The following is a 121,896-nucleotide window of genomic DNA, read 5'->3' as shown; positions in this document are numbered from 1 at the left end:
TCCCGGGGCCGCGCGCAGGGCGGGGGGCGAGGGCACCCCCGGCACCCCCGGGCCGCAGCGGCGCGCGGGGCGCCCGTGCCCCGGGGCGAGCAGCTGCCGCGCGGCCCCGCCCCGCCCCGCTCCGCTCGCGCCGCTCTAACGGCCGCCCGGCAACGGCCCCGCGCGGCGGGGTGGGGAGAGAGCCGCTCCCGGCGCGCGGGCAGGCCCGGCCCCGCCCCGGGGGCGGTGGGGGGCGGCCGGTGCCCGCCCCTTTAAGGGCCGCGGCGGGGCGGCCCGCCCGCTCATTTCCTAGCGCACAGGAAGTGGGGCCGCGGCTCCGCGGCGGGTGAGTACGGCCGCCCCGCACCCCCGCGGGTCCTCTCGCTCCCCGGCTCCCTCGCCCCGCTCCCCTCCCCGGCTCGCTGCGCTCCTCACCCGCCTCCACGGTCCTTCACCCGGCCGCGGCCCGCTAAGGGGGCTGGCTCGCGGCCGCCTCCCTGCCGCCGGGTGCCGGTGCCCAGCAGCGCCCCGGGAGCCCGTCCGGGTGGCGGCATCGCGGCGGGTCCGTCCCCGTGTCCCGGCCGGGAGCCCGGGGCGCAGGCCGGGCCCGGCTGGCGGAGCGAGCCGGGGGGGCCAGCAGCTGGGAGCCCCCGGGGCTGCGCTGCTCCGCGTCCTCCTCGCGGCGGGCCCTGCACACCGCACTCGGGTTTTATCTTACGGGGCCCTGCACACCGCACTCGGGTTTTATCTTACCCCCGTTTCAAGAATAAAATTCATTTCTCTGCCTCCTCGCGGTTGCGTTTCCACTGTATTAACCAGCGCTAAATGCGCTGGCGAGTGCGTTTTTGGAGATGCGCATATCTGGAGACAGATTGGAGATGCGGTGAGGTTTAACATCTCCGGGAAAGCGTCGTTGCTGAACTCCCCCATCGCCTTGCCACTGGTGTCTTTGGAGATGGTGCGAAGCTGCCTGGTCAGAATGTTATCTCCTTGTTTCAGTGCTTGGGTTGCATAGGGATGGAGTTTTTAACTTGCCCAAACAGCTCGAAAGCTCAAGCCCTTCCACCAACACTCCTCCAGTTTCCCCAAACTAGAGGAAATGATGCTAAGATGGCACTTAATTGTTTTCAGTGGGATATTTAGGCTCGTTTAACTATGGTTTACATCTTGTCCTTTGTGTCAGCCAGATTCTTGCTTAGTAAATTCTGTGCTCTTGTAAACTGTGGAAGTTGGAACATTTTGATATTGAACATCAAAAATAAAATTGTATCATTGTTATCAGTCTGTTAATCCTGAAATTAACTAATTTATTGGAGGAATACTAAAGCAGAAACAGCAGGGTTGCAATTCGCAGGACAGTTTTTAAAGCTGAGTATACAAAAAGTTAAACTTGATACTGCATATTTTCAGTAAAGTATAATCCAGATCTACTTAATTAATATTCACTTTATTCTGCGGTTTTGTAGTTTCTTTGTGGTTTCTTTTTTCTTCTTCAAGTCCCTGTATCAGGTGGAAATTGAGACACTGATCTCTTCTACTAAGCTTGTAGATGGTGGATAAGGACCAAGTGTATTTTGTTGCTCTGATGGGTGACTCAGAAGGGCTGCAAAACAGAGTGAGGTTGTATTAAGGCGGTGTGAATATCCCTCAGGCTAAGGTCTTAGAGTAAAAATTCTTGTTTCTCTCTTTTTGTGTGTGTGTGTGTTGGAGACTGTCAGTGCCAGGGCCTGTAAGACTATTTCTTCTTTTCCAGCTTGCACTAGGTGAAAATCCCTATCCTGCTTCAGTGTGTTTGAAGGAAACTTCTGGCTTCCTTTTATTTATTAGCTAGATAGTGAGTCCCCAAACACTGTCAAAGGTGGTGGCTTGGAAGTGTTCCCAGCAACTGTCAGTGGAGGTAGATACTTTTTGTGGATGAAGTGTTAGCTGTGGGCCCCAATTATACCCTGAGGCTTTTATGGGAGACTCTTTGCCAGTAAGTTCTTATCATAAGTATCAGGAGACCCACACTGAAGTGTTGCTACAGTACTGCTGTCCTAAACCATCGGTAAGCTGAGAATGGAAGGAAGGACAATGATTTTTGAAGTACAAGACTGTATGGCACAAATAGAAATTGTTTAGCTTTTCTGTTCCTGGAGGAAACCCATGAAAACTTCGGTGTAATTAAGATCAGTTGATCATGAATAGTTCTTTCCCTTCTTGATCCCATGACTTTGTTTCAGTATCTTGCTCAGGCTTAGAGGGAGAAGAAAATAAAAATAAAATAAAAAAACCCCAGCAAAACAAAAGAAACAGAAAACCCCGAACTTTATTGTTAAGGCTGCTGCATCATGGTAGAAGTTGCACCAAGTTATTCTTGAATTTAAATTCTTTGCTTTTAAGTTCCAGCCCTGGGATATGCGTCTCCCAAGTTAGTGAGAAACAGCATCTGAGGGCATAGTTAAATAAGTAGCTGTGGTCTGTTGCCAAGAAAACCCACAAGCATATCTGGCACAACAATTTCTACCCATGCACCATAGTCTGCTACTTTTGTACTTGCCAGAAGTGTTCTGTGGACCTCTTTGTAAAGGGATTAGCAAAATGACCTGAATTTTTAAAAGAGAAAAAAAAAAACTTTGAGGAGGGAGGCTATGAGAAATATGATGCTTTTTTTTTAACTGCAGAAAACAAATTGCACAATATTTTTCTTAACTCTGAAATGGTCTGTCATTATGAAGCAAGCTTCATGACTTGCAGTATTTTCTCTTTAAATAATGCTGAAGCAGGATCATGGAGGTGGAATGAAACTCAGGCTTTGGATTAAGATTTCGGTGACACTGGAACTGATAATGTGCTTTGCTTTCAGTTAGCTCATCTGTCTTCTATGATCTTAAAGAATCGGCCCTGCAGAATAAAAGTATGGGAAGAGATCATAATAATCTTGCTTCTGGAAAAAAAAAATAACAAATAGAGATTTCGAGCACAAGGCTTCCTTTTTTTTTTAAAAAAAAAAGTATTTTTAAAAAAGAGTTCTCAAAGGGCACAATGGAAAGAAAATGTTTCAGGAGCATAATACCTTCTGTAAAAAATAAAAAAAAATACTGTGCTTCATCTATGCAATAAATTATGTTCTTGCAAGCTTAGTGCTGGAAATGGGAAAATGAGATCGTAACTCACAATATGTTCATAAAGAAAGATAAAGCTTTTGTAAGGAAATGAGAATATAGTTTTATTTCTGAGTTATAGCTGCAGCTTATAAGAAGAATTTGCAGAAGAGTACTTCTCACTGTCTGCCAGAACAGTTTCATTGAGCGATAATTAGAAAAGCCTAGCACTCCCATTAATAGTATTATTTAGTAGAAAAATCTGAAAGTGTACAATGACTTCAATACTCTTAATTTCTTTTTTTATGAAGCTCTTTTGGAAAAAAAAAAAAACAACAACCCACATTTCTGAGGGCAGGAACAGTACTACAAATTGCAGTTGTTCTTGTCATGAGTGTCTTCTGGTGCAAAAGGAATGGGACAGGATACTGTCTGAGCCCTTTTCTAGGTGCCTCTAGCTGCTCTTTCCCCTAAGCCAGTTTAGAAACTTTTATAGTAAGGCTGCGGGTATCTTGCGTATACCTAAAAATGTAGACAGGCAAGTTAGACAGCTTAATAGTTCTTGGGTATCTTATACCTTGTTGTGAGTCTGATCTAAACTGGTGTTGCTGATGGCCACTGCTAGCTGAGAAACATTTTAAGTAAGAAAAAACAGATAATCATTGCAAACTAGATGTAGTTGCTAAAGATCAGAGGTTCAAGGGGAAAGAAAAATGAGCATTTTTCCTAATATTGGAAGATTTTGCTGCATGTGAAATTATGGCACACTAAAATACATGTGAGAAACTTGTCCTCATGCTGGGCTGGCACCAGGCTGTCCGTTCTTCTCTGTTTTGTCTGTGGTAAGGCTGGTAGGAGATGCTTGCTCCACAACAATTTCAGAATGCAGTATGGTGGGAAGAGTATCTTGGAATGGTCTCTGCTCTACCTTAGCTGTTCCTAAAGGCGTTTCCCATTAACAAACCAACTGCTCCAAAACTCATATTAACGAGTTGATAAAGCTGCCAAGCCATTGCAGGTGCTGTGAGTGCCAATGTGAGCATTGGAAAGAGCATCAATGGAATGTCAGCGTTTCAAAGCTAAGTTCGGAGCATCCAAATATGACTTGAGGAGCGGAAGCTATTGTGTGAGGAAATCTTGCATGTACTCTTCTTTTATCTAACCATTTCCTGCCACTCTTAATCATCTCCAACTGTAATCAAAAATAACCATAGTGATTGGCCTGTTTACTTATTAGTGTCTGCCTGCAGTACAAGCACCCTCCAGCATTTGGTGGTCCTGGGGAGTTCTTGGTCTGGACCCCATCTGCCTTCCCAGCCTGGAGCGGAGGTTGAACATGTCTCCTTGGTAGGTGCATTTGAGGATCTTGTTGTTGGCAGCTGTGTTGGTGGGTGACAGAAAGGGCACGTCTGCTTTTTCTTTCACCTTCTTCCTGTGTTGTATTAAACAAATCTTTCTCTGGTGGAGTGGGTGGGTGATAAAAGGCAGGTCTCTCTTGCTGTTTTTCTTGTCCATTCTTCCTTCCCTGTACTAAATGGTGCTGTTTCACTGGTGAAGCAGCTCCTGGAAGAGGATCCTTCTCCTTTATGGTACTGGGCTTTATGGTAGGGATGTCACTTAAGGCAGCTGTTTGGAAAGCCCAGATCAGCACCCAATGGCCAGCATACATGTCCTTCTGATGTGGAAGGTGAGTCTTCCCATCAGCCTCTATATTATGGCCAGAAATGACCTAGGTTGTCAATTAACACGTTACTTTGATAGATGGAGGGGTAAGAACATTTAGCACAGGGAGTCTGAGAAGCAAGTACACAGTAGGTGACTAAAGAAAAAACACACGGAACTGAAATAGTGCAGCTCTCTCGGCAATGTAGGGACGGCTGGACTGGCGTTGGGATAGGATTGGGAGCGCAGACATGCTTGGTACTTATTCTCCCAAAAGCTAATGGAACTAATTTTACTGTTCTGTGGGGTATTTTTGTTAAAGGAAACAGATATTCCAGTTGTAGAATGGAAGTGAAGTTCTTTCATGGCTAATGAATCCTCTGGAGATGGGTCCTGCCACATATTTAGTGGCTGTCACAGGCAACAGATTCCTTCTACTGAGCTGAACATAACTCAAGAATGGTTCTTATGTGTTCAAAGGTAAAACAATACAATGCAGAACTGGTAAAGGTAGGCTTAGAAATACAATACTTGCACATATTAAATATTTCCAAAGCAAAATTGCTCAACAGCTTAGGGTTTCTTTATCCCTACATAGATACCTGCTTCTTGTATTTGACAAATGAACATCAACCACAAAAGGACGTTAATGTGTCTGCAGTGTTAATCATGTTTTTTGTCGAGACAGTAGATCAGCACTTTCATAAAAGATCAAACTTGTAGGACACGTGAGTTCTTCAAAAAGTTGTATATAAAGCTAGGCTAGTTTTGTATTACTATATTAGGATTTGGAAATCAGGGTGACTGGTCCCAGATAATCTTGTAAGGAAAAAGGGCCCTGATAATTTTTCAGATGCTAGTTGCAAGAGAAGGACATGGAAGGACAGTTTCTGGCTTGCAGGTGTGTAGCTGCAGAAAGCCATGAGAGGTGCTGCTGTACAGAGGTGCGTGCTGCAAATGATGGTGTTTTGTAGATGATGTGAGTATATCCTATGACATTTAACATGTGATAGTTAATTGTAGCAAGGCAGCTAACCAGACAGATTTTCTGCTACTGCAGTGTCCCTCTCTGATGTTTGTGTATGTGTATCTTTTCTGTAGAAACAATATAACTAACACTTCAATGGCTCTTCTGGGTTGAATTTGTCCTGCTGTTGCAAGGGCAGGTGTTGAGCAGTGATGCACAGGAAGCAAATGAAGCTGGTATGGAGCACTGCTGCATTAAAGCGGTAGAAATGCATTAAAGCAGAGGAAGTGAGGTAAACGGCATCCTGGGGTGTATTAGAAGAGGAGTGGTTAGTAGGTCCAGAGAGGTTCTCCTTCCCCTCTACTCTGCCCTGGTGAGACCTCATCTGGAATATTGTGTCCAGTTCTGGGCCCCTCAGTTCAAGAAGGACAGGGATCTGCCAGAGAAAGTCCAGCGCAGGACAAAGAAGATCATTAAGGGAGTGGAGCATCTCCCTTATGAGGAAAGGCTGAGGGAGCTGGGTCTCTTTAGCTTGGAGAAGAGGAGACTGAGGGGTGACCTCATTAATATTTATAAATATATAAAGGGTGAGTGTCACGAGGATGGAGCCAGGCTCTTCTCGGTGACAACCAATGGTAAGACAAGGGGTAGTGGGTGCAAACAGGAACACAAGAGGTTCCACTTAAATTCGAGAAGAAACTTCTTCTCAGTGGGGGTGACAGAACACTGGAACAGGCTGCCCAGGGGGGTTGTGGAGTCTCCTTCTCTGGAGACATTCAAAACCCGCCTGGACGCCTTCCTGTGTAACCTCATCTGGGTGTTCCTGCTTCAGCAGGGGGATTGGACTAGATGATCTTTTGAGGTCCCTTCCAATCCCTAACATTCTGTGATTCTGTGAAATGAGCTTGTGTTTTGGAGCACGCTCTGAAAATACAAAATGCTTGTCTTGAGCACAGTCTACAATCTCTGCAATTATATGGAGGGCAAAGTCATTAGTTTCTATTAAATCTGTCCTGGAAGAGTGTTTTGGATGATAGCTTTCAGATGACTCGTGGTAGCACTTATGCTGTCTCTTAAAGGTTTCCCCAAGCAGTGATGTCAGAAAGATGCTTGTCAGCACTGTTGATGCTACTAATGGCCCTGGGGGCAGCAGATGGCTTGCACGTCTTCCTCGTGCTCTGGTAGAGTGGAAATTAAGACTACTGAGTGACAGTAGTTTATTCCATCTTCTGTGTGATCTGGGAGCTGCTGATATGCATAGAAGTCTTCTGAAGAAGAGAGGAACAATTTGCAAAGTAGGAGGAAGAGAGTATCAATTGCAGTTGGTGCCAGCTGGACAGAGACTGGTGTGACTGGTGTGCCTGCCTGCTCCCAGCACAGTCTGGAAGCCATGCTCCGGGAAGGCGGCTGTACAAGGCAAACTCTGCCTCAGCATTCTGTGTTTGGAACATGCCTGAATTTTATCATCCAAAATGCTGTGTTAGATTCTGCGATTAAGTGATACTAAGACTTGTTTCTTTAATTTGTGGGGTTTGGGGTTTTTTGTTTGTTTTGGGTTTTTTGGTTTTGTTTTTCAGATTTCAGATGTAATCCAATGACCAATATTTTTGCAATACCCTTTCAGAGTTGCATTTTAGTTGTGTAAGGTCTTTGAGCCTCTGTTAGTGTTTTACCTAGCTAGTTGGAGAGGTAGAAATGTGATGGTCAACTGTCTAAAGGGACAAGAGGAGAAAGTAACAAAACTTTAAATCAATGATGAAGTAGCGTAACAGAAGTTGCTACCAGTAAGACCATGTGTTAAATGTGGCACTTCAAATAAATAGTTTGCAACAAGGGACTGTGGTGGCAACCTATATTTCCCTGCTGTGAAGCAAAACTAACAAAAAAAAAAAGAGAGGAATATGAGCGCAATGGAAGAATGGCACAAGGAACCTGCAAAAACTCGGAGGTTTACAGAAGCTCCTGGCTTTTCTCTCCTCCAAATCATCTTCAGGGCTTGAAAAACAGAACAAAGGGAGATGGAGCAGGGTAATGTGAAGAGCTGAGTATCTGGTGTTTCTGTTTTTCATAGTAGCATCTTTTTCTATGCAAGGCAACTTTTAAAAAAGCAAAACAAAAAAACACACAAAACCCCCTCAAAACAAATAAAAAACCCAAACAAAACCCCCCACGAATATCAAGACAGATAGTTCTGTCAAGCATGTAGATTCTCTGCTTCCAGTGGAGCCTGCTGTTGCTAATCCTTTGAATGTAAGTTAATACTTAGTTACAATGTTAATTTGAAAAATTACAGATGACATAAGTGCATCTAGCTGTTCTTCTGGAATGCACCAAATGTTTCGCAGTCGTTTGGCATCCAGCTTTCACTTCTGGTGACATATTCATGGCTATTTGTTGTGCTGAAAGCAGAACCTAAACTACTATGCTGATTTTTAGCCATTCTAAAAGTATTTGTATGTTGTGTTACTCCTGCCATCTTAGATTCATGGACTGAAGAATAGGAAACTAAGCCCGGTTTTGAATACCACATGTGAACTTAAGCTTCCCAATTATGTTTATGTAAGAAAAACTTTGGGGCGATTGATTTTCAAAGCAGCATTTTTTCTCAGGATTTCTGTATCAAGTTGTATTGTAAACTGGTTTTAGATATTGTAAAACTCTCAAGCCAAACTATCAGTTGGACAAAATGCACAGAAATGTCTTCCAGTGGTTGCTTCAGGAGTTTTATTGTTCTTCAAACTTGCAATGAAGAGCTTTCTATGCAAATATTACTTGGTCCAGGGTATCCCCCACAAAATTAAGCAGTATTTGAAAACATTGCTGTGGTAGTACTTGGTGCACAGTTGTCCTATTAAGTGTTTTTATGAAATTTAAATCAATTGCCTTTTATGTTTCTGCTTTTGAGGCTGATATTAGTAGAAGTCTGAAAGTCTTTTTAAGAAAGTCAAGTGCATTTGAGAATTTAACTTTTCACTACTTTCACTTCTACTGCTACATCTTCATCATAACCTGGATTTTTACGTCCTTTAAAACAATATAGCTCTTACCATTTAAAAATTATAGCAAATGCCACCAATTGGGTAAGGCTGCTTGGGTGGTGTGCATTGGACTGAGAACCCACCTTGCTGCCATGGTACAGTTGCCCATATAATTTATGCAGTCCCTGACAGAGAATGTTATTAATATGGGTATTGCAAAGCATGTGTTAAAAGTAGGTCAGATTCCTGCCTAATGTTCATGTGAAAAATAACATTGCTTATGAGATGTTAGGAATATCAGTAGGAAATACTTCCCTGATAATTCTACTAAGGCACTTGTGTGCCTGTTTCTAGGTTGAACTTTGCGCTTATTTTGCTACTATATTGGATACTAATCATATAATAGTGCTGTTCCTTTAATTCTCTTACAATTAGGAGAAGAGAACTTGCTTCTCTAAGTCTGGATGTTGTGGGGTTCTTGCCAGATTTAAAAAGGGGAAAAGTGCCTATAGCAGTGCAAAAACAGAGAAGCTAAATAGTATAAACTATAGAAAAGGTGTGTAAAATACAGAAGTTTATTTATCTTACAAAAGCTGAAAGTAGTGAGTCTTTCAGGATAGCTATTCAATAAAAATAATTTTTAAATAAGCAAGCAAACAAACAAAAACATTTTCAGGTAGTCTTACATAGGACATTTTACCTAGCTTCTTTCTTCCCACGCAGATGCCTCTATTCATAAAAACAGTAAAGCGACTATGAGTTGATTTTTATTTCTGGGCCTTATCTGAAATGGGATAATACTGATCAGTGTAGTTGAAGTGTAGGAGGTTGGGTTTCAAGATCCAATTTCAGTTCAGCAGTTTCCAGACAAATGGGCTTTCTCTGAATTCACTGAAGCCAAAGCAGGGCTTGTATTCATAAGCTCATTGCTTACTTTGGATTAGGTATAAAGTAAATAATACGAATAATGTTGTTCTTTCATTTGTTCACTTAACTATGTAATGGATTTGGTTTCGTGTAGGAACAAGTGCCAGGCTAGACGACCGTTTGCTTGCTTCTCTTAACTTCTGGGAGATAAAACCACTTCAGCCAAAAGCCGTTTTTTTCCTTGTCACTTCACAATAGATTATGTAATAATTGCATTTAAACTGTTAAACAGTAGTTAACGTTCATTTGAGCATGACAGCGTGACTGCTTTTTCCAGGGACAGTTATGGCAAAAGCATCACCATTTCTAGGTTGTTGGATATCACCTTCTGCTTGCTTTCACTGCTACATTAGCTGTAGCACTGATAATGGAGAGAATAAACCCCATATTATTTCCTGTTCTGTTGGCTTGGCGTGCTGACCGGTCTTTTAGTCATGTTCGTGGGGTGGGGAAGGAGTATGTGGTGCAGGGGCAGGATGGGTCCTTCACATGGCCCTGATCATCTGTGTTGCTCTTGTAAAAACACGCCAGTGAACTTGTTGAAACTGAGGCAGAAATTTCAAGAGAGGCTTTGGGAAGGATGTAAAGAGCAAGACCTGCTAGATTGTTCTTCATAGGCTAAACCAAAGTAGACTTGATCTTACAATGGTTGAACTCCACTATTAAAATGAAACCCTACTCTTTTTTTCTATGTTTTCTTCTTTAAGAAGGTTAGTATAGAGTGTACTGCTTCAGTTGCATCTCCTGAAAAGATGCAATTAATAAACAGGATCAAAGCCTGGAAAAAGACAGAATTTTCATATCAATAAAGCCTCTCACTGGTGTTGAGAGTGAGTTGATCTATTGCATGAAACAGGGGAGACAGGAAGCCCTGTATATTTTCCCCAGGTACTGGAGTCTGTAATGTGACAGTGGAAACTTGTGGAGGGTTAGCCTTGGTTTTATTTTGGAGCACAGCACTTCTGCTGGCCAAAAAAACCCCACCACCCACTAATGTTGCTTTTGTAAAATAAACTATTTGCATAGGGGTTATTTTTTGAGTAATAAATCTTGTGATTGTTGTCACCCATCACTGAAGTAACTTTTTCCTGCAGATTCCCATGCCCCGGTGTACTACAATTACTGCTATGATCCTTATGCCAAAGGCATGGATTTTTTTTTTTTCATCTCATTTAGGAACTAAACAAATGGCTGAAGTTACCTATTGCAGATATGCTTATGCACTTCATAATTCATAACAAGCTGTGCATAATGTGCACAGTACTTCTTGTGTTGAGTGTGTTGGGGTTTTTTTTGTAGTTGTTTTGGCATTTGTTTGGGTTTGTGGGGTTGTTTTGTTCCCATGTCTTCAATTAAATATGAAGTAAGATCCTCAGTGATCAGTATATAGTCATCGTGGTGCCCCTGCCTCTCCCTGTGGGACTCTGGGTTGGCAGTGTTTACCTATGGGAGTTTATAACAAAGTTAACAGAGGGAGACAAAAATGCCCAAACCTGTGAGTGAGTAGGAGCAATGCTAAATTGATAGTTCAGTGTTATCCTGGGTTGTTGAGTGATGAGCAGCTGTGTGAGACTGGCTGCAGGAACACAGATGATTGCATATCCCATATTGCTTTGAGTTTGCTGCGTGACTGATGGGCATGAGCTTATCTTGTTTTATTTTGTGGGTTGTTTTTTGGGTGTTTTTTGTTTTAACTTTTGGACTTCTGGTTTAGATCTGTAATGTCTGGAAGAATAACTTGCTATACAAATTGCACTGTCCTGTTTGTGGAGAGCTGGTGGGTGCTTTTACAGGTTTTGCCCTATACAATATTGTCCCTCTGAGCATGCCAAGGTAGCATGCCATGTGATGGGAATGCTGGGAATGTAGAGGAGGACACAAGGAAATTTTGATGAAAGTAAGAGGCAGCTGGAAGAAAAACTTGCTTTAGTGTCTGTCAGATAATGTGAGTAGCAAAGCTGAAGATCTGTGCTTACAAACTGAACTTGCATGTTGTGGTGAATTGGAACAGTGTATATAATTGGAAAGCTCTAGCCTTTCAAAAATTTGAAAATAAGCTGCTGCTTGTGCCTGATGTGGTTGATTAACCGGGGGGCAGCAGTTGCTATGTGTATAAGCACAGCTTTCAAATTCTTCAGAATTTGTTATTAAATGGATAAGGTCTAAAATATTTTGTGATTATTTTCACTTTCTTGCTGATTTTCCTGAATGTAATTCCATAAATTGGTAGTAGCTTTCATCTTCTGTCTTGTCCAGTGCGGGGGGTGTGTGTGCACATGTGTTCGGGAGGCAGAACTGTAGCTGAAAACAAATCAGATGGTGGAATTATGATAAATCTATGTTGTTTGTTGTCAGTCCAGTGAGGGTGAGATACTAAAGATTAGTTCTCTGTAGAACGTGAGAGCTATGGCCCTTAACTCTTATCTTGGATACTTTTCCTCTTCTTTGCTCTTCCCTTTCTATTAACCTTCCCAAGTGCAGAAAAATCTGACTGGTACTCATTTGACTAGAATTGTATAATAAAGCCCTTAACAAATTTGTGTCTTTTCTGAAGCTATAACTCAGCAGACTGTCTTAAGCAGAGATGATGTGTTTCTGCATACTCAAGGTACGGTTTGAGGTTTCTCACTCAAGGGTGTATGCAAAGGTTGTCCCTGACAGCAAAGTCAGCCAACTTGCTTTGTGTTGCTTTCAGCAAATGAGAAAATAACTGTGCGCGCGATGTTTCTCTAATGTTCACAAGCAATTCTGTTTTCAGTGACACTCTTCTTCAGAATAAGATGGAGTATTCAAGGCATGATATTGGACATTGTTTTCTTGCCAAGGAGAGAAGTATGTGTGTACGGAGGGGGTTGAGACAGTGAATATCTGTGGCATCTGGATGAAATTATGAACAATAAAATAACTATGAAAATCAGCTGGAATTTCATAAGCAGCGAAACTATGACCATCTAGGGCATGCTGAATGAAAAAGACATGTCTAAAGTAGAATGTACTAAAACGAGGAATGTCCGTATGGTCTGGCATGAAGTGAGTGCATACTGAATTAGGTCACTGCTGAAAGTGTGAATGTTTCCCTTCTTTAGAAACATGTACTCATCCTTTGCAACAAGAAACCAAAACAGAATGCTAATACAATAAAACCAAATTTAAAAGCATTTTCAATTAGCATGCTGGTCTATTCCCTTGTCCTTAGAGAATCAATGAGCTCTTTTGTAAGGAACAGAAACATTTCCATAGTTGAATATACATAAGGCCCTGGAAATGCAGAATGAATAACAACCAGTTGCTTCTGTAAAACTTACAAGTCTTTATAAGCATTGTATAAGCTTCAGATGTCTCATTCTGTGGACATAATAGAGACTATGGCAATAAAGTGAAATATCAGCATGCGCAATTTAAAGCTTTGGAACTCAATCTTTAAAAATACTGAAATGCTGATGCCAGAGACTTCTGTGTGATTACTTATTTCCAGGTAAACTCATTGTTCTTTTTTATAAACTTTAGAATGTACTATGCGACACTAAATTAATTTTCCTTTTGTGATTATTGTGATCCTGTGTGCTTTTGCTAATTCTGGCGTTTCACAGTCTGCTTTCTCCAGTAATCATCTTCTACAGCCTGGGAGTAGTTGCTGGAATTCCTAAAATAGTGCTGTTTCAGACCTAATTCATATCAAATTTGAGTCGTAAATATGCAAAACTAGTGCTTTCCTGAAAAGAGAGGATAGTGAAAATAGAGGACTTGTAAACCCTCCTTTTCTGATGGGATGAGAACTAAGGTTCTTTCTGGCTTCACTCACTCCTTGAAGGATGCAAGATGAAATGCATCTGACTCCTTTATGATGACTCTTCTCAGCAGAAGTAATGCTGGGGGAGGGTAAAAAAAAAAATGATGTCCAGACTGGCTCAGTCCTCATTGCTTTAAGCAAACTGAGTTACCCCTTCAGGTCTCCATGTGCAATTTAAAATTTAAATGTTGTTTAACATGTCTGGTTGTACAAACTTTCCTTACCTTTAAAGGCCACAGGGAAGCTGTCTTAGGGAAAAAATGGCTTTATGGTGTCGCATTAAAACTGTCAAAGATAAATAGACAAAGCCTATCTCTGTGCAAAAAGGCTGTCTTGCTAATAAGATTGTCACTAGCTCACTAAAAAAGGGTTTCAAGTAATGAAGGAATAATTAGAGCCTAGGAGGAAAAGAACCAGTGAGCTCTCTTGCTTCAGAAATGGCTCATTGTTTCTCTTCCTGGAGCACCCTTAAGGCAGTGCCCCACACACCAGCCCTCTGCTGTTAACAGGTAAAGTGACAGCAGAAAGGCTCAGAAATCTATAGTTAGTTATTTATAATCTTTTGTTCTTGTCTTGGTGATGCGGTGCAAATGGTGAGTCCCTGGGGAGGCATGCTGACTTTCTTAATCCATGCTTACCATCATGGTGTACATTTGGCCATGGTTAGGAAGGTTATTAAGAACAGAGTTGTTCTTTCATTGCTGCCTACTGTTGTCTGAGGGAATCTTAATCTACTGGTACATTGTGTCATCTTGACACATCAGGAAGTCTGTTGTCACTTACTTCTAAGATGTCAGTGAGACACAGGGCAATTTATTGGTAGAGCAAGAATTGAGTAAAGGCCTGCTAGGCTAATGTCCCAGCTTCAGGGGTATCTATTTTTTGCCTAAAGCAAATTCAATATCAATTGTTTAAAGCCCATGGTGGTAGGAGGCTGCCTAATTTAGGTGGCTTTAAGTTAGCCAGATTTGGTTCATCACTGAACCTCTGTGTTTTGCAGTTGCCTGCACTGCCCATTTTCAAGCTGTGCCATGGTAGCCCAAATAATCTATTAAGACAGACTTAACTATAAATATTAGCTCCTGCTTTCTAGTACATGCTTTCATTTTCTTTAACTATCCTGTAACAGTGAGGAGAAAGGTGAAGGAAGAATACAAAGCTTTCTTCATGTCCTGCTGACAGCTTTGTTTCCTACCCTGTCCCCAGTACTAAAAGCATTTCTTCATAACCTGAAAAGCTGATTTCTGTAGTGATAGTGTAGCTGCGTTTGTGTATACAGTGATGCAAAAATGTTGCTGTTCTTGACAGCAGTAATAACGCTGCAGTGAAAAATAGTTGGGACTGAATTTGTCAATGTTTTATGCAAGTCAGGTAGTTTGATCGTTTTTTCGATGTGCCTTATCTGAACTAAATGTGCCAGCTTCTGCATGAAGTGGCATTAGTACAGTCTAGCATTTTTCTAGGTTTAAAGAAACATATGGTTCTTTGTTATTAATCATGGCTTCACCTCTTGAGGTCTAACAGAACAAGAATTCAGCAAGAAATGTAAAAAACCATCATATAGGCAAATTTGCACTAAAGAAAGCTTGGGATGATATTACATCATTTCTGTGAACTGGTTTTATCCTGTAGATTTTTTCTTCTGTTTCCCTTGATTTACCACATCTGGACCCTGGTCAGTAGTCTGAGGATACATCTGGTGCTGATCGCTCTTCATAGGCATTTAACTTGCATTTATATAATGTTGTGTTTGTGCAGTGAGGAGTGACTAACTTCTGTCTCATTTGGACTTAAAAAGATGTCATCTAGAGTTCAGCTGATAAAGCTGTTACTTATTTTGTACCAAAGTGTCCAGTAGCTTTATGTGAGTTCAAAAAGCTTCAGTTTCAGATAACAATTGCCTTTAAGCTGCTGTATTAAGAATTTCTACATAATGGGTCTAATTTATTCATGAACAGAGTCATAGGCAGGGACTTCAGCACTCGAAGAACTAATAACTGCTCCAAGCAGTCCTGTGGTCTTCAGCCAGACAACTCCAAGCTGTGCAACTCTTGCAAAACTTAGTGCGTATGACGTGCATGCAAATTTAAGATCAGCTGTCACAGGCATTCGTGTTGGTGGTAAGAATAAATTACTTAATCTTTCAGGCCTTGTTATTGGAGCTTTCTCACAAATGAGGATGCTGAATATCACGATACCTGCATACTGATGCATGATAAAGCTCTTGCTAAAGCATCCTGATGCTGGAAGCCAAATGGGAAGGGAGAAATACTGCAAGGATATAACTGAGGAGAAACATAGCAAGGTGCCTGTTGTAAATGCGTGGAGTGCATCATGATACCGTGACTTATTTGCAAGGATGGAGGAAGATGGGGCAGGTGGCTGCTGGCAGTGTTAGATGACAATCTGTCCAGCCCATGTATAAGGAGTATTGGAGTGGGTAATTTTTTTCTAATCTCATGACTGAAACGAAACTGAAGTTACTCAAGTTCCAGAACTTCTTCCATAACAATAATTACACAGCACAGTAGAAATGGATGTAGAGCTAATAGATCCTTGGGTAAATTTTAATGAGCTTCACTTATTTTCTACAATCAAGTTTTAAATGCAAGTATTTTATTAATGTTAGAAAGTAAACTAACATGCATTGAACTTACTTCTTAGCTCTTTATGCTGTCATTGAAGAGGCCTGTAAACTGTTTAGTTGACTGTCATTGCTGAGTAGGGTTTTTGGTCTCCCCCACTTGCCTAAGTGTTCTTTTTCCCTGGTCTTCTGAGCTGGTTTGGTCAGCGGTGTAAGAGGGTAACTTGTACAAACAGTCGGCACCTCTTCATGCTAGCCTAACCAAATCAAAAGGTGGAAATGGATAGTCTGAGGGTCCCTCTCATTAATCAGGAGTTGGGGTTTGAATTTAAATTGGTTTAATTTGACCTATTCTGAAATGCTGTTTCTGTGAACTTTGATATTTAAATCTGTAACACTTTATTCATAAGTGAATAATTATTCCCTAAAAGATATTCACTTAAAGTAAAAACAAATGGAAACGCAAGCTGCTGCTGCTTCAAATTGGATTTTTTTCTTTTTTTTTAGTTTAGAGGAGTAGGAAGGGCATAGCTTTTGTTGGTGGTGTTTTCCTCCCACAGAGGAAAACCAACCAAACAAACAAAAGAAAAAAACCACCAAAACCAAGAGGGAACAGGGGAGTTAAAACAAATAAAACTTGATGAGACTGGAAAAACCCTTGCTGTTTTGCTAGCTATGTGAAAAATGTATTTCATTAGGCTGTCCATATTGCTATTTTTCAGACACTATGTCAAAGGGAGTTGCTGATGGGTAATGCAATGGAACGAAATAATGTTTTCTCTTCTTTTCCCACCACTTTCCTGAGCAGTCTTTTCCATCCGTGTGTTACAACTTTGTTCATGTATATTTCAAATGACCAGCTGCTTTCTAGATCTAATATGCACCTTTCTTTTAATTTTAGGTTCTGTCTTCATTTCGCTGACTCAAACCACAGATTCCAAGGAAAGGAGGGGAAATGGAACAAAATACTCAAGTGCCAGAGGAAAAGCCACACTAGCCAATGAAAATTGCTGTTACTAAACTGTAGACTGCTCTCACACATAGTGGGGGGAAAAAAAATGTTGTTGATTCAAAGCTTATAAAATTACTTTTGCAGACTTTCCTCACCGAACTTCAAATAGGCTAAAACCCACCAACTAGGGTTGAATTAGGAAATGGAAATATGACTCCTTGCTGGTGTCTTCCATCTTCCTCCCCCTCTGCAGAATTTCTTGTTTGGAGTAGAAAATCCTGAACAAATTGTATGGCGTCAACCAAACTTGCAGTTGATAGTTATGGATGACATAGGAACTTCAGATTTAGGTCTCTGTAATGACACCTGATTAAGGCAGAGGTTGAAAACTGCTCATTAGCTACTTTATCGAAACTTGTAGTAAATATTATGGTCATGCTTTCTCTCTCTTTTTAAGATTTGAACTCTGGGGTGATGTTCCCTGGAAGGCATGAGCAGATAAGTCATCTTTTTGGATTGGAAACGGAAACAATATCAGAATGCCCAGGAGAGGCTTAGTAATTCAAGCCAGGACTCGTTGGCTGTTAGTGGGCCTTGCTTTACTGTTCAGTTTAGTCTTGCTCATGTATTTGCTCGAGTGTGCTCCACAAACCGATGGCAATGGATCTCTACCTGGTGTTGTAGGTGAAAACATGGGTAAAGAATACTACCAAGCTCTCTTGCAGGAACAAGAAGAGCATTACCAAAACCGAGCTACCAGTCTGAAACGTCAGATTGCGCAGTTAAAGCAAGAGCTTCAGGAAATGAGTGATAAATTGAAATCCCTGCAGGAAAAAAAGAGCCCCAAGGTCAATGGCGTGAACTACCAAGGCACCAAAGAGCAAGCATCCAATGATCTCCTAGAGTTTCTTCATTCCCAGATTGACAAAGCTGAGGTGAGCATGGGAGCCAAACTGCCTAGTGAATATGGCGTCATTCCTTTTGAAAGCTTTACGTCCATGAAAGTATTCCAGTTGGAAATGGGGCTCACTCGGCATCCGGAAGAGAAACCGGTTAGAAAGGATAAACGAGATGAATTGGTGGAAGTTATTGAGGCTGGCCTAGAAGTTATCAATAATCCAGATGAAGAAGATGGACAAGATGAAGATGATGGAGTAGGAGAGAGGCAGCTGTATAGTGAAAATGATTTCATAGAAGGTATGTTCCTTATGTGCTTTCTAGCCCATTAACAGAATGTCACTAACAGGCATTTAATGGTGTTTGTGTGTTTAGGGGTTTTTACCTACTTGAACAGTAATTACAAATTAAGAACCTTTATTTCTAATGATGGGAATATTAACTGCTTCATTATGTTGTGTTTGGAGTAGGAAGCCAACCCATTTCAGAAGAAGAGCTCACCACAAGTGGTTGTGGGAAGCTGTATCTGCTTAAAATACTGAGGCATTCCTAACTAATTGTAGCTGAAGTCAGCGTGATCCAACTGCTTATGGTACTAAACTGAAAGACTTCCAGTGAAACTTGGTGGCAGCGGGGGAGAGAAATTGATTCATCTCTTGTTCCAGCATAGTTAAACAATTAAGTATGAAGCTACAGAGTTTTTCTTTGCTCATCTCTATGCTACTTTTAGTTAATATTCAGGGTTTTGACTCTCTTGGAGTTGGCATATTTACATTAGAGGGAGAGCATTGGTAGGCTACTGTGTTTTGGTCATGCCAGCTGAAGAACTTGGTGTCCTGAACAGACCCTTCATGGTATTACTAGTTATGGGATCTGCTAAGATGTGCAACCTTGAACTGTTCCCTTGTTTTTGCTTCAGTTCTCTCTCAGTGCAAGTTGAATTACCAAACACATATTATTATAAAAGCAAATATAGCAGCTATGCTTTCAACACTTAGTGACACCCTTAGGGTGTAATGCTTATGGAGATAAGTATTATCAAAAACTGCCCTAGAACCTCGCTTTTGTATTTATAGTATTAAATACAATTCATACTGCCATAAAAAAGAGTTGGACCATGTTATAAGATTGTTACTGTAGAAGGGATTATGAATCGCAGCAGTACTGATGTCTGCTCTGTTAAGCAAACATGCTGGAGAAAGGTACCATTGGCCTTGAAATAATCAGTTCTTTCAGTCTAAGATGATGTAATTTGTCTGTAGTGCAAAAAGTCTTTGCTTTTAACAGCTACTGTGTTTAAAGTTTAATGTAATTGCTGCTCTTCAATCCAGAAGATGGGGCAGGGTGTAGAATCCACTCAATTGTGTGGTATAGCACAGCCAGTGTAGTGTTAGGCTCTTTGTACAGTTTTCACTGAAAACCATATGATTTTTGTCTGGAGGCAGTCATTCTTGCAGCCTTTTAATTGTTTTCTTTTTAGATTAACTGTGCAGTTGCTTTTCCTTTGCTATTTTGGATACTGCTTATACTCCAGTGGACTGGGTTTTTTTTTTACCATTACTGGAATAGCTGTTTATTTTTCTCAGTGTACTGCCTTTAACGACTGCAGACCTCCAGGAAAGCAAGCAGCTTGTGGACCTTAGAACAATACTGCGTACCTCTTTGCTGTTCACACCAGTATATTGATAATTGCTTTTGGAAATAAAACTGATTTCGTTTTACTGTAAAGGCATACAGGAACTATAGAAAAAGAAAAGTATTTTTATGCTGTAGGTCATATGGATGCGTTGGCAACTAGCTGTGGTGATATTAAGCAGTGTCTTTTTTCACACAAAAGTTGTGGCTTGTGTTGCTATTCTGTGTTTTTGTATGTGCAAATATTTCTGCTAATTGACACTGGGACAGCAAAAGAAAGGCTGCTTCTGAATATTTAACACCTTTTCTTTCCTATTGTTTCAGAACTTAGAGGTGAGAAATTGAACTAGCAGTAGCGGTACCTGCAGGTCCCCATCCTGCAGCCCTGTCACTGGGCTCTACCTCTGTTGTCAGTTTGTACATCCTCTTTTGATGGAGTTTGTACATCCTCTTTTGATGGAAGTCCAGTTTGGAAACCTGATGCCTTTCCATTTACAAAATACTGTGCCCTTAAGCTATCATAAGCTGATGGGTTCAAGTTTCATGGCAGACTTGGTGGATCTGCTGGAGTCACAGCAGGTCCTGTAACTGTCCTAAGAGCACAACTAAATTGTTGCTGGATCATTGCTCATTTAGAGAAACAGTTTGTTAAAGTCAGCTTGAACTAAAACAAATCATTTAGGTTCTGTATCCTCCTCAGTTGCTAATAGATTATTTTGTAATAAGTGATTTTAGAACGAAGACTAGAGTTTTATGTAGTTAGAAACAGGAGGCTGAGGAACTCAGTGTGTAGATTTTTTTTTTTCTTTATTCTTGGGCAAAAGAGAAAACATGATACTGCATTAGTTAATATATGACCATCATATTTTATGCTTGATGTAGATAAAATTTTGCTTTTGTTCTGACTTCCAGGAGTTTTTTTCTCAAAACTAGTTCATATCTATCTACAAAATCTTGCCCACAAAACTGTGCCACAAGTACAAGCTAAACTAGACAGACATTTTTATACTAGAAGTGTTCTAGCTTCCTATCACAGCAGGGTAAATTTTCATGTAGGTAGATGTTTGGTTCCGGGAATTATTTCAGCTGTTCTCCTAGACTTAAGAAATACTAGACTAAATGTCGAGCTATGTAATCTTTTGTGGTATGTACTTCCAGGGGTATTAGTAAATCCTTAGAGAATTTTGTGGCTGTTTAAATACGTTTAGAATCTCCTTTCTTATAGACAATTTCACCTAATGCTATCTCTTAATCTCCACTGAATACATCTGAAGTTCTTCCCCAGCATTTACATTGCCTATGACCAGTCAGTGAAATATCACTATCTTGATTTGTGGAAGCATCAAGGTTTTTTTTCCTATCGTATTTTAGGATTTATCTATATTGGAGTCGCTTGTGACAACAAAGACTAACAAGATGAATTTTAAAGTAATCTGCCTTCTGCCTATTTATATTTGTCTATTTTATAAATAAACATTTCCTAAGTAAACTTTCCTGAAAGAGTACACTTGGTTACTCAATAATACACAGTAATCTGAATCTGCCACTTTTTGTTACTCTAGCACTGCATAGGCAAAAAAAATTGAAAATACATGCTGATGAGTGCTTTCTTGTTGCTGCTCTTTTTTTTTTTTTTTCCTGTATGCTTTCAATTCAACTGTTCATGCAGCTCCTTTGCTGCATGCTCAGCTTATGTGGTCTCTACATGAAGATATTCTGACTTCTACTAGTGGTGCAAGGAAGCTGTAACTATAGTAGGGAGCAACCTGTTCAAGTGTTATCCAAACTGATACTATTTTTCTAGTGTTGCGAGACAAAGTAATGATCCCAATCTGTTTTGGAGTTGTGATTAGGCAGAGCTGCTGCAGCCATATTGTGGCTATTGTCAGGTTTTGAGAAATAACACCAAGTGAAAAAAAGGTTTGCAAGTATGCATTGCAACTACAAAGATACTTTCTGAAAGCTCCATATTATTTTTCATAAGGCTCAATTAACTCGCTCTGCTGATGAAGAGAAAACTAGCAAGTTTCTTAGGACTGTAGGGCTCCATTTGCTGCATTGTTATCTTTTTTGTTTTGCTGCAACCCAGAATGAATCTTCCAGAAATCTAATAGTAACGGAACAAAAATCTGACCTTAATGTTGTGTTCTGCAGTTGCTGTTTGAGAAACACTTTGAAGTTTTTTTTCTTAATTTTTCCGTTAGATTTAAGCATATGAGAAACAGGAGTATGCTATTCCCCTTGGATGAAGAGCATCCCTTGAGAGGATAAAAGTTGCGATATTACATTTCACAAATGAAGGGATCTAGGATTACAAACAATGAATCTAGTTGCCGAATTGGGCATTCTAAGCCCTGGACTAAAAATAAATTTCTTTGAGATCAGTGTTTGATAATATTGGGAAACAGAGCATCAGATGGGAAGAGCATAATAGTACTATCTCTGTCTATCCCCTTTCTTCAGAAGCCTGTGATATTAAGTCTTGAATAGTGATGCAAAACTCATTGAAGAGCCTTCAAGGACATCTGTACTTAACTGTCAGTGTAACTGGTTTATTTGGGTTACATTTATCAGCGTAATGGGTTTCTTTTATCAAGAGATTAAAAGCTCTTCCATTGGATAGACATTTAAAATTAACCTTTGGAAAGCAGAGGCATTAGCATATTTTCAGAAGTTAATTATCAGTTAGTTAATCTCTAATAAAGGTCTTGTTATTGAATTGAAGTGCTGCTGTTTGGGTCCATTTCTCTTGCTTGTGTTTCCAGTTCGAACTGGGCAAAGGCCAGAAACTGTCTTTAGGTCTGCATCCCAAGGGAAGACTCCCCACCCATTCTTGGCATGTAAAAATCATTTATCCCAATGCTGGAGGCTCAAAGTCAAAACTCTTCCAGAGTCCTTGCCATCTACAAAACAGTGTGGACTGTTTGTCATGCACACCCCCTCTTTACTGTGTCCTGCATGAGACCAGAAACTGGCCAGTGTCCTGGGAACTTCAATGGAGAATTTTAATACACAAAAAGAAAAGGACATATGTCTTAAATTCCATAGTCCAAACATTTTTCTTGGTAGTTGTAAAATGAGTAATAGTATTCAAAGCAATACAGGAACAGCTTTTTGGCTTTGACACTAATTGATCCCTGCTATTCCTAGTTTCTTCTCTCTTTTTTTTTTTTTTTTTTTTGTGAGAGATAGAACTTCTGCAAGGGGAGTAAAGCTTCATGAACCAGGAATAACAGCTGATAAATTATTTCTGTTGCTTTTTACCTCTTTGCTTATAGACCTCTGTTTTGGATGGTAGCCAGTCTATGCTAGTTGGAAGGTGCAATACCAGTTTTCATTCCATGAGTCAGTCCAAGTGTTAAAAACCTGAATACACTAAGTAGTAAAACAGATGTGGGTTCTTTTTTGGCTGTTCTCAATTCTGGTTTCTGTGTATAGAAGCTTTAATCCCATAAAAGTATTCAAATTAGATCACCTATGGAGGTTAGCTCATAGCAGGAACAACTCAAGGAGCACAAACTTACTGTTTAAAAGAAGTGTGGCACTGGCAGATTGTTGAGATTCAAAAGTTTGGAATCTTATGTTCCAGCAACTGAATGTTGGTGAGGCATTACTCAAATTCAGGCTTGCATGTTAAGGTCTTTATGAAGTTACAGCAGCGGGGTTTTTTGCAGTTACTTTAATCTAGAAATTTTTATTCTTTACCACAGCCTTCTGTTGTAGACTGACATCTAAGCTTATTCTTTGATTAAAGGTAAGCAACTGACAATTGTGACATGCTTTTAAAAAACTTCACATATATTGTAAGTGGTATTTTCATCTGTAAACAGGTATTGGATACTAGAGAATGGAATATATCATACAATACTGAATGTTAATTTATGCAGGGGTACTGGCACAAGGTATTTTCTATGTATCACGTGAGGGCATGGTGTGCAAACACTGTAGTGCAGCAGCTGCTCCCATAACCAAGAAGCTGTTATCAATCTACAGTGCTGAACTACACAGCACAAAGGGTTGGAGTGAAAAGGATTGAGAGGGATTTAAGATCTTTTTCTGCTTCTAACAGTCAGCACTGTGGACTCTCATTGTTTGACTGAGACACTCTTTTCAGTACTTGTAATTAATACTGATTTGAAACTGTCATGCTTTTTCTGAGTGTTAAAGTGTGGTGTGTATTTTGTGCAGCTCTGTGTTCACAAAGGAATTAATGTTTCTATTTCTTAAAAGAGCGCATTGCAAAACTTTGTTCAAAGGGTAAAGTAGCATTTAAGTTGAAACGTTAGATTCAGTCACTATTAACTTAAGAGTGTGATGGCACCAGCTTGTTCTCCTATCCTCTGTCTCCCCCAGACCCTGTGTGGTGGTCATCCATGTTTGCTGTCAGGTCTGCTAATGCACATGCCCACAAGAAATTGCTGAAGATTGGAGGAGAACTGGGCAGGGAGCTTGCTGTAAAAGAGAGGCTGTTGGGCAGATACAGGACAAGGCAGAAGGAGGGGATGTCAGTGAATGAAACTGGATTTGGTTTGTGGAGGGTAGATGGAGCAGAGGAACATGGAGGGAGTTAGGTAGATTTTGGGAAGAGGATTCTTTGTAAGGGAAGCTTGACATATAGAGGAAAAAAGTTGGGGCAAGGTGGTGTACACACCTGTAAGCTGTAAGATCACTTCTAATTCCCAAGACAGACAAATTCAAGGTGCTCTTGAGGGCTGCTCCCTTCACATATCTTGAGGCTTCCTGATTTCAGTTGCTAAAAAGACAGTAACAAAAAGGACACTATCAATACTGAGCACGAGGCAACCCTCGGCGTAACCAGGACAGTTCATCTATCTCATTCCCTGCCACTTTCTTTCTGAGTGGGAGGCTGGGAGAGGATTTCAGAAGTGGAGCTACAGGAGCTGCCCTGGGGGCTGGCTGGCAGGAGAAGAGGTAGTTCAGCCCATCTGAGTGAAGGGAAGCAGACTAGTCGCATGTGGAGGCAGGTGTGTTCATCACACTTTGGGATATGCAGCTGTTCATATCAATCTCAATGTCCTGGCTGGCCAGCACAACTGAATGTTGTTTGGTTTATAGTGTAGCTTATGCTTCTTCACTGTAATATACCTTTTCCTTGTGGGGGAGAAAGGAGAGCTGAGATGGGATGAACATAGAGCAGTTCTGTTGGGGTATCATTCCTGTCATCAATTCATACTCTCAGGATAACCAACATGCAGCTCAGTTCAGTCAAAGCCACAGGTGAGTCTTGGTCTTTTCCTTTGTGGTGTAAAATTAGGTTATTGCCTTGCTTCCTTATTGGTCCTTAAATGAAAGTGATCAGCTAACTTAAATGTTTGTTCTGAATGGGATAGATTTCCCTACTCATTGGGAGTAAAATGTCTCTAAATAGATAATCCGGTTTATAGAGAACTGGTATTGTTTTCTCAGTGTTATGGCTATGTAGAAAACTTCTGCTTATGTCCTCAGAGGACCACAGCTACAGTAAAATGCTGCTTTCCTTATTTATGGGATAGAAGGCACCGTAGCTAGTGGTCAGCAGTGAAAAGAGTTTATAAGCATTCCAGCACTTATTGCATGGATTTTTTAATTTAGATATCACATTTCAGATTTTACAAGCTTTGTGAAGCAAGTTATTGTGTCATTTGTTCTGCCCACAGCTTGTGTCGTGTTGATTGCTGGCCAGATTATCTCAGCTTTTACTGTGGGTTAGCTCAGGGGAAGATCTTTACTGAAGGGCTTAAGAACAGGCAGTATTAGATTTCAGCCATCCTTTTCCATAGTGAATAGCTGAATTCTCTTTTTGTTGGGAAGACCCAACTTTAATTCTGCCTGAGAAGCTGATGTATACCATAAAACCTATCTTAAGAAGCAGGGGAAACTGGAGGTTGAGATTGTTTTTCAGTTATGGTCTAAGAGGGTAGGAGGGTGATTGTGGTAGGTGGTGGTGGTTTGTGAGGTTTTTTGTTTGTTTTTAGGAAAAACCCAGAAACTTTTGCCCCAGAGCTTTATTTTTCACTTATTTATAGCTCTCAGGAAAAACAGTGTTTCTGAAATACAATTGCTGGCATCTTTGACTTTACAAATTACTTGTGTGACTTATTCTTCAGGTTACTATCGTACAGAAAGAGATAAAGGGACACAGTATGAGCTGTTTTATAAGAAGATGGATGGCATGGAATACAGGCATGTCACCTTGTTCCGACCTTTTGGACCCCTCATGAAAGTGAAGAGTGAAACGGTCGATATTTCTAGATCAATCATTAACATTATTGTCCCTCTTGCTGGAAGAACTGAGGCATTTGCACAATTTATGCAAAACTTTAGGTAGGTGCATGAGATTATATAGTGAGCTATATTGCTGATTTTCAGTATTTTGTTTCCTTTTTGAGATGAATTTCTGTTGTAGTGGATTTGTGACAGAAATAATGATTCCAAGATTGTGTGCAACTGCCTTAGGATGTTTGTAATTGAACCTATTGTATGGAGAAAATACTCCTTCTAAAAGGATTTAAGAGATTCTCAAACTGCACAAAACCCCCTTTTAAACCAAGTGCCAGGGCCACTGTGAACCTGGATGCAGGTGATCTTGAACATCATTTCTGTATTTACGTCCGTTTTTGAGCTCCTGTTTATAAAATAAGGTGTTGGAATGAGACACACAGTATTGGAACCTTCTGATTCAAGTTGGAAAGACGGGGAAAGAAGAGGGAAAACCTTTTTTTCTTTGTTTTCTATAGAAGCTAGTTGAAGTCTGACCAGAATACTTAGATCTGCTAATACTTTTAGATGTAATAGCTTTTAAGTACCTGAAGCTTCTGTTGTGTTGCAAGTAATTGTTAATATCAGCTTATGTTTGTGCCTATAGGGATGTGTGTATTCATCAGGATAAGCGTGTTCACCTCACAGTGGTGTATTTTGGACAAGATGGGCTATCAGACGTAAAAAGCATCCTAGAATCTGTGGCTAGGTAAGTGTGTCAATCCAGTGTCAGTTAATACCAACAATATTGATTGGCACTTAATGTTTTTTAAAAATAATAATTTTATTGTCCATTACATGTTAATAGGAAAAGAACGATTCATTTACAACACATTATTTTTTGGTTGGCATTTTACAGCTTAAGTTGCAAAAGTCTCCTGAAAACTACTAAAATTCAAGTTATAAGCCAAAAAAGACTAACAGTATTGGCTTTGAGGTTTCTATCTGACAGTCCAGTAAGCAACAGGGGTGAGTTTTACAGTGAATTTTCAGTCGTGCTAGCATATTGATCAGAATTAAAGTTCTTTGGATATGGGATGTGCATTTTGATAGTTCTTTCACTGGAGCTCTTGTACTCATCCCTCAGCTGGGAGCCTGTTACCCTCCTTAGCCAAAGACGAACTGGGCCCCTGAGTATCCCTGTCTTGCAGCGCAGCCAAGGCTCTGCTCAGTGAAGGCATTAAGCACAGGCTATTTTGTCACTGGCGTTAAATGTGATGGTGAGTTGGCCTGGCATGCACAGACATCTAGGAAGGGAGGAATGCTTCTGCCTTCCTCCCTCTGAGCCTCCCTGGCACCCAGCTTGCCGAGCGTGGCTGCCTCTGTTGCTGAGGCTTCTTGGCTGCCTGCCACGCACCCTGTGAGATGTCCTCTTCTTCTCACAGCATTGAGTCAGATTCAGTGCTGCAAACTCACTGGGCATCTATCTGGTTCTTCATCTTAGTGGTGGTTCTGCTGTGTATCTTTGCTGTTCTCTGCAAGCTTTGCCCTCTGAAGTGTCTCTGAAGTAGACACTTAACTTTGCTTCAGTTTATTCCCTGGGTATATTTCCAGTCTCCCTTTGCTGCTTCTTCCCTCCTCTGCGATGAGTGCAGGCACGTGTGCTGCTGGTATGAAATAAAGAGGAGAAGCAAACTGACTGGGTTATGGTGGCATAACCAGACAGATGAATTTTCGCCTCGTTAAGTTTGGTGGTACCAGAAGTCTGGTTTCCTATTTGCCCTCATCTCTACTTATTGAAGACAGAGATATTGCTCTATTAGTCAGGACCTCTTAGTTTGTGGGGACAAATTTTAGATGGCATTGTAATTTCAGAAAACACTTTAGTTCACGTCAGTTGCCAGCAGGCTTTTTTAATCTGTCTGAATGATTAAATGCAAAGTGAAGTTATGAAGTAAGGCTGGGGTCCATCTCCCTACAATGTCTAAACTCTGACACTTAAAATAGACAACTAAGTGGAACAGATATTTTTTTCTCATCCTGATGATATAACTGTTTTAAAAATTTCCAGAACGAAACTACTGTAAAATGCTGAAAAAGTATAAATGGACCCTTCTGCCCCCCTCACCCCCTGTGGATTTATTTTGATTTTGGCTTTTTTTTCTTCTAGAGAAACTAACTTCCACAATTACACACTTGTCTCTTTGAATGAGGAATTTAACCGAGGCAGAGGACTTGACATGGGTGCCAGAGCCTGGGAAAAGGGCGAGGTCCTGATGTTCTTCTGTGATGTTGATGTTTATTTCACAGCCGAGTTCCTCAATAGTTGTCGCTTAAATGCTGAGCCTGGTATGTCCATTTATGGTTGCAGTAACCAAGTCTTGTCATCTTGTTTGGCTTAAACTGACCTGTGTTGAGCATATAGGAAACTAACTTGTCTGGTGGAGCCTATTCAATACCATACACCTAGGAAAATGAAAAATACTCTGTTTACAAAAGACAATAGAATTTAGATGGAGATGTAACTTTTGTCTTAATGTAGCTTGTTTTATAAGAACACATTGTCTTTTTTGTACATTAAGTACAATTTTCACATTTTTCTTAAGATTTGGCTGCATAAAATAAAGGTGGACAGTTTATTTGCTTTAACAGTTAAACTGCATGTAAATTTATGTAACAAAACTCAATGCAGCACTTCATAGTGGAAGATGATTTTTGTTATACTGAAATCTCTAACAAGTTTTGTTTCCCTTCTCACACTTGGGTGACCAAGAAAAATCACATACAAATGTGTTGCAAAATGTGCTCCTTACACAGACTGAGCTAATGTTCCACATTTACATCCTAAGCTCTGAAATTTTCTGATCATTTTTCTCAAGTTTGTGTGAAGCTTGCTTGTTCTACAACCTTCTGCCAAGAAGGCTAAAGCTTTCTTGAAGTTAACAAGCATGCTAGTTAAGACCCGCCCCTGTCAAACATTTGTTTACTTGTTGTTTTGTTTGTTTTTAATGCTTACTCTTATTCCAAATTGATTGCAGCCAGAAACCATTTTCTCCAAACATCAGTTCGGAATGAATAAGTACTTTTTCTTCACATAATAAACAGGCAAAAAAACCCCCCTATAAGCCACATATTTGGATTCTTTCTTGCTTTTTCGTTCATTTCTGTCTCCGTTCTTCATGAAACGAGTTGTATAAATAATTGGAAAAACTTTGGAGAAGAGTGTCTTGTGAGCTTTCACTAGGAAGGAGTTTGAGAGATTACTTGACAATTCATACTGACAGTTTGTCACCTTGCTTTAAGTGAGATCTGAAAAAGCTTCTCATGTGTTCGGAGTTCATGCCCAAATCAGGTACTGAGTATTCTTGTGCTGTTATCAATACCTTTGCACCACTGGCAATGCAAGAGAAAAATATTTATCTGGCTTCTGTAATAGACATAGAACATGAGTCACAGCATAATCAGGATACTCACGATGCTTAATGCCCTTGCAGAACACCCTGGATGTATGTGCTTTTAAATGCTTGTGGAAAGGGGCAAGCTCATAAAATTCAAGCTGTGCCAAGTGTTACTTGGACTTGGTTATTTTTTAGCTTTACTGCATACTATTACTGCAAGGATTTTTCACTGTAATCTAATGTGATATTGTGATATGTAATATACATAGAGTATTTTATATGTATTTAAATATATATATAACTGTATATAAATGTATACCTACAGAGGATGTATAAATCTGTTTACATATTTTGTTTTAAAATCCTGTGGGCTCTGCCCCATTAGATGGTATGAACTACCCAGTTGGGAAACCTAGCAGTTAGACTTCATATTTGTTTTCACTAGATGGCTAATAGCTAATATTTTACATAAAAAAAGAATATTTGTAGTTTCCTCTTGCCTCCAGAAAGTGTGCCCGCAGTGAGTAACAACTACCTTTTGACTTCCAGGGAAAAAGGTTTTTTATCCTGTGGTATTCAGCCTTTATAATCCTGCTATTGTCTATGCCAACCAAGATATACCACCCCCTGTGGAGCAACAACTGGTAAGCAGCATGATTTATTCTGGATAGAATTAGTTGTGGTGCTTTGTATTAAAACAAAATTAAGTGTAACTTAGTAGTCTTTTGGGATATCTTATGACCTTTGGCAGTGTGTATCTGAACACTTTTGTCCATTATGGGCAAAGCACTTAAAAGTTTATCAAACTGTACAAAACTCATTCTTAGGTAACCTTGGAGTTCTACTTAGATTAAAAAAAAAAGTGCTATTAATCAATTGAAGTTGATAGTTCTAATCTGTTGCTGAATTCTGGCTTTGAAAGCCAGTATTCTAGGAGGATAGTGGTATAACGTGACAGCAACTTTCACCTTGTGTTCCAGCAAAGAAAGAAGTGGTGAAGAGGAAAAAACCAAAACCAACCAAACAAACCCCAAACCAAACAACAAAAACAAAACAAAAAACCAACCAAAACAAACAAACAGAAAACACCACCAAAAAAACCCCCAAAAACCCAACCAACGAACAACCTATGAATGATGTTCGATAAGCTTCCCTCAGTATTGACTCTTTGCTAATGACCAAATTGTAGTTGCAGGAGATGTGCCATGTGACTCGAGGTGGGCTGAGATGGTCAGTCAGTTGCTTTTTTCATGCTGTGGACACCTGTACTCTGTGCAGATTGTTTCTTTGCCTTTGCCATCCAATATCTGCCAGAACCATTGGCTGTTACACTGCTAATTTCATCTTGCTTTTGGAATGAGAAACAGTGCTTCTATGGAAGCTCGTAGTCAAAATAATAAGCAAATAAACCCTGCAAACATTCAAGAGAATAGTTTTAAGAATAATTTGGGGCACAGCAGAAAGAGGGAAGTACTGTATTTCTGGGTCTTTGTTGCCTGAAGATGGAATGGCCAGGGTCAGTGTCCAGCCTGACTCTCTTTCAAGAGACTGTGTAAGTGAATTTGGGTTTCAGAGTCTTATATGCTGTATCCTGCATTGAGCAAATGACTGGAAGAACTTAGCTTTCTGCAAAACCAAGTGAAATGTACCTCCTTCAATGCATGTTTGCATTTCAAAATTATATTGTTTAAAAATTGCAGGTACATAAGAAGGATTCTGGCTTCTGGCGGGATTTTGGCTTTGGAATGACTTGTCAATATCGAACAGACTTTCTGACTGTTGGTAAGATGACACTGTAAAAAACCAATTGTGTGTGTTTAGGAATTGATTCTCTGTTCTTATCTAATGACAGGAAAATAATGCATTTATTTCTTGTTTTCCCAAGCCCAGCAATTAGACTTGCTTGACAAGTTTGAACAATGAGAAAAATTAGTTTTTCTAGACTTTGTCCCATTTAATTAGTGTTAAGTCACAATATTTTTTAGTAACAACATTTCGCTAGAATTTCTAAAATCTTTCCATTTTTGTACTTTGTCTGAAGCAAATTAATCATGCTTAAGAAACACATCCTTCAAGTAAACCACTAACATAGGCAAGAAGCATTCAAACTCTTTTAAATAAGCTTGAGTAGTTCAATATATTAGTTCAAGGCTTTAGAAATATGCTTTGGCACCCTCTTGTGGCTTGCTGTCAAAACTGAGAACAGCTTGGTGTGCTTAAATATGAAAGACGGTCTTGAAGATAGTCAGCCAGAAGGTGTAATGATACAGCCCTAACGTGCTGTATAATGGCTTGAATGCAGGATGATTTCTAATAGTCATATTGCCATGTGTATGGTATAGACTAAGTTAAGACTTCATAATTCTCGAGTTTTGAAATTGTGTACAAGTCTGGGTTGATTTTTCACTATGGTACTGGAAAGGCAAGAGAACTTAAGATGGTGAAACAAGTTCCTTTCCTTAACTCAGCTTTTCGAGTTGTGACCTATGGAGTAATTGCTGGCATTTTTAGAGAGGGCTTTTCATACGGTGCATGTCTGCTTCATTTTCCAGCTGCTAAAATCCATTATGATTGCTAAAAATAACTCAAAAGCATAGCCAGTGAGGTTTGCCTACAGTTTTCTGCAGCTGTCACATGGGATGTCATGCATAATGTGATTTGGAGACACTGTTCTAAGAGACCTTCTGAAGCCAGCAGTGCATGATCTGTGTCCTGGGCAGTTTCCACTGCGAAGGATGTGGTCTGCTTGAAGCTTCCCTCCCTCAATTTGGCATGCTTTGGCATGGAGAACTTAAATAATTGCTCCAGAATTTCTGGTATGTCCTACCAGATTTAGTAATACCATTACACAAGGAGTGTTGCTCTTTCTGCCTTACAACTCATCTGTGTACCAAAATAATGTTTTCTGATACTGTTTCTAATAGGGGGTTTTGACTTGGAAGTGAAAGGCTGGGGCGGTGAGGATGTTCACCTTTACAGAAAGTACTTGCACGGTGACCTTATTGTGATCAGGACACCGGTCCCTGGGCTCTTCCACCTCTGGCACGAGAAACATTGCGCAGACGAACTGACTCCTGAGCAGTATCGCATGTGTATCCAGTCCAAAGCCATGAACGAGGCCTCTCACTCACACCTTGGGATGCTGGTCTTCAGGGAGGAGATCGAGACTCACCTCCGTAAGCAGGCTTACAGGACTAACAGCGAAGCAGTGGGTTAAATATCACCCCCCGTGACATTTGGTAACTTCAAATTCACAATGAACCAGCATCATTTTACAGCCTTAATTCAGCTTAAAAATGCAGTGCCTCTCTTTTTCAGTGAAGAAGAGTTCAGGGGGGTTTGGTTCTTGTATTTGTTTTCTGAGTGATTCTTTGACTGATATGCTATTACCTACTTATCTTGCGAATTCAAGCACCTCAAATAAATGGGAAAGTGTATGTAGTTCAAGGAAAGTGTCTTCAGTATTGATTGGGAAAATCAGTGGAATGTCAGCTCAATGCTTTTCCACGTGGTACATTTCAATTCTTATATTTGCATTATTTCAAGAATTAAATAATCTTTTGTGTTGTTTTGAGTATTTTCAGTCTGTATGGCTCATTGCACTATGACTTTAGAAGGATACTTTACGTACACTCTATTGCAGAAACAAGAGAAAGGTGTGAAAAAGAATCTCACCGTACAAGGTATATGGGATGTGCTGACTGGTCCACCAGCTGTTCAGGTTGCTGATTTCACAGCAAGGGCTTGGTGCCACATTTGCAATGGCTGAATAGAGCATAATTCATGTGAAGGGGGGGGAATTTAAATATTTTTAAGTGGAATTTTAAAGCATATGATGTAATTTCACACCACAAGAGAGACACCACCTTCTTATCTCTGTGATGGATCAGACAAGTTGGGAATGTTCCAGTTGGGCGTTTCTGGGTCTGGTCTTTTCCCACAGTAGATGCCACATCACAGAATCCCTTCTGTAAACTGAGCTATGCTCTTAAAATAGTTTCTTTAAAGATTTTTTTTTTTTGTCTACTCCTTATTCAAAGACCCTGCATGTACATCTCGTCCTTTAAGTTGAGGAACCATCTTTTCATTCCCGTAGAAATTTATTAGAGGTCCATTTGCTATTATGCCATTATTGTCCTTTTGCTCTCTTTTTTTCTTTCTGGCATTGTCCCGACATGTGTTTGGAAGGCAGTCATATAGTCTTAACTGTTTCGTTGACTGAAAAGGCAAGTGCTATTGCAGTCTTTCTTCATACAATGCTCTCCATTCCACTGATTATCTTACTAGCCTTATTCTTCAGTTTTTCAGTTTGATGGGGCTTCAGGTTTTTGTGTTGTTTTTGTTTTTTTCTGAGCATGCATAAGCAGAATTATGCTGTGGTCTCATTAGTGCCTTGTACAACGGCACTACTACTTCACTACTTCCATTTTGGGTGTTTTTGGATGCATAAACCATTTAAATGCAGGCAGGTCATTTTTTTTCCGTGCTGTCTTACATGCTGCCATATGGCATGCCTCATTTTGAATACATTTGTTTATAGAATGAATGCTGAGAATGCTAATTCAGTGGTTAAACCATTTTCATGGTCTCCACTGAATTCAGAAATTAGTTGAAAACCCTTTTCAAACCAGGTAATTAAGGTCTGTTTATGACTTCAGTATACTTCAAGAATTCTAAAGGCAACTAAAGATTTAAATGGTTGGTTTCTGAATCGCAGATATGCTGTGCAAATAGTTCTGGGCACTGATCCTTTTTATATGTACATAAAATTTGCCTTTATGTAACTTATTGTGGAGAACATTGTACTGTATTGTTCTTAGAGTGAAGAGAATGCATTGCAAGACTTCTTGCAATTGATATTCTCCATATAATAAACGGAATTTCTGCATTTTAGAAATTGTTTTAAGCTGTTCCTTTGAAACAAGTTTTTGCAATAATATTTACAAGGCAGATGATACACTGGATTCAATTAATAGTGTTTGCAGCAAGAAGTTCAACCAGCTCATTTTTGCATCTCAAGTGATTATCTACCCAGACCAGATACAAAAGTGCAGTGCTAGTTCCCCGGACAACTTAAACTTATACCAGATGTTATCTTGCTTTAAGATATGTTGGTGGTTCTTAACAAAAATGATAAGGTACCAGTGAGGAAAAGATTAAATATATAGGCGTGATGATTTGGGGTAAAGATATAAATGGGACCTTCTACTGAGACTCCAGCCTTTAAAACTTCAGCTGGTACTGCTGTCCTAGCTCTGCTGCATGAGAATAAGCATCAAAAATGCCTCTTGCTGACACCTCTGCTGCTTGGCACACACTGGAATGGATACAGAGGTGGTGTAGAGGTGTGAGGCACTGCTGCAGCTCAGTGCTCATCACTCAGCCACTGCCCCAGAAGGATCCGGTTGTCCTACTTTGCATGTTTTGGAAACACAGCAAACTGGTGATGCTGATAGCTAGATCTCCTACCTGCTGCTATTTTCCACTGGGTGGTAGTGACGAGGAAGGAGAACAGAGCCAACTGTCCACATCTGTGCGATCAAAAACGGTCTATGGTGTTGATGCTGGAAGGCAATTAAGGAAGTCTGGAGCTGAATGCAGTCAACAGGAACAACTCTTGAAAGCTTTTTTTTTTCATTCATCATCCCAAAACATGGAAGCGAATGCATCGGAGTTAAAAGGCAGTCAGAACTCTTCGAAATAGCTAATGCCAGGGTTGGGTATTGACGCAAGTAGTCCAAATGATTATTTCAGTACCCCTGCAGTTTAAGGGGCCCTTGCAGGCCTGGTCTTTCTCTTGTCTTAGTTCAGCTCCCTGCAATATCTGCCTGTATAAGACCCTCTTGTGATGGCACACAGCAGCTGGGCAGCTTGCTAGGAGCACAGACAACCATCACCACCTGCTCGCAGCCCAATGACAGTAACAACAATAATAATTTTAAGCATGGAATCTCCTCAGTTACATTTTGCTGCTGGATTTCATACACATGCCCCACCGCATCCATCTGCAGGGAAGGTTTTACCGCTAACAGTCAATCCATAGAATGTCAACAGCGGGAAAATACTTGGCTCTAATAGTGCTTTACAGGTTGTGGGGTAGCTTGTTAGCAACTCTGACATTGGAAATCAAATCAGTTATTTAAAAGCTGTTACTCGTGATTTAAAATTTGCACTTCCAGGGAATTACTGCTGATCATGTACCGTTCATGTTCCCTAATGACTTATTGTTTTACCTACTCATCTGTCTCTAAATTATTACATAATTAGATTAGAAGTTATAAATAACTACGTTAAACTTACAGCTTTGAATTATATCTTAAAATAGTTGTTTAGGTTTTTTTAAATTGTAGTTCTCTAGTATTTTACCTTCAGCTTTTGGGCTAGGCTACAGGCTTTGACTATTAGTTAAAAAAATATATCTAAAATTCTTTCTCTGAACAATGGTTATCCCACAATGAATTAATAGGTAGCTTTTCAAAATAAGATTCAATGTTTTCTTGTAAGCAAGGCCCTAAGTGAACTGAGTTAACTGATGAATGTTACATGGACAGATTATTTTGTCTATTTTAACAAGGATTCCCAAGAAGAGAACGAGATGGTTTCTATCTCCCTAGTAATCCCAAAACAGATAGAGAAAAGGTTGAGACCTAAAAATTGCAGAGAGAATGATTCTGTTCATTGTATTGCTCCAAAAGTATTGAGATTTATATAAATACATCATAAGATCACCACACCGATTGCTTTCCTGATTGTGTGTGGCTTTTCATTGTTCTTTGGGAGTTTTTCCGGCAAAAAATCCTCTGAAAGTTCTTCATTTTTTCTTGCTCTTGTGCCACAGTCTTAGGGAGACGCATGGGTAGAGCCCATTTCAGGACTCAAATTTTGCAGTTGTTTTTAGTTATTGCTGCATTACTCCAAGCTACATGATCAAGTGTCTTCTCTTTGTGGCGGTGGATGACAGTGACACTTTAGTTATGCTCCTGAGCAGTTAACACAAGGCTAAGTTACTGACCAGCATTGGTCAGAAAAATGTATCGATCTGGAAAGTAGTTTGTTTTCCCCAAGTCCTTAGCGTACCTGAAAGAAATTATATGTGGTATATAAATATATCCTGAGAACTCGTATGGCTCTTTTCTTCACCCCTTTAAATCTCAAGTCATGTTTCTTGTACAATTTTCATCTCTTTCTGTGTGCTGCATTTCTTATTAACCCAGTCCGGTTTTGCTTCGATATGGTTCCTGTCTTATTTCTTCCAGCTCTGTGGCATAAAGCTTTCAACCTTTTATAAGTTCCAGTCCTGGCTCTTTGGTGACACAGAAGGGCGTTAGGGACCGAGCTGCGGTGGGGCTGAGCAGCGATGCCTGGTGAGGGAAAGCCCAGCAGCCAGACCCTGCGAATGGGATGGAGCTACTGCTTACCAGCTCTGAGAACTGGCTTTAAACAACGAAGGACTCCGTTTATGAATTCTGTACTACAGATGAGGCTTTTTTCTTATTTCTGTATTTGTCGTATTTCGTGCTGAAATATAGTAAGCTGTTACAGCAACATGGAGTTCATGGCAAAGAGCAGTAATTTAAGACCATTAGCCACACCCAGCGTTTGATTGCACACCCTTGCTTCTGCGCTGTAACAGAACTAGAGCAGAAATAGTAGGGTATGCCCTTATTATAAAGCGAGTTTACAAGTGATTTCAGTTACCTGGGTGTATGGAACTTCTGAGTGCATGTTGGCATAGCCACACTGTGACATGGGTGCACCTGTTCGTATACAGCTGTGCTGCTGTTCTCCCGTTACTGCCATGTGCTGTAACACAGGGTAGCTTTGCTCTTTCCCAGTAAAACATGTAACTCTTCCTTGAAGGTATTTCCTAACCTCATCCAAGTGAGGGAGGAAATTAGTCACGTTTCAAACATGAAAATCTCTCGCTTGAATAACAGAATCTATTCTGCATGTTGTGCACTGTCCTGGGCCATATGGTGATTGAGGAGCAGCTGGGATGGTGTCCTGGCCTGCAAATGCAGTCTGCATAGAGTAGTTGTTCGGTTTCTTTGTGTTCGTTTGTTTTTAAAATCTTTTCAAAGTGACTTTTAGGCTTTCATGTGAAATTCTTCTTGGATACTGTGAAATTTCTGAGAAGCAAAATGAGATAAAAGGCTATAGAAAAGAAATTGGATTTGTGGATTTATTTATTAGTTGTTTGGATTTTATGTTTTTGAAATATTTTAGGAGTGATTTGACTTTTTTTTTTTTGAGACAAGTTCTTCAGCACTGAGCTATAATAATGTCCACAGACATGAGTAGTTTGATGTTTCATTAAATTCTGCTAGTGCTGTGTTAAAGGCTTTAATCAAATACATCATTTACAGCTGTGCTTGCCGAGTCCTGAGTGCTCTGTTGCAGCAGTCAATGATGTGTTGCAGTTCACGTCTCTATTTTAATAGATAGTTGGGGAGGTGGAGTGTTGTTAGTAATATAATCTTTGAATTGAATGTAAACAACCAGATGTTGTTTAAATATTTAAACATCTTTAGAATTAAACTTTCATTGTGGACACACATGGATAGCAAGATTCTTTGAATCAGAAAGTGCCTTAGTGTGCTCACGTAACAGTGATTAACAAGATGTGAAGTACCTTTCTATCTGTGTAATGAGATTCTGTTGGATCTCATTTTGCTTCTGCCTCCAAACAGAATTATATTCATTTTAGGATAAAGATACCTGCTTAATATGAAGAAGCTAGATAACTTTAGAAATATTGGAAGCAAACTTGATTGCTTTTAATATTTCATTACAAAAGTAACCTAATATCTCAAAGTTATTTTGCACCAATCAACTGCATCCATTTTCTGTGCCAAAGCTGAATGCGTGGTATGAAGAAGCCACAAAATTGCTGATGTTAGAAATGGCTTACAATGTTGGAAACTTCCCAGTTCTTTACTGTTAGCAATAATGTTACAGAAATGGTTACACTTTAGATTGTACCTCCAAATTACTGCAGAAATACACTCCTGAATATTTCTCTCCCTTGGGGAGCAGTGAAGGCAGGCAAACCTCGGCAGTGTTGGGAAACCTCTATCGGAGGCCCACAGAGATGTTCTGAAACTGCAAAGCGTGCTCAGTTATTTTTGCCTTTCCAGGGACAATTATGGGAGGAAAAATTTGGAAGCCAATATTGCCAGTCCTTGTATGCTCACTGGTCTGGAAGCTTCCTCGATAGCACGCACTAACGGTTTAGGAGACAGTCTTTCTGCAATTTGATTTTTTTGTTTGTTTTTTGTTTTAAGTATCCTGCTGTCCACACAGCCCTATTTAATGGCTACAGAGAATTGTAAGACAAAACCGAGCTTCCGTACACTGCTTGCAGGCTTTTCTGGTTAGTTGGGAAGCCGTGGTTGCCCTGATAGAATTATGTATGTTGCAGACTGAAGAGGGAAGATCTGTCTGCACATCCTCAGAAGAATTACTGATTTCTTTCCAAAAGAACTACTAACATCAGTTGTCAGCTGAATTTTGTTATGCGAGTTATTTGCTAAAAGAAAGCTGTTTCTTGGGAACTATTAACTTGACGAATCAAGCTGCTGTTATTGTAACTAAAGATATCTTACTGGCATTGAGTTACTGCTTGTCATACTGTGTTGTGCTCTAATGGCAGTAAAGTGCCTGAAAAGCAATTTTATTCTTTACTCTTATGCCTGTGCAAATAGCTAATTTACCATAATGACTAGATGGGTCATAATTGGAAGTGAGTTTTCAAGGATGTAACATGCATATTAATTAAGAGTGTGAACTGGCCATAAGGAAGACTCTTGTCTGCTTGATCCTCTTAATGCTGGTAAACATCATTATCTTTTCTAATGAGCCGTGATGACTGAAAGTAGTACTGTTCTACTCTGTGGATGTCTGGTTACCAAAACAATTTCCCCAGAGAATTTTCAACAGACTAAAAATGCTTAGGGGACCTCCAGAGCTCCTGCACTTGCAAGATCTAACATTTCTCAGGGATACAAGCCTTAAAAAAAAAAAATGAGGTAGCGGTGGATGGTGCTGAGGCAGCGTGTCAAGTAGGCTGGATTCTCCTCACAGCTCTGTTCTTGTCCAGTCCCCGTGTGACCTTGGAGAAGTGGCTTTACTTCTGTCAAGTAGGGCATGAAAAAGGCTTGTGGTTGCATTGAAACGTCAACAGAATCTTGCTACAGCAAACCTCGCGGTGTGCTGCAGCCAGCAAACGTTTCTGTGCTTTCCCGTTAAAAGGATAAATATGTGGAAGTAAAAAAACTAAAGTCAGTTCTTAGGACATGAAAAAGAAATTTACATGGTGGAACTGTTAATGGCTTTCGTTGAGAGAATGAAAATATTCCATTGCAGAGACACTGTATCAAATCCATAAAATAGTATTATAGAGAGCACAGTAGAAGTGACAGCGTATTGTTGGCCTAGTGTTGTGCTTGCCTTTGTTGGAAGGTATTTAAACATTTCATAATGTATCTTTATTAATCAGAACTTAAATTTAAGTAACCAGTTGGTTCACTGCGACTATGTTGCCTTCCACAGTGGGTTCACCTTGTTCAGCTGCTGGTTTATGGCTTGATCAGTTTGCAAGTGAAAAATAATCATGGAAAACGTTAAGCCTGGTTGAAGCAAGTTTTTCTTTTATTAATGCAAGCACATCCAGTCAAACACAGAATATCCTGCTTTATGGTACAGCTTTATAGTTAGCATTTCAGCTCAGAATAGCAAAACACGGTATTTAAGGAACGTATCAAACTGAGGGAGGAAAAATAAAAAGGAACCAATGTGGATACTGCATTGATTTCAAGTAATATACTAGGACTGATTGACCAGTGAAGTGCACATTCATGTGAAAGCTTTTTTAATACATTTACAGAAACTGTTTTAAAATTGCATTTCAAATATATATTTTTTCTTAAATTTTAAGCATCCCTTTGAAATTTCAATTACATAAACAAAGCTGATATACAATCCCTCTTATAGTGTCTGACAACGTTACTAGCTAGAACATCTCTGAAAGTGCAAAACACTGTAATAATACAGTATAAATATTCTTACTCTAATCCAGGGCTGGAGGTCAGTACTTCAGCACAGGAAAAATAGCAGCAGATCATAAGAATTATCCTTTCCCCTTTTCTGGGCTGTTGTCGTTAACAGTAGTCTACTTCCTTCTTGATGGCATAACTTGCTTTTGTTTCTCTTTGATGTCAACACTATGGGAATAGCAAAATCTTGATTTCCCTCCCTTCCTGAGCCCAGCTTACTCTTCTACCTTTAAGTAATTGTCAAGGGGGGAGTGGAACAGGGAGAGAGGGAAGGGTCTTTAATTTTTCACCGTAATACAGGGCCAATGCAGCAAATAATTTCTACTCAGTGATTGCAGATGCTTTATGAAGCAGTGGCACGGCTGTTTGTTGTAGGCACTCAGCAAGAATTGTCTACTGGACTGGAATAAGCCAGACCCTTGGTCAAGCAAGTCTTGTTCCTTCTTCAGCAGAAGGCAGAATAAGATAAAACCCATCTAGTTAGAGTTGATAATTTTTAAAGAAGCTTGTGCAGCAGTCTTCTGCAAGCTCTCTGAGGGAGGCTGCAAACACTGTGAACCACTGTGAGAGGGCCTTTTTAAAAAAAAAAAATCTAATTGTCTGTCTCAAGTCATTATCTTTACAAATATGCAGCCCTCAAGCCTTCAGAGAACAATTACTGGAAAGGACAGTAAGTACTCATAGGTAATACTCTGTTCATTAAACAAAATAGTTTTTAATCTGAGCCTATCTTTTTTCTTTCTCAATTCAGAGATCAGGTGAGAAAGTCCTGAACTGTAGATTTTTTCCTGGAAATTAATACCTTGAACCTTAACATAAATTCCTCAGGTGCTCATTTGGATAGCCAAATTGGATGTAAACTCTAGGGTAAAAGGAGAAATTAGAAACGGCAAGTATTAGTGGCTTTACAGATCATCTCTAATTTTGGTACTGACTTGGGTTCTAAGGTTTGACCAATTTTTTATGGTGTTTTTCCTGATGTGTCAATGGGTTCTGTCCCAGATAGATAATCGTGGCTTACAAAATACTAGAAAAAGCTTATATTATAAATTGGTCTTTGTTCTAATTGTCTGTAAGTGCAGACTAGCATTTTCAAAGGAAACAAGAGAATTAAATGCCCAATTCAGTGGTGATGAACTGTTTTTAAGCTTCTTTGGGAATTTTAGCCTTCAAATTAATCATCTGAGTTTACTTCCCTCTCTCTAGCTCATGTATGATTTTTATTTTCCAAAAATTGTTTCCAAAAAACCATATTGAGCCTGTTTTACAGAGATAATCTAGGTTAGACATCCTTCTCTTAAAACAAAACAAAACAAAAAAATCCCTGATATTTAAAAAGGAAAACACAGACTATTCTGACAGTCAGAATTTAAAGGATAGTTCCCAGAAGTATTAAAACTTAGACATGTGCATCTTCACACATGCACGCACACATACACAAACACACATCCCCCAGCAGTTACCCCATCTTATCTCTTTAAATCATGTAACAAAAATATGTTTGCTGCACCATCAATGTTACAGGCAGGTATACTCTACTTCATGTGCCATATTCTCCATTTTGTTTAAAAAGTACATTGTACCTGGTTTTGAGACATCCATATTTTTATTTTCTTTACTTCCAGTCCAGCATAATGGAAGGTACACTAAATGATATCAGTACCTTGTAAGGCACTATTTTCTGATGTAGGAGAGGAACACGCTTACTGCAGATGTCTAAGGCCTTGACTCTACAAACCATTAGTAACACATGTAGAAGGTATCGCTGATTTGAAGGAGATTCTTCGCTTCAAAGCTAGAAAGACATGTTAAGTGTTCTGTAGGATACTGGTCTAATGGAGTATTTAACCTGAACACTGGCTTTAGCTGGGATGTGTGTTTTAATTTATATTTGTTTTGGTGGAAGTAACAAAACAATAAAAATTTGGATGCTGATAGAATAAGGTCTCCCCAGGGATACCATCTCCCATGATACATTTCATCTCTGAGAACAGGGCCCTGCCCTTTTATTTAAAATAAAAAAACCCAAACCCTTCACTTAAGTGCCTTATGGTTGACATGTGAAATATTTACCACATTGTATTTCATAAAAGTTACTGTATGTACAAAACAGACCTCAGCCAGTGAGGTCTTTCTTAACTCAGTCCAAGTCTTTCAGGTTGTAAAAACACGTTCACTCAATGTGCTTCCAAGTCTGCAGATCAGATACAAAAATCTCAGGCTCTATTAAGCAGAGTTGTCCTAGAAGAAGGAGAAGTAATAAAATATAAACTGGAATACATCTATGAATTCCAATAAAGATGTTGACTTTAAATTAAATGAAAATTTAACCTTTGCAACATCAGGCCCTTAAGATGCACTTGGCAAATAGCAGATGTTCCTCTGCCATCCTAAACTATTTCTTGCTGAACAGCATTGGATTTCATGTAAGTTACCTTGCATGGGTGTCATAATTGAAAAGCTTATGTGGGCCTCCTAAGAAACACTGGGACAATACACTCATAATGTAGCTCAACTGCAGCTGAGAACATGTAGGCTTCTTCATTCTTTATCTGGTACAGATATGTTAAATCTAAATGTTTAATGTGACTTCCGAAGATCTGAACCTCTCTTTCTGCCTTGGCCCCAGTATTAGAAGAAATGTCATCTAAATTAACTGCTCTCGTCATGTACATGGAAGATGTGCTTCCCCCTTTCAAAGAGTAAGGAGTCATTGAGACTTTCTCCCTTAAGAGTAGACTGAAAATTAGAGTATTCATGTAAAATGTAATCCTTTCATAAGACTTCTAAGAGCATAGGTATGATAAATGATAGCATTTTCTTTGTATCTTCATATATTTGTTCCACTGAGAAAAGCATGTTTGAAAACTGCTACAAATGTACATTCTTTTACTGTATTTGATAGCCTAGACGAAGCATTTTCTTTCATAGTCCCAGCAGTGATTTTGCAGCCTGAACTGATCTGGCTGAAAAAGCTGTATCAAAATCCAAGCCCTCTTGATTTTTATTTCAGATTTCAATTTTGAAGAAAAATTATATTTGTGCCAAGAGGTCTTATGCTGGGTATGCAAATAGGAGGAGGGAAGCTGATGATCATGTGCCTGTGTATGTGTGCAAAAGGACTCATGTTCTGCAGAAGCTTCATACCTGAGTGTTTTCCAGCTGTCTTTTTCCATGTGGTTTTCTGGACCTTCACTTTCAAAGGATGCAATGAACAGAGCTAGTAAATAAAATATAAACAATCAGACACATGGGTTCTTTAACTGGAAAAATTAAAAGTTACAATATAGCAGGTGTAACTTGGACTTCATAATGAAGTTTATTCTATCTGAAGCTGAATCGGAACTGAGAATACATACTTATCAAATATTTTTTGCATGTTATTTTTTTTAGTCTGCATATTCTGTCAGCATTTCAACAAGTAGGAAGACTCACTATAATGTTCAGTAAAGGATTTTACCTTCTTCACTATAAATGGGTGCTGTGAGTAGATAGCTCTGGATCTTCTTGTCTTTTTCAAAGGGGCACTCAACCTGCTTCCATGTCAGGAAATCATGAATCTGTCTTGAAATTTCCCAGAATTTCTGCATGAGGTAATGAAAAGAATACTTAAAAAACCATTTGTTCTTTCAAATATTAGTTATTTTGTTTCAATTTCAGAGCTTCTCACTCTTGTTCTTATTCATGCTTCTTTTATTATCCCTTTATCGGCTTTCTGCCTTGTTACCCTTTCTTCTCTACTGCTCCCTTCATCTCCCCCTCTTCTTGCTCCTAGTTCTTCACCTGTTAGCCTCTTGATTTCAGAACAGTGGATCCCGGCTAACCACCTGGTCTTTTGCATTCAATTCTTTACATCATCAACCTTTTCTCATATATAATAAAGTGCCATTGGCCTGCTTTCTGTGTGTAATCTCTAAATGAGCCTGCAAGTGGAACCGGTCAGGAAATGATTTTTATTTACTTTACTTTTTACATTTCCAGCCTTCAACTTAAATGAAATGTGACATCTGATTTTTTTCATAAAGCACTTCCTAAATTTAAGAAACTATCAAAATAATATATAGAAACTATAGATAGCCCTTCCTTCCTAGGATTTTAAGAAATGAATAATTATTTAGGGTTTGTCTTGTATATTCTATGTGTCACCCTCCCCAGCCTTAATAATGACAAAAAAGGTGCAAAAGCACTTTTGACAAGCTGTGGTATTTTGGATATGTATGCTTATTAGTCAGGGAGAGAGAACCCAGAACTTGAAGAAACTCCCTTGAAGATCTTCTAAATACCATTTGCTGATCATATGTAGTGTTTATAGCTGGCTAACCTGATGAGGTTACATCAGCGGACACTGATGATTTAGGGTGAAGTTACCTATGACAATTTGATCAGGTGTGACAGCTTGCTGCTACAGAAAAGCTTTTTTTCCATCCTTTACTGCCTTCCGCTTTCCACAATTCCTTTTGAACATAAGGCAGGTGCAGGGCTGAGGAGTGGCAAATTTTTGTCTGCCATCATAGGTGGTACACTAAAATTCTTACATTTCTTGATTTCAATGTCTTTCCTTATTTTAAATGTTGCATGAGTACAACATTCCTTGAAGAGATTTCATGTTCCAATTCACTAACATTAGACTATTTCTATATTACTTAAGTAATTTTTAATGCTGAGGGGTTGGCTTCTGAAATTCTTCTTTTCTTCTCAATCATTTCTTGCATGAGTTTTGGTAACAAATTAATGTCATTTCAATCAGTTATGTGAATTTTACATTTTTCAGTGCATCTGTCCCATTTCATGTAAAACTAATGAAAAATAGTCACGATTCCAGTACATTCTAAATATAATCTTTTAACTGAAGTCAGTTACATTCCAAGCAATTTTATGGATTCTCTTCTGTATCTGCTAGGTGTGTAATATAAACACGGCAACTGCAAGTGCTAGCTTTCACAGAAATTTGGTGAAATAATTTCTCCTAGATAATGATTTCGCTTTATGCTTAGATCACAGCAATGCTGAAAGAATTGGTAATATAGCGAGGTACAAGTTAAAAACTGGCAAATGTTTGTAATGTGCAATACTTCACTAGCATTACAGTTTCTGTAATAGTAAAGTCCTACCTTGAAGTTGATCTGCCCATTGGGCAAGCGGTTCGTATGTATTTTGTGCAGAAAATAGATATCTTTAATAAACAGGTTGAACACCGGGATAACTATTTTCTCTCGATTGCTGTTGGCAGTCTGGGATCGCTGTGCTGCTCCTTGCAGGGCTGTGCGGTAATTACAAAAGTTGCTGGATGGATCCATGTGATGCTGTTTTTATGGGGGAAAAAACACAGTCAAGTAATACATGTTTCCTAAATTAAAAAAAAATCTTCAATGTAACTATGGGAGAGTTCATTCTTTATGAATTTGTTGGGTGTCCTTTTAAACTTTCGAGATGGAGTACCTTATACTGATTAGGTCTGGATTTGGGTTTTTCTAATTTTTATCTTGTTTGAGAGTTCTGTACTAGCTTTACGTTTATGCTTTGTTTCAATCGTTAACGGAAGACTGAAAGGAAATGATAAATGACTATTGGGAAAAAAATTTCATCTTGGTTTTAATTCAGATCTCCACTAGATGGAGCACTCTAATTAGTTTTAAGGGTAGCAAAATGGCATTCACTTGAGTGACAATTACCTTGTTAAATTGGAAAAATACATGCAAGGAAGAGGTAACCTAAAGAAAACTTGCACCCACTTTTCTTGCAGGCAGGTAGGAAGTTTGAAATTCAGGAATTCTCTCACTAATGTTTATATGCTGGTGACTACTGACAGAGGTGCCTCTGTGATATTTTAGTAATTCCACAGCAGAGGTTTGGATGAAACTATTTGGTGGATTTCTATATAAAGTCTAAACTTTATACATACCTCCAAAACATCAAATTTGGCTGTTTTGACCTTGGACCAAGTTTTCTTTAGCCGTGCCACGGGGCTCAAGTTCATGCCAGCTGAATGGGAGAGGAGACAAAGAAACAAACTACTAGGTTGAAAAAATATAGGGCTAACATAACTGTGTTTTCCAAAATATGTGGTGGTGATACGTAAACGGTTCAGCTTGACACACAGAAACACTTGCCCACCCACATGTTAATCTGCCACTGGTACATTCTGCCCCTGTAGAAGTGTGTGTGCCGATGTGGTCAGCCAATTTAGGGCAAGAATAGAGCGTAGTCTTGCTAGTCAGGTTGTAAGATGGGGTGCTTTTTGTCATCTGTGTTAAGGATACTCACAGATAATAGCCATCATTGAGTTGAAGTTTCCAATATTGAAGCATTCTCTTGCCACATCAATGAAAAATTCCACCATTCTTGTACGCTGCTTTTTCTTTACAACCTGGAAAAAAACCCAAGATCTCTTAAGAGGGAAGGGATGGCCTAAATTTTGGGTGGGATGTTCAGTCAAAGGCATTGTAACAAGTTGATTGAATAGACATTTCAAGACTTTATTCAGCTAAATCTTATTATGATATAGGCCTAAGGGTATTTTGTTAAGATTAGTTTTTCATGAAATAGCAGAAGTATTTGGGGCTACCATCAAATACTTGTCTAGTCATGGGACAGTCTAAATTTTTGTTTATACATAAAGTTCAATGTCTTAGGGAATCTTGTATAAACAAGCTGGACACTTTCAGCAAATTGCTGTTACTGGAAAAGGGAGATAATGTGAAGCTACTGTCAGAAAGAACATATACAAAAAAATGAAACCTCTGAAGAAGGGGGAAAGCAGTAGACAGACTTAAGACTGAGGCATGTAACCTCAATGTGAGAAAGAACAATTGCCACGTCTTGATTTTTGTCATTTTACTGTGTATACTCTTAAATTGCTCATTGCAGGGGCATTGGACTAGATGAACTTTGAAGGTCCCTTCCAACCCAAACTACTCTATGATTCTATAAATGAACTCTTGAGAGCAGGTAGTGATGACGACCCAATATACAAATTCCCGCTCATGCAAAGGATCTAGTAAGTGATGCTGAATATCTGCTTTGCAGATTCTTTTATAAATGGCAAAGCAAAATTAACATGTAGCACTGTCTCCAGACTTTGTTTCTAAAAGCCATCAATATTTCTCTCTTGCTTTAATTTGAAAAGTTAGTATTATTGCCTAGATTACATTCATTCTTAAAAATCTTTCCCATATTTACATTTAGAAGTTCAGTCTGGCTTATACAAAATTGGGTTTTGAGTGGTGACTGCAGACTACTTCACCAGGGAATTCTCTTTTTCTTTTTTTTAAAAACAAACCTCTTAGCTAAATACTTCAGTTTCTGAGTCCTATCTAAAGAAAAATGGTTCAGTAGTCAACAGCTTGGCTTAGCCCTTGCTGTACTAAAATCTTTTGTTTGACTGGTTTACTAAATGTATTAGCCATACCAGCCGGCTCTGAAAGATATCTTGGTGTGTTTTGGTAATAAGTTTCTGTGAGAGCAGGAAATCTTAAGAGATTTGGATCAATATATCAGAGGTTTCTGGGGCAGTACACCTTCTATTTCTTTGCTTCTTATATGACCCCTCCAGTAGTCCACTTTCTTTCCAGACATTTGAAGGAAGCTTGTTCCTGATTTTTCTACAACAAAAATTAATATATGACAGTGTAATGATAACTAAATGCAGTGGAAGGGCATCAGTTTATTAGTAAATCTGTGTTTAACAATGAGTATCTTTGAGAATTTATGGATGTATTAAATAAAAAAAAAAATCCAAAAGAACTCCTAACTCAAACCCCACACAAGTTCCATTTTGCTGTGTGACTACACAGAACTAGAGATTACATGCAAACCCAACATAGCCATGAACTCTTAATCATATAGGCATGCAAATAATTTAATGCTTGAGTAGTGCCGTTATCTTTAACTGCACTGCTAATAAACATTAGTCTCTCTTAGACCACTGCCTGCCTGTTGTCCTTAAGGCCAGAATCCCTTTAATATCTTGTTTTCTACAAATACCTACCCGGCAAATCTCTGTAGCCACCAGCATGCTGAGACAATTGAACCAATTGTCGTAGGCCTCCAAATTATAGGTTTTGGTCACATCACCTCGGCACTGCAAGAGAACAGGCCACATGTTAATCCTATCCTGTATCGTGATAAAGTCAACATACCAAAGGATAAACTTCCTTTTCATGTCTTGATAAAGTCTTTTCGGATCTTTCTCTAAGGCATGAGCTTATTGAAGATTAGAAAATGTCACTGTTTCTTGCTTGGGGTATACTTGAATCATGGAGGTTCTTTAGTCTCATTATTCTTTGTTTCTTTTTCCCTTCGTTCTTGTACCTTGTGGTTATCCAGGGAGTCCATGTGGCTGACAATCTGCATTAGATCCTCTGGGTAAATGTTGCTCACCCTTTCCTGTGTTTGGAGAGATTAGAGATTGTCACTGTACAGACTAACAGGGAGTTCAGTGAAAAACACATCAAAAAAGCCAAAGTTAGGAGAATGTTTTGGTAACTTATTAAAGTTCCTACAGTGTAGATGACTGAGGTATTTCTATTCGTGTACATAATTGGTCTTGTTATTAATAAATACTTGGTATTTTTGATTAAAACACTGGATGATTTCAGTGAAGACTTAGCAAAATGCATATTGATGAGTATAATAATATTTAGTAAATGGAAAATGAAATAATTCACATAAATGAGTGTCTCACCAGTTCGATATAGGTCAGCTGCTGCGCCAAGATCAGAGGGTCACAGCACACGCTCAGAATGTCCTTTTGAGTTGACTGTGGCTTGGTTTTGAGGATGGTGCCTTTGTCAGTAACAGGTTGCCGGAATTTCTCTCTGATTTCCTGGTACTGGCTCCGTGTGGAGAGGGCCATCAGGAGATTCTGTGTCATCTGGCTAATGATCTTTTTCACTGTTCCATTTTCCTAAGCAAAAGGCAGAAACAATGGCTGCTGAAAACCTTTAGCTCTTGCGGACAAGGATCACCAAAGAATTTCTGACTGGGAAAAATAAGTGCCAATTATTCACTTTCTTTCCTCTCTCTTATCTGAGCTGATCACCCTGTGACAAATGAACTTGTCCTAACTGCCAACACAAATTCATAACGACACTGTCATGCCTGCCTGCCTTCCCGACTGTTTCACTTGCTCGGCTGGTCTGCTCCTTGTAGCGGTTTTTGGCGAGTGCCCCATTTCAAAGGCATGAGGGTAAATGGTTTAAAAGTGGGTATAGTGAAAGGTGGTTGAGTTGCTTGTGTAAGGCTTCTTGGATCTCTCATGTATCAAGTGCCAAAAAGCTCTTTCTCATTCTGATCAGGCCCACTGATGATCAAGTCTATCTAGCCCAGGCAGAATCCAGGGAATTCACACGACTTCCAGGAATATAGCCCTAAAACACCCTGGCTTGGCTTTGAACAACTATAGCATCCAAAGACTTAAGTAAGAGCACAATATACATGTTCTTGCACAACTAAAATGCCTTTCTGTTCATCAGGTGCAGATTTTAAACATAGGATCTAGAAGGATACATACTGGTAAAGCCACAGAAGTATAATCCATCTGCTCAGTGTTTTGATAACTATGGCAAACTGATTTTTTTCTGCCATTGATTGTTTGTGTCATATAGACATTTCTCTATGGGGTCAATCCTGAAGAGCTAACTTGATCACTTTCTTACTCCTCTATCCCTCCTGTTTCTGGTTTTTTTTTTTGTTCTCTGACCCTCGTTCTTCCTGCTGCAGGAGAAACTAATTCTACCAAACACAGTCCTTTTCCTCTTTCCTACACAACTGTTCTTTTGCTTTCATGCAAATTATTTCTCTCGAAGTTAACCACAATGTTAACTGTTAGTTTACAACCTGCAGTTTTCGTTTCTGCCAGTCAACTGGATGCACTAGAAAGAACTGCGGTGAATCTGTTGATCACTCAAAGAAGCCACTAATGTGCAGTGGTCATTGAAATTATGTAGCAGATTTGAGAGATGATGACTACCAAATACTTGCATATTGCATGCTATAATTAAGTAATAATGGTGTCGGAATGTCGCTTTACAAGGCAATAATCTGACTACTGAGTGAAATCAATTGCAAAGCTGAAGGCAGTGTAGCTCATCTTGAGGCAACTGGATTATTACTCAACAGCAGCTGGCTGGAGCCATTTTGAATATCATGCTACAAGTGTTCGGAGATGCCAAGGGAGTGTGGTGGGGGGAAATGAAATAAAGCACTAATTCTGCTCTCTGGTGTGCTGAGCTTTCTATTGTAAATCATTTGACTTCAGCTGCTCTGCTTGACTTACCCATGGGTCTGGGAGGCAGACTTTCTAGATATGGATCACAGAGAATCAAACTCGAAGGTAGTGAGAGTATCACAGATATGTGAAAGTGAACAAAGAAACTGAAGTGACATGAAAAACTATGCCTTAAGCTATTGTGAATTTATTAATACTTTTTAAATTTTAAATTTAAATTAATACTTAGACAAATGCCCTTAGAGTTTTAGCAGTTTCCTTTCATGTCTAGTCTTACCCTAAATTTTCTTACAACTTTGGAAAATAAGTCAATAAGTGTAGAGTTATTTGTCCTTGCTTGAGTTCAAACAAGGCATTTGTACTTCATTTGGGGTGCAATCCTGGCTGTAGCTGTAGCTATTTGGTATGCTGTCTGATCTCACTGGGACAAGCACCTGACCACTTTCTGTGAGCTCTCAGTTGAATTTCATAGAATCATTTCAGTTGAAAGACACCCTCAGGATCACAGAGTCCAACCATATATCCTGTGTTTGGAAAATAGTGTTCTATGGGGATTTGGAAAAACTTCAAAATAGAAAATAAAACCCCAAACCATTGCCATAATCCCTTGCTGAAGCACAGTTTGGGTAATTCCTTGTGGTAACAAATACTGAGAGCAAGAGCTGCTTTTTGTCAGTGTCACATTATGTTTTTTAGAGGTCAGATGTGGCATAGCCCTTCCCTGATCAAACTTGACTTGTAGCCTTGTTAAGGGGATAAATACAGTGATGATGTAATTAATGGATGTCTTCAGATGCCTTAGACACCAGAGCACTGAGCCACTCCATGAAGATGCCTTTTTCTCAGATGACAATTTATTCATACCTAACAGAGTGGGAGGGAAGGGAAAGAGAAGGAAAGGCCACAACTCCTATTTCAAAGTAATAAACAGTTTAAATAGTAAGATACAGATGCTAAATAAAACCTCTGCCAAGTCCCCTTTTGCAGTAGTATCTCTGTCAATGTACCCCTCTTCACCCTTGTCTACAAAGGGAATACAAGGCATATTATAATTCTATTTCCTTTTTTCCCCTCCTATGGCACTGACATTTTCATAGTGGCATCGAGGTCAACAGCTTTGCTGATGCAACAAAACCTGACATACTTCCTTTTGACAAGCTGGTAACACCTAATTGTATTGTGTCCTATCACTGATTCATGCAAGGCTGTCAAACCTGTTCTTCATTTTCTCTGTACCTGAATCAACAAAAACACATAATTGTCTTCCCATTTCCTGCTAATTGTTCACAAAAATATTTTCAAGTTGTGGGTTTAAAAACAAGGAGAAGCTTCTACTTCTATGTTTGTACAAACACTTCACAGTTAGTTCCCTTGCAGTTCTTGATTATGTCCTTCCTTCTGTCTATTGGTAGTTACATGAACTTTCTCAATGTGAAAAAAAAGTGTAGGCTTTGTGAATGTGGAAAAAAAATAAATCCAAAACCAAGCAAAAACAAACAGAAAACTATTCTATTTGAATTTGCTTTATCTGTTTGCTTTAGAAAAGTCTTTTGTGAGGTCTAGTTTTCTTCATAGGCTAGAAACTCAGCTGACTGGTGACTGACTAGCTAGCAGAGCTCAGATATAATTTCCTTTGTGGAAATACCATGCACATCACCTGAAACAACAGAACAGTTGCTGATTATTGTCAGCAGCTGTGGCAGTTGCACTTTCTCCCCCACACCCTGAGAACTGATATGGCAGTTGCACTGGTTGCCCGTCCCCCTCTCAGAACTGGGGCCTTCAATGGGCAGCTGATGGCTCTTTGTGGAGACCCAGAGTGGGTGGGCAGGGTCGTCAGCAGAGGAAGGGCCAAGCATGACCACAGCCCAGAGAAGCCCAGAAGCTTCTGGAATGCCCACAGCCAGATCTAATCAGACTATAAATGAGTTTCCTGCCAGAGACCCCCTTTGTGTGGTCTCCTCAGAGCTGCGGGTCTGCCGTGCTGCCGGAGTCCCTCCCCTCAGACGGAGCGGCCTCTGAGGTAACCTCCCGGGATGGGGAGCGCCTCACCTCCGCGTGTGGGTGAGTGATAAGTTACTGGATATATGCTTTAATAAGGCCTTGTCTGGGACAGACAAGTGTAGAGTCCTAGCTGCAGTAGGCTAGTGTTTCTCTCTTATGGGCAAAATGGGGCAGAGAGGGCTCTGGTTTGTTTTCTTGTGAGTGCGTGTATGTGCGCTGTGGATCCTCATTATTCTTATTTTACTGCACCCCAAATAATCTCCTAACCTAATATCCGAACCTGTATCTTATGTTATCAGCATGCTAGCTAATTGTATAAACCCCATTTCTAATCGGTTTATTGGCGGTACTTTTCCGGCCAGAATAAAGTTTGTTTTGGACCTTGTTGTCCACCTAAACTTATTTTGGGGTGCGTCCGTGACAGGAGCTAGCAATAAGCTGAGCAAGAATATATTTGATACAACTAGTTGATATATCATGTGGGACTTAAAAGTAACAAAGTACAAAGGATGGTACATAATTTGTGATGAATGTTACCTATATTGTGCCATTTAGTCTCTGTTCTTTCCTTTCTCCTGCTGCACCACATCTATTTTTCAAATTGTCGTGACTATTTTGTCTCTTCCTCTTACACTTGGTGATTATAAATAGACAGTTTTCACTAACGGACCATTGAATTAATTGCTCAGGCCATGTCCTGCAGTTACACCGACAGCTTGGCAACTGCTGCTGTAGTCCATTTAGAAAATACTGCATGCAAGAGCAAGGGTTTGTATATAATGATAAACTAGATATAAAGATTGACAAATATTGCCTGGCCACTTAATGGTTTTTCTCCCCCCTCCTCCCTTACCTCATCACATTGTGTGATTCTGTGAGCAATCTCCTTCAACTCTTTCATGGACTTTTCGTCTTGGAAATCATAGGGGAAAGTTTCAGTCCATTCCTTCAGGAGCTGAATGATTTTGGCAGCAAAGGACTTTAGCTTTGCCTAGAAAGAAACAACGAGTTGATTACTGATCGTAAACATTTCGAACTGCAGAGTAAATTAGCTGATGAAGGCTCACATAAAAACAGAGACATCCTTGAACATACTTTGCATTAGTAGTAGGTGAAGGGGATAAAAAAGGACGTATGTACCTGTGAGCCAGATTCACAAATAGTATGATTTAGCCTCCTTTCTTGACAGCTTGGTAATGTCTCTTACTAAACACTTTGAAGATATTTTCAAGGTCAGTTGCATAAAGTCAGGAAGATGACAGGATAGTTGAAGTGACTTCTTTGATTGAAGTCAATGGGACTTAAGCTGTTTATGTCATTAGAGGCAGCAGTACCTTAGCATTTGAATTCAAATGCATATGAACTGCAGCATTCTACCAAGCATGAGAAAAGTTCAGAAAGATATTTTTGTTCTATAGAATTTATCAGACCCTCCAGATTGAGCTGTACATTAAAATAAATGAATGACAGGAAATATGTGTATGTTCTCTCCATGACATCTAAATCAAAATGGACTTTGAAAATAAAAGCATTGGCTCTTATTCAAAAAGCTATCAACCACAGAAAGGGGAGGGAGAGCTATTTTCTAAGTTCTTCTGTGATCTGTGAATCTTCTAAGCCTTTTCATCAGTTAGACCTGAACTGGATGCCAATTACTCCACTATCATAGTGATGGAGAGCAGCATCAGTAGATTCAAGAGAGCAGTCTTGTAAAATTGGGAGTGTGAGTGCTAAGAACACTTTTAACCTGAATTAAGTTTTGATTCTTCTTGTTCGTTACGTTAATCTTCCAAACCAACTTGTGATGCACTGAGTAAAAAGAGGAAGTTTTCATTTGTGTTTACCACCCCACTTGCGTAAGCTACAGAAGTCCCACTACAGAGCAGTTCCTTCTCCCCACACACAGTGCGCCTTCCTCATTGCATTCTCCATCGGCCTCTTTGGGGTGAGAGCAGATGACTTAGCATGTGAGCGTCACTACAGGAAATCAGTGTATTTTCTTTTAAGATAAATAGAGAATGTCTTACAAGAATTGGTAGGAACTCCTGGCAAACATCACCAGATCACAGTATGTCCCAGTTTATTTAACCAAGGACAAAAGCCAACCAAACTAAGGTATTTTTTGCACTTTTTACATCTCACTGGTATGCAGTCAGTGGGAATATTAATAATGATTTATAAGAACTTTGAAGTTAAACCATGTACCCTTAAATCCTCAGTCTGAAAATGAGCCAGTGTTCCTTGTAAGTCTGAAGGAAATTGTCTTGCTTTTTTTTCAGAGCTGCAAACTGCACTCCGTTATCATGCTTTTCCTAGCTGTTTTTATTGATAGCGTTTAGCTGATCCTGCTAGTGAGAGAAGAGCAGAATAGTTGGATAATGAGGGCAATAAGAAAACGTCACGATTCACTTTGCCAGCAGTAGGCATTCCTACAAAGCAATCTCTGCCAGTGCCACTCCTGCAGAGCCCAGCTTCAAGGTATTTCTAAATAGTGCAGGACAGAGTTCCAGATTATAGTTGTCTGTCCTCCAAATGCCCATTGTCATCTGCCTTGGGGAAAAGACAATTTATACTTCTTTGCTAGGAAATGCATGGAGCCTTACATTATTAAAAGAATATTCTGTAGATGTTGATAGAGATTTAATTAGCCAGCCAGTGTACTTCCAATTAAAGTCAACAGGCACATGCCTACTCCACTTTTGTTTACCAAAAGCTGCTACAGAACTGGTTTTTGGTATTAATTATGCTGACTATCCTTTCTTTTTAACTTTTTAAACTGCAAAAGGAAGGATGGGGGCAGGAAGGTTTCCAAATCCCTCCTTAGGCTGTGGCAAGCATCTCCACATGAACACTGACTTCCCATCTCATGTATCTACTCATGAGCGTTAGGGTTTGCTTCCTTCATGATGGAAAGCTAGGCATCTGTTGCAAGACAAACTGCAAACCATATTACTCTTCATGTAATTACTCTTCAGATGTAAAAAGGTTAGTGCTTAATCAGATGCTTTTAATGCTCATGAAAATAAGGTACGCTGAGAGCAACACTAAAAAAAAAAAAGAGATTCCTGTTTCATATGCGCTCTGAGGAAACCCAAAGCAGTGTAACAGGCTTGATGTACATAATTTGTGATAACTGAGATAGAAATCATGCAGATATGTGGGTATCAGCATGCATTTGCCATGGTTGCAATAAACCTATCAAACGACTTTTTCTGTAGTCCTACTCCAGGTGTGAGCCTTCACTTGTGAGGCCTGACCCAGGGTTCTCTGGAGTCTATGGAAGTATTTGTCCCATAAATATTTCTTTGAGAAGAAAAATACTTCTGTTAAGTACTGTTGGTCAGCCCTGTTCTGCATGAGACAAGACAGAAAGGACTGAGAAACAGCTGCCAACCAGAAAGGAGGGCAATTGCAGTATTGTGCTTGTAGGAAAGGGATGTTTAATGACAGTGACCTGGTTATGAGTATTGTCTTGATTTTTGGTTTTAAAAAGAATCACAGAATGGTTGGAGTTGGAAGGGACCTCTGGAAATCATCTAGTCCAACCCACCTGCTAAGGCAGGTTCACCCAGAGCAGATCACACAGGAATGTGTCCAGGCGGGTTTTGAATGTCTCCAGAGATGGAGACTCCACAACCTCTCTGGGCAGCCTGTTCCAGGGCTCTGGCACCTCCAAGTAAAGAAGTTTCTCCATGTATTCAGATGGAGCCTCCTGTGCTTCAGTCTGTGCCCCTTGCCCCTCATCCTATTGTTGGGCACCACTGAAAAGAGTCTGGTCTGATCATCTTGACACCCACCCTTGAGATATTTATAAGCATTGATGAGATCCCCTCTCAGCCTTCTCTTCTCCAGGCTGAACAGACCCAGCTCTTTCAGCCTTTCCTCGTAAGAAAGATGCTCCAGACCCCTCATCTTTGAAAAGGAGAACTTACTGGTGACAAAAAAGAGGGAAATAATATTTTTGAAGGAACTTAGGTATTCCAAGACAAGCTTAACAGAAATTAACTTCTACTTTCTCTTTTCTTCTTTAACTTTTGATTTAAAAAAATACCCTCAGGCTGCAGAAATAATGCACCACTGTTTTAACAACAGGTTTTCCCACTGAATAATACTATACGTGCTTTTTTCTTTGACAATCTTGTTTGGGTCTTTCCAATCTCTAATGCACTTATGGAGAGTTAAACTTTATGGTCAAGCTTACCTGTTGACTTGTATATTATAATTATAAATAAATGATAACTGTGAAACCCTCCCTTTTTATGAGTGGCCAAAAGGACTCTAAGCAGGCTACAAGAAATCCCAGAGTATTTTTCTTTTTAATCCACTTTTCTCTGGATCGTTTTCTACGGGACTCATTGGCTAGTCAGTGATGCCAAAACCAAAGGAATGATAAGTATTATGGTGCGTAACCTCAAAACCTGGCTCCTTGCCACTTTTTCAGCTCACACGCTATCCAGGCAATGATTCAGCCAGCTTCTTGTCTTAGAGTTTGCTTATGCAAATCTCTTATCAAAAATGATCACAGCTGCTTTACCTACTTTTGCCAGCCATTTCCTGCTACAGAGCCACTTAATTAGAAGGTGCTAGTAGCTTAGGATACCTTAATGGGTTATGACTGAATACGTAGAGTGCTTTGAGTTGAGAATGTCTATGCTGCATGTGAAATGAGTTTTTATTTGTTGCCAGACAGAAAAACAAATGTCTGCAAATGCTAGTGGCCAAACTATTCTGTAAAACATACAGGTGCTTGCAGTAAGAGACAGTAAAGTAGTCATTTGAGAGGGATGTCTGAAGTTTATGTAGTGTTTTTCACGAATTTTGTGTTTAGTGGGCAGGAAAAAAATTGTAGTTCATATTAAGGGGGTAGGAAAGGATTAAGAGAGTAGGAATGGATCAAGGGTATAGTAGGAAAAGCAACCGGCAAAGCGTGTAAATGGGAGCAGCTTTCCAAACAGTCATGTTTTTATTGTCACCATGCTGTTTGTTGGTTTTCCTGTAGGCCCATTTCCAAATTGTCAGCAGAAGGCGTAAGAGTGTGGGTGTTCGGAATATGAGCTGCTCTATTTTTACATCCTGTTGCTAGGATGTAATGGTATTTCATTTCAATATGGAAGCCATGATTTTTTTAACACATCCGCTGAAAAGCCAGAATACTACTGTTTTACAATAATATCTTGTCTCAAAATATCCAGGTGATCTAGTCCCCAGATAAAGTTTTCATTTTAAAATCTCGTAAGTGTGTTGTTAATCACAAAAGTTTCATCTTATATCCCATTACTTTTAAATCCAAGTATTTCACATATTTTGACAATAGCTACTGAACAGCAGTCTTCCTTTTCATATGTCTACAGATCAGCTTTACTCATTTCATATTTCAGATAGTCCCAGCATCTCTTACAAGTTCCTACCTCTGTTGTTTAGTTAGGAGTTGCTGAGGAACCACTACAATTCACAGAGCATCTGTTGAGGTTGCTCAATCATGAGCCAGTTTGGCAGTGGCAATGGGAATGGTTATCACCTCTGTGTACAAAGCTGGAGGCAGTGGTTCTTGCACCTTCTTTCCCTGATCCTTGAATTCCCCAGCACCTACATGATGAGTTACACAGCTGTTTGGTGAGTAGATCAGGGGACTGACCTTGTGGAAAGTCATTCTGCACCAAGTGGTTAGTTTTTCCTGTGGAGTAATTTTGTGGCATATGGGACTGCACCCCAGGAATAGTAGTGGAGAAACAAGCCCTTAGGTCAGTATTGCTGTCAAAAACTCTGTATTGCGAAATCACAGGGTTACCTTTTGTGTTCCCTACTCAGAGTCCTGATACAACAAGGAGAATACAAAATCAACACGCTGAAGATTAGGAATGTGAGCATGTAATGTCTCATCATAGAAGAATGGAATCAAAACAAGCCCAGGACTTGAACAACTTAGGCTTTCAAATACTTGCAGAATTTCATCCTTGTTTCTGTCATTCTTATTTGCATCCCAGCTTGGACTATTCCCGTACTTCAATTTCAGTCAAAAGCCCCTCAAGACACATTTTCCATAATGGTGAGACTTAGACCTAAGTCCATAGCATAAACTGACCTGGTTTGGTTTAATTGATTGTAGTAAAACTGCATAGTTGCACGTGCCAGTATAGGCTACCATTTCAAGTAGGGCCTCCCGTAATTTTCATGAGAGGTAACTTTGATTTACTATTACATCAACTTAAAACACCCTGCCAATAAACCTACAGCAGAGCACCCAACTCTAACAGGGTGATGAGGGTGAGTGGAGAAAGAGGTATCAGATTCGATGAAGACCTAACTCTGTGAAAGCCCAGACGTGCAAACCGACTTGTTGGGCAGGTTTCACAGCAGATACACGTTGTGCACAGCATCGACCTGTAGCTCATGAGCAAAGTTTTATTTCCAGCCACTGGAAATATCCAGTCAGTGAAAAAGACCCAAATAGAAGTGCATCCAGTAATACAAGCCAATTACGATTTCAATTTATTCTTTATCAATCTATTCAACTTTACAATGAGGAGAGAGTGGGAAATAAATGGCAGTAGCACAGCTAACTGAAGGACATAATGGTTCTTTTACCTTTTCTGCCTCAGTCCCCGTTTCTAGCTGCTGCTTCTGTTTGATGCAGATCTGCCCCACTTTAGCCAGGAGCTCGTGTGGGTGAATGAAGACTCGTGAGCTCAATAGGAAAGTGAAGATGTAAGTCCTCTGTGGAAGCAGAGAGAAGAGAGGAGAAAAAAAAGTTGAATAACTTTAGCAAAAATAATCTGTCGTCTTTGGAAAAACTATTCCATAAACCACAAATGTAACTTTGCTTCTTTTAAACTTTTTACAATTTTTCCTGTCTCCGGAGATATGGTGGTCTTTTCTGGCTCTGTTAAAAGGAAATGCTGTAGGCCCCAAGATTCCCAAATTATTTCCCTTTTTACCTTTAAAATGCCAAATTTAATGTGCCTAACTGGTTATCACTCGCCAAAAAGCCAAATGAAATATGCCCAGTATAGGGTGTCATGCCACTTGAACACAACTATTTGTGCTGCTTTGTTTCTTTAAGAGTGATTGTTTTTCATTGAGCTGCAGAAAACTGCTTCATGTGTATTCCAAACCACAGCTGTAATTTCTTCATGTATGGGGTTTTTTCATTCATTTTTCCCACAATCACTGACACCATCTTTGGCTTAGATAGTGGCCATATGACAATAATTTAGCCTTAAGCTTGACTTTATTTGTTTTGGGCTTCTTTTAGTCTTTTGAGTATGTACACTGCTAATAATGATTTTTTCTCATTAGAAATAGCCTCTCCATTTGTATTTTAAAAGCTGTAAAGCATTGCATTCTGAATCATACTCTAGCCAGTTTAGTTGAAGTGAGATTACCTTCATGCCCTAGTTTTGCTTCTGTGTTCGGCTTCTGTATTTGAATGTAGCTGCCTGAGTAATGACGGTAGCATCTCATAAGCACTTCTGTTTGTCCTTCAGATTTTTGACAAAATTTGGAGTTAGGAAATTGTAGGGGATCTCCTTGACAAAGGATTTCAATTAACCTCTATGTTTGCAGTGTGTACCGTTACTTTGCACTATGTTTTCAGAAGTGTGATTTGGCGGGTCACGGCCAGGTGTGTGTAGAAATGGTCAATGTGTGCATATACTCCTTGGACTGGGCAAGTAAATTGAGACATCTAAAACCTTAAGACCAATTGTCTAAAATATGGCATCTCTACTATTAGCTACTGAATTCTTCCACTTGCAGTCTCTAAAACACACTTGTAGTTAAACCATAATGGTATCTTTAGGTCTCTAGAAAGGTTATGGGGTTTCTCTCTCTAATCACTATAAAACATGTTATAAATGTAAAATGTTTCCACTTCTTTAGTACTCACTGTGCTCTATAATATAGCACTAAAAACCTTTAACAAAATAAATAAATTTAATTAGAAGTCACAGTGTTCTAGGAGTGAGTGAACAGTATAATAGATTAAGCATAGATCTATTAAACATCCAGCTGTGTCCTGAGCTTGTGGAAGAAACTAATGAAAGAACAGAGTGGTGTGTGATACAGCAGAGGCATCTAAAATACCCATTCTGATGTGAAGATCTCATTAGCACTGGGGTTCATGTATTAAATTAGGAATAGCATTAATTCTGTATAATAAAAACTGCAGTTAATATGTATTCTTTGCCTTGTCTATTGTTTATGAATAGAAGAAGAGAGGAGAAGGGGTAACTGGATGGGCAGTTTGGGTCAGGTTCTTGAGTGGTGCATCCACTGATGCCTGCAGGAGATGGACAGCTGGGGCCACCTAACAACTGGGCTCTCAGTGACTTGGAGCTGGTGGCCAGGGCAGTGACAGAACACTGAGAGCATGGCCTTTCTTCTCGATGGTGTGTTTGCGAACATCGAACGCAAGCGTTCACTGGGAAAATTTAAGAAACTGGGCTCCTGTTAGGTATTTTGTGTATGTCTGTCTCCAGAATTTCAGAGTTTATTTGTACATTTACAGTGACCAAAAAATGAAGTTCATTAACTTCTAAAAGAAATTAAATGTAGCTCTTATATCTAAATCTGGAAACTGTTGATGAAATTCTGTCACCTTTGAAGAAGCTTTCTAAAAATCTATAGTAGTATGTGTGGTGTGTTATGGGCAATAAAATTAGGCTACAGAGCTAGCCTGATTCACAAAAAGGGGACTTGGTTGTGTTACAAGACAACATATCAGATCTTTTATTCTTATGTATGTGAGAACAATCCCTACACTGACACACTCCCCATTTGGAATGAAAGTATGAGAAAGAATACGGTTGTGTTGTGACTTTTTTGGGCGGAGGGAAGGGGGAGGTGGGTTTTTTTTCCCCTCTGTGTTTTAAACTGTGCCTGGTTATCCTCTGTTATTTTTTCTAGCCAACTTCTATGTTCACTTCTATCAGTGCTGTTCCTGAACCTAAAACTGTCAGTCTGGACTATCTGGGAAAGGAATTCAGCTGCTGGGTGTGTCAGCTGTCACTGGATTGTGAGAAAATTTTTGTTCTAGAAATGTGAAGCAGCCCTCACTTTTACCCTATTTTGCATTTGAGAAAGATAGGGAAAAATTATGGACTTTGATACTTCCATCTCTTTCCCACATTCTTTTTTTTTGGGAGTTTAGAAGGCTGTCTGAAAGATGGCTGTATGTGTAAGTAGTGGGGAACCACAACTTAAGCCACGCTGTCCTGTCAGTGACCTTTGCTCCAATAAGCTGGAACACATTATTTTAAGGAAAGATATAATTTTGTTTCTCTTACTAATTCTAGTGTTGGTCTCCCTGGTAGAAGTTTCTGTGATGTGGGCCAGTGTTTATCCAGAGTGACTCTCAGAAAGGCCCACTCAGAGTAACATTTCCCTGTTGTTACACTGCAAAAGAAGCGTGACCCAGATGACCTGTGCTTTTATTTGGTTTCTTTGATAATGTTGCATGATGTTCAAAAAAGTGCCAAACTGGCAAGATTCAGGAAAATACGTGGCCATTAAAGCGCATATTTTCAATTTTAGGCTTGCTGATGTCTCTCTGCAATCATTAATATCTCTATGGGACCATGCAATGCCCTTCCAGATGATGCTGGACTACTAGGTTTTAGAAACAAATTACCATTACTTTCTGGAATTCATCTGCTGTATTTTTATGCCATTTTTAAGTCATTTAAGTGGAACTAGGTTCAGTACTTCAGAAAACCAAACTGTTCCACTATGGTCAATAAAGATATGCTGGTTTACAATATATTAGTATCTAATTGTGGGGGTTTTTTTTATACTTTTGTTGCTTATGCTGGCATAGACAAGGAGTAACTGCAATTTAGAACCAAATTACAAATGATAGGTCTGATAGCGGTATTGACCCCCTTCTCGTTGCCTCTCTGCTAATAGCCACTCCCTACCCAATAAAGAAAATTCAGGCTGAATTAAGCCATGCATTTCAGCTTAGTGGTAGGTCTTGGGGGTTAGGAACACACCATGTTGTTTTCGATAGGAAATATTTCATCCTAATGTCATGCATTATCTAGACCAAGGATGTCTGTGATTTGTTGCACCTGTACTGCTATATACATATAGGCTAAATGTTACAACAGTGTAAAAACCTACATTCTCTCATAGGCAGTCCACTAATCATGAAGATGATTTGGAGAAGGAAATTTAGCTATGAAGCTAGTTGGTATGACAAAGAATGATTTAAAAAATGCTGCTATGAGACTGAAAGTTAAGCTTCATTTATACTACAAAAGTGACAGGTATTTGGGAAGAGACAAAAAAAATCCTTTCTGTGCTTGGAACAATGTAAGCTGACATAAAAGGGGCTTGTGCTTTACAAGAGAATAAGAAGCCAGATTCCTTTAGTGCCTAAAGTTGTTGCTAAGAGATGAGCTGAATTATATTTTTAAAAAAAGAGAGCACGCGAGTGCACAAGACTAAAGAAGGAATTGTTACTCTCTGACTCAAGAATGTACTGATGTCTTCTTTAGGAGGAAAAAAAAGAAAAAGAAAAATATTTTCTTTGTGCACTCACTACTCCTTCTAGAACTTCTTGTTTGTGAAATATTTTCTTGAAACGTTTTCTTGCTTGGGCACAAGGGTTGCAGACTGGTACATTCCATTCCTAACCTCCCGAACTCCTCAGTCTCATGAGTATACATTTTTCTATGTACTGAACAAGTCCCTGTACACAAACAAGCCTCAAAAGAGCAGTACATAAATGTAGGCCCTTATCTTTCCCGTCCTCCCTTGCCTGCCTCGTGTTCAGCCAACATGGCAAATACGTTTTTGTTTTTCCCCTGCAACCAGCACAGAAAGATACTCTGTGTTTGCTTTCTCCCCCACCCCTCCTTTTCTTTTCCTCTCTGGAAGGTTCCTGTGATCTTTAGCTTAACGTCCACAGAGGCAGGAATGCCTTCTAAGCATTGTGCTCAGATGTACTAATCCAAAAATTTGGATGAGTACTGCAATTTACAGATACGTCATTCTGAAACTAAGGTAACCTCCGCTAACACTACCAATAGCTTCTTTTAGTGCAAATTGACTGGTGATGCCTTTCTTCCTTTCTTAGCATGTGTAGCCAGAGACATGAGGCTGAGAGGTGCTTTATACCTTGCTCTTGAACATACAGTACTGGCTACTCTTCTGACAGGGTATCAGTGCAAATGACTATTGCTCTAATCCTCTGTGGCAACTTCCCTAAAAATAGAAATGAGCATGAAATTAAGTATAAACATGCAACTGAACTGAAATAGAAAACTTGGATTTCAAGATTACTTAAATACAGCTCTGTCTTTACGTTGTTCAGAGCTTATTTATCTACTAATTTTATCATTGATTCTTGCCACTAAATTGGGTGATGTGATTTAACTAAAAGTCTGTGTCCTGCTGTAGAGGAGATGAATTTGGTTTAATGCTGTTTTCTATCTCTTTCTCTGGAGTTCCCTTGATTGCTTCTGTTGTATCTCTCTCAGCTGTCAGCTTGCTGTCTGTTTAAACTGCAGCCTCCCTGGGTGGGGTCCGACACAGCCTGGGGTGCAGTGCTCCTTCCAGGGGCTATGGGATAGCACCACAGAAACCAGCAGCAGTCCAAAATAAGCTGTAGACCCCCTTCAGCAGTGCTCACTTTGTGGAATCATTTTCAGAATAGCTGTGTTATAAATAGATCTTGTGTTATAAGTTACAATAAGGGATGTACATTAGCAGATACCTAAAAAACTTAGCTGTATTCCAGGAATCCAAGCAGCAAGTAAGTGTATTCTAGTATTATGCAAAAGACAAGGAACCAGCTCCTTGAAAGGCTTAACTACAGCAGCCTAAAGCTATTTCACTGGTATACCATACCAGCTCTACCTGCTTTCTTCTGCATCTGTTCTACAATATGTGTTTGGAGGCAGGGAACAGAAATTTAATGTCTAACAATGGCTACCTCCATGTCTTATAAAGGACTTGGTACTAACTGGAATATTAAAACATCCTGGTTTTGCTTTTTTAAAAATCTTCTACTGGTGATTACTGGCAATGCTGCTGCTTATACCCAAGGAATTCACATATGGGGATTCTCTTTTTTGTGGATGGTGATTGTTAAAAATGAGTGGTGTGTATGTGGGAGCTTGGAGGGACACTTTCATGACTGATATGAAACGGCAGTAAAAAGTCCACACAAATTAGATTGATAAACATAAGACATGGCATGGCCCACTACCACAAGCTTTAAGTTCAACATACAAGTTAATAGTGATTGCGACTTCCCATCCCCCTGTTAAGTCTTTACAGAGAGCTGGGATGCTTCTGCCATAGTGGCTGCTTTTTCAGAGCTCAGATGGAATATAGGCTATGTAGTCTCTCTGATCTTTGGCAATGTGTTCAATAATGCCTTTCATTAATGAGTACAAGGGGTCATTTTAAGTGATAAAGTGATCTCTTAATAATATCCTAAGTTCAGAATCTTATTGCATGCCCTGGAGTTATAAGTAGTATTTACTTCAGGGGACTGCACTGAGGATGTTTAATCAGTTGTAAAATCATTTTCAGGCTCAAGAACACATATTATTATAGTGCCAGTCCATTAAAATGACTTGAAAGAGAGAATTTTAATTAAATTAGGGGGTTTTGTTGTTGGTTTTTGGGTGTGGTTTTTTGTGGTTTTGGTTTTTTGGTGGTGGGTTGTGTTGTTCATTTTTTTTTTTTGTTTGGTTCCCCCCCCCCCCTCCCCAATAGCCTAACTAGCATAGAAAATTAAGGAGAAAAAATAATAGTAGAGATTATTTCAGGCCCACTTCCCTAGGTGGGAGCTGGTTAGTAGCTAATCTTGACTGCATTAGAGCTAAAGCAGCTTAGAAGGATTGAAAATTCTGTGGCTAATGCTGCTTTTAATTGGTTCTTAAGGCACCCGTTTGGGTTCAACGTGGCTTTGTCTTTCTAACAAGTGTTCTCATTTGAAAACAGAGTATGCCCATTGAGCAACATCTTCAGTGAATGAATATTACAAGTAAAATAAATGCATCTTAGCCTACTTCATGATCTTGAATCAGATGGAGGTAGAATTTCTTGAGGGGGCAACAATCCAGATACTAATGCAGGTAAACCATGGGAAGAAAAAAAAAAAACCCTTCAGTGCATACTTACATCTGGATAATAGTCCATGGTGGGCACCAGGCGCTCTATCAAGGCCTCCAGTGACCCAGAAACAAGGTTCCCATCCTGATAAACAGGGTCCACACACCTCTCTCCCATATCTGGCTGCACTTGTCCACTACAACTGGAACCAAGCATGCTGGAAAATATCGGCGTCTGGGGCATAGTTTCCTGCAGAAGTGGGAAAAAAGAAAAAAAGGAGTTAAGCTTTCTTTCAGGATGCCTTATGTGTGGGTTTTATAGAGCCATACATTTAACACAATTATACATTTGACTGAACACAGCCTGGGCATTAGTGCTAAATTCTGAACCCAAGCAGTCACATATCTGTAAACTGGTTTTGGGGTTTGAAATGCACTTTAAACTCTGTCACTAAGGCTGTAGATGCAGAAACTGTAAGAATTTTCTTTGCTGTACATGATTTTTTCCTTTCTCCCTGGTTTTCTGCAACTCTTTATGCATAAAACCATACAGGGTTGAAAATGCAAAATGCTTTCTGAATTTCAGAGATACTGGAGTAGTGCCTTACTGAACAAACAAACAAACAATACTGTGCCTTAATGTCCTTCTTTTTGAAGTGAGATCTTTGGCCAAAATGCTTGACTTGTGATGATAAAACCTTCACCACTTCAGTAGTAAGATGTAATCCAGGTCTCGACAGAAATGCATCTTCACCTGTGCATAGATATCACTGGGAACAGTGGGGGCCATCCTGTCTGAACAAAATTGCCACTTTTTCTTTTTTTTGTACACAAAACCATGAACTGGGTGGAACTGAATGCTGCGACATACACTGTAACATACAACTCTAATAACAGTCTCTTTGGAGGTTTTTTGCTTAGGAAACAAACCTGCTGTCGCAATAAAAACCACATGAAGGTTTGAGGTTTCCACCTCCCTCCCCTTGGCCACAACCTATATCATAGCTACCAACTGTGAGTAAACTCTGGGGGTTTTTTGTTTGTTTTTAAACTGGCTACCACTTAAATATATGCGAAGGCTAAACAAAACATCCTGCTACTATATATAAGGGTTGAAAATACTGTTCAGCATCAGTATCAAAACAGTTCCCCCTGGCTGTTGAAATAGTTAACACCGTTTAGAAGGCAAAGTGAAAAGAAGGCAGCATTAACTCTTTAGCTGCTGTCTCGCCCTCTATGAAACAAACATGATAATGTCACACTCTGAAAAGAACTTATGTAGACAAAAGAGATTAGGCTGTTACCAGTACCTTTACAGTGACAGCTGTTTCTAACTGCATTCATGTCTTAGACATAAGTCCTCTCCTTAGCAATTTTTCAAGAACCAGTTTACGAGCTGTGAACCTCAAATGTTGTAAGGGTTTTTCTGTTTGGTTTAGGTAGCACTTGAAACAATTGCAGAGCAAAACTGTACTTTGTATTCATTTAAAGCACATTCATTTAAGGCACGTTCTTCCTCTCAAACTCTCCAAAGTATCCATTCATCCTTACAGCTTGGGATACAAAACATTATTCTGCTTTTAATCTCGGACGAATGCTAGGTGTGTTGGTAAGGAAAAAATACCGGTATTAACAATACTTGTTCATCAAGGTGACAAATTTACATGTCAGGCTGATTAGTAGAACTGTTTTCTGGCTTTAACCAGGGACCTTTAAATACTCATATGTGATATGCATATAAGGGAAGCGTAATTCTCTGTAAGTTAAAACACAGCAGCTGTTTTAATAGCAACCAGGGAGATGACTCTGACAAGTGGAGTTTGGTTTCGTAAGTTCAGGACACAGACTCAAACAAAACAGAAAGTGCGGGATCTAATGGCATAGCAAAAGAAATGAAAATGATGATTCTGCACAAACAGGCTTTAAGGTTACTCAATATTTCGCAGGCTTGTCTGTTAGGCCTGAGCTTTGCAGTACACAACAATCTGACAAGTCACTGGAGCATATGATGAAGAAGCCAGCTTTGCTATGCATACTATGTAACTCACGAGTAATTTGGTTTTTTTCCCTTTTAAGGTTCACAGCCATAGAGCTGAAAGCTACTTCTCAGGCTGGACAGGCTTTCATGGGCACTTCTAGCTAATAAGATGAAGTCGTGCAGGGTTTTAAGGGAAGTTAACCACCAGCTGCGCGTCCACTGAAAAGATGCTTTAGGAGGAAACGTATCCTGTTTTTTCCATCAAGCGTTTTAAACACCTTTAAGCCGTTCATTGTTGCCTAGGTTTTGTTTTTAAACACCCTTTTCGGGAGCCGAGCCCCGGCTCTCCCAGCGGGACCCGCTGCTGCCACCAGCCCCCGGTCCCTGCGGCGCCGGCTCCGGCCCCCCCGGCGCACCCCGGCCTGGTCCCCCCGCGCTGAAGGGCGGCAGGCCCCGCACGGGGGGCAGTAAATACCTCTGTGAGCAGCCGCAGCGCCCCGAGGCCCTGCAGCGCACGCGTTGCTCCGAGGCTCGCAGCGCTCTCCGCGGACGGACACCAGTCCCCGGCTCCGCGGCCGCCGCCCCCGGGCAGCACCTGCCGCCCCCCGGCAGCACCTGCCGCCCCGTCTGCCCTCCCGCTGGCGGTGGCGGTCAGCCATCCCCGGGACCCCGGGCAGTCGCGCCGCGCTCCGCCGCGGGAGATGCTCGCTGGCGTGCCCGGCGGGGCGGATCCAGCAGCGGAGCACCGGATCCAGCAGCGGAGCACCGGCAGCTCCGAGGCGAACCCGTCGCGTCCCTTTGACCTTTATGGGATTTCCCCCGCCCGGGACCACCGAGCCGCCACCCCGGGGCTCTGCCCCGCCGCGCGCTGTCCCCTCGGGGTGTCCGCGGGTGGGCGGTGGGGGGAATCACGGCGGCAGCGACCGACCCGGGGCGCTTACCCTCATTTTCCTGGGCGCCGTGCACATACGCGTGGGCAGGGGCGGCAGCGCCGGCGGCCCCGCTGCTGACAGCTCTGCCGCGCGGCCCGGCCCCGCGCCCGTGACGTCAGCGCCCAGCGCGGCGCCCTGTTGGCTGAGCGCGAGCGTGGCCGGTTCAAACGGAGCCGGGGCAACGGCGGGGGCGCGAGCGTCACCGCCCGCCTCCCGGCCGGGCCCGGGCTGGCCGCTGGCGTTTGTCCCAAAGGTACTTGCTTTGGAACATCCGAGTTTTTGGAGGCGCTGGTTTTTGCTTTTTTTAGTGGTTTTGGGGGTTTTTTGTGTGGTTTTTTTTTTTAATTATTTTTAATGTGTGTGTGTTTGTTTGTTTTCTCTGTCTGCTTGGATTTGAGTTGTGGTGGGGTGTGCGTTGGTGGGTTTTTTGTCCGTTTTTGGTTGTTTGTTTGTTTTTGGTTTTTTTGTTTGTTTGGTTGGTTTGGGTTTTGTTTGGGTTTTGTTTGTTTTGTTTTGTTTTCCAGAAAAAGCTCTCAAGCCAGTAGGCCACTTGTTCTTTACACCGCCAGTGCTGCGTGCGGAGCTGGAAGCTCCTCGCCCAGGTCTGCTTCCCCGCCCGCGCTGGGGACACCTCCCGCAGGGAGCGAGTGGGGGGCTGCGGGCCCCCCAGCGCTGCGCGGCGGAGCGCGGGACGGGGCAGCTGGCGCGTCCGGCCTGCGAGGGCCACGGTCCTCGCGTGGCGCAGCCTCGTGTGAGGCAGCACGGGAGACGTGGCCCGAGACACTTGGGACATGATTCTCCCTGTTAAGCTGTTTACACCAGCACACGCGGTAGCACCCGCTGTAATTACTGCAGCGCTGAGGGATGCTGCTCAACCCTCCCTGCTAATAACTGGTTTTATTCTTTCTGCTGGGGTTGTTTCTCTTCTCCAACTGCTTGATGCAGCCATCTGACAGCTCTGGGCTGGTCACAGACTGTAAAGCTGAGGCTGGACCAGCTTCTGTTGTTGCACACGTAGGGTTGGGTGCGTATCTAGAATCTGACCTGCCATGGAAATGCTCAGTGGGTGCATCGAGCCACCCCACAAACTCCCACACCAATGGTCAGGAGCAGCTGAGGGTTACCATTTTCTCCCACATAAACAAATTTTTCCCATCCTGTTTCATCCTGTTTCACTTTTATTGGGATGTTTTAGTATTTGCTCCATTGTCTCCAGATATTTGTTAATTTCATTTTTTATTATTAAACTTACTTAATGGCTCTGTTTGAATATGTAACAGAAGGCTTCGCTGGTTTCCATGGTGATTAATGTGGGAAAAGCCTTTTTGGAAGTAAGCACACTAATCTAGGTAGGTGGGCAGAGCAAATGAATTTGGGAATATGCACATACTCAAGAACATAAGGAATGTATTAATATTCATGTTTGCTGACCATTTGTGGACAAGCACTGTCATCCATCCTAAACACGCAATCATTTTAAAAAGATTTGTAGCTACTCATCTTTACTCCTTGCCTACTAAATTCCTTCTTGGTTTCTAAATGTTAACAGATCGGCTACAGAGTTATTTTCCTTATTTAAAATTAGCTTTTTCTTTTAAATGACAACCTGAAAAGCCAGTCCTTTTCCTCCCTGCCAAGGCTGCTTTGTTCTTGGTATCACTTCCATATCTTAGCTGTAGCCCACAATGGTTAGAGCAGGCAGGTGCTGTGGCAGTTCTGACACCTCTTTACTTTGAGGCTTTCCCCAGTTACACTGCCAGGCAACGTGAGCTTCGAATTCAGTGGTCTGACTTGCTGCAAGGCCACATTAGGATGTTGTTAGTGTACAACACTAGAGGAGGGCAAGGGACAAGTTTTGTCAAGTCTTATTCAAACATCTTTAAGACCTTTATAAAAGGTTATCAAAAGCAGGAGGCAGGAATTCACATGTTAACACTGTAAGATAAATATAATATTTCTTTCTGAAGGCTATGAACACCTTTTAATAATTTATCTAATATTTACAGCTAAGAACACCACCAGCAAACCTGCAAATAAGTATGCGTGAAAATCAAGTATGAGAACTTATTCTGTTGCTGTGCTAATCTGTTTTTCCACGTTATTCAAACATTTGCTGAGACTTGTAGAAATATGTCCATAAATCTTAGCACAACATATACAGTTAATTGAGCTCTATTCACAGATTCAATTTGTTATAAAAACAATCCCTGATCTTTTTGTTTGGTTGGGCTTGCTTGTTTCTTTTTGTTTGGTTGGTTGGTTTTTTGTTTTTTTTGACGCCAGAAACTAGGTCTATCCTGTTATTTGAACTAAGAAATATGGGAATTTTAGGAACATTCTGATAGAATTAAGGGAAACTCTGCTAGCTAGGCAAGCTCTCTCTTCTCTGAGAGTTGTCTGTCTGTATTCTGGTCTATAGGCAAAGATTTGTTACATCACCACACAGTCAGTACTGCGAAGAGCACGTAGGGTTTCTGCTGGGGTTTGGAATAGCTGATGGACTGTAATTCTTCCTCAGAGTACAGATTGCATAGGAGCTGATTCTTGCCATGGTTGGGTAAAATCCAAAGTACTATACGTAGAGACAAATGGCCGAGACTTACCCTGTTCTCTAGAGTGCCTTATGTTGTGCTTATTGGCACCACATCAAGGTGTTTTTCCATGTTCCTCTATTCTGCAGTCCAGCAGATTCTGTCTAGGAGTTTTTTGGTGTGTCTGTATAGATATATGGGTGTGTGTATGTGTGCGTATATTTCTTGTTTATATACGTACGTGTGTATGTGTATAAATGCTGGGGTGGGTGTGTGTTCAGGGAAATGAATTTTTTTCCTTTTCTAGCATCCATGATGCTTAATTTTGGGGGCACTGTATTGTGTAGTCTTGCAATATTGTTGGAAGGGTAGTTTTTCTAAATCAGAGAAGCTGAAGACATAAACTCAGCTCATGTAGCATGTAACAGATGAATCATATTATCCTTTTATTTCCATTTCTCTTTCTGTAAAGCGTGGATGATGACCTTTAGCTATCTGTATTCTGAATGTTGAAATCTGTCGATACAGAAACTCTCTGAAGTCTAATTGTTTTTACAGTTATGTAAGTTCTGTTCCTCAACAAATTGCCTGCATTTTGAAGATGTTTTCATTAGGCATTGCCACATGATACTGGTGGGTGGACCCTAGAGCAAGTTTAATCGGCAGAGCCTGTACTCATTCTGTATTTCACTTTTGCAGCAACACTGCTGTCGATCCAGCTGGTCAGAGGAGTATCTCGCTGCAGAGTGAGGCAGCAGCAGTCGTGCCATGACTGTCTCAACCTTGAAGTTTGCTTCAGCCTCTCTTACAGTGTCTAGTATCAGTTTAACGTGTTCTCTTATCTTGTGATTAATGAACTGGATTGGCCTTTGCAGCATTTGGGTTCTATTCCTGCTTGTGCTACAGATTGCTGGACAAATTGTAGAATCTCACTGTCCCTTGGTATTCATCTGTGAGATGTTGATAAGGATGTTTTCACAATGTTGCACTTCCTTTGTATGTTTTTATATTTGGACAGTAAGCTTTTGCATACAATTTCCTAGTACATTTACATCTCCTCTTAAGTGGAAAGTTGGTGAGCAATAGCTTTGTAAAATTAAGGAATGTTAGCAAAGAAAAATGGGTGAAAGTGGAGCAGAGATTGATTTGAGAGTAAAGATTATAAAGTTAGGTGTGAGATTCATAGAAGAATAAACTTGAGTTTTTTCCACTGGTGTTAGAAAACAGCATTTTAGTAACAACTTACTCAAATGTGCCTATGTGTATATTTAAAACATAACTATACTTAAGAAAAGCAAGTTATTACTAATGTCATTAATGCTGATCTGAGATTATAATCTCAAGTATGAAAAGACTCTTCTAGAAATGTTGTCTTTAGAGCTTTTATTGTCAAGCTACTGAAGTAACTTGTTGGTCACCTTCCACGCAGATCTGGTTATTATTAACATTTGATTTCATTTAACGGGGTATGTCAGCATGATTTAAAGCCCCGACATCTGCAGTGAAGGAGGCAAATAGGGACAAAAACAGAGGAGTCAGCATGAAAAAAGGACTTAATTGTGTATGGCATTCTTCATAGCATCGATTAAATAACAAAATGGGATAAAGTCTTCATCTGTCCATTCCCACCCTTTTATGTATACGGTAGGATTAATATAGCATATCGCTTGGTCTTTGAAGCATAACTGAGTTTAGCACTCAGCCTTATTTCTTACTCTGAGGTTGACAACTGTTACCCAGAGATCTACGGGCCTTGAAAGTGACCAGGGTATAGAGGGTCACTGTTATATTCTCTTCCAGCAGTACATTATACCCACAGAGCAGTATGTTTCCACAAGCTGGTTTGTATGACCTTCACCTTTAAAAATATAGTTATAACAGTGTATTCTGGTGTTTTGGAAGGGTTTGTAGCCTAATATTGTCATTTGGAACATGAAAAAGAACAGTGAATTAAAAATTCACACTATATTAATGTTTTTTATTGTTTATGGCCTTGGTTATAGATTGAACCATTGTATCTGCACCTGAAATAAGGATTTTGTCCAGAAACTGCCATTGTACCCCACAAGCAGGAACAACAGTGACCTCAGATGGGACTTTTGCATGGACACGAGCTAGTATGGACCATTTGTAAGAATTTATAATTTAAGGAGTAGAATGTAAGTAGAGTTTCAAGCCTCAGGTGAATATCTCTAGGGAACATTAGGGTTTTGGCCTTATTTGTAGGAGCATACATATGTTCAAGATTTCCTTGTTGCATACAAATTTTAAGATTTGAAAGCTGTTCTCAAACCACTTTGATATTAATTTGAAGATTTCTAAATTTCAGAGATTCATGCTGCAGAATAACTTGACGGCACATTAATAACTTGGTAGCAGATGGGAGTGGGAGAAAAGAGTTTCGAATCGTGGTTTTGAACTGAGCAAATCTTTTTAAATGTGAGACTTGAAGTGGGGTCGAACACTCTAACCATCAATCTGTGCTTATTATTGACTGTGCCTTTGTCTCTCTTTCTGACCTGGGACATGATGAATCTTTCCACATAACAGTTTTGTCAAAGCCAATGAATGTAGCTCGAAAATGGTATTTTCAATTTAAAAACTGTTTTGCTGAAGACATCTTGACCAGCTCTATTCCTGAGATATCCAGCAATTTTCAGAGCAAACCACACTGAAACAACTTAAGATGTGGTTCATTGCTATGTCTGTTTTCAGTTTTACCTGAAAGGGAAAACTAGTTGTGAAAATTTGGTTACATATCTGTGGAGTAGACTATGTTTTCACTGGCATAAGGTCAGCCCTGTGACACCATTGAGAATAACTGCTTAGCAGTGTGAAACTAATTTTTCACTGATGCTGAGTATTCTAACTCCCGCTTGGATTGAAAGGAAAGCTCTTCCCCAGGATTTAGAGAGGACATGATGCTAATCCCCAGTTTTTTGTGCCTCTGACAAAATAGGAGATTTAACATAATCTGGCACAAACTGCCTATGATACTGGTCTGTGGCTGTTAATTAGCGACTGAGATTTTAATGGTTATTTTGGCACAGCTACCTGAAGAAGTTCACTAGTAGGTAGTTTGGTTCTTGATTTTCACAGATGCTTGGGTCATAGAATTCTGTGGTTTTTAGGTTTTATCTTGCCTGCTGATTGAGATTAAGGTACATGTGGTTGGAAAACAACACTGTAATTTATCATGGATGTCCTTGTTATATTCTTGATCAGTGTGGATGAATCAGCTTTGGTAAAAAAAGGGGGGGGCGGGCCGCAAATGAAAAGGGGCGATACTCTTCTTTCAAATCAATGATGTAGCAAGAGTAATATCTTACAGGGGTCTGAGGATCTCAGGTCATTTAAAAGCATAGGACAGCTGGTTAGAGAGTGAGTGAAAGGAAGAGATCTCAGGAAAAGATAGTTGGTTTAGCCTGCTCTGCCTAAAGGAGCTGCTTCAACTTGTCATGCATAAATGACAATTTAGGCAATCAGGGTGTAGTTGAACAGCTGCTTCTACTATAGTTGTAGATTTGTTCCATTCTTATTCATATTATAGGTTTCCTGGAGATTATGGAATCTGTTCATTTTTTCTCATGTTGTTTTCCAAGAAAGGGCAAAAAAACCCATTAAAAAAGCCAGTTTAAATGTTTGTGATTCAGCCTGATTTTGACTATAACACGGAAGAACAGAGTTATGTTAATGTAATATGGACTCTTTATTACTTTTATTTTAGGGTCTTTTTAAGCTGAATATTTGAAAGCAACTCATATTCTGTTTTAAATTGGGTTCAAGCTTGGGTTCAAGATGAAGGACTTCTGGTCTTATCCTAGCTAGTGTGTCCTTCACTTGCATATTCATGCTTGCTGTGACACCAGCTATTCCAAGAATGTGCCACCATGCAGAAAGTGGAAATCAATTATGCCAAGAAGAGAGCATGTACATACATCAGCAATTCAGTGCTCAGGGGAAGAAAAATCTGCATGTGTGCTGATGTCAATCTTCTTGATAGGGTATTTTTATAAATGCACGTGGGTTGCTATTTCTTTTAACCATCTCAACAAAAGAGAAGTTTATTTTTAGCGTTATAAGCTTTAGGGCATCACAATTAGCAGATCAAAATTGCCAGCCTGACTAGTCAACCTTCTGTTTGCTTTAGCAGAACCTACGACAGCAACATTGTTAGCATTCCCACAGGTATTTTGGAAGATTCATTAAGGTCAGTGATGGGATTAGTTTATTTTTTTTCCTGTTTTCAATCTCTTTGGTTTTATAAATTGTATTTTACAGCTGGTGGTGAGAAATGCTGGGCTGATGAGCTCATTTGTAGTAACTCACAGCTGTATTAGTACACAAAAACAATTTCTGTTAAACAAGTGATGTATCTGTTTTACCTGAATTACTGCAAGTAATTCAGTTTCTATACACATTTATTGCTTGGATACTTTTTGCTGATACAACCAAGAAGTTCAGCAGCAATTATTAGGGAAGCTTAAGAGTGGGCTAAAATCTGCTCAGTTTACAGGGCAGTTAACAGACTTTGGTTTAATTCTAATGACTTTATTTGGAATAGAATCCAGGTACGATAGTCTTAACAATATCTTGAGCAAAAGATATGGAGAAGTATTGATAAATTCAAGGTAAACATGGTCTAGTTTTAGCAAGAATTTGTCACCAAATTATGTATTAAAAAAATTATTTTTAAGAAAGCATTTTGATTAATAACAAGAGCTAGTGAACAGATGGATGAGCCCCCAAGCCTGCTTAGAAATGTGCGTGTAGATGAGCCTATCAGCTACAGTGTGTTTCAGCATAGTTTGAGCTATGTAGGAAGGACTTGCACTATCATATCATAAACACAGTGAAGAAACAAATGTGTATTGAGTTGATGCTAAGTAGTACAGAATATAGGATATTGTCTCATATATATTATTTATCCTATATATCCTAGGACACAGCCTCAGACTATGCAAGCATAAACTATTGAACATGAAACACTAAAATATGATGACCCTATATGGTCAGATTTGCACTGGATTAAGCTGAGGACTAATCTGCAGGTGAACACACCCTGCTGTATTTGCATAAATATTGAAAGTAAAAAAAAAAAAATCAGTGAACTACCTGTATGCTAGTGAAATTAATTGAACAATTAGTCAAAGAATTCACATGACTGAGCTACTTTGGCCCAACCCTTTATGTGCCTTGAACCCATTTGGCTTTGCCATTTAGGACTGGCACTCATCTGGGAGCTAGCTATATCATAGGATACCGAGTTTCAGTAATATACTTTTGAATATATATTTTTTGAACACTTAGTTGTTTTGATGTCATTAGGATAATAATTATTGAATTTGTTACCCTTTTCTCTGCCTTTTTCAAGTTCATTGTGCTAATATTAAAGATCATTTAGGGAGGCTGGTTTATTATTTTACTTAAATGTTACAATTTAAATTCTTCCCCCCTTCTCACCAAAAGAAGCAGCAAACAGTTTAAAACAAATATGGTGAATTCAAAAACCCTGTATGTTATGATGTATCTGGCTTTTAACTTTACTGCTGATGTGTGCCTCGCTCCAGTGGCACGAAACAGATGTCAGGTCGGCTAGAAACTTCTGAGGGGATTCCCCAGGCATGAACCTGTGGGAAACTTAAAGCTGATATTATTTCCCCAGGGGAAGCTTGTTCCTTCTGGTACTCACTTGTATTCCTCATTAGACTTGGTTCTTGTGTCTGCAAAAGCTGTGCATACAATGAGCAGAGCCTGTTTTGCTCTTAGTCTGGGTTTGGAGATGTTTATTAATACTTATCTGTGTTTGCTGCTTTTTTTTTTTTAATTGCTATTGTCATTTGTGCGGGGATGCCAAAGCTCCCTAAAATAAATAGTCGTGTTGGTGAAAGGTTTTTGGATCTAGAGCTCAGAAGTCTGCAATCTTTGCAGAATTCACAGAGTGCTCCTGTGGTTTATGCTATTTTCTGTATATTTCCTGCTCTCCTAACTAAACTATTTTCTCCAGAGATAGACAAGATAGAAATGGGTCCAGGTTGTGGGTATATCTGAGGAAAGAAGCTATAGAAAGATATAAGCTGGGTTTGTGAAATGGATAGCCATCTGTAAGAAATGGCCGCAATAAAAGTAAGTGTAATTGGGAATTATTGAGTGGCATTCAGAAGAGTGGCCTCCCCTTGTTCAAAAAAATATAGTCAACTCTTTTATTTAACTTTCTCTCTGTAGACTTTTGAAACAAACTAGCATGACTATACATGTAAAATGTTGTGTAAAGCTCACACTAGTATGTGTGTATATATGCATGTATTACACAATAACTAAAACATATTGGTTTCCACCCCACCCTCTCCCTCCCTCCTCCCTTCTTTGTGCTCCTGTGTGTCCTGAACTGATAGTTACCTACTGTGTGAGTGCCATTTGAGCTGGGGGTTTGAAAGTAAAAGATTTCCACATCATGGCAGATTTCCTGGGCAGTCTATTCACAATGCCCTTAACTTTCCCAATTATATGAGAGTTTTGATCAGGTCGTACCCTTACATTTCTGTAAGATCTATATGCAGGAAAATAACTTCAAAGTGCCTTGCCTTCAAATGCAGCCATTTAATAGTAATGACTTAACAGTGTTGCAGTAGTGATTGATAATTTGAGACTGTTCACTGAAAATCAGACTCTTTTTCTTGTGTGGGAGACTAATTCCTTATGAGCATTTTATAATTTCCTGTTTTCTCATTAGCAGCTCCCACAGAACACATGCATGGCAAAGATGAGCTAGAAATCCAAATTTACAAGACATCCCACTGGGAGTTAGTTGTGCTATAGATTTAATTAAAAGGAAATCAGGCAGCCTAAACCTGGAGTAAAAAGTACAACTTGGTTCACATGAAGTGTTGTAAATGTCTTAAGTTACTTAAGTAACTGTATTTTTAAAAAAACTATATTTTCAAATTAATTAGTGAAGTCTAGCCTAATTTTAAGCAATGAGATTTAAGAGTGTTTTATTGTGTGTTTCCAACGTAAAAGTTTTCTAGATGTACATAAATCAGGAGAGTGGAGACACTATAGTGTATCATTTCATGTTATTCCAAGAATGATTATGAGCATAATATTAAACATTATAAACAAAATTTTCCCATGATTATACATCAGTCTGCATCACATCACTGAGATAAGTAGGCTGAGGAATTTCTTGTCATAGTCTACTTTGTGCAAGCCTAGTCCGAAAAAGGGGAAAAATCACATTGTTCCTACTTCTGTGTTTCTTATTGAATCAGCTGTATCACTGGCATAAAAATTGGGTGATACAGGAGAAATTTGAGACTGTAGAGCCACTAAAGTGGTGTCATTTTAAATATCTCTGTAGATTGAGCATGTTCCTGCTGTATGACCTTGGCAGATGAAGTTAAAAGCCCACCTCCCACACCTACGTCTATTGAAGTAAAGCGTTTGTTCAAATGGAGTGGTTGGTTCTAGGAAATGGAATTGTAATTTTATAACTAAAGATGAAAGGCCCTGTATATGCTAATGCTTTCTATTGGTAGTTATTTTCTAAAGTAAATAAAAGCCTTCTATTGTATGATATAGAAGATAATAATTCATAACAGCTGGTACATTAACTAACTTATGTAACAGATGTTCTATGAATTTGTTGAAATATGTATTTTTTTGTTTTGTAGTTCTCAGTGAATCTATTAAGTGATAGAATTTTTTGCTGTTGCTAAAGCTTGTTTACTGCTACTAAAAATCTAGAGAATTATTTTATGGATTATTTATTTTATGGATTATTATTTTATGGGTTATTTTATGTAGTCACTTCATTTTTATGGTTTGCAAAATACTAGTGCACTTAAACTGAAGTCAGCGAAGGAAGGCAACAAAGGATTTCAACAAGGGAACCTGTAAATAACAGTACAGGTAACTTAATACATAAACCATGAAAAGTCATCTCTGACCTGTTGTCAGTAACCCTTGTCAAAGCTGTCAGTAACCCTTGTCAAAGCTGTCAGTAACAAGGCTGAGCCTAAGTGCCAGCCATTGCCTAACTGGAAAGGCTTACTTCAGATTGCCCACCATTACAAAGAACTATGATGATACAAGGTGGATAATGGAAGATAGGTTTCTGATAAGAGTGCAAAAAAGCCCTCAAAGTAGGCATACATATCCTCTCTTTCTTACAGTCTGCACTGATCATCTTCTGAGACCCAATCTTTTTCACAGAATTCGCAAAGTAAAGTAGAATTGCAGGAATATAAGGCAATGGCGGAACACTCACTGGACATCTTTGCCTGGAACATAATATAGACATCCAAGCAAGGATAACTTATCCAACTATGGAAGCGTTACTACCTGGAAGTTGTTTATTCCTTAATTAAAATGCTAGATTTTCAGGAAATTGGTAAGCTTTCTGAAATGAATGGAAACAGACTGTTTAGCAACCTTTGAGGATCTGTGCGAGTGTGTGTTCACCTGCGTGTTGGCAAATGAACCTTCCAGGATGTATTTTTTAGCTGGGAACCAACTCCTAGGCTACTATGGTAAATGGCAAGTGTTTTGACATGGTTATTTCTTCTAAAAAGCCTCATAAAGAAGTTAGCGGAAGTTTCGTAAAAAAACTTCAGCTTCTAATATTACCCTGAAAACATCAGAATTGCATCTGAAAGCAATTTATAATCTGTCACACAACTCTGTTTTGACATATGTTTTCTTAATTGAACTTCTGAAGATGTGCAATTCCAATGTGTCTGTTTAAGTAAGCAGTGTTGCTTACCTATTTCAAGTATTCACAGCTAAGCTAAACTTTCATCTTTATTCTGCTCAGCATCGGTGTTTCTACTGAAACCTAATACATTATTCATAACTACTTCTAATTTTGGCCTAACTTTGAACTGGAGATAATTGGAATGTCTCCAATTGTCTTATATGTTCACACATCAAAGAGCATCAAGTCGGCAGTAGGCATTGTTCTTGTGCTGTATATATGTGTGTGTTTTAAAGAGCAAGGAAATATTTTTTTGCTTGTGATATTGGGACATTCCCCATTCTTTTTTCAAAAATAAATGATGATAAATTCATAATCTTATAGAAGGGCTGTGCCATAGGTTATCATGTCCAATGCTGCAGATCTGGGTCTTCGTACAAAATTTATTGGAAGCAATGGAACTCATCTAAGTGACTACATAGGTTTTAGATAAAGCCCCAACTAAAGCTTTATTTTCAGTGTTACCTAATCACTCCTTCCCCTTTGGTGCTGCAAGACCGTTATGCAGATATCATCAAGACTTCCAGGTATCCTAGGTATTCTTTATTTGTTTTCTTCTAGCTTATCTGTTTTCCTCCTTCCCCCCTCCAAACTCAATGCAAATTAATGTGAAACTGGTAAGGAGTGCAGTGAGAATCAGACAATGCCTGCTGTTCAAGTAGTGGGATTTGCTGGGTAGTTTTATTGGGTGCTGCTTGGGAGGATTCAGTGTGCAAGGTCCTGCTTTGCTGAATTAGCCTGTGATGCACAGCAAGTTTGTGGCTTTAAAATGACACTGTTTTCCTAAGAAACTGAGAATGCAGTAAGACACATGGGTTCTGCAGGAGGAACAGGAGATATGTTGAGTATCTGAGACTTTGATGAGGATGGGGAGAGCAGGGTTTAGATCTGGGCTAAAGAGTGCTGCTTGAACTGCTTTGCAGTGCAGATGGTTTGAAAACGATCATATCAAGTGAAGGAAACTCACAGAGGCTCAAGTACATCACGTGCCTAAATCCTGTTTGAAATTTTGCAAATATCCCATAATAACTACAGTTGTTTAAACCTTCATGCAACTTCACAAATATTGCTGTGCCTTTTTCTCCCTGCAAGCTAGATGCAGTTACAAACAGCCTCTCATTAGCATACTCTTATAGACACTTGCGGTGTATGAAATAAATGAAAGCTGTTTTTTGGGGATTAACATGTTAAGCACTACAGTGCTTTACTGTATAATTTGCAATAAGCCATATTACTTTTTTCTACAATCACAAGTCACTATTTTAATTACTGAGCTAAACGGCCTCATCTTTTTTTATTAATATTTTTCCTTATAATCCCTTCCTCTATATTGTGATGATACACTTGACTTTCAAACTCAGATTCTGCATGTATTTTGTGTTTTACATGCAAATACAAATTGGTTCCTTAATATGCCTTGTGACACCAAAAAATTAAACATTTTTCTTTTTTTTAAAGTCTGAATATCTGTCAAAGTGATTCAATACTCTACGCACCTAGGAGCTCCACCAAATCAAGATCGTAGCACTCTAAACGTTACAGCACTGAAGTTACACCCCAAGTCGATATGCACAGGTAGTACTTAGATTTATCTTGGAGTTGCCTGTTCAGTTTTCTACAAAGATGTCTGCTCAGTTTGGAAGATGAAGTTATTACAGACACCAGATGGTCGATATATCTTACTTGGCAACAGACAAAAACTAGCAAAATACAGTTTGAACTGGATTCAGGCATCCATCGACACCAGCAAGATTAGTACCTATAACTGAAAATCTAGTCCCTTGCTTTATAAATACGCCACAGTTCTTTTCTGCATTTTTCATTTTTTCTTTTAATATTCTTGATAAATAAATAGAAGATGTTGATTTAAAACAAACAAACAAAAACCCACAAACTTTCTGCCTCCCAAAGAATGATTTATACCTTGTCTGTTGGGCAGTCAGTTTACTTAAAAGTCACTTACTTTTTTTAGAAAGTAGTCATGCTTTGGTTTCATCTTTTGACCAAAATGAGTTCTTTTGCAATTGATTTTTGAAATAATGAAGTAGTGAAAAAGGAAAATGAAAGGTGTTTAACAAGTCCATTATGCTCAAATGCTCCCAAGTACAGTTTTGAAGGTGATAGCTCTAATTTCCTTGTGATATTCTTTGTGTTTATATAAATTAGGTGTCATCTTGGGTTTTATAAGACTTTGAATTTCACCAGACTTTAGGCTTTATCCTGAACACACATACATCTGTATGGCTAGAGAGCTCCAGTAGTTATTAGTTTGGATTTTGTTTGAAAGTCTTGCCTGAGAGGATGCTCTAAGTTAGCACACTGTTGTGTGCTGACTGGGGATCTTATGGGTGAATTCATGCCTGATTTTTTGAAAACAAATACAGTTTTACCCTCAGTTGAGTGTGTGAACTCTGGTCTGAGAAGTGGTCTGGAATGTCACAGTAGGATGAAATAATCTGGAGTTTGCCTTTGAGGAGCAAAATAGCCATTCCCAGAAGTTACAGCTGCGGATTGGTCCAAACACTGAAACAGCTGAAGCCTTCTTGCTTCCACAGATTTGGCTACAAGTGAGTGAATTTAAAGCATTTTCTGTAACTATGTTGCTTTTGGAAGATTTAGACACTAATTCAACTGCTACTAATATTCTGTCTTTTAAAAGCATCAATCAGGTCTTTAAAATTTGATACTTTACAATTTACGTTACAAAGGAAGTGCACTTACACTGCTACTATAATAATTATGATACTTCACGTTATATTTTATTTAAGATTTTTAATGGTTAAATATCTTAGAGTGCACTAAAGGTACTTATGCCCAAATTATTCGAACAAGGGTTTAAACTCTGTCCCTTTGAAGTACATGTCAAGGCTCAGATGCTGTTGCTGTGTTGCCCTTTACCTACAAGCAAGTACCTGTCGTGGGCATTTGCAATAGGTGTTTTCTTTCGAGTGTATTTTTCTTTTCTTTTTTTTTTAATATCAAAAGGTAACCTCCAACAGAAACAGCTAGCTGCCAATGCAGTCCTCAAAACTGAGCAAGTGAAGTAATCTGCTTGCAGCACCATCTTTCATACCCTTTTGGTGATAATTTGTGTTTAGCTTTCAGCTGCAAAGGACTGGAAGAACATTTCAAGCCCACACAACTTATGATGAGAGCTCGCGGCTGTGTACAATTCCGAACAGAAAGCTGCATGTTCCCTGTTGCAGCAGCGAGATGGTCAGGATTTTATTTATTTAGGGTTTTTTTTAGCATTGTTCAAATACAGCTGATATCCACCAGAACTAAACCTGAAAATCAGCATTTTTTTAAGTTCCATGCTGGCAGAATAAATAATTTGATAAGACTATGAGGAAGTAGGAGGGTGAGGGTGGATTGAAGGTGCAAAGAAGTTTTCTTCTTAATATGTTGGTGAACAATAAGGAAAGAAAAATTAGCCCAGGAAAGGCATCACTTACTTTGTAAGCTTTCAACCTTTCCCCACAGGCCTGTCCTATAAATGCCTTGAAGTTCCATGTTCAGCTACTAGCATTTTTTGCTACCCATCTTTTCTTTCCCCTCCTTCAACCATCTTCTTCCCCCTTCCCCCAACTTCCTATTAAAAGGAAAGCTACCAAGAGCTCATAACTAACAGGCTCATGCTTTCAGTCAAAGGAGAGAGCTGAATAGCCTTCCAGTCTGAGTGCATTCAGCGAATCTAGAGTCAGGGCCCCTTCATTAATGAGGAAGGAATCTGTTCACCTTCTGAAATCTTTCAGCACTTGCTGAAGCTGCCTGAACCACACAACTTGCATTTCTCGTAAATTTCTCCCCTGTGGCCACAGTTGTCCCTTTCCCTCCTTCATCTCTTGAAAACTAAGTATGTAAAGGTAATTTTCCTGCTCTTGCACAAACAGATCCAGAGGTTCACCATCTTTATTTGCTCATTAGGAGAAGGCATTTCAGATTAATTCCCTTCTTTCCCTGAGTCCCAAACCTTTGGTTTCAGTGAAAAATTTAGAATTATACGCAAGAAAAACATTTGCATCAGGCTTGCCAGGCATGTGTGCAGTGTAGGCCCAGACACTGGTTTTGATTCTCATGCTCAGTGGTTTCCACTCGCATTTTTTTTTTCACTCAAACCTCCTGTTTCAGTTCATACCAACTGAGTTTTGTTTTGAGTTTACAGGGGTTAGAACAAACCCTGGAAATTCAAAGGCAAAGCTCCACCAGAACAGCTGCTGTTGTCTCTTTTGGTCCAAACTACGTTAACACCTAAAATGCTAAAATCATCCTTAGCTCCTGAAACTTCGCTTAGGTTTGGTGAAAACCTCATTAACCTCGCCTGACACCTGCTTGGTTTGGAAGATTTTATTAACTGATTGTGTATCAGTAAGTTTTAACAGGACCTCAACACCCATCAGGAATTGTATATCTTCTTTCAACCTGTTGCCAGAAATAGAAAGGCATACTTTGTCATTAGTTCAAAACCATTTTTTTTACTATGTCTGTATCTATACTATGTCTGTAATGTTAAAGGAATAGTTACTGTCCATAAGAGAATAAACCAGTGAGGAAGGACATCTTATGTGACTTCTATGGGATTGTTCCCAAGCTTGCACAGGACGAATATCTAGTTGTTATTCTATGGATGGTCTGATATGTAATATTTTGCTCCGGGGACCAATGTTTTAGTAGCACTCCTGCTGTGATCACATATGTAAATATGAATGACTTTGCTTGTGACTAGAGTGGAGAAATGGGAATTGAAAAGGAATGGGAATTGACAAGGTATGTGTGCTTTATAGATTCAGTGTAGCTGAGCATTGGTTTAGGTTTTGAATAATGCCTTTCACATCCGGCAGTTTTGGTTCTCATTGTAATGTGCAAATGGTTATTGCCAAATTCAGACTGAATGGCTAAATTCAGACTTCTGTTGGCCTTTAGATCTATTCCACTTCAAGAAATATCTTTTCGTATTAGTGCATAACTGATAGTGAAAAGTTTTCTCTTCATTTCCCTGGTGGTTTCAGGTAAAAAAGTCATAATGCATAAGAAAGAGGAAATAAATTTTTGATTGTTATGCTCTGTTTGTTATTTTATGTTAGCAGTACATACAACTTGAAGATATAGTGACTAACTGAAACTTAAAATCTGAGTGAAAAGTACTTAGAATTCTTGAATAAAAAAGAGAGAACTTGTCAAAATAAGCCCTGTGCAGTAAAGATTTCCGTAGGAGAAAAGAACGACTAGAGAATGTTCGACTGTAGTACTGTGTATGTGATGTTAATTGCTGTTGGTGCTGATTGCTTGCTAATTTAAATAGATACTGAGAGTGCTCAAAACCAGGGCATGAAGTGTTGGCAGTATCTTTCTCTGCCTTGACAATCATGTAAAAGAATAATTCGTGACTGGAATTACAGATATAGCTGTAAGATTATAGACATGACCAACTATGTGTCCCTCTTCTCCCCTTCCTTTTTTTTTTTTCATGCCTAAAGTAACTTAATTGAGGGTTGAAAATAATGGGTTGCGTACATAAGGATGAAGATATCCCAAGTGGAGGTCAGTAGTACTGTAGCAGTAAATTAAGGTGCTGGCATATTGCAAAGCACATCACTGCAGCAAGCCACTGTAAAATCTGCCAAGCGGCATGCCAGTTTGTTGTGACTCATTCACTGGCACACGAACAGATGATCGGTTGTTCCTGGTGTCAGTGGTGAGTATCCTTAAGGCTACACATTTGTGCTCCTGCCCATGCCCATTTCTCCAGCTGTTCAGCGGCCGTGGCTGCTGGCATGCTCCACAGCAGCCTCTGCAGCAGAGGGGCAGTATTCAGTTCTGCTCTCCAGGCTTCTTTTATACTAGCAAGCATTTCTCTCCTTGCCACCATTTCAAATGAGGGAAGGGAGCTGCCGCTTGCCAGGACTGCACTCGGGCTGTGACTCCCGACTGCTCCCGGAGTGGCCGCTGGGCTCCCCTTGCCTGCCTGGGCAGCTCAGCCTCCCCCTGAGCCCCGCGCCCCAATGCTTCCCAGGCGCTGTGCAGCCTTACGGTCCTGCTTGCTGCTCTCTGCCCTTTGAAGAATTACGAAACTAAAGCTTTCAAAGCATAAATCTCCTCCTCTCTCGTTGCTTGGCACTAGTATTGCTTTGAAATGTCGCTAGTATTCCCTCATACTTCAAAGAAACCACTGAAACTCCAGGTTAATTTGTACAACACACCTAACACCGACTGGTTTGTGCGTGTGCACGTGTGCTGCAGGAGTGCCTTGAGGCCCTGTCGTGCAGCTGTGCCAAAACCAGGCAACAAAGAGGTGTCCGGCAACAGTTCCCAGCTTCTGTTGCATGTGGGGAAACTGAGGAACCAGAAGTGGAAGTAGCTGGCCTGGGCCACAGACTAAGTCAATCATGGGGCTGGAAGGAGAGCCAGGGTGGCCTGAACCTTTTACTAGTTGCCTCCTTCTTCTTCCCAAGCCCCAGGTGTCATCTGAACGTTTGACTTCCATTTTGCAGCCTTGCTTTTCTTCTCCTCTCTGGAAGAACAGGAATCGTTCAAGCCCCTGTGGTGCAATGACCTGCTTTTCTCAGGAGTTTTGCAGTTAGACTCATCATGAAGAACAAAACTCCCAGGCATAGCTGAAGTTCCTTGCAGTGATTAAAATGGCACTGCACGCACAGCAAATGGCACAAGAGCATTTCAAGGACTGTTTGATCGTGAACTGTTCCCTGCAGCTGTGCCCAGAAGAAGTTTATTTAAAACTCGTGTTCCTATTTCAGTTTTCTAAGCAAGGGGCATTCAGGCTCTTTTAAATTCTGCCCAATAGAAACTAAATTAAATCTTACTGTCATCTATCTTCTTATTATTTTAGAATCGATTAAAAGCTTGTTTATTGTTACTGCTCCGGATTTTCAGGCAGGCAAAGAATGTGATCCTTTGGATTATTTAAGATTGTATTGGAACAGTTGCCTATTTACTTTTCTGTTGCTACTAAATTTCAAAAAAGGCTAAGAGAGGTAAAAAAAGGGCCTGCGAGTCCCACCATTGCCACACAGGAAGGTCCATCCTTAAACTCATTTAAATTCTGGGGCTGTGAGCCTTTGCCTTCTGATTTGCTACTGCTGAGGTTAACGAGTCAAGGATCAGGGCATTAATCAGTGACTATGGTGCAGAAAAGAGTTGCTAAACTTGTGAAATCTGACCTTGCTGCATGGGAGCAGAGTGGGGAAGAGCCAGCCTTACCCCACCACCGGCAAGGGACAGAGTGTGATAAGGGCACCTCTGCCTGGATCACTGGTTTAGTGCTGATTTGCAGGTGTGTGTGCATGTGTGTACTCTGCATTTAATCTTAATTTTTATGGATTTTCCTGTATCCTTTAACAAGTCAGTAGCCCATTAAAGTCTGTCCCCAAAAAGTAAGATCAGTTACCAAATGCTTAATTATTGTTGCTTGGTCTGAATGGTGAGAAAGGACCAAGTAGTGTTAGGGTGAACTCCACAACCTCCAAAGTTACTGAGATGTTATCTGTGCCTAGCAGAAACTGAAGCTCTAAATCCTTTACTCAATCCATTGACAAGTTTCCTTTAGCACAAACAACTCTTTAAGAAAGGAGCTCTTAGCCTTGTGTACAGATTTTACAGTGCAGTTCTGAGTCACGATACTGGAAGGTGCTGAGCAGCTGTAGTGCCCATCAATTTGCTATAATTAATTACAAGAAAGGGCTGTTTCATGCAGATTCTCCCTTTCTTTCATGCACTTAGACAACCAGACTTCTTTATTTACTCCTTTCTTGTTTAGTTTGTGATCAAAATGAGAAGATTCTGCTTTTGTAAAGAGATCTAAATTTAGAGATGATTATTTATTTATTTAGAATACACAAATCGAATTTCGTGTTCTCATTTGAAGCAGAGACTCTTCTCCTGGGTATCACCAGTCTACAGGGAAAGCTGTTTCACTTTAATATAATTCCTGAACCATTAATCACTTTGACTATGGTTTTGCAAGAGGCAAAGCTTTAGTTGCTTACAGTCCATTCTTTAAACTTAAACTATTTATTTACTGGGCATCCTCACTCCCACCTTAAGACCTTCAGAAATGAAAAATGTAAGGGGATACCAGTTCCTTCTCTCTTTTAAGTATGTAAACACCATTTTCAGAGCTTTTTTTTTCTGTTGCAAAAGCAAAGTCAAAAGATGTGGCAGAAGGTAATATAAAATAATGTATCCAAACTAGATTCTGGTTATAATTTGGAAGCATTCAGCACTTCCACAGGTACTGCCATCTGTTCTGTAGTCCTGAAACACATATGGATGCCCCATAGCACAAGTCAGAGAAGCTGGTAACTGCTCTAATCTGTCTGTAGTCTGCAGCTCCCAGGGACCTGGGCACAATGCAGTGACAACTGGTCAGACCCCAGCCCAACCTACTGCCTTTGGCTGCTGCTTCGCTACCCTAACTTGCCCATCTCCCTTCTCTATAAGTAGTGCAGACTTAATCATCTCATTTCAAATGATTATCAAATCTAGCAACAGATGTTATTCGGCGTTACCTCTGCAGACATTATCAGCACATGCGATAAACAATACTACCCTTGATGTGTTATGGCTGTACTAGTTTATTCTCAGAAATCCAGTTTGGCTAAAATAGTTGTGTGTATTACTGAGAGACTTAAGGTAACAGTTTTAGGATTTGATTACTCTGTGTTGTAAGTCAGTCTCTTACTTGGATAAAAATAAGAGGTGATGTTCATTTCCATTATTACTTGGTGGCAAAAACTGCGATGGGATGCCTATTGCTGATGATAAACATGTATAGTCCCTGAAAGCAGATAAATTTTGGTCAGAATATTCCTAGCCTGTATTTTCCCAATTTTTTGCCCTTTGATGGCTAGATTGCATTAGTATTGATTTTGCAGATTTTTTTTTTAAGACCTGTTTCTCATTTTAAAAAATAATTAGAACTTTTATCAGAAAGTCAGACTTATTTTCAATCTGTTATTTTTCACTGTCAGTTTTCAAACCTATTTCCTTCCTTGGGACACTTAAATATAAGGACTTCTAAATACAGAGGCAATTTTTCTCTTTCTATTTCTTTTCTTTCTAAGGGATTTTTTTTTTTTTTTCCTCTCTAGTGCCTGTGAGGCTGAAGTGCTGGAGATTTTAAGCTTCCTTCATCCTCCAAAATGTCAGCAATTTCAAAGAAGTGGGTTCCTGTACACTTCTTTTTACATGCTCCACAGTACTTTTCAAACTTGATTTGCAAGCTCTTTCTCTGCAGGTGGGAAGGGAGTGCAGGCAGAGGACACATTTGTACCTTAGACTCTCTGACTAAAACAGTCACTAGGGAGAGGAGAGCACCCCAGCACAAGCAATCTTTGCTTGGTTCAAAAGAATGACATTGGTTTTTGCACCCCCACTCTATTTTGTGGCCTCCTTCTGAAGTCTGCAAAGTAGCAAACTCATGCAGCTGAGAGCCAGCTTTAGGATGTCCTAGCTTTCTGTTCTGGTAGTGGAAAGAGACATTAGAAACCATCAAACAAAACAGCTATGTCAAGTCCATTTGTGTTGCAGTCTGCAATGTACATGTTGCAAGAGCTGTCAGCCTTCAGCAACATTTCTTCTTTCTGGGTTACAAACTACTGGGTGGCAGAGCTGGAGTTTTGTTACAGGCTTGTGTGTGCAGGTCTAGTGCATCTCTTCCTTTAGACTAGAAGATGATGGACGGTGAAAGGAAGTAGAGAGTGGGAATAAATTGTATTCCTGGTAACGAAACTCAGCAGTGGTAATGGAAAGGCCAGCGGTTGATAGGAGAGGAATGTAATTAAGAATGCTACAAAAGAGAACTGGGCTGAATGACCAGATTGCTGTGGAGAAGGGAGCAAGGCAGAGAGCAGGTATGTGCTGGAGGACCAGTGGGAGACGTGGATGAGGTGGGAAAGTGGCACATGTAAGGAGGGAATGCAGAAAAGAGGATGAAGAGATAGGAACGAAGAAGTGAGACAAGCCTAAGTAGAGCGTGCGATAATCTTTGACCTTAAAACATTAAAGCCATTTAAAACTTGTCAGAAGTTGTTTTCCCCATGGAGAGGAAGGAAAGGTGCTTCCCATGTTAATATTAATGAAGAATTTAAAAACAAATGTCCTCTTAGATTTGTGTGACCTATTCCAGGCAAAAATAAATGGCTGTGTTCAAAACAAAAGTACCTTTTTTTTTTTTTTTAAATTCTATATTATGATATTTGAGGAATGGTCACTTTTTGCTTTTGGTCTGTGCTCAGGATTTCCTTATTTTATAACGTGTGAGAAGTGCAGCTCTTGTACCACTTTCAAAGGAATAAGTGTAACCTAATTCGAGACTATTATTTGGCAATTCAGGAAAGGATCTTCTAAACGTTTTTCTTTGGGAGATGACCTGTACCTTTCTGAGGAAAATCTTCTAATTCTGTCTGGAACCTCACCCCCAAGTTTTCAGGCCTTAAAGCATAAAAAAAGGACCCACTATTCCTGAGCAATCCTCAGAAGATTGATTCTCTCATGTTGTCAAGGTGCAAACCATAGTTTTTGGGTGTAAAAGCTCTTATTGAATCTTAATTGAAGTCTGCACAGTAATAACCTACAGATAACATTCTACAATGCATGAAGACACATTATTTGAGTTTCTTGGAGCCTGAATTAATCTTTACAGCTATAGAGAGATGAATCTCTTTCAATTTAAGTATCCTGGAGTGTATTTAAGGCAAGTTTAATTAAACTGAATCCATAATTGACTATTGTTCTTTCCCTGCTCCCCCTTCATTTTTAAAGTGTTTTTCAATTGAACTACCCTATCAAATCTTTCGGTAATATACAAGAAGTTTAGGTTAAAAGAAAAAAAAAGCTGAGATTATATTAAGAGAAACTCTACTTCTTTTTCTGAGTGAAAAAAAGCACAGGCAGTTTAAGAACAGGGTGAAATAATTTATTTGACTTGAAGAAAGTTTAGCAGTTGTGAAAAGTATTAAACTAGAAACCTGTGTATTTGCATATGTAAATTTCGGCAATAACACTTTATGTAGAAGAAAATCCTCTTTTTTTTTTTCTCTTGATATGCTTTTTCTACTCCCATGGGAATAAAATAAATGCAGCATCTAGATGCACCATTCTGTTATGCTAAACTGGAATGAAATACACGATTCTTACTGTGCTTCATGTTGCTTTATCCTTCAAAGTGTACAAGAAGCAAATTTGGAAGCAAATATTTCATGAAGGCTTGTGGTTCCAAGGCTATCAGTATGTGTCATCTTGTCTTGGGTGGCGTTACTGAGTGTGACAGATATACTACAATTTCCCTACTGCAAATAGGAATGTTTATTTTACTTGTAAGATGCTAATTGCCTAGCTGTCGTATTTTGCAAAGCTCTGTGAAGATGAGGAGGAGTGAACACTTGGAAGAAAGGAAAAATCAAACCGCAGTTTTGGTGCTGTCAGAGAGTGCGTATTATACGTGGGAGGTAAAGGCGTAGGGGAAAGGAGTGACATTTACTGAACTTATTGCTCAGGCTCCTTACAGTTCAGATGTGTGCCTGCTGATAGTATTTGTAGAGTAGCCCATGTGCAAAAGAGGAAGAAAGGACCTTATACTTAAAAAGGAAGAAAAAAAATCTCTAGCCTCCATTCTGTCCGAATTAAAAAACTTATTTAGTAATTCAGAGTTGGCCTTTGTGCCTTCAGAACTGTCAAATCTGTCACATAAAAAGGCTACATCAGTGAAGGACATGTATTATATTAGAAGTGCTTAATGCCGATAAGTAAAGCCTATTGAAAGTGTAAGAATGGGTATAGGGGTCTTAAGCTACTGACTGCTATGATGGGCTGAATGCAGTATGGCTCAGTTGCACAGTTCCCCGGCTTGAAACTCATCAACTGTCCTACAGGAGTGTAATATCTAAAACTAAACATACTGCAGAAGACAATTGATATAAGGCTCCACAGACACCTAACCTACCTGCTCTTTATTTACTCTTTAAATTTATGGTGGGTGTAACGAGCTAGACAGCACTTTGACCGTGTTATTGTTTACTCCAGTGAAAGAAATAAAAATATTTGGTGTGTTATTTTCATGCTATTAAGTTCCTAAAGGCTAACTACTGTGAAGAAGATTATGTAATATTGTGTTGTCGCGTTCAGGATTAATGGATTAGAATGCATAGTTAGTAAAAATCAGCACTTGTCACATCTGTGCAATTCCCATGAGCTATAACCGTCTTGAACATCTCTATTGTTCCAGTTGCTTTCAATTTTGTTTCCTGCTGTGCAGAATTTCCCAGGAGATGTGGTGGGTCAGTAGAAGGCCAAAGAAGGACTTCAGACCTAATCTAATCAATATTGTGACAAATGTAATGAAAGAAGCTATGTCACTTTGGAATCCTAGTACATTTTATCGGCTCTGCTCCTAATGGGATGTGACAGTGAGGTTGATCTGTGTCTCTTTAGGACAGGAGAGAAGTTGTGCAAGGGCTTGTGCAAGGATGGCTATGTGACAAAGGATGATCTGACTCCATGATGACCGCAGTTCAAGGTTGAAACTACAGGCCCTTATTTACATGTCAAATATCAAATAGTTATTTTAATAGCTTTCATTTCCAAGTGAACTGTTTATGCATTTATTACATTTTCAGCTCCCCTAACATGCCATCTATATTAAAAGAGCGGGTAACTTTCTGTTTCAGTAAGAAGGTTTTGAAATCAGTTTCACAAATTAGAAAGCAGTACTCACTGGCTTTTAGATGTATTCTAAGCAAAGCACCTTCGCTTCCGTCGTCTGTATATGGTTTTTTATTTTATTTTGAATTGCCCCTTTTTGCAATCACATACAACTAGATCACTTGTTCCACCAGTACGTGACATTTCTATGAGACTAAAGTCAATGACTCTTACTTCTCTTGTCCTGTAATTTACTGACTTAGTACTTTTTTAGCCTAAATTTAGCTGCTACCTTGGTAGTCTTCACTGATGCATTCTGGTGTGCAATCTCAAATTTTTGTGCCATCCTAGTTTTGAGGTGGCAGCTTTGCTCAAGGTTGTTATGATAACCTTGTTTTCTGTGCTCAGGATTGTGTATATCATTAACAAACTTCACAGTTTCTGTCCTTAATTCTGATCATTCTAGTTTCTCTGCCCAGATAGGTTCAGCAAGACTCATCTTGTCCATTGCCTTTATAGTTTCTCTGCTCTTAAGTGTCGTCCACGTACTGTGATGTTACCTCTACCAGACATTTGCTTGCTCTGTCCCTTTACCCTTTACTTTCCACCTCAAGATGAATGGTAATTACTGTCAAAATTTTCTCATGCATAGAAATCCTGTGAACATGTAGACTGTCACTTGGATGTCTGGAAACTTGCAGAGATATTACTATCATAACTATTGATGTTGGTCAAGAAGCTCTCATATCTTATTCCGTTTCCTTGGGGAGATAACCTTTAAAGTATCTTATAAAAGTTTACCAGTTTCTTCTCTACACATAATACTTTAACATGAAAATATATTGCTTGTCCTTTATTTCAAGAGCAAGTTGTTTCTGAATCTCATTTTCAATTATTGAAGTTTTCTATACGAGGATTTCCATAAATTGCCCTGATATGTAAATAGTGGAGCAAAGCTGCCTTATACTTTTTACTAATCCTGCAATTACATTTTGTAGAGCCTTTTTCACTTTCCTTAATATGAAACTAAACCCTCCTCTCACCTACTCCTTTACATAACCAATGCACTAAGAATTATGGACATGACAGCTAAATCCAGCTTTTAAATCCCAGGCACAGTAGCTGTATGCTGTTGCTGCTCACTCTTTCTTTCTAATAAGCTGTAAGCAGTGCAATATCTTATTAGTTAATTTGAAAATCGTTTCTCAAGGGATTGCATGGCTTATGTACATCAGGTCCCTACCAATCCACTTAAAGCCTAAATTCACCAGACTGAGAAACTCAGTCCGGGATTGGATCTTATTTGCTGCAGCAGAAACATTCATTTCCCTGTAAAGTACCAGGATGGCAATTTTGATCTAGCAGAAGTTATACTGAAAACACCCCTGAACCACATTTTCTGGAGGTGGTAAATCCCAAGTGTCTGAAAATAAGAGCTTTCACTTTCTAATTGTTTTTATTTGTAATATACCAAAACCTTCTACTTTTTTGATATTACAGAAAACATTTTTATTCTGTTGAATAAGCTAACAGAAGGCATATTTTATTGCAATTCAAATGCGCTGTTACTCTTGAAATTTCAGTGTCGTTATTCCTCTTTGTTTAATTAACTAACCTTGGGAAAAAAGGGACAGAGAAGGCAATCTTTGAGACAAAATACCTATTTTTGAGTCAAATATGTGAAACTTGATTATTGATGTTCTAGGTAGCACCACCTGAGTTTGGGATAGGCTGACCTCAAAAGGAAAATTCAAACATCCCTGAACTCTGAATTTTGAATCTGCGTTTAGGGCTTCTCAGTGTACTGCATCACTTTAAACCTGCCTGCACAATTCTGAAACCATCTTACTTGCTGAATATTCATTCAGATCGATGTTTCTTTCTTTTCTGGTATTCCACACAAGAGGAAAAAAAGAACTAATGTGCCACAATAACATGAAATATCTACCTCTGTTTCCATTTTCCCACAACGGCATTGTATAAAGCAGCCATCACCACATAATCTCCTTTATGTATGATATCAATTCATTACATACGATCCAAGTATGACATAATACACAGAATAACCAGTGAATTTATAAACTGCATCGCAATTTAAAATATGCTTTCTCTGCAATATAGTGTTAAATTACTCTGACTAAATTACGCATGGCTAGATGTCTCTCAAAGGCTGAACTCTGCCATCACTGCAGGAGCGATACCTAGCACAGAGATGCTCTCGCTGTAGTTTGCCCAGAGGCGTATGTGTCTCCTAGAACACCAGCAGCACACAGGAACAGATAGCATAGGGTACAGCACAGTGCAAAACTTACCGAGGTCTCAAGGACCATGTCTGCTCACAGCTGGGGCACCCGGCGGGCCGGAGTCTGTCCCTGTTTTACGCTGCCACAGAAGGAAAGAGATGCTTCACCACCCCGCTTCCACGTCTGCGTTCAGGCAAAGCGTGCTGGGGACTGTGGTGAGCTCCGTGTTTTCCATTACAATTATACCACAGAAAAAAACGAAAGTACTACGGAAGGTAGCGCACAAGAGGAAATTCTGAGTGTCAGCCTTCCACTACGTAGGTGTCATGTGCTGGGCTGCTGGGTAGTGACTGGGAACTTCCATTCCTCTCCTTGAGCTGTAGCGAAACCATGGCTGTTTTGCTGTTTTCTCTATGTAGAGGGTTATAGGAATTGACATGCTAGTAAAGGCCAGTGTACAGATGTCGCAAAAGAAAGGAAGTCGATTTTGGGCAGACATTTCTAGCCGGCTGCTTTCTTATATCATTGCTGCTAAAATTTCTCCAGAATTCTGTTTTTGATTTGGTGTGATTTTAGAGCAGTATCTCTCAAATGTCTTCATTTTATTATCTTTTTTTTTTTTTTTTGGGAAAATATAAAATTCCTATAAAGCTACCTGGAAATTGTTTACAATGTTTTCTATGGACATCTGACAGCTAGGAACCAACACTCTGGAATTAAACTTGTTGACTTCTAAAAAAATAAACCACGGTTTTCATTTGACCATTCTCTGTATTGAATATTTTCTATGGAAATCTGACAGCTAGGAACCAACACTCTGGAATTAAATTTGTTAACTTTAAAAAAAAAAAAAAAAATCAGTTTTCATTTGACCATTCTTTGATTTTTGCACAGTAATGTTCTCAGTATAATAAACATTCTTCAGAAGCTCAGTTAAATCACACAGAAAAAATACTAGATGTATTCTGCTTGGAAACCTTGAATTGAGTTCTCAAATGGCGTTATATCCTTGATAAATAAAATAATAAGAAGGAAAGAATTTTCTCTTCCAAGAAGAAACAAATCGGGAAATAGCAAAAGGAATTTTCTATGTAGGTCATGTTAGTTTGTAAGTAAGTGAAGACAGCATGTCAGTGGTGAGGAGTTTTGTTTTGTACTGGGTTTTGTATAAAGGTATAGAAATTTAAATAAGGATGTAGAAATAAGGAGACTAGGGAAACTGGACCATTGGCAAAGGAAACGAGGAAGAAGGCACAAAGGTGATGGCAAAAGATGATGACATACCTATATGGAAATGAAGCTGACATTTCCATAGGGGAAATGTGGAGAAATAATTTAGGAAGGGAACGTAACAAGATAGGGAAGTTATTATATGCTAGTACAATAGAATACATTTAGAAGAGGTCAGTGGAATACATTTAATTTAATCTTGCATGGGGCATGGTGTCAGAGATGAACAATAACAATGGATCAGAAGAATCTGACTTTTAGAAGCGATGTGTGTGTTGAGATGGGATCTGAGGAGCCCATAATAAGTTCCATAATCAGAGATTTGTCTGAAGTGATGGAAGGAAAGGACGGAGGGAGCGGAGAGTAAGAGAGTTTTGAAAGCAGATATCAACAATATCGAATTTGACAATAAACTGTTGCCACTGTTCAGTGTCTTTGCCTGCATTTCCTAGCACACAGTTGGACTTCAAATAGTTCCAAGATTCTTTCTTCTGCACCTGCATACAAGGTTCAAATGTCTGAACTAATTTTCATTCAAGTCTAAGGCTGCCCAGTGTGATTTCTGAACAATATAAATCTCTAACTATAAATTAGCCTACACCAGTGCTTTCAATTAAAAAAGAAACTTTTAGGTAAGAGTCATAAAAAGTAAAATAATACTTACTTTGCATTTCTTTACAGCAGCATTGCACAGTGGTTCTGCCATCCAGCCTTTCCCAGTGGGTGGACTTCCAGCTATTTCACTCTATGATTTTTGTCATGTGTCTTGCCTCCTTCCCCTTAAAATGAGGGGTGCAATGGATTACTATTCAGAATATACTGTTATTTTCCACTGAAAATGCATTGCAGTATCAGAATAAAATTTGACATGCATAGTTTTAGAGAGGGGAGGGTCATAAGAAGGAGGAAATAGCACAAAATACGGTATTACAAAAAAGGGAAAAAACGGAATTTTAAATATTAGGTACCAAGATAAGGGCAATAAGAAAGGGATTGGGAGGGTTAAAATCCCCATCCCAATCCCCCCATGACAGAAGTTCCGAAACTGTCATTAAGAAGCAATATCTAGCAAAATATTAGTAATATTTACATTGCTTTATTGACTGGCTATTAAACTGTGTTCTGAAAACTGTTCAACAAAAGCCTTGGATTTCAGAATTTTATTTCTTAGTGCAGTTATGGCGATAGAAGAATAATAAATCTTTTCTTCTTGAGAAGTACAATGGCAGCACAAAAGAAAGTGACAGTACAATCACATTTTATCAGAATGATGAATAAATCATTAACTATATATGTTTAACATCTACTAAACTGTCTTAAATATGACATAAAAATAAAGAACGTAGAGAAACTGGCAACCTTTCTGTTGACACCTAAGATAAAATGGACTGAAGAGAATCCAGGTTTGAGCTGTTTCAACACACGTTGTAGTTATGATAAACAGAGAAATAATTCACCACAGACCAACTTCAAAACAGACTCTCATAGCCTTTTAGTAGGACTTGGTGGGGTTTGGTTTTGGTTTTTTCCCTACAAGAAATTCACTGTTGCTGCGTTACTAAGCTGAACTTGATGTTGTGATTAGTACCACTGAGCTGGGTGTATGTGTTTGCAATTTAAAGGCACATTTTATTTTCCTGAATAAGAATTAAAATAAGGCTGTGTGCATGGTGGCCCCCACCAGCCACGTGGGTCTGTTACAGCTGAAGCTCTTTTCCTTCAGTGATGGCACTAAGCTGAGTTGTTCTTCTCTGAGCAGGTATGTCTTTAGCACTGAGACCTTTACCTTTTTCAAATTTAAATTACTTACTGGAATTAAATATTGGGAGCACTTGACAGACAAGTGGAATAAGCATGCAAAACTAATTTCCCTTGAAAAATCAGACTAAAGAAATACCACTTATTTGCACAAAAAATGGTACGTGACTAAATGTATAAATACTTGATAATATTTTGCACCAAGTAGGTTAACAGTCAATTATGAGAGCGATAAGGATTTATGGCCATAAGGAATCAAGGACTAAATCTGATACTTGTATCTTTAAGTCTGAATTTTCCAAAGTGATTCAATGTCATCAGTGACTTTTGTTTTCAGTTAGTGCTTGATCAACCTCTCAGTTTAGCCAACTTTTAAAAAATTTCCAGGGCTCCCGTGGTCTCAATTACTCTATGGGTTATTTTAAGTCAAAGTAACTGTCTGTTTTCAAAGCAAAATCTGATTTCTTTGATTTTCATTATGCAAACAGAAGGAAATATAGGAAGTAGCAAGAAACATGACAAATTCAATATTGAGTTGGATGTGCATTGTTCTGTTACTTTCATATGATACAAGGTTTTTCTGTGCTAATAGTATCAATGGGGAAATGCTGCTTCACTTCCATCCTAACAGCTGCAGGTTTTGCTTGGAACTGAAATGAAAAGGTTGTTTTGTTTGTAGGGTTTATTTGGTTTTTGGTTTTTAAATCAATAAATATGGTCCTGAATCAGGAGAGCTTCTCCAATGACTTTGAGGATGAAGATAACTTCCGTATAAATAATTCAAAGGCCTTCTGGCATCCCTTCGAAGCTCTGCTGCAGGTGCCATCAGAACCTAATGCCATAGGATCATACAATTTTATTTAGATTGTGTTATTAGTAAACACAGTTACCAGGAAACCAGCTATGTTTATGCAGCTTCCTTGTAAAGACCTATTTTATCAGTAAAGCCTAAAGTGCTCTAATACCAAAGGTACCGACTTCCCATTGTAGGATATCTCCTTTTGCTATTCTTGTCTGCTCGTGAGGATGACGAGTCTAGAGCGGGACATACATCATCGTGCCTGAGAATCAGAGAAAACCTCTTAAAGCCATAGCCTAAATGCGATCCGTATGTAGCTACTAGACAAAGTTTGTCTTGACCTTCAACATCAGCAAGATGAGACCTTTTATAGTTGTTGCATTATGAGTTAGGCATACATATGGGTAAAATCAACACTCTATGATTTCTTTTCCTGCTTCATGCTACCACATATCACACTTGAAAAGACCAAATGGGCTCGGCATCAGTGGAAGATGGATGTGCCCACATAGTGTTAAACTAGACTTCAAAAAACTGCGGGCAGCCAGCTTCCGTTTTTGTAAAGAGAGCAGCTTCCTGCCAGCACTGCTGCTGCAATATACCTCTCTGTATATAAAATGGAAACCCCCCTCCCTCTCAAAATTTTATGTAGTGGAACCTACAGCAAGTGTAAAAACATAATCGGGTATTTATTTTTGGAGAAGTGGGAAACTACTGTGGCAGTAAAAAGTTCTCATGGGGTTTTTTCACCATCCACCCAGTTACTTGTATACAGTGGTTTAGAGGAAAAGACAAGAAAGCTAGTAAAATCCCAAATAAATCACTGAATTTTGGGGGATATTTTTGCAGAATTTGGAATTAGAGAATATATACTTGGTATTAGAGAATACAGCAGTGGTGTCTCTTCTGCCGCGTCTTTCTTGTTGTGATATCCTGATAATATTAAAATGTCACAAATATAGTTTTTTAATGTCTAAGTGCTGTTTGTTGTCGAATAAGAGAGTTGTGATTTTTCCTAAATGAAAGGCCCAGATATGCTGCAGGCTTAAAATTAAAAGCACTATACTTTCCAAGAAAGCTATAAGAGTGTTGTTGAACAAAAAATGTGTCTTATGTAGGTAGATTATGATTAATATCTTTAATTGTGAACACAGACATAGTCTTCTTTCTATCATTGGAAGTCACTGACTTTGGAAGGAGAAACTTTTTTCCTTCATTGTTGATATGTAAAGATTGGCTCCAAGTGTTTGGCAACACAGTCCTCTCTGATTGTTACTACTGCAGTTTAGTTTTGATGGATTATTATCTCTAAGCAATGCCAAGGCTGCTGTAACATATGAATATGGATTTGATTTTATTCTTTTGAATCTGCATAGTGCCTGTGTTTTGACTTGCCCTTCATTATGATGCTCAAAGTTATTTTGGTGTCTCCTCTTGCTTGGTGCCAGTTTGTTATGATCATTCATCAGTGCCATTGATTCTGCTGTTAGCAAAATTGAACTTCAGAAGAGGAGGATGAGAAATCCAGAGAGTTGAACAGGTTTTTTAATTTCAATTTTAATTTGGATAGCAGAAGATATATTGTTTGCTGGCTAGGAAGTTGTCAAAGTGTGGGTTCTTGGAAGTCCAGCAGGTTGGCTGGCATCTGAGAGATGGAGTAATCATGGAAGATAGTACTGAGACCTTTTTGTCTGGCTGCCTGCTGGGGCTACTTGCTGTGTTTTAGTCCCAGACCACAGACGAGTAACATCTGTGGTGTCAGCACTGGGGTGCTGATGAAGTTGGACTTATCTGGCACGCTGCTACATCTGCAGTATTTCCAAGACACTGGAGACGCTGCTGCAGTGACTGTTACGGGAGTCTGTGGCAGAGCCATGTGCAGTAACTGCTTTAAAGAAATACTGACCTGGAACAACGAGCTGTTACTGGATTTTCATTGCTTTTTGCCAAAAGAGAGAAGATGCTAGTCATTACAGAGGAAATGCTAAGCAGCGTGGTCTGATATGAGATGGGTAGCAACTTGGCCTGGAAAAGGTGGTTATTAACGCATTATTCTATTACACTACTATCATTCTAGAAAGCGATTTGCATGGATTGCAGGAATAAAGCATTTTTTGATTTGAAACTTTTGTTTTGAATGTTAAAAGTGAAAGAGAATAGTCATGATTTTTCAATATGCAGGAATTTTTACGTTTTAATAATTTTAAATTATTACTTATCAAGTCGTGAAGATTTTGAGGAAATAGTTCTTTGAACTATTTCTCATGTATCGTCAGTAAAACCGTGTTCCCTTTCAGCTTTATTTAAAGTAGGAAAGAGGAAGCCCTCTAAAAAAAGACCCAGAATATCATTGCATGATGTCTGATTTGTGGCTTTCTGAAGATTGTCTTTGATTGCCTAATACAACCTGTTGGTTAAGAGACTGTTGGTGAGAAAGAGAAACTTTCTTCTGAAAACCAGCTTCCATATTTGGAAGAAAGCTGCTTCTTTTTTTCTGATAAACATGACAACAGGATTATGTTTGTCAGTTAAACTTGGAAAATAAAGTAAACCTGGAAATGTATCAGGAAAACACATATACTGTGACTGATACTATCTGAAGTTATTTTATATGCACGTGAGAAGATTGAGTGATCCTATTTCTTTTGGTGGTGCTTTGGAAAGTGACCCTGGGGTGTTACATTTTAACTTCAGGCTTTATCTATAGCTCTCATTTCATGCAAAAAGCTGCTTTTAAACTCTCAACCCTTGTTCCTCCCTGCGACACCTGTCCAACTACATACTCAATTTTTAAAAACCATGGAGAGACACAGACTGAAATAAAATGTTTTCTTCCATACTGGCTTCACTGTGAGCTCTTTTCTTTTGTTGTTGAGCAAAGACACTGTGGCTTAAGTAATTCCCCTAGCTTTTCCTGCAATTTGTTCAAGACATTCTTCTCATACTAATGGCTTTATTACAGTGAGAATACTTCTCAGAAGGACATCAAATAAAATGAAGATGTGAACCTTAAGCCACAACCTGCATGCCTCCATCTCTACCAGGGCTCGTCAGGTATGAGCCACGCATGACTGGGCTATAGATAATAACTAGACAGATGCTATTTGTGGAGAGCTTTCAGGGTGGCTATGAATGTTTTGGGCACCTGAGTAGGGAACAGCTGTGTGTTATCGACGGTAGAGTTCTGCCCATGTTGGCAGTGCTGCAAAGACTACAATCCCCTGCTCTCCAATTGGTCCTTTACAAAGAAATACAATGTTTTGCTACCCATAATAATTATAGAACATACAGAAAGGCATACATGCACACTGACAGAGTAGCCATGTACGGGTACTCTAAATCTGATTGAAACAATGTAATCTTGGAAGTGTCTTCAAGACACAAGTTAGGACCAAGTCCATTTTCTGGTTCTGCTGTAGATTCCTTTGTGAGCTGTGTATTAGCTCCCTTGTCTCTGGTTTGATATTCACATGGCCATATTGGCATTGACTCTTATTTTTCTGAAGCATTCTTGGAGAAATGGAGGATTATATATTTTTTCATTTCTTAATTCAAGTTTCATGTCCACCCACATCTTAATGAATACTTTTATTTCAGTACTTAAAACTGGAAATGGGCAACTAATTGGCAAAGCTGTACTATGCCTTACTGTTTCACTGTGTAGAACTCTTTATGATGCTGAATACAGGGCTTAAATTACTTGTACTAGGTCTGCTGCTTTTTTTGTTTAAAAACATTTCAATTTGCAAGTCAGAAGGGGAACTTCTGGCTGTAGAATTGCTGTACACTTTTCAGGAAATAGGCTATTTACTGGGGATTTCTTTGGTGAAGCAGATTGCTTGGCACGGTCTCAATGTTTGCAAGTTTTGAGCCAAATTTTCAGTGGCCTATATCCATTCCTGGACCCTATCTCTATTTTTTTTGGTCATTTTTCTTAGCACAAGTATTTATGCTCAGATCACACTGGAACATTGATTTCCTCTAAAAACAAATATCACCACTGGTGAATCACTTCATATTTGCATTAATGATGAACCATCCTTTGTCTCTTACTAAACAGTCTAAGGTTGAAAAGTTGTGTTAAATTGTAGGGTGGTTTTTTTTGTTCGGTTGGTTTGGGTTTTTTTTTTCCTTATTGTGGGGGCTGTGTTTTGCTTTATGTTCAGGCCATTCTCTATAGCTTGACTGTTCAATAAGAGCAATCCATGTACGAGCTAATGCTTTCAGCTATTATCTGTTACCACAGTCTTGTGTTTTCTGATGTTCCCCAGTGTGTGTCCCAAAATAGAATGAGGATCCTCCAAAGAGTGTGAGGCCTCAGGCGGTCACCACATGTGACCAAAGCAGAAGTTGTGGAAAAAGCAACTATCCCTAATTCTGAAAGGAAACACCCAGCAGCTCAAGTGAAAAAAATCCAGCCTGGAAAGCACTGACTAATTTCTTACATAAATGTTCAGAATTTTTCTTGTTTATAGACAACTGCAAACTCTTTCATCTCAAAATGATTTGTGCAGTCACAATATAAGAATTGTTATGAAATGTGTTTGAAAGTGGTAATGTGGAAGAGGGTGAACAGGTTTAAGAAGCAGACTTTATTCCAAGAAAAAGGGCCATAAGAAAGAGGGTGCCAGAATACTTCTGGAAAGAAAGGGAGCTGATGTTGCAGCCGCGTTGTGTCTCATTGGATTGAAGTGAAAAGGGTGTGAGGAAAAACTTGAACTTTGCACACGTTATGTAGCCATGAAAATCCAGACATACATTAAGAATTTGAAGTTCTTTGCTAATAAAATGTTGCTATTATGGTAATGCAGGCTTACAAAATAAGCGTGGACACTTCAGGATCTGGGCTGAGGGCCAGCAGACAGTGAACTCTGCTTCTAGTGTGAGTCACGGTGGCGTTATTTTTCTCAGTGACATGTTGTTTTCCTGGTAGATGCAAAAGGCCGCTCTATGGAAGATTTACTTGAATGAATAAATAAAGCTTGCTGTGACAAATGAGACCCAAAAACAAACCCCAACAAAACACCAAGCCACAACTTCATTACCGTTCCACAGCACGCTACAGAAAATGCACTAGGAAAGCCTCAGCCAGCAGATACTAATCTTCTGGCTGTGAGCTTTGTGCAGGAGAAAGACCACAATGCTCGTGTATCAGGATAAGGTAGTAAAAGAAAATGTAAGGCAGCTGGCTTCAAAAGGCTAAGGGGTTCATTTTGTTGGTTATGTCCTTCCTTTTTTTAATATTTACTTGAGCATATTTTGCATTTGTGTGCTTTGGCATTCCTTTGTCATATAATTCTGACAGAACTGCCTCACAGTTTGTTTCTGGATGGAGTTTTCTTCGCTAAAACTCAGGCTGCACCTCCTTTTTTGGATCATTTTAGTATCCCACACTTTATTGTGGTCCTTTTATCTGTCTATTTATATATTTACTTAAAAGTGAGTGTCAGGCTGTGCTCTGGTGTTTTGGAAGTGACACATCACATGGAGTGAAAAAAACAAGCAAGCAAACAAAACAGAGAGGATTAGAAACTCTGTGTCCCACCATATTACACTCCTCATTAGGCTGGATAAAAGTATGCTGGAAGCATTGGAAACGGATCCTGTGCTGAGCACAGTCTGCAGCTCGTAAGAGCTACAACAGGTAATGTAGCATCATTGATAATGTATAGCTGATTAAGGGTGTTGAGAAGTTTCTGATTCTTACTCATTGGAAAATGTCTTCTGTTTGAATCAACACCTTGTCTTTAAATTAAAGATTTTTTTTTCCTAATGTTTAAAAGTATAATGGATACTGTCACAGGCTACTATAAACAGCTTAGGGATTTTATTGACAAATTGTAAGAAAGAATTTAGAAAAGTTATCTTCAAAAAAACCCAAACAAAAACCAAGTTGCTTTTCTGTCAAGCAACTCTGCATCTCTTTACCCTCCTTTTGTCATAACCAGTGGGTGATGGGGTGGCGTATGATTTGTTTCTGAGACTTTCTCACAACAGAAATGTTGCCATTCTAGTTTACAGTTTGAAAAACTGTCAGCGTATATTTCTGTTTCTTGGAAAAGCTCCTTATTAGCACTACACACTTGCTGTGATGAGGAAAACATGACCAAGACAGACACCCTTGATAATTACAGAAATGAAACAACCATTGCTGCAGAGAGACAAAGCACTAGTGGGTGCTGAAAATCATTATTACAACCTATACTTCCAAGTCCCTCCTTTGTTGTAGCAATTACTTCATGCGTCAGTCACCAGCACCTTTTAGCAGTTAATATCTTCTTGTTGTTTGTTTGGGGCTGGTTTGTTTGTTTGTTTGGTTTTGTTTTGATTTGGAGGTTTTTTGATGCGCCTTTTTTTTTTTTTTTTTTTTTTTTTTACATTTCTTTCCCTTTTTCTTTTATCTTCTTTTTAGACATATTTTCCCTGCCACTGGTGATCTGGGAGGTGCAAGTCAGGCTTGGAGAGGACTTAGGTACCCAGGAATGGTTTTCCTGACAACAGCAACACAAGGAAAAGGCTCCCCAGGGCTGGTCCAGGCGCAGGTGTGCCCTCTGCAGCGCTGCGGGCCACCTACATGCAGATACACCCCCCCCGCCCTTCCATCCATCATCTTCATACTTTGCTCAAGAGAATCATCCTCAATCTGGCAGTAACATGGTAAAGTTCAGAGGTGAACAGGCACCCCAGCAGCTGTCACTGAGCTTGTTTAGCAGAGCATAATACGCTGGTGTATACTTCAGGAAAAAAACGTGTCTAAGTGTGACATGAGCAAATACAAGCTTAACTGATCAGGAATAAATTTGAGAAATGTGATTTCTCTCCCACCTGATTATTTTAGGAACTTATTTTCATAAGTCCATGTGTTGGTTCATGCTTGGTATTTTAGCGTGAAGTTTTTGACAGTGGTGTTTATGTTCTGATCACACTGCTTAGAAAGCTAAAGTTGGTATTTAGCAGAAAATTAACCTGATCAGCTAATTTTGATGATGAGCTAGCCACCAAAAATGCGTCACCCGACTGATGTATTGATGCATGAGCTGATGCACCAGGTGTAATAATGTAGTTCTGGCCACTTCTGTAGTCTCTGGAAAGTGTCAGGGCTTAAGGCATATTTAAATGCCAGCTTTTATGAAAGTAAACTTCAAAGTCACCATTAGAAATGATTTTTTTTAAAACTTTCAGGTCCAAGAAGGCAACAATGTGTGAGATCCTCAGTGGAATTAATTATTAATCCCATTAATCATTACATCACCTGAAAATGAGGTTCAGTGTCATACAAGGTGCTATGTATGAAAATAGATGACGTCAGAGCCGTGTCTCACGCTCTCACCTGCCACAAGCCTGCAGTCTGATTCTTGCTCACACACTAGGAATTACATGTCCATGGAAGGGCACAGAGAAATTTACTCTCTGCCAGCACTCTAGCTTGGTAATCCATGGAAAGTTCAGTCTGAGAATCCGACAAGGATTCTGATCTACCATTGTGCTCACAGAGTAATAGATCATGTAGGCCAAGCATCATGTCCTAACATTTTTGCTTTGCAGATTCCAGGTACAGCTGCCATATAACCAACCAGCTAAGAGACACTTTGCCTGTTCTGCCCTGCTTTCATATATATAAGCTCGTTTTATCCCACACCTCTGTCATATCCTCATGGACTTAACCAATCCTTCTATTTGTGTACGTTCACATGTGCCAAAACCAAGGCTTTGTGTAAAACCTTTTGTTTCTGAAATCAGTGTTATCCATTTGTGAGACACCTTTTGTGGAAGGACTCCAAAGCATGCTAAAACCAAAAATGAATTAATCCTTACTGTGGGAGCTGGGCTTTACTAGATTATTTTTGGGGAAAAGTGGATGGAAAGCTGCTTGGCAGAAAGGACGTGGGGGTGTTGATTGACAGTGGCTGAACATGAGCCAGCACTGTGTCCAGGTGGCCAAAAAGGCCAACAGGATCCTGGCTTGTATCAGGAATAGTGTGGCCAGCAGGACCAGGGAAGCAACCATTGCCCTGTACTCGGCACTGGTGAGGTTGCACCTCGAATCCTGTGTTCAGTTTTGGGCCCCTCACTACAGGAAAGACATTGAGGTGCTGGAGAGAGTTCAGAGGAGGGTGATGAAGCTGGTGAGGGGTCTGGAGCACAAGTCTGATGAGGAGCGGTTGAGGGAGCTGGGGCTGTTTAGCCTGGAGAAAAGGAGGCTGAGGGAAGACCTTATCACTGTCTACAACTACCCGAAAGGAGGTTGTAGCATGGAGGGTATTGGTCGCTTCTCCCAAGTAGTGATAGGATGAGAGGACAAGACCTCAAGTTGCACCAGTAGAGGTTTAGATTGGACGCTAGGAAAAGTTTCTTCATGGAAAGGGTTGTCAGGCACTGGGACAGGCTGCCCAGGGAAGTCGTTGAGTCACCATCCCTGGAGTCTCTTCCAGTGAAAATGATTCTATGATTCTGTGATTTTTGAGCAGCAATGTTGAATGAGTTACTTCAAATAGGGTGCAGAAATTCAGAAATGCTCTTTGCCTCTCAGGATAACAACAATTTACTCTTTCTTCGTAGACTGAGAAGGATTCCAAAAGCATAAGCAATACCACTGACTTTCTTTTCAAATGAGGTGATGGGTTTTCTGCTTAGTGATTTTTGTCAGATGCCGTTCTGACTTAATGGCAAAACCAGGTAAACGGTTTAGCTCCCACAACATCCAGTCCTGTGACCCACCCAGCTCATTTATTGGCACAAAACCCACAAAGAAACCCATAGCAATACTGTCTCTCTTTGTTTGACCTTTCATCGCTCCTTTGAAGGTACATATGCGAGAACTCTTTTTCATGCAGATTTCCAGTAGTTATAATGTATAGTTTGTACAAGTGAAATAATTTCAAGCGCTTCTTAGCTTTCACTGTACTGAAAAGAGATTTCATATTAAAAAAAAAATCTGTTGTAAAGCTTATTAATAACTAATCATACTCCTATAAAAGTGCGTCGCAATTTCTTATAGATAGTTAATGTTGGCATATAACCTCCTGTGGAAAGCCCCATTAGTCTGCATTTAACAAGCCTAATGCAATCCCATCCACTGAGGTCAGTACTAGAGTGCTAAAATATTTTTCAGTATTTGTTCTCAACCTTCTTAAGTCCTTCCTTATCATCATTACGTGACACTAAATACATCTTAGCTGATCTGGAAGACAGGTATTATTATTCTTTTTATTTTTTTCTGCAGCTTAAAAAGGAGTTTTTCCCCAATTACTACATGTTAAATCTGAATTGAGAGTAGAATTCTATTCTCATTTTCTTCATTTCTCTGATCACCGTAGCATGTAGGGACACTAGGAATGCTTGCTTTCTTAATATCAAGGGCAGAAGTTCTTTGACTTTTTTCTCTTTTTTTTACTGTATTGTCTTTTCATGGAATATGCTCTTGAGCAGAATGTTATATGGTTTAATTTTAGATTAGGTACGGATTAAGCAAGTTTTTAATTCTTTACTTCTGAATCGTATGGATTATCTCATTAAGTTGTTATCATCTGCAAGTATGTGTAAATCTTTCTGCTTTTACATCTCTTGTATGCAATGAAGACTTTCAGTGGTGGTATTTGTTTCATCTTGTTGGAAATATTTCAGGAAGAGCATCATAGAAATGGGGCCTGGAAGTGACCCAAGATACTACTTAAAATCCATCCAATATAAGGCGCACAGTATTCTTGGCACATGGCTTTGAAATGGCTCTTTAAAGGTTTTAATGAAAGATTTGTTTGTGTGTGTTGTGAACAAAACATTTGCAACCTTCCTTTGTAGGATATTTTCCAGTATTTTTCATCTCTCTTGCTTTTCTCTGTATGATTCCTGGGTTTTTACAGTTTGAAGCTCAAATTTGGGCACTGTATTCCAGCTGAAGAGACACCAGCATTGAAAAGAGTCAAATAGTTACCACCACTGCTTGTATATAACATTCCTCTCATCTCTTAAAATTATTTTTTTAGCAGTCACACTGAGTTCTATTATTGACTCATATTGTGAACTGCTACACCTCCTGCTTACTGAGTTCCTCTGTTTGTGTGAGTGCATTTACTATCAGTTCTCTGGGCTCATCACGCACATGTTTAATTTGGACTTTGTCCTGTTATTTTTAAATTCTAGTTTGCCAGGAACACTGCTGTCTTCCCAAGTACATCCCCTCACCCTTTGGTAACATTCCTGAATTTCTCATGCATAATTTATGTCATTTTTGATGTTAATAAAGTACTGAATAGACTGGGCAGAATTTGGTGTAGACCCCATATAATTGCACTGGAGACAGCTTGCTAACACAATAGCAAGCCATCGATAACTATGGCTCCTGTATGATTTTCCAGCTGATTGTGGATCCTCCTTATGCTTATTCCCTGTGGAGGAAACTTTCTTAGGCTCCATTTGAGAACGAGCTCTGTGACAGACCCAATATCTTGAGCATAGTTAAGATACGTCACTCCTGCTGTTTTATCCTAGTCACTAGGCCAGTTATCCTGTCAAAGAAGGAAGTTAGGCTGGTTTGACATGATCTGTTCTTGACAAGTTTGTGTTGGCTATTTCTCATTGTGCTCTAGGAGCTCACAAATTGATTGGTTTTTTCCTGGGTCTTCCTGAGCATTACAGTTGGCATCCTTCTATGTAATACAGTGAGTCCTTCCTACTTCCACCATTTAAAATGCTGTGTTTGTCTTTCTTCACTAATCTAGGATCCCCCCTTCTGTGCTCTTTGCTGGTTACAAAACAGAACATTATGGAATTGGCGCAAATAGAATATTGGAAGACTAATTACATATCTGTTCTCATGAGCTTCTCATCTGAATCCTGCAGCTATTAGAGGATTAATTAGCTTGAACAAACATCAAATGTTTACAGCTAACTGATTTTTCAGCTTTACATCACACACAACACCACTATGATAAACTTGGTGTGATCTTTGCACACAAACTTCAACAACAACAAAACCTTGGTACAATACTGTTAGTTTAAAGGACAACTTTTGCTGGTTTTGCACCCAAACACTAACTGCCATGCTAAGCTGCCCTGTTCCAAATATACATGTCAGCCTGTTCAACAGATCCTGAAAGAAGCATGTCTACAATCCACCTTAACCACCATTGCTCAAATATGTCCAACAAAAACTGATGCTGATCTATTTGCACTTCTGAAACCCAAAGATGCACAGGAACTAGAGCAAAACAGGGGTGTAACTGAAATGTCAGAATCAAGGGAGTTGTTCCTTTTCCATATTTGCATAATCTGTGCAAAGCCTACATTGTTGTATTCCACATCCTTTCTCAGGTCCTTATTTATAAATAATGCATGTAACCATTTAAAATTTGTTGTTGTTTCATTCAAGAGTTTATTCCTAAGCTTATCAGTAAGCATACTTGCAAGCAGCTGCAGGAATGTGCTTCAAGAATATCTGCTACATTTCTTGTGAGTGTTATCACAAATTCAATTGATGGCATTTGAAAGGACAAAACTCTTGATTCCTTTTGTACCCATTCATGGTATCCTGTTTCACGAACCGGTAGGTCCTCTTGTTGCGTCCTGTAACTCTCACCTGCACTCTTTAACCCTCAAAAATACCTATGTTTGTTTATTTTAGGACTAGAGATTTTGATAAATGACCCTCTGACTGCATTGATTCTAGTAAAAACATTAAGATAAGATATTCTTGGGGTGCAAACTGCCTGGGTTACATTTGTAGAAAGAATTCATCTGTCATTTAATGTCAACTCTGTTTATTTTCGAACTGAATTTGTAGACGGGCACTATAAGCTTTCTTCCTAGTACCTTAAAAGCCTGCTGTGAAAATGCTTGTTCTGAATAAAGACAAGTATGATTTATCATTTAGAACTTGTATTTTGAAGGAGTCTCTATCAGTCAAGGAGACAAGATCTCTTGTTTCTAGAGCTGAATGTAACAAAGCACAAGAACGAAGCATCTCGTTCAGAAATATTAATGAGTTATTCCAAGCTTTTATTTCTTGGGTTTGGATTTGACTTTCTTGGATTTGATCTCCTTTTGAAGTTGGTAGACAGATGTCTGTTGATATCAAGGGAAACTTCATCAGATCTCTCATGAACAGATCCTGTTAAAAGTCACAATTTTAGCAGGATTGTTGTGGGCTAAAGGTCACCTAAATGTCATCAGCCTACTATAAATGGGGCTGTTAGTGTGATTTAATCACAATTTCTATTCTGTTGTTGAGTATTTTGCTATGCAAGGATAACAACCAGAACCATTAATAATGTGTGATGACTTGTGTGCGGAGATTTTTGTAGCATAACTCCAGTTTCTAGAGAGCAGAGGATCACAATTAAGGAAGCTTACTAGGGTACTAATTTATTTTTCAATGTTAACGGAAAAATGTAGATAAATCAGACTTCTCTGAAAATAAGGATGAGCATGCTAGAAACCAAAACTACCACTGTGTGTTATTCCTGAACCCGCTTACAGGAAGGTCCTTCATGAAATGTTCAAGGTAGGGTAGCCAGTAGAAGCCTGCAGAACTTGCAGAGCTACTACTTAAAAGATCATGTGTAAAGCGAGCAATTCTGTGCTTGGTGTTAAAAACGATCTTTTGTCTTTTAGAGTGTAATTTCATATTCTCTGACCTTTTGGAGCATTGCTTTAATTCACACTTAATCAATCCTGAATATACATTTCCCTATGTTCAGAGCTAGATTTTTGTGATAAGGTTTTTTTGTAATTATATAGTTAAATGTTTCTTTTCTCACACACATATAGAACAGCATTATTTTAAAAAAAAATGCATGGTACTTGCCATAATCTCATTTGGATTATCTATTTGTACTTTAGTGGTTTTACACGTGAAATGCTGATGGTGATCACAGTACAAGTGGAGAAAAGAGGGAGATACAGTAGCTACCAAAAACTAATTGGTATTCCTGTAGTCAGACACATAACTTGAGATGAACATAGTTACAATTGTACAAATATCTAGCACTAAATTAATCCTATAGGACTGTACACAGTTTGAGCACTTGAAATAAACATCAGCTTTTTGTTGACTTGCTTTTTCCCCCGTAGGCCTTTGGTTCTTGTAAGGGAGAATAGGCTACAGACCTATCTTCCAGTTACAGCTGGTCTGTGGAAAGATGTGCAGCTATGTGGCAGGCTAGGGAGTACAGAAAAGCACAGAGCAGGGAGAGATAAGAAGTGCCTTTGAAGTTGATCTTATTTGCCTTTTGAGGACAATCATACTGTGGTGCTGTTAGAGGTCTCTGATTGTAAGATTTCTGCATGTAGATATGAAGTTGAAAGTATGCAATCTTTGCTACACAGGGCAAATGGTACAGAGACAAAAAGCCGAATCCAGAATTTGAACAGGGCTAATCATATTTGCATTAAAGGCATGTTTTGTAGTGTGTTCTTTGCTATTCCTATCTGACTTGGTAAACTCTTCTTCCAGAAATGTGAGGTTTGTTTCTAGAATGGTGGTTTTTTTGTCCTCAAGTGTTGCGCTTGGTTTTTTTCGCTAGTCTTCCAAAGCAAAACTGATGCTCTGTGCATTTAGCATATAGAGTACGAAGTCGATCAGTTTGCTTTATTAGTCTGTGTATTTCAATACTAAAGCTAAAACTCCCACACTTTTGTCTTGCAACCTATCAAGGAAAAGTGTGTTTTCTTTTTGGTGTGAGAGAATTTTGGCTCTTTAAAACGTATTGCTACAATATGTATTTGATATCTTGTAATAAATAATGAATGGCAGATAATGTTAAACGTGCATCAAGTTGTTCCTAATTGCTGACTTGGGAAATAAAATTGCTAAAAGGAGACTGGTTTGTCTTTACAGATCATTTTCTGGGTAATGCCAAGGGAGAAAGTTACCTTCATACCTGACAAGCCTCCAGTTAGAACTGCTTCCAAAAGTAAGTACAATTTCTGCCTTTTTTCTCTGGTTGCTGTAGCCATCTGTCACTGCTTGTGATAAAATAGTATTGGAATTTAATGACGTATCCCATCTTTCTAACTTACCTAAGCATTCAGTACTGTCCCTGTACATGTTCATCTAGACGTAACTTTTGATGCCATAAGACTGTAGTATGGAAATGTGGATGATGAATATCGATGGATCCAATTCTTTCCTAATGTTCAGTTTTTTATCCTCAACAATTTTCTCTAGCTACTCTCAGTTACACCCACATAATTCACAAATATGTGTAAGAATCCTAACAGATTATTGATTTGCTTTCACAGCTCCCTTTCTCACTTGTTAACTGTCAGTGCAAGGATATTTTACTTGGAAACATATGAAAGTAAAATGTCTGACTTTGCCGTTATTGATACCTGATTTTGGTTGCCTAGTAGAACTGGCTGTAGTATGAAGTATAGTTTTCCTTCGTGTCAGTCTGATGAATTACACATTTTTACTTAGCATATTAAAAGAAGAAACTAAGAAATTTAGATTTATTCAAATTCATACAGTTATTTTTAAATACGGAAATTGTCTGTCCGTGGTTTTGCACAAAACCGAAAGAAAATATTATATTGTTTTGCAGTGAGGTGGTTTGACATCCTGTGCGAGAAAGCCTGTTTGTCATCTGACATGCATTTCTACCCACCTTTTCTATGTGAGCAGACTGGGTTGAGGGGTAATAGATCCAGTCATCTGTGGGTGGAAAGGTATCCCAGTCATAAAGAACAGAAGGAAAAGACCTTTGCTCATAGTCTTAGCAGAGAGGCCAAAGAGTAATTCTGCACAGATTTAGGACACCCTTTCGAATTTTCAGATCAGCAGGAGGGCAGCATGTGTAAGGGAAACTTGACCTCAGGATGTTTGTGCCATGTCTGTCATTTAGATAAACAGGCTGCTTTATTCACAGTAGCCATCAGTTTTTAGTTTCCCATACATATTAAAATTCACCTTGAAATGTGACAGAGAGTTATTCTTACCAGCTCTGTAAAAGCCCATAGGTGCAAAAGAAAGAAAAGTGCAAGAACATCTTGTAAGTTATGCTTTTGTTAAGGGATGTCATAGAACCACCTCTGATAATTTTATGTAATGCGTTTAATGAAAATTTTTAACTAATGCAAAGTAAACTCTGACGAAAAATACTTACAATAATTTTTGGTGTTCGTTTCTCTACAAAGGCATTCCACAAGGTCATCTAAAAGGATTTTGTACAGAGCTGATAAAAAACTAGCCTGTAAATGGTCTCTTACTGAAAAAAATATTATATGTAGCTTATTAATTATGAACTTCTCATAAACAACAGTATCTGTGGTTTTAATATTAAGCTCTGTGAAGGGAGCCATAAAACTTCTTGCACAATGATGATGTGTGGATAGTTTAACCCCTTTTTGTTCTGGAGCTTCTAGAGCCAGTACAATTGGAAGATACTGCCAATTATTACAAATGATGTTTGTAGTTTGAAGGAGCTGTGTTTTGCCAAGTTGTGTGAGTATGTACGGAAAACAATGCGCTGGTTCAACCGGGTGTATAGTGTATACAACCAAGCTGCTTAGTGTATAATTTTAGCCTAGTGAATCATTATATTGTGCTAAAAGCTTGCTACAACCTTACTGCTGTAAAGCATTAATACAGTGTCTATAGGCCTACATCTCCATTAAGTCAAATTCCATCATAAGTGCTGCTCTAATGACATGGATTTTGATGTGAACTGGTAAATGCTTTTTCTCCACCAAACATTTCACTTCTACGTGCAGGGCTCTCTGTGGTTAATAGAGGTTATGTGAATTAGTGCAATGTGGGAGATACTTAAAAATCTATAGCTGCATCTTCCCTGTTAGTGTGAACACCAATGCTTTGATTGTGGAAACCTTACATATTAGTTCATTGAACTCATAACCATACAGCAGTGATAAGGCATAGCGCATGCATAGCACATACCCTGCAAGTTTCACACATAGCAGTAACTGAAAATGAGAGATAATGTGGAAGTCATAAATCTCAAAAGCATAAACATCAGCTAAACATCTGCGTAAAATTACTGACTGTGTCTGTATTTCAGGGTTCTGTTGTTTTCTCTCATATAATTTGTTCTTTTGAAAAGAAAACCAAGATGGAACGGTGTAAAATGTGTTAAACCTAATACTGTTGGTTGAAGTAAATATGTAAAAGCTGCATGAAAACTGATGCTTATAGAGAATTTCTGCAGAGCGATCTAATAAAAATCGCTGCTGCAGAGTAAAATGAGTAAAATAGCACACAGTGCTTGATATTTCCCCTGATAAAAGATACAGGTGAGAGAACTGCTAGTGACATGTGCAGTTTATATAATTTTTAGTGGCAGAGTGTATTAGAAAACTATACGAGAGCCAGTGATAGCTCATTTACCAGTACCACCTAGAGGTCCTGCATGGGAAATTAGATAATTCACCATGTCCAGAATCACATTGAAGAGATATTTTGAAGGAGCAAAAGTGCAACTACTTCATTTAGAAGCTGAAGTAAACAACATGGATTAGTAGCCAGGAGAGAGTGCTCTACTTCTCCAATTGGCCAAAACTTCGAAGATGTTATACAGGAAGCCATTAAGGATCACTGAAATACCGGGTAGTACTTTGTTGAGGTGACAAGTCATGGTTATAGGCAACGCATTACTGTAATAATTATAATGGGATTCAATTGTTATGGTTCTGAAATGCTGCGCAGCATGAGGCAGTCCTTAGGAAACACACCTGCTGGGAAACAACTTAAATGCAACCTATTTGGCATCTTCCAATATTTCTGTATTTGGAAATTATTGGGAATTTCAAGGACCTTACATTTTTCTGCAAGCCCAGATTAAGCTAACAAACTCTCTCTCTTTTGGTTTAAAATTCTTGGCTAATTGGTTTTGTTCAAGGTAAAGAGTAAAATTTAAGCCATAGAAATGGGCAAATGTGTTAACCGCAGACACTGCTTGACTGTCTTATCTCTGAAATATGTTAAATTATGTTTCAGAAGAAAACAAACCAACCTAAAACCACGTTAAAATCTCCATGTTACAACAAGTTTCATTAGGAGTTGAGCCTCATTACTGACTTCCTAATTATCTCAGTTAAAGCTGTGGTTTAGATCCTATAATTTACTGTTGAAAACAATTTTTTCCTGCATCTAATAATAGAATAATAGAAAGGAAGGCTTCTTTCTCCTGAAGAGATTACCAAGTTCAGCACCCTACACTGAGGAAGATCAGATTTGCCTGCAAATTTCCTGGCAGATTTTTTTTTCTGAACTATTTGCAAATATCAAGAAAACACTGTACTAAGAAATTTGTTTAATATTTTCGTTTCATGTTTTCATTTTACTAGAGGATGTTTTCTGTAAGGAGCCTCTTCCCATTCTTCACCTCTCTTTCCGCTTTGTAATGTCCAGTGGTGGGTTTATTTCTGTATTCTACAAAGCTTGCACTCTTTTGTCAGACCAAGACCGTGTCAATACTTGCTATGTTCTAGTGATCCATTAAGAACAGGTCAACATTTTCACAATACATAATCTTAATATTTCTTGCTGCAAATAGAAATCTTTTCTTTGTGGCCTTCTTTTTTCCACCCTTCCTAACTCCCCCTCCCAACCCCATGGTCATGTGGCCATTGAGAACAATTGATGCTGTCTGCTTTATGGCAATTTTTTACTTATCGGAAAATGAAGTTTGGTGTTCTTTAAATTAAATGATCCGGCTGCATTACTCAAAACTTATTCTTATTTCTGCTTCTCTCTCCTGGGCACTGTGTGTTGTCTATATCCTTTCCACTGTGAAGAAGTCCAGTTTGAGCCTGGTATCCCATTTGAACATATTGAAAAGAAAGGCATGGTTACCTCTCTTATCTTGCATATAGTGTATAATATTCCTGTAATAACCTCCCAGGACTGCTTTTATTTTTTCTGCTGTGTTACATAATTGGCACAACTATGATTGATATCAGCACTCTGGTAGTTTTCAGCAGTGCTGCAATGTAGGCTGACAAGTTCTCCTCCTTCATGTTTAAAAAAAATATATTCTGTCCTTTAATCCAGTGGATTTAGTTTGTGCCCTCCACATCCCAAATTATCCTTTGGCAAATTCAGGCATTAAAGATGCATCCAGTGGTAAATGCTAGTCTTCCAAGAGACACTACTTGTAAATATTAATGCCGAAGTGGTTAGTTTTAAGCTGCATTGTAAAATAAATGTGACTCTCTTTATTGCTGGTCAGGTCAAAGGTATATGTGAATATGAGGTCACCTGAGTTGCTTTGAAGAGCCAGTTGTGGCTGAGCAATGACGTTTTCACATGCAAAGCACTTGCATGTAGGATAAGTATAGAAGGGACGAAGTCTTATTATTGCTGTAAAGTATGTTAATGCTTGTGTCAATTCAATTTGAAAGGTTAGGAGTTCCATAGATTATCAAAGCTGTCATCTTTGTCATAAGATTAGGCAGAGGAGACAAAGATTATATTGACCTTGAAACTATATTGTTACCATTTACAAAGATGATCCATTTAAGCTCGGTCACATCTGTTTAACAAACTACCTTGTGTGTATCTCAGTTTCTGTCCAAGTATGTCTGGCACTTTGCTTTCTTTAGGAAATTGTCTTAGTAGCAAAAGTACCAGGGAGGTGTCCTTTTTCTTTTTCTTTTTTTTTTTTAATTTTAAATCTTTCATTTCTGATTTTCACATGTACACAACTTCTGCTTCACTGAGATTGCAGAGAAAAGAGTCTAATAGGTTTTAAAAATTCTTGCTTGGAGGTTTATAAGCTATTGCTAATGTGAGGATATTCCATTAGCAACCATTTGACTAATTTTGCTGCTTAACTTGCTATGAAAATTGGTTCTAAAGTGTTTAATCTTGTTGTTTGCTTTCTTTTGAAATACCCAGTTGCCCAAATGTTATGTGGTGCAGTGTATTAGCATGTGACTTTGTGTTTGAGAAATATCCTCTTTAGTGTCTGTCTACATTAGTAAAACATAATTTATCTTGATTAGAGTACTAGTATTTCCTGCCCAAGGGATAAAACCTCTTGGATCATTGTACACCAGAGAAATCCCTATCCTTTCACAACTTCAGCTATGTAAACATATCTTCTCTGAGCTTCCAATATCTAAATATTTTTAAAGAAGTTCTGTGATGGCAATAAACAAAGAAAAGAAATATGTAAATTTTGCTGCCTTTAAGATGTTTAGCAGCACTCTAGGACTGGACTGAGACCCCAAAGAACAGTTGTAGTCTGAGGGAGTCAGCTTCTATCTTAACTATTTATTTTAAATGCTTTTTTGGCTGAAAATACAGGTACTTTTGGTGCTGTGGCCATTCTGTTTTCATTCTCTCTATAGACAGTGCGTGCTGATGAAATACACATATTACTGTTCAAATCATCCCTAAGAGAAAAGCCTGCATTTGTGAAGAAGTCCTCCAACATCAGGGAAAACCTTATTTATGAAAACAGCCTACTTATGCTGCTGTCCTAGGTTCAGGAACATTAAGACACATACATCAAAATTAAACTATCATAATGTGTACTAAGCAGAGAGACGCCAATGCTTACTTAAGCAGCCGTGTCAGCTGAATGGCCTGGTTACAATCCAGTACCAAAACATACTTGTTCGAACTAGTCACTTGGTTAAAAAGGGAGAATCCCTACCTCATTTTTAAAAAGCATCAGACTAAACTTTTAGAAGTGTTCTGCCCAAACGTTTTCTCACTGAGAAATCCAGATTTGGATAAAACAAAATATTTCAGGAACTTTTATTCTTTTTCTTTGTTATTCACTCAATTACTAGCATTTTCATTCCTTTAACAATTAATGAATACATAAGCAAGCTTTTTTGCAGTTCTTTCGTGCTGTTAGAAAAGTTAAGGCACATTGCGTGTTGCTACTGAAAAGCAGGGATATAGATCAAAAGAGGATGTTCCATGTTTCTCAAAGGGATTTTACTTTTTTTTTTCCTGTTTAGAAAGCTTTTTCTTGTCCTTTTTTCTTTTTATGAAATCATTCAACAGTTTCTGTAATAAAACACTGAAAAAGAAAATGTGCTGAATAAGAATCCTGGTACACTTCTGAGTTAGCTGTTGTATTCCTCTTAGTTTCTCAACAATACTTTGGATGTTTAGGCCTACATGGTGTGGTTCTGTAAAAAGGTTGGGATATTTTTCTTTAAAGAAGTCTTGTGCAGTTCTCCTTCAGTTTCTTTAACCTGGGATTGACTTGTCAGTTTGATTTTTTGCTACAGAGAGCAGTTATTTCTATTTTAAAAAGTGCCAAAACCATTTGATTGAAATATTTGGCAAAAGAAAGAATTTGAACTTGTGCCTTCAGAAGCTTATATAATGGGCTGATATTTTCTTTCTTCCCTTGATTCTTGCTGCATTAAAAGCAATGTGGAAAATATACAAACATGACCATACCTTTCAGAATGGGATAGAATAAAAGCTGCTCAAAACCTATGGGGAAATTCAGAGATATTCTGTTGATTTTGTCCTTGAAGACCAATATGGTCTTTTAAATTCCAACCTAGTAAGAAGAGCAGCATTGAAGAAAATGGCAGAGACAAGAGGATTTTAAGAGAGAATCCTGGGATTTATCGGGTCATGCAAATTCAGATTGATTTCAGTGTCTCTGATTCTGCGAAGGCTCTGGAAAAAGAGATGAAACTGCTTGTTTTTAGAACAGGACAGCATCAATTAGAAACATGCTTTTTATTCGGAAGGTGTTTTAATTGAGTGCTACTAGTGTAATGGAAACAGGCTTAAGAGATTTTCTATGTTGGCTCTCAAAGTTGCAATCCAAAGTTTGATACTGAGTAAGTGGGCAAAGTACGATTGTGGCACTTGAAGACTGGATTGTAACACTCCAGAGGGTGAAGTCAAGATAATACAGACCTCTTTAGTCATGGCCTTCTTTGACTTCCGAACGCTTTACTTGTACATGAGATAATTACTACAATAATTTTGCAGCCTTAACCTTCTGCTTAGCACACTCTTTTGAATATGATTTTCTATTCCATCTCTTCTTTACATGTAACATAGGAAGATATATGTTCCATTTTTGTTCAGTAGCAATTTGTTGCAGATTTCCCAGTCTAATTAAATGAGAAAGAATAAGTGATCTGGGAACCATGATCCACATTACACAAAAATTATTGTAGAAGACTCAAAGTATGCGTATGTATTTTATGTTTTTGTGATTTGGGTATGTGGTTGCATGAGTTAGTGATCAAGAAAGTATCTCTTTATTACGTATTATTTCAGTCTTTGTAATTAGTCTTCTGTCTTCTCCCTTCTCTTGTCTTCCCCTTCCCCCAACAATTTTTGATCACTGTGGAATGAAAAATGCCACTGAACCATATGCGAACTCTTGAAGCTATCAATGCAAATTCCTCACATTTTTCAGAGGAAGAGAGTTTTTAGCATGCACCATCAGTTTCTTCCACAATGCTGCAGATCATTTAATGGTTTATGTTGTTTGGCATTGCTCGCCAAAAAATAGAGAAATGCATGATAACAGTCCTTGCCAATGCAGTGTTACTCTTCCAGCAATTTAACACAGAGACTTTTAACATTAAGACAATCAGTCTACAAAATCTGCTATGGAAGAAGCTCATCTGAAAAGCTTGAAGACTGGGACACAGTAGCTGGCATGCTAAAGCACTGTAAATTAAATGTGAGATTGTAAGCTTAACCTTACTATTTCCTTAAGTTTCTGATATCTGGATTGGAGTTTCTTTATTGACTGCCAACAGGAAATTATTTCACATGCGGTTATGTGTAGGTAGGAGTAAGGGGACTCGGTCACCTGTATGATGTTCTGAAAACGCAGTTTCTTTGGGGGAGAAGTAATAGTTGATTCTTTGGAGCTGCAATGTGCTGCAATGAAGTTCTATTTCTGTTCTTAGCTCTGCACTCTCTGAAGTACCAAACAAATATATGAGGGGATGTGGATGCAGAAGAGCTTGGAGGCTTTCTTCACTGGCTACTGCTGTTGGTCTGTTGAGGTCCACCCCTGGAAAGAAGCTGCTTTTAAAAAAGTAGAGTAAAATAGTAGTGTATTAAGCCCTTTAAAAATCCTGACTGAAGCAAGGGATGAGAGAAGATTTCTAGCTCTTAGTGCATAGTGTTGCAGTCAGAGCATTTTCCAGATCAGAAGACTTATTAACATCTATGAATATATTAAAAGATATAGTTGCCACGGATGTAACAGCAGTGTGGAGTATTTGATATATGGACATACATTTATGCAAGGAAATTGAGAAATCTCTCCATTAGTGCTGGTCAGTATGTGCACACTGGCATCACATTAAGTGGTTGTTGCTGCCTAGTTTATGTTGGATCTACATCCACTCCTCCCATTCCTTACTCACTCAGCTGCTACTACATTTTCTCAGCAAAACTTCACTTAGAGTCATGACTGATACTGAATGGCATTGCAAAGCTTGAAATGGTAATTCAGCAGCAAGGTCAAGCTGGTTTTCAGTGTGGTGCTACTTAGAAGAACCCCTGCACTCACGTTCCTGTGTTAGGCGGCAGAGTCATTTCAGCGTCAGTGTCAATATTTAATGCAATACTGCAATGCCAAATCACTGGCCTTTACATTTGGACCAGACATTTATTTTGTAGGAACTGTTATTTAGAGTGGATCAGAATTCTAATTTCACTTTAGGCCGTTTAGATTCTACTCTGGCTGATGCCAACAGTTTCCTGAGGCACTCTATCCATTAAATACTCATTTTTCAGGGAATGGTATCATGTCTTTCCAGATTAGGATTACAAAATCAATCTTTTCCTCAGATTTAACTGTTGCTTGCACATATAAGCAATAATCCAGCCTTCTTTCTGCTAAACAAACAGTATCGTCATTAAATGAGTAGCAGGCCTGAAGTCAGTTATCTTGAAGATAATGTCCATTGCTGACAATTCAGTTGAGTTACCGTTATCCTGCTTAAGTGAAACATGAAAAGGAAAGCAGAAGATCAATGCTGCTTTTTGGTCTTAACGAAGAAAATAATTTTAGCCTGGAAAAGAAAGTTAAATTCCTTTTATCGGTGCCATATGCTTGAGTTTATAATAGGTTTTTGTGCTCTCTCTTAGCTGGATCAGATTGACAGTGGGATAATTATCAGTGAGGGTTAGAAATAATCAGTTTGCTATGTCAAAATATCTTCATTTTTATGTCAGGCATGCTGTCTTTCTGCTATAGTGAAAACCGACTTTGGGTTTAACAGTGACAGCAAAATAGTTGAACTTCAACCCTTTCCTTGTAGTTGGTTGTGGAATTCACCTGCCTGTTTTGCATTGTGGATGGGGGAATAGGGCTTATGTTTCTAACTATGGTTGGTATGCTGGTATTAAGGCTGAAACATTTGTATTGGTACAAGTTATCAGCGCACCCCACACCGCCTCAAATCAGAGAATAATCAGGGTGTGAATGTTACTTTCTTATTTATCTCATTTTTTTTCCTAAAAAGATTAAAATATGGATAATCTATACTACAGAGTTTGATCAGAATTGTTATTTCAGTGTTAACTTTGAATGCTCAGATGCAAGAGCTTTAATTGACTTGGACAGTTGCATGTTTTGGAGAGAAATCAGAGAGTCTGCTTGGTATGTCAGACTAAAGATGAGTTTATTGACATTTTCTATACTG

General features: G+C 39.2%; 2 protein-coding genes across 4 annotated transcripts; one reads left to right on the top strand and one right to left on the bottom strand.

The window, feature by feature from the left end:
- Positions 1-232: 232 nt before the first annotated feature.
- CSGALNACT2 (chondroitin sulfate N-acetylgalactosaminyltransferase 2) lies at positions 233-33,922 on the top strand. Of its 3 annotated transcripts, none has more exons than XR_010606487.1 (8): positions 233-325; positions 16,872-18,119; positions 25,562-25,778; positions 26,320-26,421; positions 27,823-28,001; positions 28,956-29,004; positions 29,600-29,694; positions 30,751-30,832. XR_010606487.1 is itself a non-coding variant. In XM_065639412.1 (8 exons), exons 2-8 carry the CDS (start codon positions 17,462-17,464, stop codon positions 32,265-32,267), a joined length of 1,626 nt encoding a protein of 541 aa, XP_065495484.1. In that variant the 5' UTR covers positions 233-325; positions 16,872-17,461; the 3' UTR covers positions 32,268-33,922. The 3 variants fall into 3 exon arrangements, 2 of the variants coding, with proteins under 2 accessions (XP_065495484.1, XP_065495485.1); XM_065639412.1 differs by lacking the exon at positions 28,956-29,004 and adding an exon at positions 31,975-33,922; XM_065639413.1 differs by lacking the exons at positions 28,956-29,004; positions 29,600-29,694; positions 30,751-30,832 and adding an exon at positions 28,691-28,949.
- A 5,771-nt stretch (positions 33,923-39,693) lies between these two features.
- Positions 39,694-68,390, bottom strand: RASGEF1A (RasGEF domain family member 1A). The gene is made up of 13 exons (XM_065639312.1): positions 68,320-68,390; positions 65,471-65,650; positions 58,922-59,050; positions 53,190-53,327; positions 48,788-49,009; positions 48,415-48,489; positions 48,092-48,184; positions 46,369-46,471; positions 46,007-46,086; positions 45,216-45,407; positions 43,565-43,688; positions 43,252-43,324; positions 39,694-42,345 (listed from the first exon to the last, which is right to left on the bottom strand). The coding sequence occupies exons 1-13, from the start codon at positions 68,344-68,346 to the stop codon at positions 42,321-42,323; spliced, it is 1,461 nt and encodes a 486-aa protein (XP_065495384.1). The 5' UTR covers positions 68,347-68,390; the 3' UTR covers positions 39,694-42,320.
- Positions 68,391-121,896: the final 53,506 nt, after the last annotated feature.

This window comes from Caloenas nicobarica, chromosome 7, assembly GCF_036013445.1.
Source record: "Caloenas nicobarica isolate bCalNic1 chromosome 7, bCalNic1.hap1, whole genome shotgun sequence".
In the NCBI taxonomy this organism is placed as follows: Eukaryota; Metazoa; Chordata; class Aves; order Columbiformes; family Columbidae; genus Caloenas; species Caloenas nicobarica.
This window is presented reverse-complemented; position numbering and strand designations above follow the sequence as displayed.

Excerpts from the sequence above, each read along its gene's own strand:
- CSGALNACT2 (XM_065639412.1), top strand. The coding sequence starts at position 17,462 with ATGCCCAGGAGAGGCTTAGTAATTCAAGCCAGGACTCGTTGGCTGTTA. Across the intron at positions 26,422-27,822 it reads ATCCTAGAATCTGTGGCTAG|AGAAACTAACTTCCACAATT; the intron begins GTAAGTGTGTCA and ends TTTTTCTTCTAG. Across the intron at positions 29,695-30,750 it reads CCCCTGTGGAGCAACAACTG|GTACATAAGAAGGATTCTGG; the intron begins GTAAGCAGCATG and ends TAAAAATTGCAG.
- RASGEF1A (XM_065639312.1), bottom strand. The coding sequence starts at position 68,346 with ATGTGCACGGCGCCCAGGAAAATGAGG. Across the intron at positions 59,051-65,470 it reads CCATGGACTATTATCCAGAT|AGGACTTACATCTTCACTTT; the intron begins GTAAGTATGCAC and ends CTGCTTCCACAG. Across the intron at positions 48,490-48,787 it reads AGCTGACCTATATCGAACTG|GAAAGGGTGAGCAACATTTA; the intron begins GTGAGACACTCA and ends CTCCAAACACAG.